At 45.2% G+C, this 121,896-nt stretch overlaps 4 protein-coding genes and 3 long non-coding RNA genes across 9 annotated transcripts in view; 6 read left to right on the top strand and 1 right to left on the bottom strand.

Moving 5' to 3' along the window:
• The first annotated feature begins 2,823 nt into the window (after window positions 1-2,823).
• TP53BP1 (tumor protein p53 binding protein 1) lies at window positions 2,824-34,206 on the top strand. 2 transcript variants are annotated; one of them, XM_052672382.1, is made up of 26 exons: window positions 2,838-3,026; window positions 3,098-3,231; window positions 3,455-3,525; window positions 4,404-4,562; window positions 5,011-5,092; window positions 5,696-5,841; window positions 6,800-6,929; window positions 8,947-9,038; window positions 10,391-10,617; window positions 11,604-12,840; window positions 15,205-15,324; window positions 15,745-15,981; window positions 16,510-16,555; window positions 17,682-17,774; window positions 18,907-19,390; window positions 20,311-20,460; window positions 21,712-21,998; window positions 22,319-22,498; window positions 22,702-23,123; window positions 23,240-23,431; window positions 26,621-26,824; window positions 27,138-27,341; window positions 27,840-27,934; window positions 31,717-31,916; window positions 33,078-33,223; window positions 33,868-34,206. In XM_052672382.1, exons 1-26 carry the CDS (start codon window positions 2,859-2,861, stop codon window positions 34,053-34,055), a joined length of 5,694 nt encoding a protein of 1,897 aa, XP_052528342.1. In that variant the 5' UTR covers window positions 2,838-2,858; the 3' UTR covers window positions 34,056-34,206. The 2 variants fall into 2 exon arrangements, with proteins under 2 accessions (XP_052528344.1, XP_052528342.1); XM_052672384.1 differs by lacking the exons at window positions 31,717-31,916; window positions 33,078-33,223; window positions 33,868-34,206 and having other exon boundaries at window positions 2,824-3,026; window positions 27,138-27,425.
• Window positions 34,207-34,349: 143 nt separating this feature from the next.
• Window positions 34,350-45,148, bottom strand: TUBGCP4 (tubulin gamma complex associated protein 4). Of its 2 annotated transcripts, XR_008203881.1 has the most exons (19): window positions 45,043-45,148; window positions 44,843-44,971; window positions 44,186-44,308; window positions 43,655-43,708; window positions 43,177-43,233; window positions 42,577-42,656; window positions 41,974-42,172; window positions 41,485-41,650; window positions 40,466-40,590; window positions 39,752-39,802; window positions 39,201-39,306; window positions 38,754-38,861; window positions 38,383-38,521; window positions 37,783-37,960; window positions 36,735-36,869; window positions 36,348-36,464; window positions 35,813-35,952; window positions 35,106-35,494; window positions 34,350-34,636 (listed from the first exon to the last, which is right to left on the bottom strand). XR_008203881.1 is itself a non-coding variant. In XM_052672401.1 (18 exons), exons 1-18 carry the CDS (start codon window positions 45,118-45,120, stop codon window positions 35,482-35,484), a joined length of 1,998 nt encoding a protein of 665 aa, XP_052528361.1. In that variant the 5' UTR covers window positions 45,121-45,148; the 3' UTR covers window positions 34,350-35,481. The 2 variants fall into 2 exon arrangements, 1 of the variants encoding a protein (XP_052528361.1); XM_052672401.1 differs by having other exon boundaries at window positions 34,350-35,494.
• A 2,268-nt stretch (window positions 45,149-47,416) lies between these two features.
• IQGAP1 (IQ motif containing GTPase activating protein 1) lies at window positions 47,417-95,225 on the top strand. Its single transcript, XM_052672385.1, has 38 exons — window positions 47,417-47,560; window positions 49,493-49,592; window positions 52,902-53,058; window positions 53,826-53,903; window positions 54,698-54,774; window positions 56,608-56,675; window positions 57,637-57,750; window positions 58,059-58,237; window positions 58,860-58,950; window positions 59,425-59,588; window positions 60,474-60,558; window positions 61,725-61,888; window positions 62,134-62,294; window positions 62,798-62,922; window positions 67,370-67,533; window positions 70,897-70,987; window positions 72,142-72,309; window positions 72,708-72,850; window positions 73,184-73,354; window positions 73,888-73,971; window positions 74,086-74,157; window positions 74,261-74,330; window positions 76,160-76,368; window positions 77,366-77,521; window positions 77,664-77,827; window positions 78,476-78,700; window positions 80,504-80,644; window positions 80,736-80,820; window positions 83,058-83,290; window positions 84,051-84,183; window positions 84,529-84,631; window positions 85,473-85,608; window positions 87,419-87,506; window positions 87,940-88,152; window positions 89,211-89,377; window positions 90,670-90,792; window positions 91,490-91,598; window positions 93,297-95,225. Exons 1-38 carry the CDS (start codon window positions 47,509-47,511, stop codon window positions 93,408-93,410), a joined length of 4,977 nt encoding a protein of 1,658 aa, XP_052528345.1. The 5' UTR covers window positions 47,417-47,508; the 3' UTR covers window positions 93,411-95,225.
• A 13,018-nt stretch (window positions 95,226-108,243) lies between these two features.
• LOC128075263 (uncharacterized) lies at window positions 108,244-110,335 on the top strand. Its single transcript, XR_008203709.1, has 3 exons — window positions 108,244-108,415; window positions 108,557-108,780; window positions 110,021-110,335. It is a non-coding gene; the product is annotated as an uncharacterized LOC128075263 (long non-coding RNA).
• A 1,084-nt stretch (window positions 110,336-111,419) lies between these two features.
• LOC128075220 (uncharacterized) lies at window positions 111,420-113,687 on the top strand. The gene is made up of 3 exons (XR_008203698.1): window positions 111,420-111,638; window positions 112,254-112,800; window positions 112,900-113,687. It is a non-coding gene; the product is annotated as an uncharacterized LOC128075220 (long non-coding RNA).
• Window positions 113,688-115,459: 1,772 nt separating this feature from the next.
• LOC128075269 (uncharacterized) lies at window positions 115,460-117,335 on the top strand. The gene is made up of 3 exons (XR_008203712.1): window positions 115,460-115,625; window positions 116,513-116,633; window positions 117,214-117,335. It is a non-coding gene; the product is annotated as an uncharacterized LOC128075269 (long non-coding RNA).
• A 2,064-nt stretch (window positions 117,336-119,399) lies between these two features.
• Window positions 119,400-121,896, top strand: part of LOC128075514 (rho GTPase-activating protein 32-like) — an 8,075-nt gene continuing 5,578 nt past the window's right edge. Inside the window, exons 1-4 of the mRNA XM_052672338.1 lie at window positions 119,400-119,435; window positions 119,833-119,904; window positions 120,597-120,719; window positions 121,299-121,376. Coding sequence (XP_052528298.1) covers window positions 119,400-119,435; window positions 119,833-119,904; window positions 120,597-120,719; window positions 121,299-121,376 — 309 coding nt within the window. The remainder of the gene's footprint in view (window positions 119,436-119,832; window positions 119,905-120,596; window positions 120,720-121,298; window positions 121,377-121,896) is intronic.

The following is a 121,896-nucleotide window of genomic DNA, read 5'->3' as shown; positions in this document are numbered from 1 at the left end:
AGGAGGGTGAGGACCGAGAGACTTGGATCTCATTTCCCATCCCCATTAGTAGACTACATGGAAAGAAGTTCAGAAAACAAACAGAAAAGGCAGCTTCCACTTTCTGCTGCAAATTCTTACAGATACACAGAATTCAGAGACAATACTGCAGGTATGAAAAATCAGACAGCCTTCATAAATGAAGTCTTGTGTCAGGTGCATTTCATCTGAAGGGAAAATAAGCTTTTATCCTCCTGTTTAGATGAAGGTGGCCACACCCTATTCCTAATTTATGCTAAGGCTCAGGAAAAAAATGCAGGCTGCAAACTGAGGGGGGGCATTTAGATCAAAGGTGCATATTGTGGAGAAAACAGGTTGCTTTTCTTCACAGCATAAAAAAGATGGGGAAAAAGACAATACAGTTTTAATTCAAAATGAGAAAGCACAGTCAGCTTTCAAACTAGCTCTCATCTTTGGCATTTGCTAATTTGACTACCTGGATCGTGCTCTGAAATTTATCCCACTGATTTATACAGACATATAGAACTGTAGAAAAAACGAGGCTGGGAGGGAAACCCAGAGATGATCTGGTCTAGCTACCTGCTTCAGACCAAGGACAGCTTGTTACTACTTCATAAAATAAAAAAAGCATTATTAAATGTTAGACTGCATGACCTTTGGAGCTTCATTAGCTTTTTAAAACATTTTTATTTTTGTTTGAATCTTCTGTGTTTAATTTCAACCTATTTGCAGTTGTAAACCTGTTTGCAATTCTCCTGTGAATATGAAAAATTATTTGCTATTAGTGTTTTTCTATTTGAAGACTGTTACAAAAACTTACTCTTCTGACATCCTGCCAATGGATGTAATGCTCAGCTTCGGGCTTATAGGTGTAGATTAAAAAAGAAATATTTTGCACGTCTAACGTATGCACGCTGTATAGAAGTTTGCATGGTGTCTGCACCTCTTGGGAGCAGCTTTGCAGTGATACATCACTTTCAAAGGAACTGTGACCCACTCTGACAGTTCTTTCCTTTGGACTGCTGTTATCTGTGCTGTACCTTATTCATTTTCAAGACTTTTCTTAGTTTTTCTTCCACTGCTTACAGTCCCTCTCAGTTTCCTGTTGCTTGTGAATTAGTAAGTGTACTTGTGTTTTATATCCAAGGTAATAAAAGAAAACAATGAACAGAGTAGGAGGTAGCACAGTTGTTTGGATCCTCATTCTGACGTACTTATGGTGGCACAGAAGTGTTGATGGCTACTTTCTGAAGATGGTTATTCAACCAGTTTTATTCTTGTATTACAGAAATTTCATGCATCAATTTTTGCTTATTAGCACCCCGTATAGATGCAGGCAAGTAACTTTTAGCAGCTTTTGTCTGCAAGGCCCATTGTTCTGATGTGAAAATAAAGTAGGTTTTACATGCCTTTTCTTTACGGAGGTGTGTTGGCTGCAATTTGTCTCCTTGTTACCTTCTATGTAGAAAACAGTAATTCGTTTGATGGTTTGTTACCAAAATTTTCAGAGATTGGAAAGGAATTTTGAGAGACTGGTGTGTCTGCCTACCCCTAGCCTTCAGTGACTGCATTATCCTCTGAGTTCTGGGAAGTAACTGCCGAGACAACGTAATTCGGGATGAAAACTCAACAGATTTTAAAGTACTTGGCTCATATAAGTACTCTTTAATAAGTTTTAGCCGAGCTTCAAGGGTGAAGTCTTGTCTCTCATTGTTTTTTTTTTGACTGAGTTGCTTTTGTGCTCTGTTAGCCTCAGAGATGGGCAGGAAATGCTTCAGCCTTCTTTGATGTGAACCACCCAGCAGTGTCCATTCAGGAGAGCAGAAAAACAGTTCTTTTGGTTGTTGCTTTCCTGCTGGTGTCTGTAGAACCATTTTCTGGTTGTTTGGTATCTCTGAATGTTTCCATCTTTCAGCCTTAGCTGGTTTTGACCATGTATGCTGCTGCCAATCTTTAATACTGATCCTTTGAGAATGGAGAAATATTTTTATTTTTTTTTTCCCTCCATGTTTTCACATCATACCTGAATTAAATTGTGGTTTCTGATAGCATTTCTATTCTTTCTTTGCATTAACATAGCTTGCACTTGTGCCTTTAATGACACTGCCACTTCTGTGTAAATGCTTCTGTGGCATAAAGTCTTATCCACCAGTTTCATTTTATTGAAGTCTGTTGCTCAAGATCCACTTTTTTCCTTTTTCTTCTTGAAGACAAATCACGCACGGGCAGACGCACGGACCGCTGTTGTGACTTGCGATTGTTCCCTTCCTCCTTTGTTGCTGTGAGCTCTGTGTTGAAGAGGCGCTCGAAGGAAGGCGCTCCCTGGTGCAGTGATGAAGAGCTGTGCTCCCTGGAAGCAGCTAGTTAGAACATAGCTGCTGGAAGGATAGAAACGCAGAAGATATGCGATGAGATAGTTGTGTAATATATTTATACGGAAATGAGCTTATTTATAAGGAGCTTAAAGGGAAGACAACGGCAAGCTTGGAAACAACAGTGAGCCCGGCAAAAATCAGTACCGGAGTACCACAGAGGTTAAAAAAAAAAAAAAAAAACCATGAGCGAAATGCTCGTGCGTACAAGGCAGCTGTACTTTGCTTTGCTAAACGTTGTGGGATGTTTACAGTTCTATTTAATTTTGAGAGTAAGCGTAAAGGAAGCCCACGCGCTGAGCCCCGTTCCTCCCACGGGGCGTTCCTGCGCATGCGCGCTGCCGCCACGCTTTTGAGCGGCGCCCGCATCTCCCCAGTAACCGCGGCTCCAATCCGCGCGCTGCAAGATGGCGGCCGCGGGAAGTGCGGCGCGCGGCGGCGGAGGGCCGTAGGGTAGGGGCGTTCCCGGCCCTCGCAGCGCCGTGCATGGAGCCCGTCGGCAGCCCGCTGGACCCCGGGCTCTCGCAGCAGGGAACGCCGCGTCTGATCGTGGAGGACTCGCAGCCCGAGGGCGCCGGCCCGGAGCGGGACGCAGAGCGGGCCCGCCTTGGCGCGCTGGCTCGCCGGCTGCCGCTGCGGCGGAGCCCCGTGCTGGTGAGCGCCCCGCGCGGGGCGGGGGCCGGGATCGGGCCCGACCGTCTCTGACGCGCGGCTGTGTGTTGCAGGAGATCGTCCGCGGGGCGGCCCGGGAGCGGCCCGCAGCTGAGAGCGGAGCGCGCGGCCGCGCTGACGGCGCGGTGCTCGCGGGGCCGATGGAGAGCGCCGCCGAGGAGACGCCGCCGCCCGGCCCGGACAGCAGGTGAGCATGGAAATCTGGCCCCGGTCTCCGTCTCCCGGCGCTTTCTCGCCCCTTGAGACTCCTGTCGTGCGCCGCGTATGGTGTCTCCGGGGCGGTGCCCCTTGGTGGGCCCGGGGCGGCAGCTCCGTCTGTAGCCGCCAGGCGGCCTCGTGGGACGCGGAGCACCGTCGGAGGGCGGCGTGCGGGGAGACGTGAGCGATGTGAACGGGTGTTTGTGTTGCAGTGCCCGCGGGAAGGCCGCAGGAAGATGCGAAGCGGATGATGAGGACTGTCCTGCCTCGCCGTACGTGGAAGGTAACTTGGCGATGTCAGTTACGCATCTCCGTTGTCCCGTCAGGGATGGCCACTCTGATGGTAGAATGTCAGCAATTAGCTTTCCTTCTTGCTGACGTTGCTCTTTATAATTTGATGCTTGAAAATCTATGACAGTTCCCTAACGTTGTAATTAGGGACCCTGCAGACAAAAGGTGGCATAGGAGGTGTATGCTGACCACTGGGAGGTTAGTTCTTTTTATGGAGGAGCAAAGAACTAGTATAGTGGCAATGCTAAGTCACAGCTTGAAGCAGTAATGGGGCAGCTGGTGGGAAGGCAGGGCCACCCCAGCGGAGCTCAGGTGCATGTAATGCATTGCACTGAGTGACAGGAAGGGCTGGAGCAGGACCCATCCCTTCCCAGCTCTCATGTAAGGGTTGGCAATGGAGGTGAGGGCATCTTGTTCAAGATCTCTGCCTGCCAGAGGCCTTCTGAAGGTAAGCAGCTTCTTTCCTTCATTTCTGTGCCCGTGGCTGTTGTATTTGAGTGAATTCTCTCTCATTGCAGCCTGGGTTCTTGTCATTGTTGTGTTTTCTTTTGTATTACAACTGACATTGTGATTGTCCTCAAAAGTGCAGGATTGTTTTCAGTTTGTGATCATCAAATGTATAGTAGTATTTAATGGTATCATGCAATGCCTTGCTGCTTAGCACTGGCTTTGGGTGTGATGGGTATGGTCACTGTGCTATTTGGTCACTGTGCTGTTCCATATTGCTTTAATTAGTACAGCTGAGAAGAGAATATCTTAATTTATTCAGGGTTTTTGCAGTCTCCTCAATTTGTCTTTTGCTTCAGTGTGTCCCTTGCTCTTGTGATTATTTCGTGTATGTGTATACAAGTAATGGGTGTTTTGTATTAGATACAGGAACATCGCAGCTGCAGTTTGGAGCTCTGGAGCTCTCGCAGAGCCAGGACCTGGAGAGTGATGTCACATCCGATGAAGATGTTAGGAATCAGCTTCACTCTGGAGCTGCTGTCTTTTCTTCTTCCAGAACTGTGAAGAATGATGTTAAGGATGGTATGTGAAAATTTTCTTTGTCTCTTTGTTGCTCTGTCATTTTTTTTCTCCTCAATTTAGACTATTATGTGTCTGTGACAGGAAATATGGTATTAGTAGTGTGCAACAGTGAGTTTGCAGTTCAGAGCTGAATAGTATTTTGCCTTGTCTTTACTTTGGGCTAGTTTCATGTTTCCTTATTGCTATCCAAGTGTCATCATTGGTTCTTGAACCTCTCTTTCCCGGTTTATTTTCAGAACTTTCAGATACTGAATTGTGTCCCTGGTAAAAACCTAATTTCATCGTTTAAAAAAAAAAATGTTATCCTTAATAGATCAGTATTAATGCTTTTCATGTAAAGCTTATCTTGATGTATATATGTAACTTACAGAGCTATCTGTGCTTGTCTTTGTATGTTAATCTAGGTGACCTGAGTGACAAGTGTTGTTGTTTTTCTCCACCTTTCTAGAACTGAATGTGAAAAGCAGGGAAACTGTCACCAGCATAGAAACACATTCTGCTTTGGAGGGCCATCTGAAGGATTTTAAAGGGTAAAATAGTCAAAAGGTTTATTTTTGAAGGCAGTGTGCATGGGCTTAATTTAAATAATATACTGAAATCTTTCTTGTGAACAACTGAAATATGTCTTAAAAAGAAGCTTCAGTCATAAAAATTCAAAACCTTAATTATTACCATATGGACATTAGACTCAGGAGAAATCTAGAGGCTAAGTGGTGGTTTCCAGGATTCTGTTGAGTATTTACTACGATAAACTTCATATTTTCAATTATTTTTAAATGTAAATGTTCATTTTGCTGGAAGCTATTTATATTCTATGCCAGATACAAAGTGAACAAGGTGTTACTCTATTGTTGCATTCTGCCACAAAATGGCAAGAAAGAAGTTGAAACTCAATTTGTAGAATTAAAGTCAGTAGAACAATCTGCACTGTGTTCAAGCAGCACTTACAGTGGTAGGAAGTGAGAAAACGTTTCTGGAAATTTGATTTGTCAAGGATGAAGATGGTTTTTGTCAAGTGAGAGATCTGCCTGCTTTATTCATTTTCTTGCTGTGCAGTGTTGAATGGCTTTCACCTATGCTGACTGCAGTTGATGCATTGAGTTTCTTGGGTCAGGGACTGTGTTGTTTTCCAGAACACCGCTGGGTGCAGAAGAGCACTGCAGGGAAGCGATGCCTGTCTCTGATTCGCCTAAAACTGGGCAATGCGCTGAGCCGGGCCACGAGGAGTCGGGTGTCTTGTCGACTCAGGAAGAGATGTTTCCTGAGAATGATGTGACAGGTAACAACAGACGGTCAAAGCAAGAATGACCATCCCAGAGATAATCATAATTATTCTTGCTAGGTCTTTTCAGACATGTAATGCTTTAGAGTCTGAATACTGTGACTATTTTTCAACTGATTTTTCTTAAAATTTCTTACATGGAGTAACCTGGGTAAAGCATTGACTAAACCACGTCCCCTGGTACCATATCTGCATGTTTTTTAAATACGTCCAGAAATGAGGTCTCCCCCACTTCCCTGGGCATCTTATTCCAGTGCTTGACCACCCTCTCCAAAGTACCTCATCTAACTCTCCTCACTGCTTAAGGCTGTTTCCTTGTGTCTGATCACTTGTCACCTAGCAAAGAGGCCAGCACACTCCTTGCTATAATCTCCTTTCTGTTGCACAGAGCAATGAGGTCTCCCCTCAGCCTGCTTTTCTCCAGACCAAACCTCCATTCCTTCCATTATTCCTCAAAGCCTCTTTTTTTCCAGTTCCTTCAGCCTGTGTTTTTGCTTTTCCCTTCATGTGCTCTGGCACCTAAATGCAGTCTCAGTTTATGCTCTAGTTTTAGTTTGTGAACAACTGTGTCGGTACTGGTATAATCCTGTATAAATCCTCTGTGCCTGGGAGGTTCAATAATAGCTTAAGCAAACTGAGTCTGTGCTGTCTTTGAATCTATGGAGGTAATGTTGGAGCCACTGTGGATCTTTCTTCTAAAATTCTCAGCTATGAAGATATGTGTAGTCTGAGCTGATTTAAAAAAAAAAAAAATATCTATTCTGTAGTTAGAAGCTGCCTTTATCATCTGACATACATCTTGCTCACATTTCATATGCTGAACTTTCACATGCTGTCCTTCATCCAGTTCAGTGTGAAAACAACTTCAGGTAGACAAGGACGAGCTGTAGCTTTCTGATAAGCAATAATTAACATTGCTGGACAAATTTCTAATCTTACTTCCTTTTCTTTAAAGTTGCTGCAGGGAGTGACTGTCTTGTAACCAGAGTGGAAGAGGGAAGTTCTCTGGCATGTACCCCTGCCCGCAGTCTGCACCTCCTGCAGCTCTCTGGACAGGGATCCCTTGTGCAGGAGAGCTGTTCCACGTAAGCACAAACAAAAACAGAACCAAACCAAACCAAACAGCAAAAGCAAATAAAGAAAACAAGAACAAAGCTACAAAATGATAACCATGTTGTATTACAGTAGTTTCTGCACCTTTCCCACCACTTCATTTACCTTAATTTGTACAATCATGGCCCTTAGTTTGGGCACCATGTCACCTGTTTGTGTTTGTAGCTCCCGATTTGGGACATCCACACAGTTAAATAGGAATTCCAAAATATTTTGTTTCAGTCTCTAAAGGAGAGGATGTTTGCACGTGCTTTATTAATCTCCTAGCATCCTTCTGTCAGAAAGCGTCCATATGTGCATGAGGCAGGCTTTCCTTCTGCTAGGTAAGGGATGCTTCAAATAGGTGTGGTGTTATTTAAAGGCTCCACTTCTTCTATAAAGAATGATAATGTAATTCTGTTATGACTCAGATATTTTCCTTTGATTGTGTGTGTGATATATGGGACTTCTGTGTAGAACTGCATGTGTAATTCAGGGTGAGAGTTCACATGTTGCTTCTAGAGTGTCCCTGGTTATGTTTGATGCTGAAAGGCTATATACAGCTGAATAGGGAATGAAATTGCAGTTTGTAGCTTGTAACCCTGGGCTAATTTTTGAAAAGAGCTCTTCACTTAACTGGCTTTTGCCTGAGAGACTCCTGCTGGGCATGTCAGCTCCATTCCAGCATCAGCTGTCTGCTGAGAGTTCTTTCTTTGACTTGCCCTATTGTGATGACTTTTTTTTTTTTTGTATATAATGATACTGGATATGATGTCCTAACAGTTCCTGCTAGCTCTGTTGTCTGTTTCCTTTCCAAGTATGTGTATTTTCTTAGGTGAAAGTAGTCAAAACAGACAGCAGTTCAGATTGTGTTCTGGCAAGGTTTCTTTGACGTTTGAACCTGAATTGCTGACTTATTTTTATTTTTATTTTATTTTGAGAAGACTGGCCAGAACTTTCTGCTTCATGTTTAGAGTTTTCAAATCTCCTCTGCCTACCCACTAACAATAAAGCCTGAATAATTGCCCTTTCTCTCTACTCCCTTGCCACATGCGGGTGCTCATTTTGCAGTTTCCCTGTCAACCACGTTATTATCAATGTATGCTTTTGTTTTTCATATCTTAAAACTGTGTCCTTGACACTTTTGCTTTCTCAGTTACTGCATTGTTTATTTCTAAATGGACTATATACACTGTAGCAATTATCTGTAAATGTTTCCTACTGCACAATGTGAAGAGCAAAAAAACATGCTCTCAGAACAGATGGGTTAGATAGATGACCGGGTTGTGGTCTGTTTGTTAACCAGACTGTTGCAGGCAGTGAGGAGGAGACTGCAGTCTCCCTAATTTTCCATTAAGTATGCATTGTCAGGTGACTTTCTAGTCATATTTTTTTGTGGTCAGAGTTTAAACCAAGTGCAGTTTAAATGTAAAATTTCTTTTACAAAGGGGGAGTGTGGCTTTATTTTCCAGTAAAATGAAATCATTGTGCCTGTGTAGCCAATGATTGTTTCTCAGGTCTGTTGCTAGTAAACCCCTGTGTATGGGAACTGCTGAGTCACAGCTGACCCATGGTTGAGCACCTGGGGAAAGGAGCGGTCAGCCCTGGGAGCACAGTGAAGGCAGATCAGCTGTGGGACAGGAAGGGGTGCAGCCTGACTGCACCTCTCTTAGAGCTCATTTAAGGGCTGTCTGCCGCTGTGGAAGGATCTCTTTTTGGAGATCCCTCCTTGGTGAAGCTTTTCCTTGTGAACCTGGAATCTTCTGATGCGGGTGCGCAATCTTCTTCCCTTTCTTCATGGCACCATAGAATTGTGCCAGTCCTTCCATCATAACATCTGTGTTGTAATGCCTTTCCCGTTGTATTGATCTGTCCAATTGCTATACCCCTGGTACTTTTCTCTTGTGACAGGACTTGTATTGTGGCAAGGTAGAGTTGTATTTGGGGAGAAGTTAATACATTTTCTGGTGATGTATTTCCTTGTCCATGTTGCCTTTTCTTGGTCTGCAGTGGCTCTCCAGATGTAGTTGTTCCTTCTCCTGTTGGCCTAGCATCCAATGCTCTCATCCCTGGCAGTCCTACTGAACAGGACCAATCAGAAGGTAATTTTTCCTGTATGCTCACCTGCTGTTGTTTCTTTGCTCTGTAGTTTGGGCATGCGGCCTTTTCAGGACTTGTTCAGATTGCTCTTAAAGTATAAAGCAGGATTGAGGATGCTTGAAGAACTAGATTTGGGGAGACCTGTAATTGTCACTCCTGATAACCTGTCTATTTCTTGCGTAGCTATCACAATAAAATTAATTTTGCTGGCTAATTCTCTTTCATTATGAAGGATGAGGAATGCTTCATATGGAATACAGATTGCTGCTTGCCACTGGCCTCCTTTCTTGGGGCAAGCCATTCTTTGCGTATAGGTAGGTAGGTGTCAGTCTTAAACACACGCTGTTAGAGGAGTAAGAAAGGTGGAAGAGAGCCTCTTGCCTGCAATGACCTTTTCAGTACTTCAGAGTTTTTTGTATGTTTTGTATGCGTGTATTCTAGAAGGTTTTGCCAAGACAGCTTGTTCTCTGTAATATCTTGGCTCTTACATGTTACCTGTTCACTACCAGGGTTAACATATCCCCCCAGACTTTCAGTATTATGGAAAATTCCTATTTGTTTCTGTGAGAGTTCCATCTCTTACAGAGAGATGTTCCATTTGCTGCACAGAATCTGAAGTACCTTTAGAATATATGTTAATGGGGTTTGAGTATGGTTGCATTTTAATAGAAGTTCCAAAAAGAAAAAAATCCTCAGAAAAATGCTTTACTTAAACCTCAGATGCTTGTTTCTAATTGTAGAAGTTTTGGACCTTAAGTAGCAATAAGTAGCAAGATAGTTATGTGAACTCTTAACAAAACACTTTCTTCTCCCTCCTCTCCCTTGCAATTAAGGATAGTGTAGCAGAAATGCTAAGTCGCAGCCTGAAGCAGTGATGGAGCAACTGGTGGGAAGGCAGGGCCACCCCAGGGGAGCTCAGGTGTGTGTAATGCATTGCACTGAGTGACAGGAAGGGCTGGAGCCAGGACCCATCCCTTCCTAGAAATCATGTAAGGGTTGGCAATGGAGGTGAGGGCATCTCTCTGGAGATCCCTGCCTACCAGAGGCCTTCTGAAGGTAAGCAGCTTCTTTCCTACATTTGTGTCCGTGGCTGCTACATTTGGGCTTGTCCTTATTTACTGCAGCCAAAGACTTTGCCATCGTGCTATTGTTGCTGTACTTTCCATACACTATAGTGCTACAGATAATTTGCAAAGATGGGGAAATCAACAAAACTATGTTGAGATGAATAAAGTTCACCCATTGAAGTGTGAGAATGTTGCATAGGCTGCTAAAATAAGTCTTTTAACAGTAATGTTGGAAACTGGGTAGAACACAGGCATCTGCTAGTAATTTTTCTGTTCTTTAAAACTAGATGAACATGTGGATGTCTCTACCGCTGCTGAAGGAGGAGAGCTGGTGCAGAAGGGACAGAAGGAAAAGAGACTGATGCAGGAGGAGCAGAAGAGAGATGAGCTAGTGGAGATGGTTATTCCACCAGGACCTCCTGTTTTGCCACAGGCTTCAACTCCAGTGTCCCAGACTGCCCCAGCCTTCTTTCCTGAATCTTTACCTATACCATCACAACCAGTGTTCTCTCATGTGAGTGTTCATGTAAATATCTTTTTGGTTATAATTTTTTGTGGTTGTTGCAAAAATGTAATTGAGTCGACCTCTGTGCTCTGTATTGGGCTTCCCTACTGAGATGGCTTACAGGAGCTTCCCTTTTCCCAGAAGTCATGTTTGTACTTTAATGATGCTCTTCTGTTTGTGTAATTATGTGTAGCAGGTTAGCCTGCAGAGAGAATGTGTAACACCTTAAGATGGTGTAGTTACTGAACGTAGGATTAGTTATCTTTCCATCTGTATTAGAAACTTCTCCTGTGCTTTTGTGTATTTCTTTAAAAGGCTGCTGATTTTAATACCCAACTGGACGTTCTGCTTCTCAAACTATGTCAGAAGTTGAACTTTATCAGGACTTCCACTTTGATCGTTACTTGTCATGGATAAGCTGAGACTGTTTTGCCTTTGTATTCTACTATGGAATGCTAGAATTCACTTACTGCAAATGTATTTTGAGTGGCTTATTCTTACTGTCTGTTGTTTTTGTCAGGATTGCAAAGGGTTTTAGCAGCTACTTGGTGGCATTGTAGTTCAGTGTAACAAATTTAATCAATTTAAGGCAGTAAGTAGAAGTTGTGCTAGAGATTTTGGTAGTTGAGGCAGGGTTTTCTCTTTAGCTGAAAGTGGCTTTCATACTAAAATAATAGATTATTACAAAGACTCTTTCCAGACCTCCTTGTTTGACTAAAAACAGCTACTGAGTTACCACAGTTGCCTGTGCTTCATAGTTTGGTAATAGGAGGGGTGAATTAAAGACCTTGTGTGACTGCCACAGAGGTACTGAAAAGTAATGGATTATAATTTTTGTCAGTGAGGTGGTTGCAGTTGGCACTCGTGTATATGGATTAAAAACCTGTTTGGTAATCGTTCGTCGTCTAGAAATAATAAATGGCTCTATTTGGGGTACCCCAAATAGAATGTTCAGTGTCCCACTTCATTTTTTTTTTTTATTTTTTTAATTTTAGGATATTTTTGTTCCAACTCAGAGTCCAGAGAAGAATGAGGGAGAAGAAAAAGCTGCTGTTTCAACCTATTCATGTATACCAGGAGACCTTTCTGGACCCGCAGATACTTTGTCAAAGATGCCTGTGGAAGACTCTGTGTCACAGCCTTCCGAGTCCTGCAATCTGATGCTTTCTGCAAGTGGATGCAGCCAGCCCACAAACACACAAATCAGTTCAGACTCTCTGAAAACTGGCCATGATAATGAAGCTACACAGATCCAGGTAACTTCTGAATGTAGCATTTCAGACTTGAGACTCTCTTCTGTGGCGAATGACAGCGGAAAAACGAGGCTGGATGCCGGACATGAAGCCCTCTCTGAGAACTGTGAAAAACCAAAACAGGAGGATATACGTACTGCAGGAAAGCCTGTAATGCAGTTAGGTAGTACAGAAACAGCAGGAGATGAGACGTTAGACCCTACAGCCCATCAGGCTCATGGGTGTATTTCTGGAAGTCAGGCTGCTGCAGATCAGTCTTGCCCTGAGATTTCATCCTGCTGTGACAGAAGAGAAGCTCAGTTAAAGGATTATTCACTGAGAGACAGTTCTCCATATGAGGCAGTTCCTGAGACTCAGCCTGAAGAACAGGAGGAGAGGATGCATATAGCAGAGAAGCAAATGAATGAAGACGACTCTCTTGTTAACACGATTGTCTCTCAGAGGTTCCTTCTTGAAGGGAAGGCAGAGCACCACGAAGAGATGGAAGTAGAATTTGCTGGTGGTTCTTGTGAAAATAGCAAAAAAATGTCTGTTGAGACTCAAGGACTTGGAAAGATTAGACTAGAATGCTGCCAAAAAGAAACTTTAAAAGATGGTACTTTTGGCACTGGAGAAGCAAAGAATGTGGATAAACTGTCCTCTAAAGCTGCTTCAGAAAGCATGCCAAAGCTGAATGAAGTTTTATCTAAGCCTTCTGTAGGGGAGTTATTAGAACAGCACAGTTTGTTTCCTAAATTGAAGATTGACATTCCATCTGAGATGGCATTGTGTGCCAAAAGCCATGCACAAAGTTCAGAATTACATCAGATAATGGAGGCTCAACCACAACAGCAAGAGAGGGAAGCTGACATGCTGGTGACTCAGCAGGAGACTCAGGTGCCAAAGAATACAGTGATTACTGCTATGACAGTGAATCTGGAGCAAGAAGAGCAGATGCAGCCAGAGGAGCAGACAGCTAAGTCCCCCAGTCCTTCCAATGGTAAGTGAATTTTGGCAATAATTGGTGGGTGTAGGCTTTGAATAACGTCAGTGTGTGTGCAATCCTCACCACTGGTCCTCAGTTCACATTAGACAATGAACCTTCAGAGCAGCACTGCAGATTACTCCTACATGCCTAACGTGCCTGTACTTTTTTTCCCCTTTGCAGCAGTATTGCAGGCAAGAGTGATGAAGTAATTAATGTTCCTAATAGCTACTCACTGCTTCATGGTAGAAGCTTTCAGCAATTTTGAAAATTCTGACCTTGGCAGAGCTGATGAATTTTTGTAACTACTTTTTTTTTTTTTTCTTGAAGCAACAAAGTTAGTGTTCTTGAAAGGAAGAGTGTGTGGTAGTCTGTGATTCTTCTTTTTGCCTCCTTGGTTAGTTGGTTCATTTAGTTCTTTGTTTTTCTATTTCTTTTTCATTCTGAGAGGAGGATTTTCTTTGTGGAGTTGCATATAGCATCAAAAACAACAAATCTATCTTGAGAGTATTTTTTTCTTTTAAAGTTGAATGGCTTTTCACAGTCAACCTGTTGATCAGTGTTCCTTCATGTATCCTCTTTTTTTTTTTTTATTGTTTGAACTGGAATGAGATCTTTTGCAGTAAGCTAAAACAAGGGATGGTTCTGGCTGAAACTTAATGTACAACAGATTTTAAAGAAATAAAGGGATCTTTTCACTGTTTTGCTGTGCAGCTATGCACAGGGAGGAAGGAGGACCCAGGCAACTACAGGCCAGTGAGCCTCACCTCTGTACCTGGGAAGATCATGGAACAGATCCTCCTGGAAGCCACATTAAGGCACATGAGGGACAAGCAGGTGATTAGACAGCCAGCATGGTTTCACTAAGGGAAGACAGTGCCTGGTAAATCTGGTTGCCTTCTATGATGGAGTGGTGGTATTAGTGGACAAAGGGAAGGCAACTGATACCATTTACGTGGACTTATGTAAGGCCTTTGGCATAGTCCCTGGCACATCCTTATATTTGTGTTGGAGACAGGTGGATTTGAAGGGTGGACTATTTGCAGACAAGGAGTTAGTGGGAAGGTTGCAGCAAGAGTGGTGTGGCTTGGTGTCCTGGTGGAGGCCGGTGCTGAGCGGTGTCCCCCAGGGATCCATCATGGGACCCTTCCCTAATCCTAGTGGGACCCTGATCAGAGCCCTTCCAACCCAATCATTACGTGATTGTTTATTATGGAGGTGAATGTTGAATGTTTTTGATGCTGCATTCGTTGTTTTCTGTAACAAAAAGAAGGAAAAATAGCTTTATTGTGTAGAAATAATGGGAGAATCTGGGGGAATCCGGTCCTATGAGGGACAGAAAAGTACACGAAAACATAGCACGACTAAAAGGATCTCAAAGAATAGTCCAACAAGTGGGAGTAGAAGCAGTGAAGTTTGGTTGGTTTTCTTGGCTGCAAGCACATACTGCTGACTTCAGTTTTTTGTCCGCTGGAACCCCAAACTCATTTTCCACAGGGCTGCTTTGTTCACTCGTTGCCCAGTCTGTATTTGTGGTCGGGATTACCCTTACCCAGATGTAGGATCGTGCAGTTGGCCTTTTTGACCTTCACGAGGTTCATGTGGGCCCACCTCCCAAGTCTGTCAGGATCAGTCTTGCCTCTCAGCTCGGTGTTGTCAGCAGACTTGATGGGAGTGCACTCAATCTCACTGTGCATGTCACCAGCAAAGGTGTTAAGTAGTTTTGGTCTCAATACAGCCCCCTGTGGGATACCACTTGTCACTGTTCTCCACCTGGACATTGGGCCACTGACTGTGACTCTTTGAAGACAATCACCTACGTGGTTCCTTCCTCTGAGTGGTCCATCTCTGAAGTCTGCCTCTGATTTTGGACACAGGAGGTGTTGTGTGAGGCAGAATAAAGCTGCTTGGATGAGTCCAGCTTGATGATGTAAATTGCTTTTCCATTATCCATGATGGTAATGCATCATTTGCATGAGGTCAGATTATTAATTCAGGCAATGTGTAGGTTTAACAATTTATTCATTCCTTAAGCTTAACTTCTATTTCTGGCCTTCTGTGCAAAATTCTCAAGCAAACCTACGTTCTATGGAAGTTCAATTTGTGTCTCTGTATTTAGTCTCATCGCTCTGAGGACGATTCCATCAAGACTATGGCAGTCCAGTCTTCAACCAAGAGAGAATTTCCACACGAAATGTGAGGAAGATCAGTTAGAACAGCAGTCCTGAGACAGTAACTAATTGCTCAGGATGATTTTGTACAGTATAGCACCAGAGTTACGCTTTTTCCTCATTTCTACACCACAGTGAGTTATGCTTTTGGTATTTGAACTGGAACATCCTCCTGAAATTATTAATGCTGGCTCTCCCTGGCTTTTAGGAACACCATTTCATTTCACTTTGCCAAAGGAGGGTGATACCATTCAACCGCTGACCAGTGTAACACCACCTCTCACTGGCCAACTTAAAATGGGACCTAGAAGACACAGCACACCAATTGGTAAGTTTAATCTGAACAGTTCTTCAGTAAAAACCTGTTCAGAAGCTTTTGTTTCTAGATGCGGAATGATTGGGTAACTCAAATGTATCATAGCAAAAAAGACATTAGTACTCTATGAGGAGGGCTCAGGTGCTGCTTGAGTATTGGGTTGTATGAAGCACATTCTCCTTATATTTGTTACATTTATGTATGCACATCATTAAAGGATACAGGAGACCCCTCTGACTAGAGAGTGGAAAAAAATAATTAAGATTATTCTTTTTTTGCAAGACTTTCTCTGCCAAGGTCACATGAAACAACAGCCTGTAGTTGCTGAATGAAGGGTTGCTTTGGTAACGGTAAATTGTTCTCATCTTAAGTTGAGTGGAAACCATGGTGGCTACTTGCATAAGTACTTTTTTGTTGTTTTCCTGTTTCCAGTGGATGATAATTGTCCAGACAGCACGATAGCAACTAGTGACGTTACAGCAGAGGGCACAATGGGGACCAACAGTGTCACTGTGGAAAGTGCAGTGGTGTCAGCAGACGTGTCAGAAGTGTGTGAAAAAGGAGATTCTTGTGCAGTTCCTGAGGCTGATGTAAAACTCTCTCTACGAATGAACCTTGTTACTCCCATGAATGATGGGAGCGACGAGTCCCTACCATTCAGCTTGGAAAGTAAGAGCATGAAGCATCAAAATGCACAAGTTATACTAGATCTTAGCCTTAACTCAGGATCTCTCTGTGGTGTTCCCCGATACAGTCCCTGTAATCCTGTTTTTCTTTTGGGACAGCGTCACTGAAATTTGCTTCTGTTTGTACAGTGCTTTAAGCAAGGTTAGAGTGAGAAGAGAGGGCTTTGTTATGAGGAAAGGTATTTCAAGCAGACTGAAAATTGTGATGTATAGTGGCAATGTCCCTGGAGAGGAAATAGATTGCACTGAAGGAAAGAAAAAACAGTGGAAGTGTAATTTGAATACACAAGTTTGACACCTTTTTAATCAGAACAGCAACACAGTCTGTTAGTCTAGAACTTGTTATATTTATACAAAATACACACAAGCTCAAGCCTACAATGGTGAATTGGGTGAGGAGATCTGGAGTCACTTGGTCTGACCTTGTGTGACCCCTCAGCTGAGTATGGGGTGCTTGGAAAGGCAGAGGAGACTGGCACTGAAATTCTCTCTCTCTTCCCTCTTGTTTCAGAGCCCGCAGCCAGTGATAGGAAAACTGGATCCTCTGCTGCTGCCAGGTAACCAGGCTTGTTTAAGTGCAGAGTTAATTCAGAAATCTGGTTAGATCCCTTTCCTACTCATTACTAGAGACGGGTTAAAAAAAAAAATCAAAGTGAGACACAGGAGTTCTTTTAGAGGCAGCCACATCATTAACTCTTTAGTTCTCCAATCAAGTTTAAATATGTAGGCATGGATACAGGGTGGGTGCCCCACCTGCTGTTTCACTGCAGGTGTTGTGCTTCCTGATAGCATCAGCATTTTGCCTCATTTTGATTATAGTCAGAACAGAAATTGATGTCTTGTGCAGTCCAGAATGCAAGTCTGCACTATCCAGCTCTTATACTTAAACACATGGTTTCCTCTTTTCTTACTGTCAATTTTCTACAAAGAATCTCAGCTCTGAGGAGTTCTGAAAGAAAATTCTTTTTGGTGTGAGGCTGATAGAAGAAACATAACAAAGTCACTGATGTACTGAGATCACAGTTTAATTTGTTGGCCAAAATGTAAGTTACTCCCTTGATCTTTTCCTCTGTATGTATCTATTTTATCTCTTATGTAAGAAATACAGTTTCAGAGGCTGGTTGCTGTGTACTGTATTTCCACAGTGCCTAGCACTGCTTGATTGTAACTTTTGGGCTGTATGTTTTGTAAGTACTGATAATAATGAGTTGGAGGACCCTGTCTCTAGTTGTTGAAGTGAATGTAATGGTTTGAAGCAGAGAAACTTTTTGAAGTAAACTGTTTTTGAGGATAAGTTGCCTTTCTAGGTGTAGATTGAACGCTCAGGGTCTGCGTTATGACTCTTACTCCTCGTATTTTTGCTGTGTTGTGAAAATTGAGTTAAGCCATCAATGATCTAAAGGTGTTCCCCAACGGCTACTGGAGGTAGTGGTTGGTGAAACTCCTGGTAACGCTGCAATTTTGACCCTCCATTTTCTGCAGTCACTAGATTGCTCTTGGCTGTGAGGTTGTTGGCAGAAACGTTTATGCAAGGTGTTTCTTGATCTTTGAGTCTGACCATCTCGTTTGTTCTGTGACTGTATAAGTCAACAAAGTCAGTGCCAGTTGTTGTCTTGAGGAGCTGTAGATTCAGTGTATTTTCACACTCTCCAATGTGCTTTTTTTTAAAATCTGCATTGCCAGCTCTCAGAAAGCATCATCTGTATTTAGTCGTGTCTGTGAAGTTCGGCGAGAGGAGAAGGCTAGAGACCACAGCCTTTCAGCTTCCCCACTTAGGTAACTATTTGCAGTCTTTGCCTGCCAGTCATATTTGGTTTAACTGCACTTGTGGGTTTTTTTTTTCCTGCATCAACAAAACTATGTTCAAAGTCCTTGTCTTAAGTCTGGGTAACTTAAAATGTTGGGCACAGTGGGCTGAGTACAGTAAGTACTGTATGTATGTCACTTGATAATCAGACTTTTTGACTGAGTGGTGATGTGATTCCAGCTGGCTGATAAACTTTGGTAAATCTGAAGCTTGGGAGGGATGAGAATACTGTCTCCATACCTTTTCTTTCTCCCTTCTCCAGGTCTTGTGACCTATTATTGTCTTTGTTAGTGCCTGTCTTCTAAGTCCGTATATTTTTGCTGTCTGCAGTCCCTTTTAAAAGGGCTGTACTCCTGCACTGCTGGTAAGGATAAGGCTGCCTGATCTAGTATAGAAGTGACCTAGTATAGAAATCTGCTGCTTCACTGTTTTGCATTTCTTGTCTTCTTATGAAGGCAATGACCTATGGAGAAAGAGTAACCCGTATTGCAAGAGTACTGAATGATTACTCTAAATAGTGTAATGACTAGGGGTATTCCAGTGCTGGACAGTTTACAGACAATGTGAGACAGTCGCTCCTCAAAGCTTGTTAGATATGAAGAAGGCCAGGTGTGCACTTCTAGTAAAACTCAGTGTAGAAGTGAGATATAATGATCAATGGCACCATTGACAGGGCAGAGGAATTCTAGTGGAAATACTGGAGTTTGTGTGGATGCCCCTGCCTCTTCTTGGTGGATGTGATTACCAGTTTCAAACTAACGGAGTGCCGGAGCAAACTGTAGCAACAACACTCATATGGCTTGACTTCCAGAAACACTTTGCACAGATGGTGCCCATTACATGAGGTGTTTGTCTTACCAGTGTTTGTAGAAACTCCTGATTTCTTGTAGTGTCAGCTGTTCTTCCAGCAGCCGGGTGGGTCAACTGAGAGATGTTGAGGTTATTTGATAGTTTGAAAACTCAGTGAGTACCATGCAATCTTTAGAAGCAGTTGGATGATTGCACTGCTGTTTTTTCAGTAGTGTTTTCACCTGAGTGACAGTATTGGGCTTCTTGCTTTTTTTCATCAGTAATTTTGATCTGCATGTAACTGGTTTGCAGGGGAAATCCACTCGGCTTTCCTGGCATGGAAAAGAATGCTGAAATACGTGAAAATCCTAGTGATCAGCAACACAGAGCAGATGACAGTGGTGAACAGCTCCTAATACTTCAGGGCTGCCATCAACAACCTTCTTGTACAGAGCAGAAAGAGTCGGTGGAGGCTGGTATTGTAACAATTCAGATAGAAGAAGGGGCAAGAGTGCAGCAGAAACCAAGTAAGGTGGTTGCAGTTGATGAAAGCCAAGGGATGCAGCCAAGGGATACCAATAATAAAGGAATTCAAACTACAGCAGACTGTCTGTTTACCCCTGCAACTGTTACAACAGCAACGCAAACAGCAGAAGAAACTTATAGGCGAGTGGATGTGGGAACCAGTATGTGTGGGCAAAGACCTGGGCGACAAGATGTAAACATCCAAACTGAGGAGGGTGGACAAAAGCTTGTGAATACCCCTGCAGAGGACACAGACTCTCTACACAGTCAGGTGGGATGAAGGCTGCCTGTATTAAATTTTTACTAGCTTAGCACAGTGAAGTATTCCTGCAGTCAGTAAACTCACTGATTTTTTTTTTTTATTTTTTTTTTATTTTTTTCAACCAAAGAAAGACAGAAAACTATTTTAAAATGTTAATATCACTAGACTTTTTTTTTTTCTCTCAGCTGTAGAGAACTGCTAAGGTAGCAGTACTCTCCTGATAAGTTTGGGAAGTAAATGTCTCTGATTTTCTAGGAAAATATACTAGGCAAATTTGTGTGTATTTCTGTCCAGATGTTGACAATTAAAAAACTAAAAATCACCTTTTGTTGGAGGAAAAGTATGAAATTTTTACTGTTTGTGCCAATAAACTTCAGGCAGCTGATTCTGCCACTCCAGTTGATGACAGTGGGTAAGCATGTCAAGGGAATAGCTCTTCTAGCTAAGTATTTCAACAAGATTCATAATTTTGAAATTAGTATTTTAGAAAGTTTCTTGAAGGCTCAAGGAAGTCACTGCTTTGGAGCTATAACTTTGCAGGTTTCTTGAGACTATAAGAACTAGAAAATTCTTCTCTAAATTCAAATCAAGAATTTTGTGTCCTCTGGTAAATAGGAGATTAGAGGGCCACAAATACACTGCATAATGCTTTTGATTTTTGGATCTATCTGAGAGTATATGGAATGAACATCAGAAGCCGTACTGAGCTGTTCCCTCCTTGGACTGTTGTGATTTCCCTTACCCCTCAACAAGTGAAAATGTTTGCTTCTCCCTTGTTCTGGGTTTTCCGTGTTGCATCTGATTTTCAACGAGGTGGTGAAAAGCTTCCTACTACAGTGTTTGTGTGTGGTGTGGAGAAAAAATTGTACTGCAGAAATTGATTTTTGTGGTTGTCTGTTTTGATTTTTAGTTTTTTCTCTTTATTACAGGGAGAGGATGAATTTAACCTCCATCCTCCCAGAGGCCAGGTTCAGCGTCGCCATGTGCGAACTGTTCGAGAGGTGCGCACTGTGGTTACCCGTGTTATAACAGATGTTTACTACATAAATGGTGCAGAGGTGGAACGGAAGGTAGTTGAGGTAAGTTCCCATTTCCAGGGTTAAATTAAATACCATTGTTGGCTGAAGAATGAAGTAATTAAAACATCATGGCTGCAGAAAGCATTAGTGAGTGAGCAATCCAGTGTGCTGTGGTGACAAACTGGTCCCCATGAGGGAGTGTGTAGAGCATCCCATGCACGTGGAAAGCTGTGTGGTTTTATGTGGCGTTGGTGCGTTTTGTGCCTGTTCCTGTGTTCTCATGGCACACTTTTTGTTTTAATTACCCAGGAATGGAACAGAAGACTTCACTGAGCTTCTAGCTATTTCAGAATTCTTTCCATTTTGTCAGAATGGGCAGAAATTCTGTTTGCAAAAAATCGCATCTACCTGTAAAATTGAACTATTTCAGGCTGTTCAGTGTGTTACTTCTTACCTGTGGTCCACAGACTTCCGAGTCCTGTGGATCAGATTCTAGAAAACACAAAAAAATAAGTCAATTTTTAGTGTGGTTGTGTTGCTGTATGTGCCATTCATTCATCAAAAGATCAAAAAAGGGAAATTCAAAGAATAGTCAACAGAAGCTGTTTTGATATACATGGTAATCTTATTGGCCTGCTAGCAATAAAACTTTACTGCTATTCAGGTATACAGGTAAAAATCATAAGTGTCTTGTGCTGCACTGCTGCAATGAGTAATGGCATAAAGAGAAAAAATTGTCAGTTAGTTGTGCCTTCGTACTTGTCCCTACATGTGAAATTATTGTAATATTAAAATACAGAGTTAAATTTCCTTAAATATTTGCACAGGCTGTGTGCACACAGCTGTATAACTGCTTTCAATTCATCTTTCAGCATTTGGTATCAGTATTTTGTTGACACACATCGTGGAACTTGAATAGCTCCAAATGACTGGCTATCAGGAAATTGATCTTGGCTTATTAGTAACCAGTCACTGTTACTATCTCAAATAGTTGTTACGCTCTCCCACTCTGAAAGGGTGGAAATTACTCAAAGCCTGACTAATTTATGGCTTTGAATTTGTAGTCATCCAACCTCTATTCTGGTGACTTTTTATCTTTCTTTTTCATGTGATGTCTTTGTATAGGAGCAGCTATATGGTCAGAGCTGCTGTGCGCCATAGATCAGTCCAGACTCAATCTGCATGGCTGTTTTCAGTCTCATGAACGTGTTCTTAACTTGTCTGTGCTCTTGCCTGGTGATTGCAGAGCTTCCATCTAGCAAGTTCATCAAAGTGACTGCTTTTTTTTTTTTTTTTTTTTTTCCTCATAAGGAAACTGAGGAGCCTGTAGTGGAGTGCCAGGAGTGTGAGACTGACACATCCTCCTCTAGAACTACAGTTAGCTCATCGCTGACTTCAGGGGACCTTGGTGATGTCAGCTCCTTTTCTTCGAAGGCCTCAAGCCTCCACCGCACATCCAGTGGAACAAGCAGCAGTCTCTCTGCCACACACAGCAGCAGTTCAGCACGAGGCACTGGAGCTGTCAAAGGGAAAGTGTGTGGTACAGAAAGTGGAGAGTTTGCTTTACCCATTGGCAGAGGTGTCTTAGGGAAACTAAGGTATGTGTAGAGCCTCGAGAATGGAAGATAAGATATTTTACGGAAGTGAACAGCTGGCTTGGGTGGAATTTGAAGCAGGGTAGACTCTAACCCAGGGATTTTTATGTTGATGAACAGAAACAATGAAACAGTCTTTGCATCTTTTTTTTTCTTTTTTTTCTGAAAAAGTAGTGGTTGTTTCCTCATGATGCATTGCTTTGCTTAAGCTCTTTAGGAGTTTAGAAGATAAGCAAAATCTTTGAGTTTTTAAGGGATGTGGGAGAGTATAGTGAAGTCACATCTCTTTTTGTAATGGTTAACTGAACTCTTGATTTCTCTAGCCCTAGGAAAGGAGTTGGTCAACCAGTATCTCCTCTCAGAGTTAGTCAGGCAGGAGCAGCACTTCTGTGTGAGGAAGAGGAGGACTCTATGCTTGGTCCTCGCCAGGGTGGCAAAGCACCTGTGACACCTCGTGGGCGAGGAAGAAGAGGCCGCCCACCGTCCCGAACAACTGGAACAAGGTACTGTGGGAAAAGGAGCCTGTAATCTTAATTTGTTGTTGAAGAAGAGAACAGGGAACCGCTGTCATAATGTGATGGAAAATGAGCTAAGTGTTTCAGGAGGTAATTTTTAGTGATAGTGTGTAGCAGCAGCAGGCATGTAGCACAAATATTCTTTGGTAAATTTTTTGTTCCTTCTGGGACTGTTATTGTGTGTTCTCCAGAGATTTGGCTGGGATTCCTGTTTTGGAGGATCTCTCAACTACAGGATCACCTGAGGAGAAATCATTTGTTCGTACAACTCGCCTACCAGATGGAGGGGAGAAGTCTGACACATCTGGCTTCTGTGCCTTACGTCGAAGTGACTCTCCAGAAATCCCATTACAGGTGGTGGCTGGTCCTTCAGACTGTGCAGACTCATCTGCTGGGAGCAGCTTTGTGGGCCTCAGGGTTGTAGCAAAGTGGTCTTCAAATGGGTACTTCTATTCTGGGACGATTACTCAAGATGTTGGAGCGGGGAAGTACAAACTTCTCTTCGATGATGGATATGAATGCGATGTACTAGGAAAAGACATTTTGCTCTGTGACCCTATCCCATTGGAGACTGAAGTAACTGCGCTCTCAGAGGATGAGTACTTCAGTGCAGGTAAGGGTAGTCCTTGAGCTCAGTCCTTGAGTTCTCAAGCTGCCTAATCCAGTGAGAAATGAGTGCTCCTCAACCTGAGTGTCTCAAATTAACAATGTAATTTGCTGTCTTGTCAGGTGTAGTGAAAGGGCACCGGAAGGAGTCTGGAGAGCTATATTATTGCATTGAAAAGGAAGGCCAGAGGAAGTGGTACAAGCGAATGGCTGTGATCCTGTCTCTGGAACAAGGAAATAAGCTCCGAGAGCAGTTTGGACTAGGTCCTTATGAACCTGTCACCCCCCTGACTAAGGCAGCTGATATCAGTCTTGGTAAGGTGTGATGCTTTTAGGTTCTGTGAACTACAAGCCTGTCAGCCTGACCTCAGTGCCAGGGAAGGTTATGGAACAGATAATCTTGAGTGCAATCACATGGCAGTTACAGGACAGCCAGGGGATCAGGCCTGACAACCACGAGTGAGTTCATGGAAGGCAGGTACTCTCTGACCAGCCTCATCAGCACCTTCTATGACTGGGTGAACCATTTGGTGTCGATGTAGTCTACCTAGACTTTAGCAAGGCCTTTGACGCTGTCTGCTGATTAAGGCTGCCTGAGTTGTTGGGATTAGAGGAATGGGAAGCAGCACTGCACTCTGGTGGGAAGTAGTGCCATGCTCTGGTTGGGCTGAAAAGTGAGCAGCAGTGTTGTTCAGATTAGTAGAACTGTAAAGGGTGGGAGGAACACGGCGCAGTTGGGCTGTAAAGTGCAGGAAGCAGTGGTACCTGCTGGTTGGTTTGGCTGAGAGGAGTGGGAAGCAGTGCTGAGCTCTCATTGACTGAATAGGGTGGAAGGCAGCACTGTGCTCTGGGCTAAAAAGTGAAACAGTGCTGTGCATGGATTGGTTGGACCGAAGAGAATGGGAAGCAGTGCTATGCTATGACTGGTTGGGATGAGAAGAGCAGGAAGCAACATATTGTGATTGGTTGGTCTTAAAAGGGTGAGAAGCAGTGCTGAGATGAGCAAAAAAAAGTGATGCTATGCTCCAATTAGATGGACCAGAAAGGGTGGGAATCAGCACTATGCTTGCTTTCTGCTGAAAAGAGCAGGAATAGACACTGCACATGGGTTGGTTGGGCTGAAAAGGGTGGGAAGCAGCGCTGTACTGTGATAGGTTGGGATGAGAAAAGCAAGAAGCGCCGTGCTCTGATCACTTGAGCTGGAAAGAGTGGTAGGAGGTGCTGTGTTCTGATTGGGCTGTAAAGGGGGGGATGCAGCACAGTGATCTAGTAGGTTGGGATCAGAGGAGCATGAAGTGGCAGCATGCTCTGACTAGGTTGAAAAGGGTGGGAACCAGTTCTGTGGTATGATTGGGCTAAAAAGTGTAGGATGCACCTCTTCTCCAGGCTGTAAAGGACAGGATCAATTACTATGCTTCCTGCCTGGGAAGATCCAGGAACAGATCATCCTGGATTACATGCTTGATCACATGAGGAATGAGCGTGTGATCTGAGACAGCCATCACAGCTTCACCAGGGGAGAGTCATGCTTGACCAATCTGGTGGCTTTCTGTGTTGAAGTGACGGTACTGGTGGACAAGGGGAAGGTGACCGATGTCATTTACCTGGACTTGAGCAAGGCCTTTGACAAGGCCACCACATCCTTATCTGCAAATTGGAGCGATGTGGATTTGATGGATGGACCACTCAATGGATAAGAAACTGGTTGAAAGGCCGCAGACAGAGGGTGGTCATTAATGGTTCTGCGTCCGGGTGGAGGCCAGTGACGAGTGACGACCCCAGGGCTCTGTCTTGGGACCGGTGCTCTTTAACATCTTTATCAATGACATCAATGATGGAATCGAGTGCAACCTTGGCAAGTTTGACGGCACCAAGCTGAGTGGTGTGGTTGACATGGTAGAAGGAAGGGATGCCATTCAGAGGAGGGACCTTGACAGGCTGGAAGGGTGGGCCCAGGTGAGCCTGGTGAGGTCCAGCATGGCAAAGTGCAGAGTTTTGCACTTGGGCATACAGACTGGAAGGAGCGGTCCTTGAGAGCAGCCTTGCAGAGAAGGACCTGGGGATCTTGATAGGTGAAAATCTCAATGTGAGCCAGCAGCGTGCTCTTGCGGCTTGGAAGGCAAATGGTATCCTGGGCTCCATCAAAAGAGGTGTGGCCAGCAGGGACAGGGAGGTGATTGTCCCCCTCTACTCTGCTCTTGTGAGGCCCCATCTGGAGTGCTGCGTCCAGATCTAGAGCCCCAGTTTGAGAAAGAGAGCTGATGCAGAGGGTCCGGAGGAGAGCCACAAAGATGATCAGGGGTCTAGAGCACCTCCCTTATGAAGACAGGCTGAGGGAGCTGGGCTTGTTCAGCCTGGAGAAGAGATGGCTGCAGGGTGAACTCATTGCAGCCTTTTAATACCTAAAGGGAGCCTACAGACAGGAGGGGAATCAACTTTTTGGAAAGGTTGATAACTGCAGGACAAGGGGAAATTGTTTGAAGTTGAGGGAGGGGAGATTTAGGTTGGATGTCAGGGGGAAAATCTTTACAGAGAGAGAGTGGTAAAGTGCTGGAACAGCTGCCCAGAAAGGCTGTGGATGCCTCGTCCATCCCTGGAGGTGTTCAAGGCCAGGTTGGATGGGGCCCTGGGCAGCCTGGGCTGGTATTGAATGTGGAGGTTGATGGCCCTGCATGTGGCAGGGGGTTGGAGATCCGTGATCCTTGAGGTCCCTTCCAACCCTGGCCGTTCTTTGCTGATTAATATGAGAAGAACAAGAAGTGGCACTGCACTCTGATTGGACTGAAAAGGGCAGGGTGCAGTGCTGTGCACTGATAGGTTGGGCTGGAAAGGGAGGAGGCAATAGTGCATTCTGGCTCAATTGAAAAGGGAGGGAAGTAGGACCATGCTGTGGTTGGGCTGAAAAGAGTGGAAAGTGGTGCTGTGCTCTGGCTGGGCTGAGAAGGGGGGAGGAGGGAGGGAGTGCCATGTTCTGGTTGGGATGTGAAGAGCAGGAAACAGTGCTGTGCTATAGTTGGTTGAGCTGAAAACTCAGATAGTGGTGCCACACTATGGTTGGTTGGGCTGTAAAGAGCAAGAAGAAGCACTAGGGTGAGAAGAGCAGGAAGCAGCACCACTCTCACTGGTTGGGCTGAAAAGGGTGGGAAGCAGTAGTGCTGGTCTCTAGTGGAAATGAGGATGGAACGTAGCGCCATGCTGTGATCAGGCTGGAAAGAGTGGGAAGCAACACAGTGCTCTCATTGGCTGAACTGTAAAGGGCAAGAAGCATTACTGCCCTCTGAGTAGGGCTGAAAAGGGCAGGAACAGTGCATGCAGAATCCCAAAGAGGAGGAAGCCATGCTGCTTGTTGCTTGGTTCTTCTGAAGATAGCTGAAAGATGCGTGGAGCTCTGGTTGGCTGGACTGAACAGAGTGGGAAGGGGGAGTTCAGCCATCTTTAGATGAACAAAGGTTGTGGAATTAGGTGGCAGTAGGTGACTAGTTTAATTTTCACATTCTATTACAGATAATCTCGTGGAGGGGAAGCGGAAGCGACGCAGCAACCTTGTCTCTCCCAGCTCCTCCAGTAGTAGCACAACTCCCACTCGTAAAGGGATGGAAAGTCCACGTGTGCCACCAGGTGTACTTTCTGGCAAGAGGAAACTTGTTGCTTCTGAGGAAGAGAAATCCCCAGCTAAACGTGGCCGTAAGTCAGCAACAGTAAAGCCTGGTGAGAATCTCTTTAGTTGCCTGTCTCTTTTTGTAACTTATTGCATAGTAAGTCCTAAAACGCCTTCAACACTGTGAAGGGTCCCTTTCTTTGGCAGCCTATCAGTAACCTGAAATATTGTCCCATTAGTCACTCCCTAGTTTTGATTTGAAGACTTTTTGCAACTATAAGGGTAAAAGATACCAATCTATCCTAGCCTAATCCTAACCAAGACCTGTTTCCAAGTAACTCAAGTTGAACGTATCCTAAATCCTTCTGCAGGTCTTTGTGCTGAACCTGACTTGAGACTTGTGGTGCTTCCATCTCTCCACAGGGGCTGTGAAAACAGGAGAGTTTGTGAGTACCTGTGAAGGCATAGATCCCCCACTACTGGAGGACCATCATGGACCATTGCCGCACAATAAGACTCTCTTTTTGGGCTATGCCTTTCTTCTCACCATGGCAACACCCAGTGACAAACTGGCCAATTGCCTGAAGCCTTCAGATGGTCCTGCAGGGAGTAGTGAGGAGGAAGAAGGTGAGGTGAACCTTACCCATTGTATTTTCAAGTGGAATGCTGTGGCTGTAGGAAAAGGGCTGGATGCAGTCTGGTCGGGCATTTGTGAGTGCTTGTTTTATTCTTTTGCTCTTTAATGCTTTGCAGAAAGGAGCTAAGACTCAGTCTGTTTTAGAGAATTTACAGTCTGAAATGTATGATGTTGTATCAGTTTATAATCAGATTATAAGGCTGTGCAGCAAACTAAGAAAGGTGAGACCAGCAGTTTGAGAAGAATGTAATATGAGAAGCAAGATTTTGAGAGATAAGTGATGGGAAAGTGGGGGCTTGAAAGTATGAATGGGTTGCTGCAGTTTGCCTTTGCTAAAGTAGGTGTGTTCTACACAGTGAACTTCAGCATGCAGAAAGCCATGAGGTGCTTACTTGGCTAGTTAGGCTAATAGATGGTTTTGTTTTTTTTTTTTTTTGTGGATGTGAGTGGATTATAGCCAAAATCTTAACTTTCTATTTCTGTTTTAGAATTCTTAGAGATGACTCCGTATAACAAACATTATATAGCACAGCAGCTGCGAGCAGGAGCTGGCTATATCCTGGAAGACTTTAATGAAACACAGGTAAAGGCTTGCTCACTAATTTATAGAACGACAGTCCAAATAGTTGTGATTAGAAGGAGTTTCTGTAGATCGTCTACTCCAGCACCTTGCTGTAAGCAGGACCAGCTTGAGCAAGTTGCTTAGGATCTTGTCCAGGCGAATATCTGAGGCTGAAGATTGCACAGCCTCCCTGAGCAGAGGTGTTTTATTGCTTTAATTTAAAAAAAAAAAGTGTGTGTGTATATATATATAATTTTTTTTTTTTTAAATGGAGTTTTCTGTATTTAAATTTGTGTCTTAAGTGGATATCATCAAATATTATTTGTCTCTATCTTGTGTGCTTTCCAGTCATTAATATGCATTGGTGAGACAACTTAATCTCTTCTTGTGTCTAAACAAGTCCAGCTTTTTCAATCTCTTGTATGTCATATGTACCAATTCCTAGATAATCTTAGAAGCAGGTCCAGCCAAGAGAGCTACTTCGATGTCTCTATCTTTCTCGTGTTGTCCAACCTGACTTTACAGATCTGGTCTTGCTAGTGTTGCATAGGGCAGCAGGATAACATTCCTTGACTTATGACGTGGAACTGGGGATGTTCAATCTGGGGAAAAGGAGGCCGAGGGGTGACCTTATTGCTCTCTTCCAGTATCTGAACGGTGCTTATAGCAAGAGTGGGGTTGATCTCAGTGGTGACAGGTGACAGGACGAGGGGAGGCCTCAAGTTGCACCAGAGAAAGTTTAGGTTGGACACTAGGAAACACTTCTTTACAGAAAGGGTTGTTAAGCACAAGGATAGGCTCCCCAGGGAGCTGGTTGAGCCACCATCCCTGAATACGTTTAAGGTAGTATGAGTTAGGTTGTGGTTGGACTTGATGATCTTCAAGGTCTTTTCCAACCTGTTTTTCCTAATGCAGTCAGTGATGCTGGTTGGCTCGCTGCAAAGACACTTTGCTTGCTCATGTTTAATTTGTCTTCCACCTGGAGCTCCATGTTCTTTTCTCCAAAGCTACTTTTCCCTTGATCAGTCCCCAGACTGTCCTTGTGTTGGAGTTGTTCCTACCTGGGTGAGGTACTTAAGATTTGCCTTTGTTAAACTTCATGAGACTTTTGTCAGCCTGCTTTTTCAGCCTTGAGGCTTCTCTTGAAAAGCAGCACCATCCACAGTGGTTTTCAGCATCACAATGAGAAACTGAGTTATTTTAGTCAAGATGTATGTTAAGCATTTTCTCTTTTCTGTAAATACAGTTGTTTTTTTCTGTGTCAGTGCTCGGCTGTGTAATGGTAAGCGGAGGTGGTGGTTGAGATGTAGAGGAAGGAGCTCCTATAGAGTTCTTTCCTCTTCTTTCATTTCCTTTTTCCCTTTTTGGCACTTGCTGATGAATAGCAGGTAAATTAAACACAGTTCTTATAGGAGGGAATAATTAAACTTTTGTGATTTAGTGGTGATAATTCTTAGGCATTACCTGGGGTACCTGGACAGCTAGAGATAGTTTCTGTCTCCATGAGAAATGCTGCCTAGTTTAAGTAGGAATCAAGTAAAATGGGATGAGTAGGATAGCTCCTGTTGAAACATATAATGGGGTGAGGACAGTTGAAACTGAAGAGCAACAGATTTACAATTAATGACTCATGATGGAAAAACAGCTGTCAGTCTGACCAGGCATCAAGAAGCATCTGAAATATCCCCTCTCATCTGAGGAATGATGTGAAGTGGTTGGTCAGTATATATTGAGGAAACTTCAGATTGCAGAACAGACAAATGGAATTCATAGACTCATAGAATGGTTTGGGTAGGAAGGGACCTTTAAGATCACCTAGTTCCAACACCTTCCTCTAGCCCAGGTTGCTCACAGCCCCATGCAGCCTGGCTTTGAGTGCTTCCAGGGAGGGGACACCCACAACCTCACTGCACTGGGCAACCAATTCCAGTGTCTCACCACTCTCACAGTAAATGATTTCTTGTTGATACCTAGCCTAAGACTACGGTCTTCCAGTTTAAAGCCCTTTCCCCTCATCCTGTTGTTACGTGACCTTTCAAAAATTCCCTCCCCAGCTTTCCTCTAGGCCCCTTTCAGGTGCTGGAAGGCTGATATAATGTCCCCCAGAGCCTTCTCCAGGCTGAGGAGCCCCAGCTCTCTCCTCCCCTCCTTGTAGGGAGGTGCTCCAGTCCTCTAATTAATCTTAGTGGATCTGCTACAGCAACTCCATGTCCTTCTTATGTTGGGGGCCCAGAACTGGATGCAGTGCTCCAGGTGGGGTAGCAGAAGAGCAGAGTAGAGGGGCAGAACCGCCTTCCTCGACATGCAGGTCACACTTCTCTTGATGCAACCCAGGACATGGTTGTCCACCTGGGCCGCAAGCGCACGTTGCTGGTTCACGTTGAACCTTTCATCGATCAGTACTCCCAAATCCTTTTCCTCAGGGCTGCTTTTTAACTATTCTCCACCCAGGCTGTATTGCTGCTTGAGATTGTTCCCACCCAGGTGCAGCATCTTGCACTTGACCTTGTTGAGCTTCATGAGCTTGGCCTGGGCCTGCCTCTCTTGTCCAAGTCCCTCTGGATGGCATCCTCCTGTGTGTCAGCTGCACCTCACATCTTAGTGTCATCTGCAAACTTGCTGAGGGTGTACTCGATTCCTCTGTGAGTGCTGCTTACAAAGCTGTTAAATAGCACTGATCCCTGAGGAATGCCACTCATCACTGGTCTCCACTTGAACATTGAGTTGTTGGCTGCGGGAGAAGCATCACTGTCTAGATGAACAGAAAGAACAGAAGTTCATATTGGCTGTCTGAATCTCAAACACAATACATGCATATTTATGTTCTTACTTGTGTGTGTATCTATGCATATAACAAAATATGAAAACTGAATGTCAGCTGCTTTTATAGATTATAATGGATGAGCTTAACCCAGCAGTTGATCACCACACAAAATGGCAGTTAATCTACTGCAAATTTGTTGTCTTGAGGTTAGCTGCCTATAAAGGAGTGACTCTTAGTAATATGGGCCAATTAACTTCAGAGATTCAAAGTAATGCTACCAGAATACAGATTCACTGTAGAGCTGGGGAAGGCCTTAAAAGTGATACTGTAGTTGTACCATCAGCAGTACTGGAGTCTATCAAACAACTTTTGTCAAGCATCGCTCTTGATAAACTGGACTTATTCTTACATATCCAGAAGATCAAGTAATTGAAGTTTACTATCGAAATCTATACAAAGGATTTATCCTATCCTAATCTTACGTGAAATTCAAGGTTGATGTAGTGATGCTGGCAGAATCTACGAGTAATGATAGCACCCAGAATAAATCTTTAACTTCTTTGTTTAGTTTACAACTCTTTTCCTGAAGTTTTATTTAGCATAAGATTGCAGGCAAAGCCAGAAGAATGTTGTGCAGACTTCAAGGTGAATTATAGACTTATTTTTTATTTTTACTTTTCCTCAATAAAAAAAAAAGCTGATTTCTAATAAAAATGTAAACTGTTTTTGGAGTGTCTTGTCTGAGGGTAGAGTTGTCTTTACTGACTTAGTTCACAGTTTCAAAGATGTTTCTCTTCCTTTATCTCAAGTAGAAGAGAGGTATGATACAAAAGCAATAGGTGGAGTTTTTACATGTGCTACACAGCTTGGAATAGGTTATTGTGGTCTGTGAATTGAATTCACTTCTCATATAATAAGGCTGTGAAAAGTGTTTTGATTGTTTTCTTTGTTACTGTTCAGCTGCAGATAATTTCAAGGCTTTTTTCCAAGCTCTCTATTTCCAGTTTACATGTTTTGTTATTTTTAATCTCTCCTGAAGTGCAATGCAGCATATCAGTGTCTTTTAATTGCGGATCAGCATTGTCGAACACGGAAGTACTTGCTGTGCCTTGCTCGAGGGATCCCTTGCGTGTCTCATGTCTGGGTTTACGATAGCTGTCATGCTAACCAGCTTCAGAATTACCGGAATTACCTTTTGCCAGCTGGGTACAGCCTGCAGGAGCAAAAACTGCTAGAATGGTAAGTGCCATAAGTAATAACCAAGATGTAAGTGCACAGGCTAAGGATTTAAGGAAAGGGAGATCTTATGCTTGGTAAGCTTTTGAGTATTGCAAGTACTGAAGGTGTCTGTAGTACTGCCTCCCGTGTTTGCCATTTGTGTAGAAATGCATTTCCGCTTCTTTTCCTTGGATGTGGCTCCGACACCAAGGGGATTTGCCTGCTGGATGTACAAAAAGAGTCTCTCAAGAAGAGAGAGATTTTGGTCTGTTGAGAAACATGAAATTCAGGCAAGACTTCCCGCTCACTTAGCTGGACTCTAATAGCTTGGAGTGCAATACTGTTGTAACTTTCTCACTGCCGTGTTTTGAATTCAGGGTACTTTCTTGGCATTTCTATAGAACTTAAGCACTGTTCTGTTCCAAGACTCCTTGGAGACAGTGGCAAGCAGACAAAAGCGGACTTGAGATCCCTGGAATTTCTTGGTCTGGGGACTGATGGTAGATTGCTTGGCTCTATCAAAACTGAGGTGTTTTGGGTATGCACAAAATAGGTTGTTCAGCATCAGAGATTAGCCTAACTCTGCATTCAGACTGCTGCACCCGTGCATGTGCATACCCCCATGTATATGTGCACACACTGCCAGTGTGGTCTAGCTCTGTTTACTATCTGGAAGTAGAGGAAAATTGTTCCAGGTATTTCAGGAATGTGTGCTGTTAAGATATTAAAAGTACTAATATGGGAGCTGATCAGTTGACATGGGGAGGTAAACAAACAATCCTCAAATAAAATCTGGGGTCATCATAGAATCGTGGAATGGCTTGGGTTGGAAGGGACCTCAGTGGTCATTGGGTTCCAACCTGTGCTGCAGGCGGGGTTGACAACTGGTTAGATCAAGTACTGGATGAGATTACCCAGGGCCCCATCCAACCTGGCTTTGAACATCTCTGAGGATGGCGCATTCACAACCTCTCTGGGCAACCTGTTCCAGCACCTCAGCACCCTCCTCCTGACATCCACTACACCTTCCCTCCTTTAGTTTAAAACCATTCCCCCTTGTCCTGTTACTGTCTACTTATGTAAAAAGTTGTTTTTCCCTCCTGCTTATTAGTTCCCTTAAAGTATTGGAAAGCCGTAAGATTATCAGATATCTTTACCAGTCTGCAATCGCTTCTTCCACAGGCACCCACGAGAAAACCCATTCCATAACCTGAAGGTTCTCCTAGTATCAGATCAGCAGCAGAATTTCCTGGATCTGTGGTCTGAAATCCTTATGACTGGTGGAGCATCTTCTGTTAAACAGCATTTTTCAAATGCTAACAACAAAGGTACTCATTGGCTTTCTCTAGTAGCTGGAAATCCTGTACTGCTCTGCTCTCTGGTATGGTCTTAAAAATCATTTAGGATCGGTTACAAGCATGTCTATAAGTATAAAGGAAGGCAAAATGGTGATACTAGCTCTCTGCCTGAATGTAATCTAGATAACATACAGAAGCTCTGCCTTCCAGTGAATGATGCAGTGCAGCAATTCAGGATACAGGCTGTCAGCCTTAAAGAATTGCTCCTGGGCCTTCTGTAGGCCACTAGAATTATTTCCATGTTCTTCTGAATTCCTGTATACACGTTCAACTTGTTCTTCTCTATATGGCATGTAGGTCCTAGCACTGCAGCCTGAGGTCAGAATGCATGGTTATCTGCTCCTGCTTGTAATCTCGGTGACTGGTTTTCTGTTAACTTCTGTCTGCCCTAGGGGGAATCCTTTACTGTCCAGTGTTGCTGTATAGCTTGTCTTAACTTCTAACAAAAAGAATTCATAGGCTAGCAATGGGAGATGCTAAGCAGATTCATGGTAGTAGGGTAGTTAAACAGACTTCTCTGCTGTTGCAAGGAAGAGTGTTTTTTTTTTTTTTTTTTTTTTTTTTTTTTTTTTTTTTTAAATTTTCCTGACCAGCACCTCTTTCTTCATACACAGATATTGCACTGGGTGTTTATGATGTGGTGGTGACTGATCTTTCCTGCCCAGCTGTCGTCTTGAAGTGCGCAGAGGCATTAAGGCTGCCTGTTGTCTCACAAGAGTGGGTGATCCAGAGCCTTATTGCTGGAGAGAGAGTAGGCTACAACAAGCATCCAAAATACAAACATGACTATGTCCCTCATTAAGCTGAAACTTTGTCCTGCTGCCCCATCATTGTGCAGACTGTTTTAATCAGGTTTTAAATGTTTGTGGAATTGGACAGCGTGCATGGTTTATTGTATATAGTTTTATCTGCTGAACTTTTATCATGAAATAAACGTTCAATCTCTTGTGTTAGCTATTCGGTTTTCTCATTTATCTGCCTTGCCTAAATGAGGGCAGAGGGAAAAGAAATGCTTATGCTTGTCTGGGCTGAATAGCTTAAATGTTCTACTTTCTCTAAAACCTGACCCCAGCACGAAAAGTCAATTACAAAGGGATGGAAAGGTGGAAGATTTTATTTACAGAAGGATGGACCTACGACCGAGTTCAGCGCACCGGCACCTCTTGTTTTTTGGAAGAATGGAATGTTGTGTACTGCTACACCTTGTTGGAACAAGATATTGCTGAAGCAACTGGTAAGAACTGTGAGGACAAAGTACTGTTTTGTTTTGGCTACTTTTTATTTTTCTTCCCTCCTGTTTTGGCTATACAGGTATTAACCAGCCTCAGCACAGACAGGCAATACAAAAGTGGAAATGAAAAGGGAACTAGGATGAATAAACTGCTGGGAGCCTGAGGTGCAGGGAAAAATAAGTGCATGCCAAAGATTTATTTTGCTTCAGTACATTAGTCACAAGCAGCATTCTAAATAGCCTTGAATGAGAACAGGGTACATATAACAGGGTACCATGTGTATATATATACAGGGTATATATGATGTCTAAAGTTTCTCCCTAGCTTTAGTTCTAGCACCTTTTTCTGTCACTAGAGGGAGATCTGCACTTTGAACAGTGCAAATATTAACAGGTGTGAATAATTCCAGCATGTTAAAATATACTAAGGACTGGGCTAGCATTGTTGCATGCTTTCTCTGTAAGACTTAACTAGACTGTTATGCTGGAACAGTGCACTGTAGAAGAAGAATATTCTTAAACTCTGTTCATTCCAGTTTACTTCAAAAAGCTATTGGAGCTGTTTCTTTTACATAAAGGTATTTGATTAGCAGACATGCAGTAAACTGGTTTACAACAGACAAGTTCAGTTTCTGAAGAAAGCTAAAACTTCATTCATGGTCAAGAACAACAGGCTGCTTCCTGCATATTCCAGCTTGCCAAGCGTCGCAGTCCAACTGAACAGCCAAAACGTGCTTCTGTGGTTTTTTTTCCCCACTTCTTGAAGAAGCATAGACTGCCTCTCTGGAAGCACTTACGAGTGTATGAAGGCTGCAGAAAGCATATTTGTACTAGTTCTGAACAGATGGAGAAGCTTTCTGTAATCACTGGGCAGCTGCAGGTAGGTGGTGCTTCCTGCCAGTTCTTTTTGACAGTGCTTCATTAGGCAAGAGCCAACTGCGCAGGCTCCACTGCTCGCAATGCTATTGGTTGCAGCTTGAAGAAAAGGTCTTAGTGCTCAAACCCCAAAACTGCAAGAAAAGGATGCAGTATTAACATATTAATAAATTGATGTTAACAAATTTCATGGAGCACCCCTCTATTAACACGTCACCATTTCTCAGTGAGCAATAACTAGCAGGTAGTTCAAAACAATGGGGGGAAGCACAAGTGAAAACCAGAAGCCAAGTGAGTGCGGTTTTGTTACTTTGTATCACAGTACTCTTCAGCCTTTTGCTTCCAGTATTTTGGCTTATGAAATGAACGTTGCTTAATTATGATTGTTAGCTTTATATTATATTTCAAGTGTCTCAAGATAATTCTGCAGGTGCCCCTGAAGTCATTCCTACCTGCCCAAGGTTCCTCCAGCCTGTGTGTAATATTTGTTATAATCCAGACGAAGTAGCAGTTGAGCTAAGTCAGAGTTTATTTGATGGTTTCGAACACTGGAGAGAATCTTGAAGAGCAGTGATGACTGACGACTGAACCCCTACAAATCACAGGAAACCTGTTCAGGAAAGCCTGTTCAATCATTGAGTAGCCTGAAGAAAAGTATCACTGCGAAAGACTTGCTAGTGGTCAGCTATAAGGTAACCTGTCAGCCAAAAGAATTAGGTGCTAGGTAGCCAAAAGGAGAGGTAAAGCCAGACAATCTACATCCTTTGTATTTCAAGAGGATTCTTGTAACTTCTGTGCACATATCTCCCCTATCTGCGGGTGGAGATGTGGAGTTTTTCTACCTGGGAGGTATTGATTAATTCAAGTAAGTGTAAGCATTCACACAGAAGGTCTGATCTCAGCTTAAAACAGCTGTAGAACAGGAGTAAAGTTAAAGCTTAGACAGTTGCAAGGGAGATGAACAAGACGACATCAATAGAGATTTACCTTCACCAGAATACTGAGTTGTGCAGCTCCACGCTCATCTAACGGTCCCAGATTCTGACTTACCAGAGAACAAAAACTATGACAAAGGTCCAGGATTTCATTTAAACAGTGGAAAACCTGTATAGAAAAAGAAGTACAGGTTACCAGTTACATACAGAGCTCAGCCTCAGAGGAAGTTTGGTTGGGTTTTTTTGTTTGTTTGTTTTAGTACCTGAAAATTAAAGCATTCATAGTCAAAATGATATACTATGTTTTTCAGCAGTCACTAAGGAAGATGTTAAAGCAACTGTGGCATTTCAAAGGCCTTTTTTCTTAAGGAAAAAGCTACGTGCTTCTACCTATCCCTGAAACAACTTGGGGAAAAAAGTGAAAGCACGATCTACTTACAGGTTTTAGGAGGATGAAAGACTGAGCCAGCAGATTACTTAAGAAATGATCATGAGCCAGTCGTATGCTCTCAAAATCTCGTGTGGCATTTATTTGCTGGAGAAGCTGTGAGAACTGAGATTCCAGTACATCCACCTGATGAACACACAGAATCTTCATTAACAGCTTCCTTGAGGAACTGGAGTACCTCAGCCCAGCTAGAAGTTGTGTAAGAAATTTGCTTTCCCTATCCCTATTCTTACACTGGAGGCTGAACACCAACTTCTATCTGCCTCATTGACGGAACTCTATGTACAACAACAGTAGAGTAATAAGGGAGAAAAGAATCAATCCCTGAATATTAACTAAGTAGACAAACAGTTGCTTTCTAACTAGTGGAAAAAGTTCCTAGGCTGCTCCAGAAGTTATACTTCCTCTTTGTTTCTATGGAAACGAAGAACACAACAGTAATCACATTCTCAGATACAAAGCACTATTTTTCAACATAGTCACCACCATTAGCTATGAATTTTCACCAGCAATGAGCAAAAGCCTGCACCATGTGTTCATCAGGGCAAAGGCTACAGAGCAAGAACTCAAGCTGTCACTCTAGAAAGTCAGGCCTCCCTAGTTTCTACTGTTGTAGCTATTAACAAATTGTTTCTAGCAAAATTCAGCTACTACTGTTTAGTAGCGTTTAGGTTTGAAAGTGAGAAAGTGGCTTCTTTCAATTAAAAAAAGAAATCATAACTAAAAAAAAAACACAGAAAACCATCCAAAAGAACTCCTCAAAGCAGAGCTCGCTTCAAGGGGCAAAAAACCAAGACAGGATGGTATGTTAATGATTCAGCTTCAGGGATAAGCGGGGCTCCTCACAACTCCTTAGCAGCGCTGAAGAGCCATTTGCATTTCCATTAACGCGTAAAACTACCGATTCGCACATCCATTAACCATCAATTGTAGCACTGACTCTGGGAACTCAAAAGTTGCAGTTCAAAACTTCAGTGCTCCCTCCCTCCTTCTATCAGTTCTTGATTAAGCGATACAAGTTCAACTGTTTAATCGTGACCTGGAGGTAATACTGAAGATTGTCCACAAGGAAAGCCATGTGGTCCCTCAGACGCCACTTGATGGCATCAGTTCTGTTAGACTTCAGATGTTTACGTTGCATCTGGAGAGCCCAGCAGTGTTGTAGCTCTGCCTGGACCCGTCGCACGCTGAGCAGGTATTTGAACACAACATTGTACCTATAGTCAAAAAACAACAAAGTTGTTTTAGGACAGAACTCTTTCTTGGGCACCGGAGAACACAACAGTGCAAGACTGGAAAGAGAAATAGCAGGCAGTTGCCTGCCAACAGACAGGGTAGATGGAGTAACAGCCCATCTCAGAGTAACAGATTTCTGATTGTAGTGGTTATTAATCTAAAAAATACAAAGTAATTCTAACATTACTGGAAAAGAGATGGCAAAGTTTTGACAGTTTTGCTGACAGATTTACCATGATCTTATTTGGAACAAGTAACCTCAACATGACTAAGTAGAAAAAGTAAGGTTCAGGGAGCAAGCTAAAGTGCTAAAGCTCTACCTTTCTCTCTAGGAATGGAAAAAAAATACTGGGTGCCTGATGTCAGGTAACTTCCAGACACAAAGGCAATACCTAGTACTTACTTCTCCAGAACAGCAGGAGTGAAGAGAATATGCAGTGGCCACTGAACTTTGTAAGAAAGGCCCAGAGCTGCCCAGCCAGACGTGGGGGCTTCACGTGGAGACAGCTCTCGGGAAGGCCCTTCACGAGTCTGAGAAGAATCTGAAAACAGATAAGGTGCTTGGTTAAGTTGTCCTCTCAGTCAAGGTAAGCCTTCCAGACAAGAACGAAAAGGGAAAGAACAGAACAGGAAGAAGGAAAAGCAGGCTGAGGTATCACACAAGGCTGTTAAGGAAAACAGTATTTCTTTACTCCACAGGAGGGTAAGAGGATTTGAGAACAAGGTCATTATCATAATCCCTCTTAACTCATTACTAAAAATGCAAATAGATACCTTTATGCTCCTTTCCATGATACTCAATGGTCAAGTGAAGCAAAGGAAGAAGGTTGTCATCATCTAACAGTACCTTATGAGCAGACTGCTGAAATGCAACATTGACATCTGACAGAGAGAGAACACAAACCTTAACAGAATACTCGAGATGCAGACAGTGCTTATTTTGCACCTGTTAATTATTCACACTGGGCCATAACGGAATAACATTATTTCCACTACTTTAACTCCACTCCGATAGGGAGAGAAGCCTGACATCTGAAAGTTACTGAAAGATTATTTTTGTTACTGAAAGTTATTTTTGCCCAATGTGTAATATAGTGTAATTTAGAAGTGCTGCTCTTTCAAAACTAATGAAAACGCCCAGAGGATAAGACGGGGAAATCTGCATTGGATTTAACTATTTTCCTGCCAGGAACATTTTGTAGATGAGTAATCAGCACTCACCATGTTCTGTTACGGCTGTGGGTGGTGTTTTTAACATGTGCTGTGCAGTGTCAATGAAGGCTTGAAACAGTTCACCTCTTCCCAGAAGGTAAAAGTCTTTTATAATCTATTTAGATAAGTTTTTGTATGTAAGCATATAAAAAACTGAGCAGAAAGAGTAAGCATTCTAACTCATAACATTTATTTTTTAATTACTCGGACAACTTCTGTCATTTCAAAACACAGCTGGAAAGCTCTGAACTTCATCCAGTGGCCAGAAAGTCTACAGTGCAAATGCACTGCAAGCAATACAATGAATCTCCAAGATGCAAAGCACAAAACTGCATACATCTATTCCTCTAACTCTGCCTCTGACCAAGTCATATCACTGTACTCATGCTTGAGATTTGGGAAATGAAAACAGAGTTACATAAAGAAGAAAGTACAAAATATAAGACAGTAAAGCATCTACTGGGAAAGGGCTGTTAAAAAAAATGAAACAAAGCAAACAAGAAATCCCACATCACTGATTTTAAGCTACTTTTGCAGAAACAAGTTAGCAGTAACATTACCTTCAGTTGTCCTAGTAAGTCAGATTCCTCCACCATGAGTTTCCAAAGATGCTAGTGAGAAGATAAAAAAAAAAAACAAATAAAGCAAGAAATCTCTTCTCAGACACATCTGAACTTACTGAATTTTACTGAATAACTGTCTTAAAATAACTGTATATGAAATGTATATAAAACAAAAGAGGAACATGCTAAGACGACTTCTGAGTGGGCAACCCATGCTACTAACTAGAATACTCTTGATGCATATTAGTAAGAAACATGAAGATGCATGGAGAAAAAAAAAAAAAAAAGCAGATTCTTATGAATTCAACCAAATCCTACTTGTCCTCACTTTTCTGTGCTCCTATGTTCTCTGGTTTTCATTTTCCCCAAATTAAAACAAAACAAAAAAAAACAACCCACAAAGCATTTGTCTCAGCAAAAGGCCAACTGTTATACTGCAATCACAGCATAAAGGTTGGAAGTTGTAATAAGTGACACAATCAATGTTTTACAATTCTCTGCAAATTACTGGTATTAGTTGAAGTCTTTGTATCATTAGAAGTTAGAACAACATGACACTAAGCCTGATAAGAAAATAAAAGCTACCTTTTTTTTTTCTTTTTTTTTTTCACCTTCCTGTTTTAATTTATTGTAAACAGCTTTCCTTCTCCTGGCCATTCCCAAACTCAAGATCTCCTCAACCTGTATAGCTATCCTACCTAGGATCCTTACCTCAGCAACTGTGCTCCGTATCCAGTCAACCACAGATTCAAAGTCTACCAAACTAAAGAGTGGCTGCTGCTTGAGTCGATGTAGTTCTGCTGCGAAAGTGTCTTCCTGGTTTTTTAGGATGGAGCCTGTGCAACAATGAGAAACATTCTGGACAATAACAAATCCTATTCAAATAAGTGCAGACCCTTTCCAGCACAGTGGGATAGAGAGGCTGCCCAGGAAGCACAATGTCATGTCAGTCAAGAGGAATGCAGATCTGTGGAAGCCCTGAAGTACCAAGTACAAGGCAGTACTGCAAATACACAACAGACACATGATGTGGCAGAGCTGCAGTATCAGACAGGGGAAAAAAAAAAAAAAAAGACTAAGTGGAGAGAAGAAAAGAAGGAAGGAAAAGATTTTCTATGCAAACAAAGTCCTTTTTCCTGGGACTTAGCTAGATCTATGAACCCTGAACTTTGCTGCTGCATTACCCAGTCGTTTGGATTCTCCACATGCTCTGTCCCTCTCAGTTGTATCCCACTGCTTGGGCTTGGGAATTTGTTATTTTTGAAACCACCCCTCACCTCTACAAACAGAACAAAGTAATCCAATTCAATTGGCTCTTTGTTATCTGCACTGGCATTAGTCAGTTAAATATTTTTTACACACGTGTGCACTCACAGCAAGATGTGCTCCTGTAATTGTTTGAACCCTTCAGGCACAGAAATTCAAAAGGCAACATGACCTTTACAGAGGCTTTATTTCTCCAGAGTGAGATAATAACTTACAACTTCGTATTTTTTATTTTTATTATTACTTATAACTAAGTATTTTTTACTCATGCTGAACTTACATCCTTCCCTAGCACTCAATCAGAAGCAGAGCACTTGGACCACTGTTCTGATCTGGCACAGCCATGTGTATTTTCTGAAGCTGATCATTTTAACAGTGACTGATAAATAATTCATTCATACAGTATTTCGGAAGATACTTGTCAGTCTGTCACAGCTGAGTGAAGGCCATAAGATGCTCCTTACCTTTTCTGGTCAGGTTAACATTTTGATTCTCAAACATTTGTACAGATTCTCCCACAAACAAGATTTTTTCAGCAACTCGCACAGGAATGTAGGATGGCAGCATCTCCACTCGCAGAGAAAACTGTTTCAGAGATGGAGCTAACATGTTCTCCTCCTCAATCAGGCGCTGTCAGACACCAGAGACAAGACAGAAAGCACAAGGAGAGAAAGAGGTTGAGAAAACAGGCTTATATAGGAAAAGTAGTAAGTATCAGAGTATGCTAAAAGTAACTGGTTTTCTATGGCCTTTTAAAGCTTTAACTTGTTTTTGCCTTTGTACAATCTTCTCTCAGCAAAGATTGTTTATAGAAGGCACTTAATTTTATGCAATATGAGGTCGGGTCTCGAGAATGACTGGTCATTTGTATCATTTGCACTGAAGCAGAAGACAGTACTTCCTCTTCAGTCACCTGATGACTAAAGGTGCCAAGCTACAACTTGCAGTTTTACCAGGTCCTGCAGCTCTCGTAGCTGTTTTCCTGTAAGTCCTCCAATTCCCAGGTCATCATCATCATCTTCAGGTTGGCCAGAGATATTCCCAGAAGGGCCCTGTTTGATAAAGAACTCTTCATGTTGGTCTAGTAGCAATCCATGCAGCATCCAGGCAGACAGCTGCTTATACATGACTCCATGACACACAGCCAGAATCCTGAAATCAAAAGAAACAGACAGTGGGTCCACTGCACACAGTAATCGAAACCTTATTGTACATTATTCTGGAAAGTCCTGTTGATCAGCCAGGCAATTTGGTGCATACTTTCTTCCCAAGGGCACACAGACATAACATTCACCCAGTGAAATTTATTTTTCTAAAGGATGAACACAATGTCTGCTGTATCCAAGACATTTTGTGTAGACTTACAAATATGTAGAAAGCCTTAATTCCTGCCATGAATCTGTTTTAGATAAATAAAGGATACTGTGACAGTTTGTCCTTTTAAATCATACAGGCTCGATTTGAGCAGCATCATCTGCTTTCACAAGTAAGAAAACACTTTGATACTAACGTCAGGTATTATGTTCAAACAAAATAGTTTTGTTGCATCTACCTACTTTTCAAGAGCACTGCGAACAGGAGGCAGCCCCCCACAGCTATGTTTGTGGACAGTTTCCAGTATCTGACATCCATGAATCTACAAAAAGAAACAAGTGGTTGGAGTAGGACTATTACTTGGATCTGTACTGACCATTTCAAACATTTAAATGCTACATTTCCAGCTAACATGAAGAACTGCACAGGTCTGACAGAAAGAGAGATTAAACATACGCTGTGTAATGGAGAAATAAGTCTTCTATGTAAGCTTCTCTCAGAAGCTTCCCTAGATGAAAACTAAGCATCTCAAGACTTTGAAAACATTAGCTACTCCTTTTTTTAATTCAAGTGAGCATGGAAGAAAACAAAATCAGAAAAGAAGAAATTCCAACTAGCAGCATCTTGTAGTTTGAAGTGTGTTGTGATTATAAAATGCATCTTGCTAATAATGAATGAGGAAAAAGTCAAATCCAGTGTAAAGAGATTTGTAAAGCATTCAATACTTACAATAACTGAAACCAGATTCTTTCCTAGCATTCAGTTCTGGGATGAAAGCAGGAAATACTTTATCAGCTAAAGAGGAAACTTGCTGAGAAAGACTAGCTAAAATGTTGCCATACCTTCTGAGTCTTGATCTGTTCCACCACAACCATCACGGATGGGAAGAGTAACTGAAACTGCAGCACAAGAAGGAGAAAAGTTACACTTAGGTAAGCGTGGACAACAGGCGATTACAGTAGCTCAAGCAAACTGTTAGCATGCTTTCCACTCAAATTGGGAACTATTGTCAGTGACCCTAAAATCACTGGAAACAATGTCCATCTTCACTTGGACCAAGGGTCATTAGGCCACTGTATTCCAGCTGCAGTTCAGAATAAACAGAAGTTGTGAGGAATATGCCAGGGTAAAGGAGCTGTGCATTGCGTCAAAGTGCAAGTGAACCTCTAACTATGATTACAGGACCATAAATTTGGAGCTGTTAAGGAGAAACGACGTAGGATGAAAGACTAAACCTTGTTTACACCACTCACATTCTCATTAGACGTGTTACAGAATGACAAGAATAATCATTAGCATGAACAGGTTCATCAGCATTACCTGGTCCAAGGAATAATTAACGTGCGAGATGGAAAGATGTGGGTCAGCCAGAAACTGTAAGAACAACAGAACGATTAATGAAAATTAAAATATGGCATGGATAAGTAAAAAGGCAAGTCTGGCTCTATGCTCCGTATCATGTTATGTCCCATGTAGGCTGTAACTTTTAATGAAACCACTGGATGACGACAGCACCTAAGACAGAACAGCTGCTAAGCCCCAGAGGATTTTATCAGAACCTTCACAACTGAAAACAGAAGTCACGATAGTATGAAACAGCATCAGGTTCCAAAGCTGATGGGGCATTTATTGAATTGTATGTGCAAGGGAATGACAGCTTATTAAAATTAACAGTCATTTATAATAGCATCTCACAAGAGTAATTTGAAAGCCATTACCAAAGTGAAAAGAAAACTATCTTGTTGTCTCTTTAGCTACTATCACTTAGTCAATACAGTAATGGCAAAAATGACAAGCTTCCACAATGTGCCAGCAGCAAACAGCCTCTTGCCCCAGGTCCCTCTCCTTTACCTCTTGTTCCAGGTCAAGCAGTGCCTGTCGATACGGCTGCAACACTGAATCAAGCCCTGTACAGAATGCTCGCAAATAAATGCCATGCAATCCACTCTGGTTTTGCTGAGATAGGTGATGGTCCTGAAACAGAACAATAAAATCCTCAGGTCCTCAGCACAGGTCTGACGAGTAATGGAACCTCCTGCAACATTGCACCAGCAGCCAGTGGTCACAACACTCTGAAGTGCACCTTCAACAACCATAAAGCATCCAGGAAAAAAACAAAACATAACAAAACAAACAGAGCTGTTTAGCTCTTCTGTGGATGCATGCGGGAGTTGGGAATGGTGCACGCGCGGCAGCACTGTTAAATTCGGTGCTCGTTTGTATTTACGACTGCCTCCTGAATCCCTACGCTATTCTCAACTCCTGATGAACCGCAGGGACCAGAAATTATAACGTGACGTTCCCTTCCCTAGGAATGATATTTCCGCGCTCCGTCACGTCTTCCAACACAAGCAGTCGTGCACCCGCTCTCATTTACACCACGCAGAACCACACAGATCCCTGCTCGGGACGGTCAGTTTGTCTGCGCTGGCGCAGAGCCGCACCGACGGCTCCGTGACAGAAGCGGCAGAGCAGATCATCGTCCACGCTGCGCCGCTGCAGCCTCACCTGCTGCTGCACGTGTCCCGTGTACTGCTCCACGAACTCGGCGAAGCGGATGTAGTCGGTACCGAGGCGGCAGAGGCGGTTCAGAACGTTGGTCTCGCTAGGGTGCAAGAACGGCAATTCCTGGGACACCTGCGGGAAAAGAGAGCGGCGAAGGAGAAGAGAAACGAAATGGGAGAAGAGAAGGAGGGGCCGGGCCGTACCTGCAGCCCACCGCGCTTGCTCCAGGTAAAGGCCGCGCCCGGGTAACCGCTGAGCGCCAGCAGCAGCTCGTGGATCATCGCGCCGCCGCGCCGCGCCGCGCGAGGGCCGCTGGGAAGGGCACGTCTGCGCGGTGGCCCGCAGACGGTGTGGGCGGTGCTTCGGTCCGCGGGGATCAGGGCGGTGGCTGCCGCTGCGGGGGCTGCGGGAGGACGGGGTGCGGAGTTGCCGGGAGAGCCCTCGGAGCGGCTGGCCGGCCGGGCCCTCGAATCGGATGGCAGCGGTTGCCCGGACCCGGCCCGATTCCATCGTGCCCTGCCGGTGCTTTTGTTTGTATGACCACGAATCGCGTATTTAATCTGGCGGAGAAATCTGGAATCTAAACGTATCGGTCTTCTGTAGCCAGAAATGAAGCTTGTGGTAGCGTTCCCTCACAAACACAGTGAGGATCCCAAGTGCCTTCCTTGTGAGCAGGGCAGGGGCGAACAGGATGTGAAGGCTGTAAGGCAGAAGGAACGGCTGTTGGTCGGAGCTGGGGGTGGGAGGAGGCCGATCTTTGGGAAAGTAAAGTCAGTGAATTGTTGGCAGTGAATCAAAGCCACTTAAATCGAGATGTGGTGTTGGGATTCCTTCCTTGTTGCTGAGTGTTGCTATCTGATGGATAGTATTAGGTAAGGCACTGTTTTTCTAAAGATGCATTTTTTTGCTGCACAGCTCAGAAAAATAATCTTTCTTATAAAAGAATTGGCAAATAAACGTCTTCAAAAGAACATAACTGCAGTTTAAGTAAAGGCCTGAATTTTGGAGCTCTTTTTTTTTTCCCATCGGAGCTGTGGTAATTAAGGCCAAGCGCCAACTACTTTTTTTTTTTTTCCTTTTATGAATCAAGTTGAAAGCTGAAATTCTGAAATGTACTTTGTGAGGCTACGTAACTGATCAACACTTTAAAAAACAACAGCAAAAAACAGGCAGCAGAAGCAAAAGATTAAACACATACCCTAATGAACTTTAGTCAGTGGTGACAGCAGAGACCAGAAATTGTAAATGTAACCACTGAAGTACAACCTTGAAGAGTTTCATCCAGAAACTGGAATTATGTGAAATAATAAGCCTGGCAGAAGAGGGTAAGTGTGAGATATTTTTGTTTGAGGAAGGATTGTAGGCCTGTACAAACAATATTACAGAATTTCTAGGGGAACATAATTAGTTGTGCATGCCATAGTCTATATGCAAATGGTGCTTAAAATGTCTTCTCATCACGTAACTGCAAGCTACTCACATCTACAGTAACATAAATGTTATTAGAGCTATAACTGTTTGTAATTAAAATGTCAGTTTTGACAGTGTTTGGGTGTTGAAGTCTTCCAAAATTGTTGTCAGAATCTATTTTCAATAATAAAGTCTATAGGTTATATTAATTTTTCTCTTTTTACGTGACTTAATAGGAACATTTGTTTTTCTTCAGGGTCGTTATGTGCATGCTTAATAAAAGCAGGTTAATTGAATCAAAGTGCAGGCCCTGTGTGTGCTGCTGCTCAGCTGAGAGCACAACCAGGCAGCAGGGAATACAAACAAGGAAAAGGGTCCCTTCTTGCTCAGTGGTGTGACCCCACCTGAGCATTCAGCTGCTTTTGACCAACATCTGAATCTATGTGATTCCTTTTTGAGTCGTTCTTTTGGGCTGCTAAATTATACTTCCTTCTATCTGGTTTAAAACTGTTTGCTTAATTTTTCTGTTTGCTTAAGTTTTGACTACTATTCTATATTTTACGAGTAGAAATGAGTAAATCATTTCTTCAGTCTCATTTTTCCCCTCCCCTTTTTTCTCCTCCTGGGTACGCTTTTGTCAACTGTCGTAATTTAAGTAGTTCCTCTTCACGTGAAAATCATTCTGTAGTTCTGATCAGTGTTGCTGCGTTTGTGTGTACTTTTAAATATATATATATATTTTTTTTAAAGGAGAAATGCACACAGATATGTGCATTAGCAAGATGCACAGTGATCTTTTCATCTGGTTTGTAAAGCTGGTCTTAATAATGGTACTGGTAATAATGGTAATTATTAAATGGTAACTGGTAATAATTATACGTTTCCATCTTTCAATCTTTTGGTGTTGAGCCTATATATTCTTAAAGCCTTATTTGCATATGACTTCGTATTATCCCAGCTTTCCTTTCCTCTGAATAATGGACAGCCGGTAGTGCGTTCTGTGTTAACTGTAGAACTTGGGACGCTCTTAAGGTTTGGATGCACAGCAGAGGCAGAACGTTGGACGGTGACATCGTTGCCCAGCGATACGTGCGGGGCGGGCGGGGCAGAGCAGAGCAAAGGCGGCTTCCTAACCGAACTCCGGCGGATGGAGCCGGCAACGGAACGAGCGGCGCGGCTCCTCCTCCGCCACACCCGGCACTGCAGGAAGAGGAACAGCCGCGCCCAGCTCCCGGCCGGCCCCGGACCAGCGCAGCGCTATGGCGGCGGAGGAGGTGGACGGCTTGGGCGTGTCCCGGCCGCACTACGGCTGTGAGTACCGGGGGGCCGGGGCTCTGCTCTGGGAATCGGCGGCGCCGCCGCCAGGACACATCCCGACCGGCGACGCCCAGCCCGGCTTGCGCGGTCCGTCCCTTCCCGGGACCGCCGCTGGGCGCGGAGGCTCCGGCGGGGGGAGCGGGGAGCCTCGTTCCCTGGGGCAGCGCGGCGCGACGAGCTTCCCGCGGGGCGGGTGCCGTGGGTCGCGCGAACTCGCCCGAGCTCGACGGGTCTCTCGCGGGCGGTAGAGAAGAGCAGCGGGAGAAGGCGGCGGACGGGCGGGCCGTCGCTGGCCGCCTGCGTGAGGATCGCTCGCGTGTGTCGTGGGCGCGCTGCGCGCCTCGCCCAACATGTCCGCCGCGGGGAGGGGATGCGGCGGGGCGGGGGCTGCGCTGATGGAGCGATCTCGGCAGAAGGGCGCGGCGGGCCCCTGCCGTGGCGGGCCGACCGCTGCTTGTTTCGGCAGCGGTCCTTCGCCTACCATCCGAATCGATCGGATGCGTGCAGGTAGAACGCCTTCGTCTCCTCGAAAATGGAGGAGCTTGCTCTGGAGAGGGGGCTTCGATTCGATGTTTCTGTGGTGTGTGGTCGCTTGTGCAAGACGTCACGTCAAAAGCGAGCAAAGATGGAGCAGGCGCCGTGCGGCGGATGGGAGATGGCGAAAGCGGCGGTCGGGGCGCGGCCGCAGGTGGGGTCTGCCGGAGGGGCGGGGGCGGCAGCGCTGCTCCTCGCTCGGGGGCGGTACCGCGTGGCGTGAGGCCGTTGTCAGCTCTTGTAACTTTGGGAAAGGCTGAAGTAATGGGAAGAATGTGTGCGGGTACCTCAGACGGCTTTCTGAGACGTCCTGGCGGTTCTTACCAAGGCTTTGCTTGGTCTCAAATGCTGTGGTTGGTATCTGATCCACTGTTTTTGTTTGGTGGAGGTATTTCAGGCGTAAGCTAACCTTTGACTAACTATGATACAAGGTGTTTCCCATTTGTCACGTTCATCCATTAAACTTTAAAAAAAAAAAAAAAGTGGCTTTTTCAACATGAGAGCATGGCAGAGGTACTTAGCAGTAAGTGGAAGATTTAGGCATATAACTGTAGGATTTTGATCCAAAGATGATATGCAGGTTGTGGATCTAAATTATCCTCCAGGTGATGGCTGAGAGGAGCATTTCTGTTATTTTAGGGATGAAACATAACAGTATAGAAGGAATTACATGGTGTAAAAATATGCAGCTGTCCTTTAATCTTTGACTGCCAAAATCAGTATGCAGGTGGAGAGAGATGTGTCACTGATGTGCTTCTGAGAAAGAGAAAGCTAGAGTGAAATGGTTTCAGAGAAATTGGCAGATGAGGAAAAGTTGAATCAAAGTCAAATTGAGAAATCAGGGAAGATGGAGAACTTATGCAATAAGGGTGGAAGGATAAGGAAACCATGTCTCTTGTTATTTGCAAAGCACATGTGTATTTGTTTCTTCATTTTTCTAAGACAAATAATGCCTGGGATGAGTTCTTGTGAGGAAGGTAGGATATGATTTGTGATGTTGTATGGGAACTGCTGAGTCACAGCTGACCCATGGTTGAGCACCTGGGGAAAGGAGCGGTCAGCCCTGGGAGCACAGTGAAGGCAGATCAGCTGTGGGACAGGAAGGGGTGGAGCCTGACTGCACCTCTCTTAGAGCTCATTTAAGGGCTGTCAGCTGCTGTGGAAGGATCTCTTTCTGGAGATCCCTCCTTGGTGAAGCTTTTCCTTGTGAACCTGGAATCTTCTGATGCGGGTGAGCAATCTTCTTCCCTTTCTTCATGGCACCATAGAATTGTGCCAGTCCTTCCATCATCCCACCTTTGTTGTGATGCCTTTTCCACTGTGTTGATCTGTCCGGTTGCTACAGATGTTCAGTCTTTTTCTATCTGAGAGTATTTATTTGACTATTTGCAGCTGTCTTGGATAATGAAAGGTTAACAGCAGAGGAAATGGACGAAAGACGGCGCCAGAATGTAGCCTATGAATACCTTTGTCATCTGGAGGAAGCAAAGAGGTAAGAATAAGGGGGTTTCAAATGCCTGGAACTTTTAAAGTCATGATATTTTGTAAGGGGAGTAATTTGGATGCAGCTTACCTCCTATGTGTTTCTACATTTGTTGTGTTTTTAAAAAACAAAACAAAACCCAAAAACTGAACTCTGTGATCCTCCAGACTGTTTTTCTGCCTAAAGAAGGTAAAAAAAATAAAAATTAAAATTAAAAAATCTATGCCTAGTAGAAGTTCTTGTTATGCTTATCTTACATGCTCTTAAATATATATTTTTTATTTATTCATTTAATTACTTGTGACAAGGACTTCACTGCTATAGTGTTTTGGTATTCTCAGTGCTGAAAGGTTCCTACTATTACCTAAACTTGTATTTGCCTTGGTGTAGTATTACCTTACTACCTGCTTATGGATATGAAGAACAGATTATTCTCTTTCACTTATCTGCAGCCTTTCACACATCTTTATTTGTAACCTGACTTCTCTTATTCTTCTCTTAAACTGGAAACCCAATACTTTCATATTTCTCCTTGGGTCCTGTTTAATAGACCTGTGGTCCTTTTCCCGTGGATTGTTCTGACTTCTCTCAACTCCATGTCGTTTTGGAAGTGCAGTGCCAAAACAGAAGCTTTCAAACTGAGGCATTGATGTTCAGACTTACAAGAGCCCAATTATTGCGTTGTGGACTCTGATAGAAGTGCTGACATTATACATTCCAACATGGTATCTACGTTTTTGTAATGATGTCAAGTGGTAGAGTTGTGCTGAGTTGCCATCTGTCACGGAGTTGGCCAGATCAATCTACATCCGTGACAGGGGCACCAGGCCTCTGCCCTCCCCCCAGCCCAGTCCCACAGAAATGGGAAGGAAGGAAAAGAGGAGAAGAACAGCAGCAACAATCTATGGAGGAAAACTTATTTTACTATAATATCGAAATACAAGATAACACAACAGATACAATTTAATTGAAATTGAGATTAATAAATCAGACAAGATGAGAGAGAGTTCCCGGGACGAAGTCAAACCCTGGCAAAGGCTGCCCAGAGAGTTTGTGATTGCCCCGTCCTCAGAGGTGTTCAAGACCAGGTTGAATGGGTCCCTGGGCAGCCTGGTTAAGTGGATGGCAATCCCGCCCAGGCAGGGGTTTGGAACTGTGGGGGTTTTAAGGTCCTTCCAACACTAACTGTTAAGAGGAACTATAATAGCACCATTAACAGGAGGAAATAAGATATGGTAAAGTCTGTTGTTATGAGGAAAGTCAAAGCTCTGTTATTGCAAGTCAGACCACAAAAGTGTGTGTGCCTTTTCTGCTTTTGTAGTAAGGTAGGGTAAAATATATAGGCCAGGAGCGTAGACTTCATGACAAAATTGTAAGAGGGTCAGCTAGAGGAGCTTGAATCAGCCATAGAGTCTTAAATAACTTCATGGGATCAGATGGGCTTCATCCTAAGATGCTGAGGGAGCTGGCAGGGGTGATTGCTGAGCAGCTCGTGCCATCTACCACTGCTCCTGATTATCTGGAGAGGTTCCAGAGGACTGGAGGCTTGCTGATGTGACTCCTATCAATACGAAGGAGGACTCAGGGATCTTACAGGCCTGTCAGCCTGACTTCAGTACCAGGGAAACCAGGGGAGATGACGCGGCACATGCATGGCGCCCAGGCGATCAGGCCTAGCCAGCACAGGCTTGTGAAAGGCAGGTTGTGCTTGACCAACCTCATCTCCTATGACTGGATGACCAGCCTGATAGATGAGGGTAAGGCTGTTGATGTAGTCTATCTAGACTTCAGCAAAGCCTTTGACATAGTCTCTCATAATATTCTCCTGGGGAAACTGGCTGCCCGTGGCCTGGACAGGTATACTCTTCTTTGGGTAAGCGACTGGCTAGAGGGCCGTGCCCAGTAGGTAGTGGTTAACGGAGCTAAGTCCAGCTGGCGACCTGTTATGAGTGGTGTCCCCCAGGGGTTGGTACTGGGGCCCATCCTGTTTAATATCTTTACTGATGATCTAGATGAAGGGGTTGAGTGCGCCCTCAGTAAGTTTGCAGGTGACACCAAGCTGGGAGGTGGTATTGATCTGCCTGAGGGCAGGGCGTCCCTTCAGAGAGATTTAGACAGGCTGGATCACTGGGCTGAGGTGAATGGGATGAGGTTCAACAAGGCCAAGTGCCGGGTCTTGCACTTTGGGCACAACAACCCCATGCAGTGTTACAGGATTGAGGATGAGTGGCTGGATGAGTGTGAGAAGGAAAGGGACCTGGGGGTGTTGGTTGATGCTCGGCTGAACATGAGCCCACAGTGTGCCCAGATGGCCAAGAGGGCCGACAGCATCCTGGCCTGCATTAGAAATGGTGTGGCCAGCAGGAGCAGGGAGGTGAGCATCCCCTGTATTCAGCTCTGGTGAGGCCGCACCTTGAGTGCTGTGTTCAGTTTTGGGCTCCTCACTACAAAAAAAAAAAAATGCCCTGGAGTGTGTCCCGAGCAGAGCAGCGAAGCTGATTAGGGGTCTGGAGCACAAGTCTCTTATGAGGAGCGGCTGAGGGAGCTGGGATTGTTTAGTTTGGAGAAGAGGATGCTCAGGGGAGACCTCATTGCACTGTACAATTTCTTGAAGGAAGGTTGTGATGAGGAGGGATTTGTCCTCTTCTTCCAGGCAACAAACAGGACCTGAGGAAATGGCTCCAAGTTGTACCAGAGGAGGTTTAGGTTAGACATAAGGAAGAACTTTTTCTCTCAGTGGTCAGGCACTGGAATGGCTGCACAGGGAGGTGGTGGAGTCGCCGTCCCTGGCGGTGGTCAAGAGGCGCCTGGATGAGGAGCTGTGTGATGTGGTTTAGTGCTTGTGGTGGCAATGGTAATGGGAAGATGATGATCTTGCAGGTTGTTTCCAAACGTATGATTCTATGAACTACCAAACCTTTTGTGAAAATTGAATAAAAAGATACTTGTTAGGTGAGCCTATGTTTGAGAAGAAAATTTAAGTGAGTTACAAAGACAGGTTGGCTACTATATGTAGACCAGCAGCAGCTAAATCGTGGGCTGAAGGAAGAATATGATGGGGAGATGGTATCTTAACTTCTGAAGCACTGACTGCTGGGCTCTGAGCTTAACATTTTTTATGGAGCATTACTGTTATCTTAGTCTGATAACATCTCAGTCTGATAACAGTCTGATTGTCTGATAGTGCTGTACCCATGTTCAGCCTCTAATGCTAAATAAATACTGTGCTGGAGAGTAATGTAGTAGTAGTAGCATGGAACTTAGCATGGAGTTATGTTTACAAATTGGAATTGTACTTTGTTCTTCTTGCACTTCCAGGTGGATGGAGGCCTGTCTGAATGAGGAGCTTCCTCCCACAACAGAACTGGAAGAAGGATTGAGAAATGGTGTCTACTTGGCCAAACTTGGAAACTTTTTCTCCCCCAAGGTGGTTTCTGTGAAGAAAATCTACGATAGGGAGCAGACTAGATACAAGGTGAGAGCTGCTGACTGTGGATATTGGCTTAGGTAGACCTCAAATAGGAAAATGTGCAGATAGAGGTGTGGCCTGAATAAACAGAAAGTTCTTTTATATTAATATTAATTGAGAAGCGGGTCCAAAGAAGGGCCGCGAAGATGAGAGAAGGGCTGCAGCACCTCCTCTGTGAGGACAGGCTGTAAGCCTGGAGAAGATTCCAGGAGACCTTATAGCAGCATTCCAGTACCTGAAAGGGGCCTACAGGAAAGAGGGACTCTTTATTAGGTCATGTAATGACAGGATGAGGGGCAATGGCTTTGAACTGGAAGAGGGTAGATTTAGGTTAGGTATCAACAAGAAATTCTTTACTGTGAGGATGGTGAGACCCTGGAACAGGTTGCCCAGTGAGGCTGTGGGTGCTCTCTTCCTGGGAGCATTCAGGGCCAGACTGGATGGGGCTGTGAGCAACCTGGTCTGGAGGGAGATGTCCCTGCCTATCGCAGGCGGTTTGGAACTAGGTGATCTTAAAGGTCCCTTCCTAATCAAACCACTCTGTGATTCTATGCGAAACATCTTTGTTTGAGAATATCGGGTAAGTGAGGGCTGTGGACTCTTTATGTCTGATCTTACAGCTGTGAAAGAACTTGTGGTGTTATAAATAAGCATTGTAATTATACATATAGAAGAGTTCTGACATGTTTTTTTTTCTTTGGATGTACTGTTTTTTTTCACTGTATTGTCAGCTGTGATATTTTGCATGTCCTTTCTGCCTATTTTTATTTCAGGCAACTGGTCTCCACTTCCGGCACACTGATAATGTAATTCAGTGGCTAAATGCCATGGCTGAGATTGGCCTTCCTAAGGTAATTTCTGTGTTGTATGTGCAGACTGGTATGTAATCTCGAAAATAACTGTATGTTCTGTGGGAGTATTTCCTGTTGCACTAACACCAGCAGAGTTCATGTGGCTTTTTCATTCTTTAGATTTGCATTTGTATAGATTTTCTATCTAAGAACTTGATGAAATCTTCCATCCTGCCTTTAGTGAGAATGATTAGGAGCATAATAGCTACTTCTTCTCTTCCATGCTACAAACCTTGCATACCGTGTACAGTATGTTGTTTGTACTCTGCGTTCTATTGCACAGTATCTGAGCTGCAGTTAGATTATGGCACTTTTTCTGAAATCTATATTAAAAGAAGCAGTGCAACAGAAAACAGTTAGCTCTCAATTTGTTCAGATTAACTTAAAAGCTTCATTGGCAAATTTGAAATAGGCTTCAGGTATGGCTTAAATATAAATTATTGGCTACACTATAGGAATGGCCCTATATCTCAGAGGAGTTTAATAAACATGGTTGCCTGAAAATACATGGACCTTGGTAGTGTTATGTGGGCACATGAAGGAAGGGAAATGCGCTTTCATGCATGTAGAACTTGGGCAGGAAAGAAGGAGCTTTGGTTTGGATGAAAGATTTAAAAAAAAAAAAAAGTGTGAATTTACGCAGGAGATGTGCTAGGCTCAGAGAAGCATGAAAAGTTTTGGTTTTATAGATTGTTTAATTAGTGTACTGCAGAAAATTTGGTCTTAGCACAGTTAGGACATTTGATTGTGCAGTGGATGTATTGTTCAGCTTGCTAATTTTGTTTTATCTTCAGATATTCTACCCAGAAACTACTGATATCTACGATCGCAAGAACATGCCGCGCTGTATCTACTGTATTCATGCACTCAGGTAAGGCATGCGAGGCAGAAATCTCCAGTTCCTTCTGAAATCTGCCTGGAAAGCTGAACGGTGAGGGAAAGAAGGCCGGGCTGAAGGGTGAACGGGGACTAGCAGAGCTGTTGTAGATCTTTGCTCCAATCTTAACATAGGACGGCTTAGGTTTGAAGAGACCTTAAATATCATCTAGTTCCAATCCTGCCACGGGCTGGTTGCCCCCCCACTGTATCAGACTGCCCAGGGCCCCATCTGACTTGGCCTTGAATGCCTTGAGGGATGGGCATCCCCAACGTTCTCCAGGCAACCTTTTCTAGCATCTCACCACCCTGTGATAAAGAATTTCTTCCTATTATCTAGTGTTTGTTTTTTTATGTCATAGAAAGATAGAATCTTTTGAGTTGGAAGGACCCCTTGAAGTCTTACTAGTCCAATTCTCCTGCAGGAGAACAGGGATGACTACAGCTAAATCAAGTTGCTCTGAGCCTGGTGTGAACATCTACAAGGACAGAGCTTCCAGCATCTCTCAGGGCAACCTGTTCCAGTGCCTCAGCACCCTTACTGTAAAAAGAAAAAACCAAACAAGTCCCACCATGCCTTTTCCTTATATCCCACCTAGATCTACCTTCTTTAAGTTTGAAATCATTTCCCCTTCTCCTACCACAACAGATCCTGCTAAAGAGTCTAGCCCTTTCCTTCTTACAGCCTCCCTTTAGATACTGAAATATAAATGCAGGAAATTTAGATATTGCGTGTTGAGGTAACGTAGAAATGTGAAATTGTCTGTTGTTTATTTTCCATGCAGTTAAAACGGAGTTCCATCTGAGGCACAGTTTTTTTTTGTTTTTTTTTTAGTAATTTATTTTTAATGATCAGATACTTTACTAGAGGGTACAGGTCCATGAGCTGCGCTGAGCCATCTTGACAGACAAGTAGAGAACTTGCTTCTCTTTCCCCAGTCCCAGTTGTCTTAGCTTTGTATCATTCCATTTTTCACCAAGCTTCTTTGTTAATCAGATTAATTCACTGAAATTACAGCGGGGAAAAAAATGAGCAAGTGAATGTGCTTACATCATATTAGTAGGTGACATCACCTTATTAAGACTATTTTGACACAGCGCTGATGAGGCCACACCTGGAGTACTGTGTCCAATTCAGAACTCCTCAGTGCAAGAGAGACGTGGAGCTGATGATAAGAGTCTATTGGGGCCACTGAAATGATTCAGGGTCTGAAGCATCTTTTGTATAAGGAAAGGCTGGAGAGCTGTGGCAATATCGCTTGGAGAAGAGAAGGCCTGCAGGGTAAAGAAGGATGTAATTTGATCAATGTTTATTAATATTTGAAGGCATTGTGTAAGGAAGACTGAGCCAGGCTCTGTTTGGCGGTTTCGAAGGACAAGGCAGGAGGTAATAGGTGTCAACTGAGACACAGGAGGTTCCATCAGAATATCAGGACACACTGTATTTCCTGTGAGGGTAACCAAGCAGTGGGATAGGTTGTCTGGTGAGCCCAGGAGATCCTTTCCTTTGTAACTGTTCAAAAGCGATCTGGACGCTGTCCTGGGCAACTGGTGGCAGGTGATGCTGCTTGAGCAGTGAGGTTGGATGGGAAGACTTCCAGAGGTCTCTTTCATCTTCATTCTATGGAGGCTTCAGGGTGATGAGCAAGTCAAGTGCAGCTGAGGAGGGAAGGAGACAGGAGGATCAGCTTGTACCTTATTGGTAGTTGTGAGCTGTTAAATGGGTTGGTATGCTGGAATGGTTCCTTTGATATTTTTATCTCTTAAATTGTGATATCTTAAAATTAACCATGAAGAAAAAATTCTCATCGCTTATTTTCTTTTGTAGCCTGTACCTGTTCAAATTGGGTCTTGCCCCCCAAATTCAGGATTTATATGGGAAGGTGGACTTCACAGGTAAAAAATAAAAATAAAAAAAAATGAAGTTTGTGCCAGTATGCACTGCCTTTATTTCAGCTGCAGGGGATATTGTCTAGATCAATGAAAGGATTGTTAATGTTGGTTTTTCCCAAATGCAAATTAAATTAGATACTAATGGTTGTGAAGAGTTCCAGAAGTTAAAGTGGAAGGTTTGTTTTGGGTGCTTATTAGCCAGGTTGGTTCGCTACCGTTATCTTCACAAATAACAGCCCCTTAGTTTTTCACTTCTGTTGAAAGATGTTTTGGTGTCACCTTTATCCCTTGGGAGAGGTTTCACTTCAGTACTTGGTAAGCAGTTCTGGTCTCCTTTAAGAGTTTAAAGCAGAGCTGTGTGTGCCCACACAGATGCCTCCTCAAGGTTTCAGTTGCTTGATTGTTGCAGAAGTGCCTGATTTGTGTTTCGTGTTGGTGAGATTACTATCTGAAGACATACCTGATTTAAAAGCTTATTTTCCTGCACAGCATTTACTAATTGTACCTACGAAAGGCTAAACTTAAATGGCACTGCTTTTGGGTTATTTGGGGTTTATCAGCAGCATGTCTCCATATTCTTCATCCTCTTTTCTGCAGGAGAAAAAAAAAAACATACATTGTTTGGGCATTTTCCTGACCTGTTTGCCACCATCTTTGAAGCACCTCATAATAATGGAGTGTGTTTCTAGATTTTTGAGTTACGTGATGTTTTCTCATTGAAAAGAATGCAGAATGCTTACGTATGAGTTTGTGGGATAAGTACAAATTTTAGGAAGGAGTGCAAAATGACAGCAGTTTCTGTTTATTTTGCTTACTTTTACAGAGTTGTACTCAAAGTGTAAATGAAACAATGGTATTTACTGTAGTTACCCCAGCCTTTCCTGTAGCCACAGCTAATATTGCAGAGCTGGTTCCTAGTATATTACAGATTGTGCAACACTTTTTTTTTTAATATATGTTTCAGAGGAAGAAATCAGTAATATGAGGCTTGAACTGGAGAAGTACGGCATACAGATGCCTGCCTTCAGCAAGATTGGAGGAATTCTAGCAAATGAGCTCTCTGTGGATGAAGCAGCATGTAGGTTTCATTTTCATGTGATTATTCAGACCAAAATATTGTATACTAAGTGTCCATTTTTATGTCCCTCGCTGTAAGAAAATACAAACCTTCTGGAAGACGAAAGAGGATTGATATGCACCCGCCCCTCTGATTAGGTTAGCTGACATATACTACTGGGAAGTAGGCCACATTTTTTGTCAGGAGCACCAAACCCTGCTGGTTTTGCTTTCTAGTTAACTTTCAGATAATTTTTCACTTTTCAGTCAAGTTCTCAATGTGTAACAGGACTGTTAGGTTTGTGAGTGACTAACGGGCTTCTTTTTCAGTACATGCTGCTGTCATTGCCATTAATGAGGCAATTGACCACCAGGTTCCAGCTGACACTCTTGTGGCAATGAAGAACCCTAATGCCATGCTAATCAATCTTGATGATCATTTGGAATCTACTTACCAAGACACTCTCTACAGAGCAAAAAAAGACAAGATGGAGAATGCTAAAAACAGGGTAAGTAAATGTTTTTAAACTAGCTATTTGTTCGTATTGCAATTTTATGTTGTAGTTTTAGGGGAATGCTGAGTGAGTGTATTACAGTCCTGTGAGAGTAGTATTAGGGGGATTTATTCCTGCTGATGTTCTAATATTGGCCCCTGTAATCTGTTTTCCTATTGTAGAAGACAGGCAGCAGCACTTGCATTACTGTGTTCAGCTCTCTGAATTATGGGTTGCATATGTACATGCACCATTCATATCATCCTTTATACTTTGGGAATTTTCAATATTGATATATTTTTACAACAGTGAAATGGTCAGAATAACCAACTGACCCTCAGAAAGATTCCAGGTAATTTTAGAATACTGTATAACAAATACTCTACATGTATTGTTGGCTTTCCATGTTCTGAAGCTCTGTGTGTTTATATAGAGCCTGTAAACTGGATTAAGGTGTTTCTGTACTGTTTGAATTGGAGTTTGTGTAGTTCTAGGACTTTTTGCATATTTAGGGCACAGGTGAACTCCCTCTCTCACAGCTCTGTGTAGGTGGTGATGGTCACCGACTCTTTCCATGACAGGATCATAAAACTTTGTGAAGATGAAGGAGTTTTATTCATTTTTATATTATCTTCAGATTTCCTCAGAGAATTCAGAAAGAGAGAGAGATGTATATGAAGAACTTCTGACTCAAGCTGAGATTCAGGGAAACATCAATAAAGTGAACAGTAGGTATCGTGCTAAAATAATAGTTCTGATTAAAAGCATTGTTTAAAATGATACCTGTGCTCCTCCTTGCTTTCAGTATCAAGCAGAAAGCTTCTGGAGTGCTAACATAAATGGAAGGCAGCTGTTCTGTTGTGTTTTTTTGGTGTTTTTTTGAACACGTTACCCATATGTATGTAGTTGTAAGCTGCATTTATTTTGACTTCTGCTGCCCTTCCTTAAGAGAATGGATTGTCTGTGTTGCTGCTGGAGCTGCACTGCCGTTCTCCTATCCCACTAAGTAACTCATGTTATGTCCATCCTCCAGCCTCTCGTTGAAGTAGTGCTTTGCAATTGGCTTTGGAAATCTTCCATTCAGATTGCATGCCTCATTTGACAACCATTAGATCTAAGACTGCTTCTGTGCAGTAGGTTATATAGGTGATGGGACTTAATCTTTTAATGTTTCTCTGAAAATTGTGCTTTACTGTTGCCAGCGTCTGCAGCCATATCCAAGATTGGCCTCGCTTTAGAACAAGGAGATGCGTTAGCTCTGTATGAAGCTTTAGCAACACCAGCCCTGGGACTCCGAGGATTGCTACGAGAAAATTGCGACTGGTATTTCAAGCAGTTTTTGAGTGACAGACAACAGAAACAGGAGGTATGCAAAAGCCTGGATCACTGTGATTGTTGATTTACATTTTTATTTATTTCCCTTTCACCATCTCATTGTCCTTTGCGTGCTAATTGCTTGCAGTATACATGCATAACAGTTTAGTGTTGCTTTGGAAAAGTTTTATAGACATAAGCATACATGAAACATTGGTTAGTTTTCATCTCTGCATATGAAAGGCCAGTATAATGCTTATACATATAGGTAGGTATATGTAATTAAAATACTTTGAGCGAACTTTAAATTATATATAGAGCTGTACAATAAAGGCACGTATTTCTTCTTATTTTACTATTTTCAGCGCTCAGACAATGTGAATGTTCGTGTTTTATAAGTACCTGTTGGATAAGCACTATACTATTTTCACTGTGGAAAATCCTGTCCATAATCAAGGTTGACATTAGCTTTTCATTTCAAGCCAACTCTTTGGTAGATTTTAGGTGCAGGTTGCTTAAGTACGCTACATAAAAAATTCATGTAGTAGATTTTAAAAAACAGCGTTGTCTCAGTTATTACAATGTCATCCACAATAATGGGGGAAAATAGGGTGCTATGAAGGTGGTTACTTCTGTGTGAATTATTTTTTGAAAAGGTACACCCAAGCAGAGATGTAAGGGATCGTGTGCCTTCAGACCCAAGAAAAATGTGGACAAATTAGTTGTACAGTTCCAGCAAACTAGATCTTGGGCATTGTGGTGGATGCATATGTACATGTTGGGTGTAAAACACTGTGACTTGGTTGCATTACTGTGACTAATTGAAGTGCCTTAAGGAAAAGCTGTTTTCTTCTGTTTGTTTATTCCTTTTGCTGAGCTATTTGCACTGAATGAGCTGATGTTGTTTCACTCTCCCTGTTGTTTTTCTTTTCCTCAGGCTGGCATTGCAGGTCTTCTGCAGAAGGAGGATTTACAGTTGGGAGTGGATGCTGCTAACAAAGCAGCACAACAATATCAGCAAAGTAAGGAGTGGCAAAAATGATAGTGACAAAGTATCTGTGGGATGTGATCAGGAGGATGAGAAAGCACAATATTTGTGTTGACATGAGGTTATAGCAGGGCTGTCTCAGACTGTCATGGATGTTCTTTAAGTAGTTTGAGGCTACTGAAACATGGAAAAGAATCCTGACAGCTGGCTCTGTCTTCTATCGAGCTCTTCAAAATACTGCTTGAGATAACAGCAGATGAGATGAAATGCGGAGCAGCATGGGACTTGTGTCTGCCTTCAATAATTCTTTTCCTAGGCAGTTTGTGTTAAATTTTGTTCTATGGACTGTGACAGAAATCTGGGTTGCTCCGTGAGGTGTTAAAACTAGCTGACCTGTTGACTACTGACATAAGGCTTACTTGATTTGAGCTATGGAACTTTCAGCTTGTTTTGTAATGGCTGTTTCTAGGTATCAGATAGCAAATAAAACGTAGATCACAGTGGCTGGATTTTTTTTTTTTTTACTCAGGTGCTTCTGACACCATGCAAAACTCTCTTGTGGAGAAAGTTCCAGAAGCTTTCAGTGTTTAATTCTGGCTGTACAATAGCAATTAGTTCAATTCATAACACATAAAAAGAAAGCTGGTAGGGATCTGGTTACAGGTGGTTTAAATTACAAGAGGGAGATGGTGCAGGTGTAGGAACTAGGAGGTTACCTTCAGAGAACCAGTAAGGTACTTTGTACTGCTTGATGTTTATTACCCGTTTGTGCTGTGTGAAAGTGAAAACACTGTAGGGTGTAGAGGACACTGTAGAATGCCTGGTACTGCCATGACCAGTGATAGATACTGGAAAGAAAAGTTATGAATTACCTATGAAAAACATTGGCAGTTCTGAGGCTTCTTATTGGCAGAAGTTGGTGAGACAGTCCTCTGATAATCAGACAACAGGTAAACTGGTTTAAAGATGAGTCTTACTTTAAAGAGGGCCTTGTGTAGTCTGGTTGTTTATGGTAATGCAGGACTAGTTGGGTAAACAGATGATTGGAAAACCTATAGGGGAATGAGGTTTTTTGGTGTTTTTTAGGTTAGGTTCTTACTATTGAATGCAGTACAAGTGCTTGCATGACTGGGAGCCCAACTGTCTGCCACCGTTGTTCTCATGCTGCCTGTTTCATGTGCTGTCTCTTCAAACTTCTAGGGCTGGCAGCAGTGACCAGAATTAATGCTGCAATTAGAATGGGTGATGCAGAGAAGACTGTGGCAGAAATGATGAACCCAGAGGCCCAGCTACCAGAGGTTTATGCGTTTGCTGCTGATCTTTATCAAAAGGAGCTGGCCACCTTGCAGCAACAAAGCCATGATGTAAGTAATACATTCTTATTTCTGTAAATTGATATGGATCATCAAATCTGCCTTGTCTGTTCCACTAAATGTGCCTGTCTTGAGTGTTGGTAGAACTGCCTTGATGCTTAGTCTGTTCTGATGTGATGCTTCATCTTGAAGTCTTGAGCTACTCGGCACTGTGAGATTCTGTTTTAATCTCTTGGTGCTCTAGCAGTAGTTTTGAAGAGCAAGTGTAATTGATCTGTATTCCCCTTTGTATGCAGGGTAACCTCACCCATGCAGAATTATCTGTTGCTGTAGAGATGCTCTCTTCTGTGGCTGTGATTAATAGGGCTTTGGATTCAGGGGATGTGAGTACAGTATGGAGACAACTGAGCAATCCTGTCACAGGTCTGACAAACATTGAGGCCGAGAACTGTCAGAGGTGAGTGTTTTGAAGGTTCCTGTCCGTCTTGGGTACTGCTCACGTTCATGAGAGGTTCGGTTTTCTTCCCCTTACACTTCAGGTTCTTTCCCTGCTTACTCCAATATTAATTTATTCTCTCTCGGTTCTTGCACCTTGTCTTTGCCTTCCCCGTTTCTTACTAATCTGCTCTGAGTGCCGTCTCTCAGACCTTTATCAAGGTTTCACAACAAAGCTATGTTGTGGCCCTACGAGGTTCTCAATTGCACCAGGCCAGCTCCTGCCCTGTGTTTTTTGTCTGAAAGTGTCATGTGGTGTTTCAGTGCTTTTCTTGATTGCTTTGCATCCACCTTGCTCACGGTCTTTTGTCTTTTTCCTATTCTTTCTTTCTTTCGTATATGTCAGTTTTAACCCTTGTGTTACTTCTTCCATTTTGTGTTTAGTTCTCATTGCTGTCTTGTGTGTTCCCTGGCCAGTTTTTCATGACGTGATACTTGCTGGTTTTGACTTTTGTTCTTTGACAGATATATTGATGATCTGATGAAGCTGAAAGCTCAGATGCGTGCAGAAGAAAATGAGTTTATCACGTGGAATGATATCCAGTCATGTGTGGATCGTGTGAACTTAGCTGTGCATGAAGAACATGAAAGTAAGTTTTGCTTGATCAGTGCTAGACTGATCCTAGATCATAAGGTGTGCTAAAAGTAGGTGCATGCCAATGAACAATCTTGTTGCTGGATTCATATAGCCTGAGATAGTTGCCTTTTGCCACTGCTTCTTGTGGAGCTGAGTTGCCCTGAAAAGGCTATCACCTAGAGAGGCTTAAACGTGATGTCAGAGCCTGGAATCTTGACTGCCTTGCTTCCTGGCTCTCCACATAGACACGGGCTTCCTGTGTGGCTTCAGTTCCTCTGATCACGTGACCCAAACAAGTGCACACCATGTGCATGCGTGCACCAAAGCTCTAGTTTTGCAGCCTTGTATTTGTGAGGCATCACAGCAGAAGCCTGGAAGTTCATGTAGTCCTGCTCCTTGTTTCTTGTAACACTCCTATATACAACAATAGGGACAACAGAAAACCCAAACCAACAACTATAAAATGCAGAAAATCTTATAATGACATAAGTTGACATCTTGTGACATAGTTTTGGTAGGAACCTTTTTAATTCTTTCACCTGCTAGTGTTTCATAGAATGGCCTGGGTTGAACAGGACCGTAGTGATCGTCTAGTTTCAGCCCCCCTGCTGTGTGCAGGTCGCCAGCCACCGGACCAAGCTGCCCAGAGCCACATCCAGCGTGGCCTCGAGTGCCTCCAGGGATGGGGCATCCACAGCCTCGTTGGGCAACCTGTTCCAGTGCAAATGTGTTCAGTTTCTTGTGTGCCCCTGTGCATGGATACTTCTTATCTAGTGTCTGAGGAAGTCCTGAAGCCATAGCCACATGTACCCTTCTACTGTCCTGAAACTTGGTTTCAAAGTCAAGAATGCTTTCTAATGAGGAGCTGTAACATATTGTTGTTTCACGGAGTAGTCTTTTTCTGCCCCTGTTGGCTAATTAATCAAGGATAATGACTGCTTGTCCTCTGTGCCCTTTCCTGAGTCAAAAGTTGCTATGTGTGTTTTCCTTCGTTCTTCATGAGATGGAGTAGTGTCAACCGTAGTGTGTGTGTTTTTGTAAGTAAGGTCTTTCTTTTCCTACTTTCCCCCAGCACTCATGGGGAGAGCAGCATGCCTAAAGGTGTGCATACTGTGTATGTGCATACTGTATATGTGCACACTGTAGGAGGAAGCAAGCAGTCTGTACCGTAGTCTGCCCAGGTGACGGGGAGTTGTCAGATGAAGGACAGAAAAAAGGAAGGCATTCTCTGGGCTAAGATAATACTGAGAGGGAAATGCAAGTGGTGCTGAGACAAAACATGCTGTCACGGCCTAGACATCACTGTGCAAAGATACTCCGAACACACCTGGGTGCTTTCCTGTGCAACCTATGTTAGTGAGCCTGCTTATAGTGAGGGGTTTGGTCTACATGATCTCCAGAGGTCCCTTCCAACCCCTGTGATTTTGGTGCATCTGTGATTCTCCAAATGAACTGCCCAACAGTTCAACTGAAACAAATTTCATCTAGTTATTGGTGATGTGGAAACTTCAGATGAAAGATCTGGCGCGCTAGCAGTCATGGAAGCAAGCAATAGTTAATGTTAGATGTTTTAATAGAAGGCCTACCATTAGGTATTTGTGTGTGTTAGGCTGTGAAATCACTAATACAGTAGAATAGAGAACAGTAAAAACAAAAAAATTTAGCACTACCGAATGAGGGAAGAGGAAGAATGGACTGACATTTTAAGTGGGTTTTATTAAGTGTTCTCTGCAGCTCATTGCTACTACTTGGACATGTTTCAAATTTTGAATTTCAAGTTTTCTGTCAAAAAAAAAAATAGAGAAAAAGCATAAATTGGACAATACTGAGTTGTTGTTTGCTATCTTACTGTGTGCTTCTGTGTAAAAACAGTGGAGTTCTGCCTGCAATCTATCTTACCTTGAGAAATAAATAGAAATGTATATTGGAAGCCAGTTTGATGGCATACGTCTGAGAACAGAAGTAGGTATGTGAATATGTAAGATTTACACAGAGCTGATTTTTACTAAACATAATTTAGAGGTGATGGCAATTGATGTGTAAGAATAAGGACAATTCAGAATGATGTGAATATGTTTCACTACATTCTTGAAAGCCACAGTTAAGAAAACAATTCAATGACACTGCAGAAAAAGTGAAATGGTGTGCGTTTAAAACATAGAGTGCAGGACAGAAAGAATTCTCATGGTAGTCTTGGTCCACTACCAGCTGTAACTTTGAATAACGTGTGAAAGGAAGGCTTTCTGTAGATCTTCATACTGTTCTTGAAGTATGCCTCTGTGCACTGGTGTAGGTAACAAGTTTTGTGGAATCACGGGACATCCCAAGTTGGGAGGGACTCACGAGGATCATGGAGTCCAAGTCCTGGCTCGGCTCTGGACCGCCTAAAAATCAGACCGTCTGTCTGAGAGCATTGTCCCAATGCTTCTTGAGCTCTGGCAAGCTCATTGCTGTGACTGCTGCCCTGGGGGAGGCAGTTCCAGTGCGGGACCACTGGAAACAGAAATCCAACTCAGATCTCCCCTGTCACATCTCCAGGCTGTTCCCTTGGCTTCTGTTGTTGTTCGCCAGGGAGCGATCAGTGCCTGCCCCTCTGCTGCCCCTGGTCGGGAAGCTGTAGAGCACCACGAAGTTTCTGCTCAGTCTCTTCTCTGGACTGAGGACTTCAGCTGCTCTTCTTATGTGTTCCCCTCTGGACCCTATGCCATCTTTGTAGCCATCCTTTGGACACTTTCTAATAGTTTTATGTCCTCTTCATACTGCGGTGACCCAAACTGTACACCGTACTCAGGATGAGGCCACAACAATGCAGAGTAGGGTGGGACAGTCCCCTTCTCTTGACCTGCTAGTGGTGCTGTGCTTGATGCACTGCAGAATACCGTTGGCCCTCCTGGCTACGTGGGAGCACTGTTGACTCGTATTCAACTTACTGTCAACCAGGACCCTCCAATCTCTTTCATCGTGGCTGCTCTCCAGCATCTCCCCCCTTAGTCTGTGTGTATAGCCAGGGTTGCCCTTTCCCAGGTGCAGAATCTGTCACTTGCTCGTACTCAATTTCTTGCAGTTGGTGATTGCTCAGCTCTCTAATTTCTCAGGATCTCTATGCAAGGCCTCTTCACCCTCAACAGATTCAGCAGTTCCTCCCAGTTTAGTATTGTCAGTCAACTCTAGTCCTACATCCGAGTCTTTATGAAAGCACTGAAGAAAGCTGGCCCTAAAATAGAGCCCTGGGGAACCCCTGGAGTGACTGACGGCCAGACCGATGTGACCTCGTTTACTGTGGCTTTTGGGCCTGACCCATCAGCCACTCATTCACCCACTGCATTGTATTGTTGTCTAGTCGTATGTTGGATGTTTTGTCCAGGATTCTGTGAGAAATGGTGCTGAAAACTTTACTGAAATCCAAAAAGCCCTCAACGGGCTTTTCTAGGTGAAATACAGAGGTGACCTTGTCATTAAAGAAAGCATAGTTAGTTAAATGGTCCTTGACATGGTGCTTTTTTACAGCAGTCGTATGGTCTTCTTAGCAATCCTGGTTCCTGTGGTGTCCCTAGCGTGTATTGTTCCTTAATCTTTGCTCTGTCCAAATGCAGTGCCTGCCATAAAACGTTCCACTCTGTGATTCTCCTACTGCGTGCAGAAGAAAAAGCTGCAGTCTTTGGGTGTTTTAACCCAAGTTGTATCCACTCTGAGCTCCTCGCTTTCTTCTGAAAGATCTTTGTAAACTCAAACTCTCCAACTGTGATTTGAACTGCTGCTTCTTTCAGCAAGCAATAATTGAATATTCAATATACGTTGCATCACACGATCTCTGGGTGTCCATTCCAACCCAGATTACTTTGTGATTTGCTGTAGGTTTGGCATGTGTGACTCAGGCTTTGTTCACATTCAGCTAACTGTAAGCTATCTATTTATGTCTCAGTTCTCAGTTAGTTGAGCTGTAGTCCTCGCTGTCCCTGGCAGCACCCACTGTTATCTGTTGTAATACAGCTCCTAGTACATGCATCCAATAAATCCTGGTATTTCAGAAGTGAAGGCAGTGTATTTTTGAATGGCGTTCTGTGCAAAGCTATAGCTTGGTGTGAAGAGCTTGATTCTGAAGGATTCTTGCAAGCTTGTAACTTACTAGCCCTGGCCATTGAGGTTTTGATAATTCCCTTCTAGTGGATTTGAGCTACGTGTTGAAGAACTCATTCATGTGGTCTCCCCGAGGGATCTTTTTTCTCCTTTTTCCTTTATTTATTACTGTGTCCAAAAATGTGTGGCTTCTTGAAGGTGGAGAAGTGGTCTTGCTTTCTTTGCTAGTAGAAAATGATTGCTATTAAGATGTTGCTATTCTCAGCGGGTATTTGGTTTAGCACTAACAGCACTTTTCTTCCAAAGCACAGTTTTGTGATGATGGTAAAGGATTGGATAAGGATTGGATCTTTATGTTTGTTCTTCTTTCCCTTTCTCTCTAGGGATTCTGGCTATTGGGCTTATCAACGAGGCGCTGGATGAAGGAGACACCAGGAAAACACTGCAAGCCTTACAGATTCCTGCAGCAAAACTGGAGGGTGTAACCCCAAAGGTAGCTCAGCATTATCAGGACACACTGCTTCGGGCTAAGAGAGAGAAAGCACAGGTGGGTGTACTTAAAAGGTACCTCTCAAGAAGCCTTTGCATCTGTGTACTGAGGGCATTCCTGATGTTGGGAGAAAAGCTGGGAAACAGATCTGGAAATGAAAGGGTGAAATAGCTGCATGCTATCAGCTGATGTTACCTGGCCAGTTTGGATCTGTCTGTATGAAGGAAAGAGAGATGCAGGCATAACACGTGAATCTTGGTGAACTACAGAGATGGGCTTGTCTTAGGTCCAGAGTAGCACACGTACCTTCTTTTTGGAGATAAAGGAGATGTGTTCAGTTTCATTTGTTTTTATAAGAAGACAGTGTTTATTCTAATAGTTCTGAATTTCCAAATGCAAGTCTCGTTCAGTCTCATTTTTGTAGTGCTATTTGTTAAATGTATCCATAGGTGTAGTTACATAAAGCAAAAATGAGGTTTGAGAAATAGGAAAAAAAACTTGTTAGATGATGAATGGAGGGGGAAATAGAAAACAAAATATATGCCTCTAGCAAGATGTGTCTGAATGCCTGTCACTCACTAGGTGACACTGCAGATGCTATGCATTTTGTGCATGGTGGTTGTCTGTTATGGTAGCCCAGGTCTTCTCCTGACTTAGATGGAGTTGCCTCTTTGTGTAACTGGTCTGTATGTACAGGTGAAAATGGAGAGAGGAAGAATGATCTCACCTTACTGGCTTAGGAAGGAAGATGAAACACTGTATGGGTGGTGTTTGGTGGCCCTGCCTCGGGCAGGGGGTTGGAGATTCGTGATCCTTGAGGTCCCTTCCAACCCTGTGATACTGTGGTGTACATGCTACTAATTTTTTTTCCAAATAGATGAGTGGGATGCTACTTTATTTCCTTGTACTTATAAAGAAGTAGCAGATGTGCTTCCTTTCAGTTGCCTAAGAGTGTTTGATTTTTTTTTTTTTTAATATCTTTTCAGTTGTGGAGCTCATTGTTCTAATTCCAGCAGGGATTTTAGCGTAGAGACTGAGATGATACTGTGTTCAACATGGGTGTTTTTTAGTATGTTTGTTTGCTTTGTTTTTTTTGACTAAGTGTAAACCTTCACGATGGCAGTGTCCGAAAACTGCGCTGGTGATGAAGATCACTGAGCAGCTTCCTCAGTGGCCCTGAAAGGGTTCTTGTTCCTCAGGAACCCATTTTGTGCTGAAGCATTTCCTCCTACTGAGTGAGAATGAAATAAGGAGTTGTTCTTGGTGTACACGTAAGCTTCTGCCAGGCTGGATTGGTGACTTCAGTTGATGTGAAATTACCTCATTGAGGCATATGCTCAATGTAGGGCTCCTCCCTGCAACGTGGCAGCAATTTCAGCGATGGTGAGATCGTGGTACAGACCAGCACTGTGGGTAGAACTGTTGTGTCCTGAGTCAACGTGCTTACTAGCTGGTGACTTGTGTAGCTTGGGACTGAGAGGGATTGCAGTTCAGCACAAGGCAGGGGATCTGGCGTATGATGCGATTTCTCACGTGATGAGCAGTGAGAGAAGTGTTAACCCTGCAGTGTGTGACAGCGCGTGTCCCTGCTGGGGGACTGTGACAGTAAATGCACGGGAAAGATCAGACGGCTTTGACAGTCCTGGGATTGATGACTGTGCTGGTAGAGATGGCAGTGCAAGAGTTTGTTCTTCTAAGTCTGCCACCCTTCCCAACAGGAATTTCTACATTGCTGAAGCAGTCATGGGACTCCTTGGACATTCAGATAAAACTTGTTAAAGGGATGTAGGTTTCAATCCAGAGCAGTGGTAACGTGGAGGGTATGTAAGGAAATGTTAATTTTCAGTCCTGCCACAGAACTCTTCATGCTGGAATATAGTGGCTCTTTGTGCAGGGTGATTATTAATCCGTGTCAGAAGTCAATGTTTCCTGTGTCCTGTTTGCACATCAGGGGTTGTTGGAGGGATGGCAATTGCTTCTTCAGATCTCCTTCCATAGTAACCCCCAGGAAGCAACAGTGGGGGTGGAGGAGCTGTGCTTGGCAGCTGCTGGACTATTGTTCATTATGTGTATTTTGGGGTTTGCTAAACACTTGTCTCTTGGAAAATTTCTGCGTGTAACATTATTTAATGAGTTTCTTCAGCCAAAACATAAGATACAGTGTGGTCAGTACTCCACAGCAAATGGTCTGTTAATAGAGAGACTTGAGAGATGCTTTTACTGTTGTACATTTGTATTTACTCCCAGTACATGCAGTGCTTTTTGATTTGCTGGTACAGAAATCTGCAAAGCTTTGTGGACGGGACAAGAGCAGCCTGCTGTTGTGTTAGTTCCCCCTCAGCTTTTGATGCTGCTCCTGTATGTGCATTTCCACTTCATGAAGTTTCCCTGAACAACTCCTTGCAGCCTGGTACTGGGAAAGGACTCCTGTTAGTCTCTGTTTGTGTCCACCTCAGCGGAACAAAGCTTTTCAGGAAAAGTGCTAGGAGTGCTGGTAGGCAGACAGCCAGGTGGCTGTGAGTGGGCAGTGTGCTCGTGCTGCCTGGAAGGCTTCAGCAGAGAGGTGATCCTTGCACTTGGCACTGGTGAGGCTGCTCGTGTACTGTGTCCAGTTCTGCCCTGCCCCCCAGACAGGAGACATGAGTGTACTGGAGATAGGCCAGCGTAGGGCCACTGAGGTGCCTGAGGGACTGGAACAGCTCTCCAGAGAGGAAAGCTGAGGGTGAGGAGACTCTTTAGTCCAGAGATGAGAGGGCTTGGAGGGAATCTCTTCAGTGTATGTGAAAGCTGGAAGTGAGGATGCAGTTAAGGACAAGAGGCATTGAGTACAAACTGGGGTTCGAGAGGTTCCATCTAAACGTCAGGCAGCACTTTGCAGTGGAGGTAAGTGAGCAGTAGCGGAGGTCGACCAGAGAGGGACTGGAGTCTTTTCTTTGCAGTTGTTCAGAAGCCATCTGGATCTGGTCTGACCTGGATAATGTGCTCTCGGTGTCCCTGCTGGAGCAAGGGGTTTGTACCACATGAGCTCAGAGGTCCCTTTCCATCTTAAATTGTTCCGTGATTTTCTTTTTTGGGTTCCTTGGAAAGGCACGTCCTATTGGCAGATACAGCTTTAGGACTGAGCAGTGCAGATTGCTTGGTGTTGGGATGCCTTGATGTCTGTTGGAGTGACACCACTGCTGGAACTCTTGGTGGGAGTTCCTTGTCCTGAGAAGAGTTTTGGCCTGGTAATGCTGTAGTTGCTTCTGCTAGTAACAAATGTCCATTATGGCCTTGTGTTGAAATTGATTAGAAAGATACTGCAGTGCTTCCTGTATCCCTTGAAACTGCAATTGCTCAGAGGTGGTGGTTTTGTTTTGCACAACCAGTGACACTCTTTTCCTCATGCTGCGAATGCTTTCCTCATCATATTCTCTTCAGGACACTCAGGATGAAACAGCTGTGCTTTGGCTCGATGAAATTCAGGATGGTATTCAGAGAGCTAACAAGGACACTGAAGAGTCACAGAGATGTAAGTATTGTGGCAAATACCGTGGTTCAATGCCATTGTCAACCAAATATTCGTCACCAAATGAAAGAATGTGAGCAAGAAATGTACACACGCAAAGGAAATTAAAATACAAGTGTTTGCTTCAGGTAGGTGTAGAAGTTTTTTCTTTCAACAATGAATGTCACAGCCTTTAAATTTCAATTCTTCAAATCTTTTTGCAAGGATATGTCGTTGTTTCAGTTGTGCTTGTGACTGGGTTACATCCTAGGCAGAGATACCTATTGAATCTCTGTCCAAGTGTTTGACATTAGCAGATCACTGTGTCTGTCTGTGGTTGGGTAGTCAACCCAATAGAGGATGTTCATGTGCACAGTTGTGGTGCATCTTAGCTTTCATTTGTGTTGTACTGTTGCCTGAATTCTATGAAGTAATTCTCAAAGTACTTTCTTTTTTTTTTTTTTTTTTGCACTAAGTGCAGATAACAACACAAATCAGTGCAGTTGGCAGGTGGACTGTGCCAAAGAACATTTGGTCAAAAGCAGGATTAAAGTCTGTTTCTTTGAGCCTGAATAAGGTCTTCAGATACCCTTCTACCTCTGTGTGTGTGAGCAGACATTTGCTCAGTGCTGAAAATGACTGTATCTCGTGTTTACTGCTTCGGTGAGATACCTGTGGTTGATTTTTACTGTGTTTGCAACAGAGTTCTGGAGTAGCCCTGGGTTTGCTCTTTCCTCATCTTGTTCTTGTTGATAACCTGTTCTGTGTTCAGGTTGCTATTCTTGCTAGGAACGGTGCAGTCACTGGAAAGGTGCTTTTTGAGTCAGTTGTCTGCTGTAGCAGGGCTCTGCAAGAAGAAGCTGCCTGGACTACAGCTGTTGTCAGAGTACAGCTGAGTGAATGGAGAAAAGGTTGTAGAGAAATACTGTCAATAAATCAGCACCATAATAGGACTAAGAGCACAAAAAAAAGCACTGTCAGACTCTGTGCCATACACAGATGCACACTGTACTGAAAAGATTGTTGTACACCAAGTTGTCTTTTTTTAATCAGTATTTTTGTGCATAACTACAGGAAAGTATTTGTGTACACTGGCACAGTGCCTTGCTCTCTTAAGTGTGTTGTGAGTCACTGAGCTCCTGACTGCGCAGGTAACCTGCCTCCTCCTGTTGTTGAAGTTTCCTTAGGCATTCTGGCCATTAATGAAGCAGTCGATCACGGAGATACCAGCCCTACCCTGAGTGCCTTGCGCTCACCAGATGTGGGGCTGTACGGAGTCACTCCAGAATGCGCAGAGACATACCAGCGAGAGTTGGCAGAAGTCAAAAGGAGAAAAATGGCAACAGGTGAACCCCAATAGCTACCTGCTAGTGCAGTAAATTCAAGATGATTGCCTGTAGAATGGAAAGCAGAGGGGGAGAAATGTGAGGAGAAATCTTGCGTTCTGGGTATCTTGTTAGAATCTCATGTTATAGGAAATTGAGGCTGCCTTGTAAACTGAAGCCTTTATTAAAGGAAAGAAAAAAAAAAAAGATAAGAAGGAAATTAAGTTAACAGTGAAATATTCTCCACCTGTAGAATATATTGTGCTTAGGTAGTTCTTGTGGTGGTTCATTGGAGTCTCAGGCATTCTTTCTATTGCTTGGAAGAAGGACCCTCTGCATGCATTTCCTTCTTGTAGTATTTGTATGTGAGGAAGACAGACACGTGTTTGCTTTCAACATACCACCACTTCCGCTTTTAGGAGGCAATGGCAGCGAATGGGTGAAACACTGGGTGAGAGGAGGCTATCATTATTATCATAACCTGAAAACCAGAGAGGGAGGATGGGATGAACCAACTGAATTTGTGCAGAATGACACACAGCTGTCACGGGAGGAGATACAGGTAAAGCACATGCTCTTTTTCTCTTAAGTTGAAGTTGCCCCTATTTCAGGCCTTATTGCAACTTTAAGAAGTAATGTTTCACCACAGTAGTAAAGTTAGCAAGCTTTGTATCTTATTTCACTGTTCATTGTCTACTTTGCACATCAGCACCTCTTTGTCCTATTGTGGAGAATGTGCACACCTTTATCACCAGAACAAGACGGTGTTGCTGCTCACCGAAAAGCAACTTGTAAGTTTCTCTCGAGCAGAATACAGAAGCTGCTGTGTAACATGTCATTTTTGCATCTCCCTTTTCTCTTCCTGGCTCTTCTTCCTACCATAACACTAATCTAGAGCACTATATCTGGAGTCACGGCAGCATACAACCGAGAGCAGTTGTGGCTGGCCAATGAGAACCTGATTGTGAAGCTTCAGGCTTGTTGTCGAGGCTATCTTGTTCGTCAGGAATTCAACTCCAGAATGAGTTTTTTGAAGAAACAAGTTCCAGCCATCACTTGCATCCAGGTATGAAATCCCCTAATTCTGTTTGAAGCTTGTACTTGTCAGTTGCTCTCCACACGCACGCTTATTGAAAGCTGGTTTTGTTCAACTCAAGCAGTTGCCACGCACAATTATCTTCATTTTGCAAAGTATTGAAAGGCATTTCCTTCTCCCTGAGAATCACTATGTATAAATTACTTTCCTTCCTCTTCCCATTTGTCTGTGGGTTTGGAGAACTGAAGATGGAATTGCGAACTGTGAAATGGATGTGAATTTGGTTGTTTAGTTAAACATTTGTTCTCTAACTGTGTTTCTGAAGGCCCACGCTCTTGGTGTGGGGTGCTGCTAAGTTCCTCACAATGACAGCTGGTGGTGGAAGAAATAGTTAAGACTTCACTGCATATCTTTTCCTGCATATATCTTGTAAGATGAGCATGTCTCTGTTACGTTTTATTCAGCTGAAGGGAAGTGGAAACTAGCAGCAGAAAGAGGCATAGAATATTAAATTACTGCTTTTCAATTTGAAAAGTTCCCCTTTTTCTTGTGTGTGTTTTCAGTCCCAGTGGCGTGGCTATAAACAGAGGAAGGCATATCAAATCCGTTTGGATTACTTACGAGCACACAAGGACCAAGTAGTGAAGGTAGCAAATGCTATGTTTGTTTTTGTTTGTTTGTTTGTTTTTTGTTCACATTTTTGGTAGCAATATTTGTGGAAAAGACTTTTATCTGACCTGCTTTGGGATTCTTTCCTATAGATTCAGTCACTGACCAGGATGTATCAAGCCAGAAGGCGTTACAGAGATCGCCTGCAATATTTCAGAGACCATGTAAGAGATTGTGAAATGAATTCAGTATCTGACACTTTTTTTTTTTTTTTTACTCTTCCCTTAACAAGTTTAAGTGGCTGGATTTTTTTTTTTTCCATTCTAGATAAATGATGTTATAAAAATTCAAGCTTTTATCCGAGCAAACAAAGCACGAGAAGACTACAAAACCCTCAGTAAGTGTGGCCAAAAGAATAAAGCTAATATGCTTTGAATCTCTATTTGCAGAAAAATACTGTTAGTGAGATCTGCAACATGAAGACAGTTATGAAAATCAGTTGGGGTGAAGTGGTGCAAAGAGTAGGTAGGTAGGTAGGTGGCTAAAGGAAAAATTCCCTCTGGCTGAGGGAGTGGAATGCACTGTCAGCAAGTTTGCTGATGACATTTCTGGGGTGCATTAAAAAGAGCATGGCCAGCAGGTCAAGAGAGGTGATCCTCACCCTCTACTCTGCCCTGTTAAGGCCTCATCTGCAGCACTGTGTCCAGTTCTGGGCTCCCCAGTACAAAAAAGACAAGGATCTCTTGGAAAGAGTCCAGCGGAGGGCCACGAAGATGGTGAAGGGCCTGGAGCATCTCTGCTATGAGGAAAGGCTGAGTGAATTGGGTCTGTTCAGCCTTGAGAAAAGAAGACTGAGAGGGGACCTGATCCAGGTCTATAAATATCTAAGGTGTTTGGGGCAGAATGGCGAGGCCGGACTGTTTTCAGTGGTGAGTGGAGACAGGACAAGGGGAAACGGCTGGAAACTGCAGCATAGGAAGTTCTGCACAAATGTGCGCAAGAACTTCTTTACAGTGAGGTGACGGAGCACTGGAACAGGCTGCCCAGGGAGGTGGTGGAGTCTCCTTCTCTGGAGATGTTCAAGATCTGCCTGGATGCCGACCTGTGCAACCTGGTGTAGGGAACCTGCTTTGGCAGGGGAGTTGGACTCGATGAGCTCTGGAGGTCCTTTCCAACCCCTACAATTCTGTGATTCTGTGACACAAAACTGGGCAGAGTGGCTGACACAGCAAAAGGCTGTGCTGCCTTCCAGCGAGACCTGGAGATTTGGGTGGGGAGAAAAGGAATGAAAAAGAACAAGGGCAGGTGTGGAGTCTTGCATCTGGTCAAGAGCAGCCTGGGTACCAGTATAGGTTGGGGGCTGAGCTGTTGGAGAGCAGCGTAGGAGAAAGGGATTGGGGGATCCTGGTGGGCGGTAGGAGGAGCATGAGCCAGCACTGTGCTCTCGTGGCCAAGAGGGCATCGTGGGGTGTATGAGAAAGAGTACGGATAGGAGGTGGAGAGGTGCTCTTTCCCTTCTACTCTGCCCTGATGAGTAGAGCATCTTCCTGTGAGGAAAGGCTGAGGAAGCTGGGTCTCTTTAGCTTGGAGGAGACTGAGGGGTGACCTCGTTGATGTTTATAAATGTGTGAATAGTGAGCGTGAGGAGGATGAAGGCAAGCTCTTCTCAGTGACATCCAGTGATAGGACAAGGGGCAATGTGTGCAAGCTGGAGCATAGGAGGTCCCGCATAAATAAGAGGAAAAACTTCTTCACGGTAAGGGTAACAGAACACTGGGATGGGCTGCCCAAAGAGGTTGTGGGATCTCCTGTGGAGACATTCAGCAGCTACCTGGACATGTTCCTGTGTGCCCTAATCTAGGTGATCCTGCCCCAGCAGGGGGATTGGATGAGATGCTCTTTTGAGGTCCCTTCCAATTCCTGACATTCTGTGATTCTGTGCAAACTTGGTTCACGGTAGTACTTTTGCTGCTGGGAAATAGGAGCGCTGATCTTTGGGGTAAGTTCAGCAAGGTGGACTCCCCTAAGCTGATACTTCATTCTATAGTGTTGACTTCTGCCGTGATTTCTTCCATGCCAGAAGTTCCGGATGCTGTCAGGAGTTATTCAAGCCCATTGGTGTTAATTTGATCCTGGACTGGCTGCTGCTTGACATGCTGTCTGCACAGAGGTAACATATGCATTAATTTGTTTCCTGTCCTCTGCTGTTTTGTCTCTTGTTTTTAGTTAATGCTGAAAACCCACCTATGGCTGTGGTTCGGAAATTTGTTCACTTGCTCGATCAGAGTGACCAAGATTTTCAGGAGGAGCTGGAGCTAATGAAACTGCGTGAGGAAGTTGTGACCTTGATCCGATCGAATCAACAGCTTGAAAATGACCTCAATCTCATGGACATCAAGATTGGACTGCTAGTGAAGAACAAAATTACACTGCAGGTAAGAAATGCAGCGCTGGGAGACTAGGAGAGTGAATTGAGGCCAATGGCAGTTAGCATGAGGACCTTCTGAGCCTGGATCTCGCTTACTCAGATTCAGTGGGAAATATTTCCTCCAGAGTTACAGGTTTTCCTCCTAACTGTTCCACTAATTACTATGTATCCCTAGAAAGAGAACTGCAGCAGAAACATCAAGGCTTCAAGGGTTGTAAAAACAAAGCACCAGAAAAAAACCCACTCGGGACCAAGGGAAAGCAATAGATAGTATGCTTGAAGGCTCAGAGAACTGTTTGTCTGTTCCCTTGTGGTTACATGAGTCATGGACTCGCACACCTCAATTTCTTCTCACGTTTTGTGTGCTGTATCAGAAGGGGGAGGTGATTTTGGAGCAGGAAATGTGCTCAGACTGCTTGGTGTTGGTTGGCTGATGGAAGCCCCCTCTGTCACTTTGCTGACGATTGATTGCACACAAGAACAACGTTGCTGATACAGCGGTGCCTTTTTTTAACTCAAGCTGGAGTTACAGTCACCTTTTCGTTTGGTCCTGAAGAGCGTGGTGCTAGGCTTGACCTTGTGTAAAATCTGAACCATGGCAGCAGTAAAGTTCAGTTCCAAAGGAGGCTCCAGCTCTTGGGCTGATGCTGGCAGCAAAAAGTATCATCGTTATCAGAGCAGTGGAGGCAGGGAGTCAGCAAAATGGAAACAGGGCTTGGGGCTTCAAGCACAGTTGAGAAAGAAAGGCATTTTCAAGCATCTTCAGAACGCTACCAGCTGTGACAGTAGTCCCTGCTCAAAGCAATTAGTCCTGTAGGTTCTCACCCAATTCTGGAATGTGGGGACAAAACAGAAATCACTGCTATAACGGAATGTTTCACTTCATGATCTCCTGATGTACCTTGACTGCCTTATCCACATCTAAGGAAATGGTATCATGTGCAGCTTTTTCCAATATTGCATGTTATTTAAATGTGGAATCTGTCCCCCTGTGTTGTTTGCAGGATGTTGTTTCTCATAGCAAAAAGCTTACCAAGAAGAACAAGGAACAGCTCTCTGACATGATGATGCTGAACAAGCAAAAGGGAGGTTTGAAAGCTTTGAGCAAAGAGAAGAGGGAAAAGCTGGAAGCCTATCAGCATCTTTTCTACTTACTTCAGGTATAGCTTTTGCTTTGCTCCTCTTGTCATAGATGCTTACGTGTATTGGAACAGTCTGTACTGCAGTGTTGAGGCGCTGTCTGTCTTTGTGGTGTTGGCTTTTGTGGACACGTGCACTAAGTAGTTTTCCTTCTTGTTTTAGACTAACCCAACATACTTGGCCAAGCTGATTTTTCAGATGCCTCAAAACAAATCCACGAAGTTCATGGATTCAGTCATCTTCACGCTGTATAACTATGCGTCCAATCAGAGAGAGGAGTATCTGTTGTTGCGGCTGTTCCAAACAGCATTGCAGGAGGAGATCAAGTACGTTGTAGCATAGGACACAGCCTTGCTGTTGCGTCAGTTTGGACTGCTACTAAAATTGAACCTATTCTTGTGTGATGTCCCATGCTAATTTGCAGATAATGCTGAACTGTCCCTGCGTTCTGCTCATGCTGTTTCATGTTAGTCCTTTCTGTAATCTGGAATGGAGGAATTAACTTTCCTCTTTAGGATTAAAGCCATTTTTCTTTAGCCAGTGCTTTGTTGCTCAGGGAAGCACTACTTTTGATCTACTGCAGTGCTTTCCTAAGATTCAGTCCAATCTAAATTCTCTGCTGTCTGGTAACAAGGACTTCAAACAGACTGCGAGCTTGGGCTTTACAGGCCAGAGTGAAGCTGACACGAAGGTCACTCTTTGCGCTCTTTAACAGAATGTACAGCTGGATCGACATGCCCTGTTACAGAGGTGTCCACAGGCAAATGGTGCTGGATTTCCCAAGTGAGGCTGTAGTGCTCCTTGCCTCCTGTGTTCTCATCCAGTGCTGTTTGTTACTGCTGTAGTGAGATTTTATTACCAATCTATTATTTGTTCCCCAAGGGTGACGCTGAGCAGCAACCTTGTGATTCTATAATGCTGTGTCTAAAGGTGACGTAAGCATACCTCATACTTCATATTGATTCTTCCTTCAGATCAAAAGTAGACCAAATCCATGAAATTGTGACTGGGAATCCTACCGTCATTAAAATGGTTGTAAGTTTCAACCGTGGTGCCCGTGGTCAGAACGCACTGAGGCAGATCTTGGCCCCAGTTGTGAAGGAAATAATTGAGGACAAATCGCTCAACATCAAAACGGATCCAGTGGATATTTACAAGTCCTGGGTTAACCAGATGGAATCTCAGACTGGTGAGGCCAGGTATGGAAGCTGTTGCTACTGTTTTTTTCTAAAAGTTGCTCAGCTGCTTTGCTCTGTTAATCGTTCCAAACCATCCCTGCATTCATTGCATGCATCTGTCCAATTGCTACCAGCTTTTTTCCATCAGCTTGAGATGGCTTTCTTCTGAAAGGTATAAAGATCATCTTGTGACAGGAGTGTAGAGACTATTAGAAGTGAATCTCATTAGGAGATAGGCCAAAAAAAAGAACCCCAGAAAACATTTCTTTTGTGTTAGCTCATAGATTTAGATAATTATTGATTTGTCTTCTAAGCTAGCAGGTATCACGTAGAGAGAAAGTACCCATCAGTTCCATGCCAAACTTTGTTCATTTTCCATTTTGTGTGTAGCTAGGATATAGGTTCTATTTGCAAGAGAACAAAACCTGGAGAATAAGCATACCGTTGCTTATTTTCTTTTGGTCCTAATCCTCTAACCTTAATAATGCAATCCTCTCTTTATTCCAGGTAACCAAGTCTTCCATTTCTCTTTTAGAGAGGACTCATGTTTTCCCTGGTTTTCCTTTTATCACTGGTGTGAACTTACAGAAGCTTTTGTTATTGCCCTTAATATTCATGTCCAGATTCAATTGGATCAGGGCTTTGCCTTTCCTAATGCTATCCCTGGCTTCTCAGACACTTTCTCTGTATTACTTCTGGGCTTGCTGTTTTTATGTCCGTAGTCTTTCTTCTTGTGTTTGAGTTTGTCCAGGAGGCTTGCAGGCCTCCTAGCATTTTTGTCTCATTTTTGTCCTTTTTGCTGGTATGCATTACTACTGCGTTTGTAGGAGATGGTCCTTGAATATCAACAGGTGTTCTGGGGCCCTTATTCCTTCCAAGGCTTTATCCTGCATTACTCTACCAAGCTAATCTCTGAAGGAGTTGCTCTGGAACAGGCTGCCCAAGGAGGCTGTGGATGCCCCATCCCTGGAGGCATTCAAGGCCTGGCTGGATGTGGCTCTGGGCAGCCTGGGCTGGCGGTTGGTGAACCTGCACATAGCAGGGGTTGGAACGAGATGAGCATTGTGGTCCTTGTCAACACAGGCCGTGTTCATAGAATCACAGCATGCAGCTGTTCCTGTCTGCCCATGAGAAGGTTTCATCCACCTGGTCATCCTGGTTGGTTGGCCTGTAGATCCCCCACTACGTCATCTGTCCCTGTCCTCCCTTTAATCTGTGTCTATAAACTCTTGATCGGCTCCTATCCGTCCCCAGTCAGAGTTCTGTGTTTCTTCCAGTGCTTGATGTTCACCAGATTTTGAGGATTCTGTTGTTGGTTGGTTTTGGTTTGTTTTCAACACACTTCAAGGGAAGTGGAGGGGGAGGAAAAAAAAATTCTATGAAGCAAAAGACAACTCTCACAATATAGCACGCTGCGTGAGTTACTATCTTAACACTGCAATGTGCAGCTTACAAAAAAATAAATCAGTTTATTTAAATAAAAAAAAAATCGGTTTTCACTGATTTATTTGCAACCTGAGGTACTACTGCGTATCGCAGGTGACCTTCTTGACTCTAGAGAGCGTGTCTGCATGTGGTACAGAAAGATACAGTTCAGAGTTAGCTGGGCCTGTTCTCACAGCGACTGCTGCAGGGACAGCAGAGGACGTGAGAAGTCCTTTGCTCTTTCAGTGCTAGCATTCTAATGAAAGTGAAAGCGTGCAGCTCTTTGCAGCCAGGTGAGCGTGGATCTGTTTGTGTGTCAAGCCAAAAATTCTGCCTGGCACTGACAAAAGTATATTAGGCTGAGGAGTGCTCACCTTCACATCTGACTTTTCCAAATAGCAAGTTGCCGTACGATGTTACACCTGAACAAGCTCTTCATCATGACGAGGTGAGGACGCGCCTGGATGCCTCAATCCGAAATATGAAGGCAGTGACAGACAAGTTCCTGTCTGCCATCGTTGGTTCAGTTGACAAAATCCCGTAAGTCTGGTGTGTCACCGCGTTATCCTGCAGCAGTTAATAGTGGGTTCATCCGTGAGGAATTCTCACTTGCCTTTTATTTCCTTCAAAGTTACGGGATGCGTTTCATCGCCAAGGTACTGAAAGACTCCCTGCACGACAAGTTTCCTGATGCTGGCGAGGATGAGCTTCTGAAGGTAAGGAGCTGAGCAGCTCTGTGAATCATTGTCTGCCACGCTGACTGCAGCAGATGCATCTCAGTGTTGTTTGTTGGGTGTACGTGTGCAGAGAAGTTTCAAAGCTGCAGTTTAAGTAGACAGGCTATTTGTTGTTATGGGTATAAAGTACTTTGCCCTGTGCTTTGGATTGCTGGATACATGTTTGTCAGAGACATAATGCAGCGTTCAGAAGAGGTCACCCTATTGCTTTTCCTTTTGCTTTTAATATCTTGGGCATTGTGCCCCCTAGGTTTCTTGGCTTTGGGATGCTCTTGCTGCTGAATGGTACACCTTGATTTTGCTGGTATTATCTGAGTCAGTTGCTCTTTTTTTAAAGAGACAGTGCCAAGTAAAAAAGGTCCGCAAAATTCTACTATTCTCACTTCCCTTACAATATTCTAGGGCATTACAGCAGCTGCAACAAAAGTATATAGTGTGATTTTTCATAATGTGTGGGCAGTTGTGTACTGTACATTTCTGTACGTTTGGAGAACGAAAAGGATTTTAGTAGTAAATGCTTCCAAATGAGCACAGCATTGTGGCTTTCATTGGAATTGTCCTGGCCTTTTGTTATTTTAAAGATCTTTCTGTCTGTGAGTGCTCTTCTTCTTAATAAAACAAAGAGTGGCTTTGACATTACTTGCCACAGTCTCTTTAAGCTTTTCTGTCTCTGCTTCATTACGAAGTAATTACCAATCTGAATGCTGTTTTCTTCTCTCTTCTAGTTCTGTGCTTTCCCATTCTGAGGCATCGATTCTTTCTGTGCAGGTGAATTCATTTTTTCCATCTGTAAATGTAGGTGGAAAGCTGCAGTTTTTATTAATCCTTGTGGAAACAATGTCACGGCCCATGCTGCACTCTGAACTGCAGCTGCGTGCGGTGACTGCCTGTAGATGCATTAGGGCCTAAAACTACTCCTACAGTGTACTGTTCTTGTCTTCCTACTACATGTTTTACTATTATCAATATGATTTCTCTCACAAATGTGTTTCTTATGACTGGTAGTGAACAGTTTTGTCTGTTGTGACCATGTGCCGTCACCTGGGATAGTAGAGCAAGAGCTGAAACCGCTGTCAAAACCATGACCTCTCTGAAAGCAGTTAATTTCTGGGGCAGCTTAGCAATGGCGAAGCTTCTTCTTTCTGTTTTTGCCATTTCTTCACACCTCTGATCTCTTCTGTGCATTCAAATCGCACGTGAAGCAGGAGAAGCCCAGATTCTGTGACTTGGCTCTGCGCAGATTGATGTGAAACTCCAGGAAATACTGAAGCATGTGGCGTGGGAACTTTTGCTGCATGTCAGCGTGCTGGGCCAATGCCTTTTTGTTGTGGGAATTACTGCAGGCAAATGTCCAATACGGGTTAGAAGTAGATGGATGAGCACGTGGATAACGGGCTGTCTTTATCTTTGGGGCCTCGGCGTTCATTGCTGCTCACTTAGCTGGTGAATTGGACTTCTTTTGAAATGTCAAATACCGCTCATCTTCGGTACTTCTGAGTTGCTTACTTCTGGATTAAATGTTTTTGAGTTCCTCTCAGTTGTTTTTAATTGGGGATCTGTAGCTAAAAATGTTGCTGATTAATCAAAGAGGTATTCTGAGAGAGAAAGAAGTGCTCCGGAAAAGGGGCAGAAAGTAGCTGCTGTTTTCTCAGCTCAGCTCCTTGGTTTGCCACGCTTCACCATTTTTGCTTTGTTGGAGATGGTGGTCAATTCTGCACACCTGTGTTAGGAATTGGCTCCTATCCCTTAATGAGACTGCAGTACCAGGTTTCTCTGTAGCGTAGTTCTGCCTACTGTTAGACTAAGCTTGGTTTAATTCTCAGAGTAACTTCTACGTTTGTATGAGGAATTCTTTGGTAACTTCTAAAAATATATAGACAGGTGGTATTCAAAGTTAAATTTGAAAACCTTTGTGTGTAGGAATATCTGCAGTTGTGTTGTTCTGGAGCTAGTAGTGGTCAGTCTTACCACTTCTATGTTGACAGGTTGTGCATTTATTTAGTGTATGTGTCTATGTTATAGTGTGAAACTAAGATTCTTTGGGACAGCATGTGCTTATTAATGGCAGCGCGGTAGACCCTGCATCTTGAATGGGGCCCACAGTTCACAGGAAGTAATTGGTCAGAACTCACTCAGAGTAGTTTCAGTAAAACTCAGTGGAGGTCTGTGCCATTGCTTTTTCACGTGTTTTTTTTTCTCTCATCAATTTCTCCTAGATTGTTGGCAACTTACTCTATTACCGCTACATGAATCCAGCCATTGTTGCACCGGATGCATTTGACATAATTGATCTTTCAGCTGGAGGGCAGCTGACTACAGATCAACGAAGAAACCTTGGTTCTATTGCAAAGATGCTGCAGCATGCTGCGTCCAATAAGATGTTCATGGGAGACAATGCGCATCTGAGCATCATTAATGAATACTTGTCACAGTCATACCAAAAATTCAGGTAGAAGACTTGAGCTGATTGTGTTGAGGAGTTTGGCAGAGGACAGTGTTGCAAACAAAAAGGAGCAATGAATTTTAAATGTAATAAATTCCATCTCTGTCAAATAGGAAGTCTGTTGAAAATGAGAGATTGCCCTTTGGGCTTCCACAATCATTGATAATGATGGCATATAAAATACGTAGCTGGAATTCACAAACTAGATATAGTATATTAATGAGCTGCTCAAAACAATTGGCTTTGCCATACAAGCCTCCAGAGTAAAGGCTGTTTTTCTGTGTGTTTATTATGATATTCTGGCCATTGAAAACTAGAGTGTGCATGCGTTCTTTCCTATATGCACCCTAGTTCTCTGTATGCAAACTAGATGGCACTTTGGATTAAACCAGGCTGGAATTTAGTTGTTTGTATAAGAAAATAACTCTTGAATGAAGAGCTTCTTTATGTCTTTCATCTTTTGGAAGAAAGAAAACTGGAAATGGCTGGGAGTGAGGATTATTCTTGCAGCTGAGACAGAAGGATGGGTGCACAAGGTCATTTGGTCCATGGACTTGTCCTGCAGATGCTTACAGTGAGCTGATGCCGACATGGCCAGTACCAATAACTGAATCTTCTAGATAGCTTTTGATGTGATAAGCTATAGCTTGTCCAGCTGTAGTATGCTTGGGAACCGTGGTTTAAAGAAGAGCAGCTGCTGGTTTGCTGATTACCTTTTTCTTCTTTTTCTTTTTTTTTTCTTTTTTTTTTTTTTTTTTTTTTTAAGACGCTTTTTTCAGGTTGCTTGTGAGGTTCCTGAATTGCAGGATAAATTCAATATTGATGAATATTCTGACTTGGTGACTCTCACTAAACCAGTTATTTATATTTCTATTGGTGAAATCATCAATACACACACTGTAAGTATACGTCAGTCACAGCTGCTCCTTCTTAAGCAGTTCTTACACAGAAAATGCTGCTGCTGTTGAAACCTCAAGTAGCCAAATCTGAAAGTGATTTCATTTGACTGTAGAGCTCGAGGGTTTGTAAGCGTTTAGAACTTAACAAGTTGCTGGTGTTTTAAGCTTATTTTGGAAGTGTATGAGTATATGCAGATGGTACGACTTTCAGCCGTGATATTGCAGCTTTAGAGTTCAGTCAAGTTAAGATTTTTTTCTAAAAGATACTAGCACAAAGGAATATAATTTCAATGTGTAGAGAAGGATTTATGATTAACAACGCAATTTATTCTTCTGTTCGTTTAGCTGCTCTTAGACCATCAAGATGCAATTGCTCCTGAGCATAATGATCCAATTCATGAATTGCTGGATGACCTTGGAGAAGTTCCTTCAATTGAGTCCTTAATAGGTGATCTGTTTTACTGCAGAATTATGTAGTATTACTTTAGATGATTTGAAGTGTAGTGAAGAAACTATCAAAGGAATAATCAGCGGCCATTTGGAAGTTGGTGGTCTAAAAAAAGCAGTGTACTTATTCCAGTTTATTCTTCTGAGAATGAAGTTATTCTCAGAACTTGTTATCCTGTGGAAAAAAATACACCTGGCTTCTCTCTTGTCTCCAAACACCTTGTGTCACACCAGTTTCTAGGAGATGAACAGAGACTGTGCAATGTGTACTTTGTTCCCTTGTGTCGGAGCCATTGCTTTGTGCATCCTGGCATATTTGCAAAGGTCTGTCCACTGTCTTGAGATCTGTGCTCCTTAGGAGTTCAGTAGTAAATATATGAGGTTACATGCATCATGCAGGAGAAGTGCAATTTTTGGCATGTGGACAATTAACTTTTTTCCCTCCTTTTGGGTGCACCCATCAGTGAATGTCTGATAAAGGAACAATAGGGGCAGGAGAAAAAACCTTTGAGTTGGAGGGAGGCAGGATCTAACTTCTCCGTTACTTATCATGGCAGTTTTCTAGGAACGGGATCTGAGTCCAAGTTTAGTCCCTCACTGTATACAAAATGAAGAAGTTGCACCAGCCTGTCTCTCTTTGGTTTCTGTATTCCTGCTGTTGCAAGCATGAGATCTAGTCTGCAGGTCTTGGGGGATGGATGGAAGGACACAGTTTTCGGGAGGATGCTTGGACATCAAAATAGTTCCCTGGGTGTTGCTCCTCAAGGAAAGTAAGAACTTTTTAAAGGAATGATTGCTGGCATGTTTTACCCTAATGTATAAAATCGTTTTCTACTTGACAGGCGAAGGGTCTGGCAACATTAATGACCCAAACAGGGAGATGCTGGCAAAGACAGAGGTTTCTCTCACGCTCACTAATAAATTTGATGTTCCTGGAGATGAAAATGCAGAGATGGATGCTAGGACAATTCTGCTGAAGTAAGTGAGAGATGAACTAGCTGATGTATTTCTTAAGAGAAGAGGGAGACCAGAACCTGGATTTTCTTGCTGTTCTGTTTGTGCAAGTAGGAGAACTGAAGTTTAAATTGAGTAAAGGTGGTGCTGTGACTCAAAGTACATTGAGGTTGTAGCCATTTCTTTCCAATGCTGTAGCTGTTAAATTTGTGCTTGCTAGTTCTTTGTCAGTGAAGAACTTGTCACTCTCTAAAAGTGTATGTGTGATAATTCTGGAGGAGAAAGATTACCAGAAAAAAAATATTCCCAGTGTGAGCAGGTCTGATGGCAGCAGTTAAACTTACTTTCATATGGATGATTTGTTGGGATTATTTTAAGTAACCCATGGCATTCATCACAATGTAGTTTTAAGTCTGAAGTCTGTTGATGTGAAATGAAGATGTAGTCCTATTTGTGATGCCTAAATGATGCCCTGTGCAAATACTCTCAGTAGAATACGTGCGACACGAGGAAATTCCCTGAGTAACAGTGTCTAGCGTAAGGGATGCTGTACTGCTAAAAACTGCTGGCTCTTAGAGGGCCAGCTGATTTATTTAGCCTATGAGCAGAATGTGTCTGTATCCTGTTAGTGGAGCAGGAGGCAGTGATGGTAATTTATGGTGTTCTGCCTGTAGCTTTTTCCGTGCTGTGAGAAATACCTCCTGGTTCCCACCTTGCCTTGGTTCACGACGCACTTCTGTTCCCTCTGCACTCTCTGTCCCCCACACTTGACTGAGATAAACAGCTTTTTGGGTAGCAGTGTAAGCCTGATGTGAAGAGTGCAATGGACAGCCGGTGACTTGGTTGTTGTCAGACTCTCTTTGTCTGGGAGAACTCGGTGCCAGCACCGCCTGTTGGCCACTTGTCAGCAAGTCCCTCTTGCTGGGCTGCAGAGAGCAGCTACCTGATGTCGTGTGCTCTGATGCACTGTTGCTCTGATGCTAGGTGGCATAGCTGAGAGTTCATGAGGTCAGCTTATGCTGGGCCACGATGGAGCAATGACCTCTCAGAAGAAAGTGGGATATCTAAAAATATTCTTACACTGAGTTGCTTGAAATATATGCCAGGATTGCCCTACCCTGCGGAAGGTGACACTGATCTCAGAAGCATTTACCAGATGTACCTGAAATCACCTAAGATGTGGATGGTCAGCAGGGTGTTGATGCAATTTCTTGTGCCAGAAGTAACTCTAGCTTGATTGCAAAGTACTGAAGGCACCCTTTGGTGTCATTTGGCTCAGGGCCCCACTTGCTTCAAACTGAACACTGACTATGCAGTTAAGCTATAGATCTTGATTCTGAGATCAAAGAATGACCCTATTTGTCACTGGATTGGAAGCAGATGCCTCCTTTGGCTAAGTTAGTGTACATGTAAGAAAGTGGTCCACTTCATTTGTTTATTTCTTAACCCCTGTTAGAAAGCATTAAAGTGCACTTTGAATGGAGAACATTGGACTTTTTCTGGCTGTGTGAAATTGCTGTTGCTGCTAACTGCTTTATCTTTGACCTCAAAATGTGCAGCATCTGTGGTCCAGGTGGCAGTACTGAGACGGCCTTAATATGCATGGAGGGAAGTTCCAGCTTTTTGAGAAGGCGTTAAGGAGCCATGCTGTGTGCTGTACAGATGTGTCTTCTGGGGAATCGGTTTCTGATACAAGGGTGTCAAACAAAGTAAATTGGTTCTCAGAGTTCTGGTCTCAGCTAAAATCAGTAACGCTGCTCTTATTGCAGAATAGCAATATTGAAGGTCTCTTGGCTTAAATCTTTACCTCCTATTCTCCATGGTTTCTCTGCAGCACCAAACGCTTAATTGTTGATGTGATCCGCTTCCAACCTGGGGAGACGCTGACTGAAATCTTGGACGCTTCAGCTACTTCTGAGCAAGTATGAGGAATTTTTTCCCTGTGTTCTTTTTAGACTGAGAATTTGTTGTTTATCTAGATGCATGTGGGTATTGTTGGGAATCTGCATTATTATAGCATAGTGAAGCTGTCTGCACTGGTTTTGGAGCTGCATGTAGCACAGATGATGAGGGGATACAATGGAAATAAAGAGCGCGTGTGAGTCTAGCTCTTTGATAGCTATTAGAAAATACTTATTCAGAAGACTGTTTTGAACAGTAGGTTGGTGTCTGCCAGTTCCTGTATTAGCAGGACAGTTCTGCCAGTTTTCATCCAGTGTATCATAAGTCGGTTCTGGAATGACTGAACAAAAATTCTGTGTCCTGTTATGCTGGGGTCAGATGATCTTCTAGTTCTTTATCACCTTAAAAATAATAAGTTTATGAACTTGTAACTTTCTTGTTGTCTTTTTCTAGGAAGCAGAGCATCAAAGAGCTATGCAGAAACGGGCCATTCGTGATGCTAAAACTCCTGATAAGATGAAAAAATCTGTGTCTGTGAAGGAAGATGGCAACTTAAATCTTCAGGGTAAAAAAGAGAAAATCAAGACAGGCCTGAAGAAGCTGACAGAACTAGGGATAGTGAATGCAAAAAATAAATACCAGGAGCTAATCAACGATATTGCAAAGGTATGCCAGTTAGTGGTTTTTCTAGTAATTACAGAGAAGGAGTTTGGTTTTTTTTATGGCTTGCAGTGTTGTGAAGCTGGTGTGAGTTTTCAGGAGTAAGTTTTGCAGTAGTTAGAGATCTGAAATAGATAATTTGCTTCTACATCTTTGCATTTGCAAAGTCTCTTGCTTTTATCGGAAGTTTGTGTTTTCACAAATAATTCTGTTGCCAGAATCTCAGGCACCTTACGTATCAGACATTGGAGGAAATCCCTGGTGTGTGATCTCTTCTCCTAGTCCTTTTCCTGGTGTAAATAGTGCCTTTACAAACACACTGGCACATGGCAGTTTTGTCCATAACTTCAAGAAAAATGAAGCCTTGTTTTTATTTGAATACACTCACTGATTCAAGAACTGAAACACTTTAGGGAGGACCTAAGAAAAACTTAGGCGAGTGAAATAACGCCATTGCACATTGAAACGCGTTATCAGCACAGCATGTCATACATTTGCCAACGTAATACATGGGAAAAGATGATGTGTATGAAGTGAATGAATTACCCCTTTCAGAAGTGAGATTAAAACTGATCATTCGGTCATTAATAAATATCGGAAATGAAAATGACTTGAACTTATTGTATTTTTTGTTCAGTTATTAATATAGCATGTTTAAAAATGGCTGACTAGCAAAGACAGGCTGTCACATTTATGCATTTTTGTGGTTATAGCTCTTGATTTTTAATGTACTCCTGCTACCCAGTGAAAGCAAAAATTGCTGTCTTCCTTAAATCACATACACTAGTCACTGCAATTATGACAGCACTGAAGATTGAGAAAGCAGCAGAATGTTTAAAAGAACTGCTGTGTGGAGCTGGTTAGGTCCAAAAACAGTCAACAAAGAAATGATGACACTTAAACTGGGGCAGGTGTGACTGAGGAGTCCTAATACAGCTTGTTGCCTGAAGCAAGGCTAATCAGAATTGAGCGGTGCTTCTCAGCCTGTCTCTGCACTCTGAGCTTGAGCCGCCAGATCTCTTCCATAACCAGTGGGTCTCTGCGTGTTTCACTCTGTGCTGTAGGATATCCGAAATCAGCGCAGATACCGTCAGAGAAGAAAGGCAGAGCTGGTGAAGCTGCAGCAGACATACAGTGCCTTGAACTCCAAAGCTACCTTTTATGGGGAACAAGTTGATTACTACAAAAGCTACATCAAAACCTGCTTGGATAACCTGGCCAGCAAGGGCAAGTAAGTATCTCTGAACTGTGCTGTGACTCTATAAATGAATGCTTGTTTCAGGAAAAAAATGCGTAGGTCACTGCTAAGAAAAAATTGTAATACCATCTGCGCAAAGCTAAGGGAGAGGGAGACCCCTGAGTGGGGTCAGAGAGACATAGTCAAAGGAATTTTGGTCCTTTGGAGAGAGAGGAATGGAGAAAGACCAGAGGTGGTGGTTGGGTTGCTCAGGTAATTGACACACTGCTTGGTTAGTCCCTCCCATAATTCTTTCTTGCAGTAGAGAATGGAAGCATCCTTTATACTTAAAATGACAGCACTGATCCTGGTTTGTCCTCTCTTTGTCCCAGAGGCAGTTTGTACAGTGGAAGGCAGTTCAGGTTTTCCTATAAGAAAAGCCATGTCTTTCCACCCTGAGTTTGGTTCATCTCTTTCCTTTGGCAGGAAGCACAGCATAGTCCTCAGCAGCCTTAGAAAATGTTTCAATGTAACTGGGTTTGTTTTCCCTGTTTCTTTTTTAATCTGAACACAGTGTGGAAAAAGAGAAATGCTCTGGAGAAATGCCAGAGTTGGGTTTGCATGCGTGTGGCATGCTGTTGGAAAGAGCGGAGCACCAATGTGGGAAAGGGAAATGGAGTAGGCATGAAGCCTGAAACGGCTGGCGTCAGAGATTGTGGTTTGGAGCAGAGTCTGATGTGTGAGGCAGTCCTGGTCTCTGCTTTCTGAAGCAGGCTCACAGGATTGAACTCTGCTGCAGCGCTGTGGGGTGGGCAGCAGGGTAGCAATTGGTCGGACAGGGCAAGCAGGGGAGCTGCACTGGCATGTCCTTGGACAGGTGATCAGTGCACTGAGTGTGCAGAGATGAGGAAGTCCAGATCTACCAGGGCAACGGGCTGTACACAAATAGACCTGATGTGTGTAATTTTGGAGCATCTAAATAATCAGTGGCCTTTTAAAATTTTGTTAAGTGTCGCAGTGGCTCTTATGGATCTGTTTTCAGAGCGCCGGTGGAAACAACTTGTTAACCATAAGAACTTTTGCCTAGCTGTATAAGTAGCGGTGTTTTTTATGAAGTGCTGTTGTTTGTGTTCTGCTTCTGTTGTATGAGTTACTGGTAAATAGTAGGAAGTCAGAGATCTGACCTGAGCTACCAGTGCTGTGCAGATAAACTCGGTAGTGAAATATATCAGCTCTGTTAGTTGAACCATCTATTCTGGTTCTAGCCACGCGTCCCCCTAGTATAAACTGTTTATTGCATTTTGTTTGCTCTCTGTTGTGTTCTTTTAACCCCTTCTTCCTTCCAGAGTCTCTAAGAAGCCTCGAGAGATAAAAGGCAAAAACAGTAAAAAGATTTCTCTAAAATACACTGCAGCTCGGCTTCATGAGAAGGGAGTGCTTTTAGAGATTGAGGACCTGCAAGTTAACCAGTGAGTGTTCCTTAAAAACTCATTAGAGCTAAGTAGCTTTCCTAGAGAAAGAGGGAAATGTTGCACGCTGCTTTTGACTACTTGGGCTGGCAGGAGCTGAGAAACTTCACAAACTGCTGACGTGCTGTTCTCTATTTCTGGTGAAATGGGAGCAGATCTCTGGTAGATAAGTTCCATGTGCTTTAGGAATGACGCCCTCTTTCTCCCTGTTCCCCCACAGCCCTGTCATGGAAGGATTCCTCCTTGAGTGCCTTGCTGCTGTGACTAATGAACTTTCAAGGCTGACCTGAGCTTGCTCAGCTGCCTCTTGCTGGCCTTGAGTAACTGATGTCTCTTTCGCACTATAGACAGAAGCTGCTTGCTGCTGGAATTTTTATCGGCGTTGTGCTTTGCACTCAGTGCAGTGAGGATGTCTAGGAGCAGAGGTGGGCTGCTGATCCACGTGGGCTGGAGTGCTGTGTGTGCTTACTGTGCTTGTAGGAAGGTGCAACCTAGCAGCTGTACAACGTTAGGCTACATTGTTGTAGCCTACTATTCATTTTTCTACTGAGTCTCATTCCGAATGAGAATATGGAATTTAGGAGTAGGATTAGACATTTACCTTCAGCTTTCATCTGATGTGTCCTTTCCCTGTCATTAGGAAGTGCATGTTCAATTATGGTTTTCATATGCGGTTTTCAATTTCTTAAATTTACAGATTTAAAAATGTAATATTTGAAATCAGTCCAACAGAAGAAGTAGGAGATTTTGAGGTAAAAGCAAAATTCATGGGGGTACAGATGGAAACCTTTATGTTACATTATCAGGTAAGAAAAATCTTATTTAATAATGACAGCCACGGCATGTGAGTTTCATGGGATGTATATGAATAGCAAATATCTCTTCTGCTTGCCAGACCTTTTATCAAAATACTAATTACACGTTTTTTGCCTGAACAGTGTGAAAACAAGGGAGCATCTTTAAACGGATAGAAGGCAGACTTAGATTAAGTATGAGGAGGAAAATGTTGACCTTGGGGCAGTGAGGCCCTGGCACAGGCTGCTCCGAGAACAGTGGGTACCCCATCCCTGGAGGTGCCCAAGGCCGGGCTGAACAGGGCCCCGGGGAGCTGGCAGCTGTTGGAGTCCCTTCCAACATCAGCCCATGCTGCGGTTCTGTGAGCAGCTATTGTGACAGCAGGAAATTTGTTGCAGACGAAACATACAGTGCCAACGGGGGACTGAGGCTAATTTGTTTCTTTACTAATGAAAGCTTTGTGTCAGTCTGTGTCTTAGTTACACTTACATAAGTATGCACCCTACTTATGTGAGTCTGTTGGAACAGACTTACAGGCCAGCTTTCCCAAATGGTCCCCATTCTTCTTCCCATACCACTGCTGTTATGCCTGGCAGCTCTGTCCATGTGTGTCTACCAAAACTTGGTCGCCAAGTATTGCTAGGTATGGTAACAGCGGATGTCCCAGGCATATTGGAACAAATTGCATACAGGAGCACTCTGCACAGAGATATGTCTGCATTGCAGTCCCTGACTGACTGCTAGGAGAGACAGCTGCCTTACATGTCCCATCTGCTCTGGGAGCTGCTGTAGTTCATTCCAGTGCTGATCTGTTGGAGCTGGTCGCAGACTTCTTGGTGTGGCTACTCGAGGTCACTTGGTTCTCAAGCACGTGTGGTAGAACCACTCTGAACAAACTGCCACTGCTCATCCAAGTGTAGCGTTGGCAATGGCTTCAGTTAAAAAGTCTCACGTTGCCAGAGTTTTTATAGAAGACTATAGAAACAGCTGTTTGGTGTTCGTTCTGGTGCCAGGAGCAAGATTCACCATTTGGAATACATGCAGTATTCCTTGCAGTAGCACTACGTGAATGCTTTCTCCAAGATGCACTGTTCTAGGAGAGGAGACTGTGGGAAGGAATTGTTGCTGAGATGAATCGGTGCAGGGAGTCGTACATCTTTGTCGGGTGCGTCACTGATGAGAAGAAATTGTAACTGGAGCCAGTGCCTATGTGAATACAGGGGAAACTGAATTGGCATAATGTAATTAGTCCTAATGGAGAAGTTGTTTCTTTCTGTGACATACATTGTATTGTTCTAAACCGCCTCTGTCTCCTCTATGACAGATGAGATTTTTAGAGAGTCGTGCTGTGGAATGTTGTATTGCTTACACAATAAGATTAGGCAAACGGGAGAGAGATTCTGAACATTACAGCTTTACATCTGTTATGTGAATGAAAAGCCTGGTATGGTCTAAAGCTGAAATTTGACTTTCTATTTATGATTTTTGTAATTCTTTTAAACCAGAGATTAAGACAAACATCTGAGAAGTCTTAGTGCAGCTTATTTGTTCCTGTACTGTGAGTGGATCCTTAACCCTCTCATTTTTCTAGCTTATGCTATGTATTTTGTGATAGGTATTCCACAAAACCCCACCTTATCACAATGTCTTGTATAAGTTTGTATGCACTGTTAAAGATTGCTCACTCATAACTGTTTTCTCTTTGGTAGGATCTTTTGCAGCTGCAGTATGAAGGTGTTGCAGTTATGAAGTTATTTGACCGAGCAAAAGTAAACGTTAATCTTCTGATCTTCCTTCTGAACAAGAAGTTTTATGGGAAGTAACTGACCTTTGCTGGCAAATCTGTGAGAGGGGAGATGAATAGAAGCCTTGCGTATGTGACTTCTAATGACTTTGCTGTGCATCACTATGTGCCCATGCCTTGCTGAAATATATCAAGTCTGTTACAATTAAAGCCTAAGAACTTCTTGTGAATTGACAGTGCTGACTGACGCTGCAGGGAGCTGCTTTCTTGTACCTTTATGATGTTTATGTTCAACTTGATGTAATAATTTACAGATGGCCTCTTGAGTAGAGGTACTGCAGTATCCATTTAACGCTTAAGGACGGGGAGTGAAACAGACAAATTCTTGGCAAGTTAGCTTTTAGTGTTGCTTGCAAAGGTTTTGAAGAGTAAAACTAAGTTCTTTTCCCCCCAGTTTTAGATCAATGTTCCATATATCTTTACCAGATTCAATAACGTTAGGCTCTACTTGCAGACTTATCAAAAGAAGACAATTATCTTAAATAGGTTGGCTTTTTAAAAGTTTAATTTTTCTAGCTCTGTCAAACCCCCTCATTTCCTCATCTGTAGTGGATTTTTCACTGTGGTGATTGTGCTGCTGTTCTGCTATATCCAGTAAAAATGCAGAGACTCTTTAATAAATCCCACCAAAAATTGTTTGCCCTGCCCCCTTTTTTTTTTTTTTTTTTTTTTTAAAGAAACATCGCTAATTACAAATGTCATTTTTGCAGGGTTTTTTTGTTTAGATTACTGTGTTGTAGAACTGCCTTATCTCTCTGAGCTCACACGCAGTATTGCTCCATTGGCATAGATTTTTTGCTAATGAGAGCCACTCACAGAACTGGAGTTGGGTGCATCCTTGAGATAAGTTTTCCGTAGTCCTTTAGTAAGTATCTGCTGGTGTCTGGTCTGCATGAAACGCTTGTTACTGGCATGCACCAACATTTACAGCATCACCTGATAAGATATTTCTGTATTTTATAACAAGATATTTTAATGTTGGTGCATGCCAATAAAATAATATTTTAATGTTTGTCCAGCACAATGCATTAACAGAAATTCCTCTTCATACCATACCAACCAAAAAAGATATTTGCAGTGTAGGTCATCTGAAAGAGAGTGACCTCAGAACTAGATTTTCACTAATATCTGAAGAAGTGATGTATAGTGAGTTAAAGATCTTGCCTTGATTTTTTTTAGTTCTATCTAGCTGCATGCGAATTTGCTGTATCATAGAGGGACTTGAGAATTGTATTACTTTGATTTGGGGGTGATGAGAATAACGGTAGAAAATTCTTAAATATTGTTAACAAAATGCAGCTGTACTCTGCAGGCTCTTGAGCTACAGAGATGAATCCCCTCTCTCCCTTTTAATTTTTTTTAATTGAAAGCTTTTAATATTTTTCAGTGTCTGGCAGTCTTTAAACCACAACCCAGGTGGGATCAGGGAAAATGCAGTGAGGTGTTAGCGGTGATTGTACACTGATCGAGGAAAATATCCTTACCAGGTGATTTACAATACTTGTCTTGTTACCTATGCTTAATGACAAAAAAATTTTGACAAAAATTGAAAACAAACAAAAAACAAGAGAATGAACTGAAGGAGGAGTTTGTTCAGAGACAGAGCTTTTTTTTTTTTTTAATTATTTTTTTCTTAGGGAAAAACTGTTAATAAAGACACAGTCTCAGCAGTGAATTATATGTATTCTATAATTTATTGGTGACTTAGCTTTGCTTATTTCCTGTACACCACTGTATTTACAATTGGAGCAGCTATAAGTAGAAGGCATGTCTTTCCTTGTTAGTAAAGTTTGCCTCTGTAACTCACATATAAGTAAAAAGCCATTTGTGCCCAGTGATGCTGTGTGTGACCTTGACTGGAAGTAGCCCTGACTGTGCCGTTAGGCCCTGGGTGCAGCGTGGCGGTGCTGGATAGACTATGTGCACAGGAAGCGTGGTTCAGCAGCTGCATTGCTGGTGTGTCGTGAGCCAGCCTTCCCTTTGAAGTCAGAGTAGCACTGGGGGAGCTGTGGGATGGTCTCACTGTGAAGGGTTTGGGGCAGGAGAGCAGTGCTAAGGGGTGCCCTGGAGAGGAGTGTGGGATGTGGGCTGTTTGGGGCCACGGGGCGCGCGCTGGGAGGGAGGAAGGTGGGTCGAGGTAGTATTGAAATAGATCAGCCCCAGTTGTTAACACCTCGTTTTGGCCGTTAACGTGGACTGCATGGGGCTGTGGGTGATGGGCTGCACACAGGCCGTGTGCCCTGGATGTACACTGCGCTATCTCGATTATCCCTGCAGCGTATTCTGCAACCATTTTGTGGTGCTTTTATGCTTGGAGAATTCCCCAGCTTCCTATCTTGTTCCCACACTCTGAAGTCCCTCACCCAGCCCATAGATTTCTCAAAATTTTCGTGATGGCATGTTCAGCTATGTGGAAAAGTTCCTCCGATGCCTTGTTCAGCAGTGTCATGCTATGGTATTGTTTCTCTTTGTCTTGAAGCTTTTTTGTATGACTTGACATCCCATTCACCTGGCTTTTCATCTGAGAGGCTTCACTTCATGCAAACTCGGAAATTCAAACACTCCAAACCCATTTAACAGCTTAAAGTAGTGGCAAAAACAGGTATTTTATCTGCTGTATGTAGAATGGCAGACTGTATTTATTGCAGAATCTGAGATGTTAGTTCAGTTTGTAGAAGATTTTACTAGGAGTCAACCCTTTTTCTTTACCATGACTTCTGAAACACAGAAAATTATATTTGAACCCCAGAAAAATGAAGTATTTCAGGTGTTTTAAGAAATGATGTGAAAGTGTGTCTTTTTTTTTTTTTTTTTTTGTGTATGTGTGTGTTACTCAAGACTAAAAACTGTGGGTTCTGAGAAACTCAGACCTAACTCTTAATGATGACTTATTCAAGGTGATACGGGATGAAAACCAGACCCAGGCAAAGTGTAGACTGGGTTTTCTGAATCTTAGGCTACGGTATGTAAGTCCTCCTTAAACTTTTGTCAGAACAGAGTAGTTGTTCACTTAGAAAGCTTTTGTGCAGTTTTCCCATGTGGAATATGTGCGAGCTCCCTCTGTTTTCAGGTGCTGATGTGAGCTGTCAGGGCTGTCAGACGACAAATAGCTGTTCAGATCCTTAGAGGCAGAAGTCAACAGAACATCGTGTGCTTGATGTTGTGCCAGATGCTCATTTCAGTTTTGTGTCCAGACTCTATTCATGTAGTCACTCTTCTGACTATAACAAACTAGCAGTGATTTACTGAGTTCTGGATCCAGTTAACAAAAGGTAATATATTTCATGAAAATAAACAGTCTGATGACAAGACACGTATCATAGACTGATAAGTAGTTTCAGCAGATGTTTTCAGGCATTCTGAATCATGACTGATACAGCAAGTAGTAGCTTTCTCAGCAGCAATATGTGCATATTCCTGCCTGCTGTTCTCCCCTCCACTGCGGTTATCTTGATAGAGGCATTGGTCAGGAGAACCTAGCATTCCATTCTTTCCTGACAGCGAAAAACTGCATGCTCAACAAGTTGTAGCCTGCAAAACTGGGCTCATGCCTTGACCACGAAATTTCCTGAACCAGTTTGGATTGGTGTTCTTCTAGAAACAGCAGGCTTTCAAAGGGAGTTCATAAGTGGACCTAAGTTGTAGCAAATTATGTAGTTGTAATATATTTTACTTGGTTCTTCAGGAACTACCCAAAATGGGGGGCGTTTCATGGACGCAAAGAACTGGCCAGCTTTTTCGGGAGAGAACCGCAGTGTGCAGCGCTCAGTGCAAACCACTGAAGACAAAGTGACTGATGGCAGGCGCTGCTATGGGAGCGTGGCTGCGTGCTGTGAAGCTGCTCTGTGCTCCACCGCGTCTCAGTGCCAGCACCAGTGCAGTTCCCAGCACATCTTCACAGATCTAACCCACAGGTCTGCATCCCAAATTTCTCACGGCACTTTTACTCCCTCTCATTCTTGCCTCTCAAAAAGACAAAGTGCTTCTTGATGTAGAAGCAGTTTGCAAGACTCGTTTAGAAATCTTGTAGGCAGTTCTTTCACTCCCCAAGTCTCAAATAGCTTTGAAGATTTTTATCTTTTTCACATGTCACAAAATCACAGAATTGCAGGGGTTAGGAAGGGGACCTCTTAGGAAGGGGACCTCAAGAGAACAAGCCCATCCCCTCTGCTAAAGCAGGTTCTCTATAGTAGTTCGAACAGGTAGGCATCCACTTGGGTCTTGAAACAGTCCCAGAACTGTGGCGAGAATGTGGTAAATGAGGTTTCAGGTCCACTTATTTCTGGAACTGTTTTTGTTTTTGTTTTTTCCTGGAACAACTGGCAGTGGGGCAGAGGAGTCCCAGAAGGCTTTTTTCTCTCTGCTTTAAGCTCTCAATCTCTGCCCCACAGGGCTCCTGCCTGAGAAATGGAAATGGTGGAGGTAAGAGAGAGCTGGCAGGAGAGACTGCTGCAGCTGCCTGGGCAGGGTCTGCGTGTATGCCATGGCCTCGTGCTCTCTCTCCAGATGCAGCCGTTTGGGACAAACAAAGACATGATGAACAGAAGACCGAGCTAATGAATAAATGAGCTCTGCAGCTACTTGCACCAGGTGTAAGCACACATGAAGCACCTGGCTGGTACATGTGAGCAAGAGGTGGTTGGAGGGGATGGGAACTGCTGAATCAGGGCCTGAACCTCTGATTGATCACCTGAGGCAAGCCATGGGTCAGCCATGGGAGCACAGTGAAAGCAATACACCTGTGCTGCTGGAAGGGGTGCACCTCTCCCAGACCCATTTAAGAGCTGACTACCAGTGGGGAAGGATCTCTGCTGGTGATCTCCTCTGGAGTTTCATAGCAAGCCCAGGACACGGGTAAGCATCCTATCTGTTCTGTTTGGTATAATAACTGCATAGCCAAGCTTTCTGGCATATCTCATAACTATAGCATCTGTGCATTCATTGACTACACAGGCGATATAAAAGGTAAGCACCTACGCTAAAGGTCTTCGTTCTGCACCAGCAATGGAGTCTGTGCATCACTTGCCACCAATGGTGCCTGAACAGGGGCCTCGTATCAGGATCAGCTTTGGGAGATCACCTGCTATTAAGCTGACCGGTGGCAAGGAATTAGGGCTGCTGAAAGGAAAAACGACCCAAGGGTCGTTGAAAGGAAGCTGGACTCAAAAAACTGCTGAAAGGAAGCAGGACTAGGCTGCACGGCCACAATCATTTCTGCAGGACAAAGGTGAGCAATGGGGAACGATGGGAACAAGTATTACAAAGGAGCAGGAGGCAGTTTGCGAAATCGTGGAAACGATTTTGCAGAAGCAGCACGCTGAAGTAGGAAGCGTAGAGGTAAGGTGACTTTTGGTGCGGGTCTCTCGTAACTTAGAAGCAGATGGGGCTGCGATCGTTGGCACGGAAACGTGGGACAAAGCGGGAGTGAGGCTGCGGCACGTGGCCGTGCGCTTGACTCTGTGGGTGAAGCCCTTTGAGGCCCCGGAGGTCGGTGCAGCCTTCAGAGCCCAGACCTGGTGAGACCGAGGGAGGAACCGCGCTTGCACAGGTTCAAGGCAGCAGAGCGGGAGGGGGACTTGGAGGCGGCTCAGAATTGCATTCGGCTATTGCCTGTCCTGAGGTGTTGGGTTTTGAATTCAGACTCGGCTCCCTCTACACCAGTAATCTGTTGAGCTCTGTTATGAAAAATGATACTATTTGTCCTCATAATTGCAAGATCGTGACACAGTCGGCAAGTACTGAATGCATGATGTGAATGGCTTTGAGAGAATCTGCGCAACAAAAGGCGCTAAAGCAGAAGCTGTCGGAGCCCAGCGGCTGGCGGCAGAGCGCGCAGACCCTGAGCCATCCAGCACCGCCAGCACCCGGCGCTGGCCTCAGGCCGTGGAGCAGGAGCTGCAGGAAGCTGCTGCTGAGACGTATGGCTGTGCTTGGATCCGCACTCGTTCCAGCTGTTGGTACGGATGTCGTGTATTTTTCTGAGCCTTTTAGCTGCTGTAGCAGTTGCTCAGTGCTCCAGAAAATTCTAAGATGAAAGATGATGTATGCAGATTGAAAAGGCCCAATAACACTGGAAGTATGTTTGAAAGTTGTGCTGTATCTGAGTTCCTCTGATACTCAGTCAGCTGCTTTGGAGCAGGAGCACAGATGTGAAGTAAGCTTCAGTAAATGGGTTCCTGATTGCAAAGCTGTTGTTTTATATAGCAGGTAGTGGAGTTTTTCTTACGAGAGAAGGAATTCTTCACTTCTGATGGTTGTAACTGTAGCAGCCTTAAGAAAATAAATGGAATTCTTTTTCCTTTCTGTGAAAACAAAACATTATGGCCGATTGATTTTACTGGCAGGTGGTGTTGAGGAGGCTAAGAAATTAATGAAGATGGGATACCTGTAGGAATCCACATGAATATTCTCTTTTTTACAAAAAGGATCAGAAACTTACTAGAAGAAGAAATTGAAGGTGAATACATGTTGCTAAGTTTGAAAATGGTGTTTGCTGTAAAATGATGTGTGTTCATGTGCAGTAGATTGGCAGTGTAGGAAGCTTTCTCATATTTGGTTGTATGACCCAGCTTCACAGGTAGAATGATTGTCTTCTGGCATTGAAGACAAACATATATATTTACAGCTGTACTGCTTGTATCCTGATACCTTACCTGCACCTGCCTGGCTTTCGTAATTCTGTTTCTGAATATGTAATTGCAGTGACTTAAAGAATAAAAAATTTCCCTGTTACAAAAAAAAAAAAAAAAAAAGGTGGAGAAGAGGTGATGCTTGTGTTTCCATAGCTGCTGCACTGCGATGGGTTCCAGCCGCAATCATAAGCCCTACTTGACTCCCATCAGCGCATCTGCTGCTGCTTGAGATCTGTAGCAACCCTCTGGGTGTCCTCCCAGCCAAAGCCAGCTGCACTGTGGGTGCTGCACCTGATCTCAGCATCGAGCAATGCGACAGCTGCCAGGTAAGATTTTGGATTTGTGGGGCAAAAGCTGCGTGCTGAAAATCCATGGGGTCGGTTTCAGATGGGTGGTATTGCTGCATTCTTTGTTTTCGAATGGTTGTGTCGATCACCTTACTAACACAAAGCATGTAAACTAAGAGTCTCTTCAAACTAATAAAAAAGGGGGAAATGTGGGACAAAGACATCAGGAACAAAAGATCTTGCAAATGAGTGAAGAAGCCTGGCAAGCTACTTGAGCCAGATGTAAACATGGACGAGAGGCCTGGCAGGTGCAAGTAAACAAGGGGTTGGTATGTGTGTATAAAAAGTTGTAAGCACCTACAGAAGAGGTCTTAGTTCTGAGCCAGTAATGGAGTCTGTATTGTGCTGCCACACGGTACTGGAGAAGACAAAAAGTTTCAGTGGTTCCTAATGGCACTACAGAACTCTTGGGACATCTTGCAAGAGGAAGCTGTGACATGCTGATTCTCTCAGCGCAGGTTAATTAATTTTTTCCACTTGTAAACTGAGGTGAATAATTATCATTAATCTTTGTGAAAACGATGTAATGGTCTATGTGAAACTCAAAACTGCAGCCTTGTGCAGTTAATGCCTGTAGATTTGTCTAAAACTATCTGTTCTATGGCATTAAAAAAAAAGGGAGAAAACACAAAAACGTAGAGTGTGGGAATGGCATTTGAAAAAAAAAATAATAAATACATCAGAATAGGAGCAAGACAGAGGCTATGAGAAGATTTACATGGCCCTGTGCTTTCTGCTAACTGGTTTTCATTTTGTTGTCATTAAATTTACTTGGGAGTTAGATTTTGGAGTGTGAGTACAACAGTACAACAAATGCTGGCGCAAAAAAAAGAAAAAAAGCCCATAAACAAACAGAAAACAACATTAATTGGTTGATTTGTTTTTTCTTTAAACTGGAGAAATTTTCCTTGTTTTCCCTTTTTTTTTTCTGAATTTTTTTTTTTTTTTTTTCCTTCTTGGGTTGTGTTCTTCCCATTGTCAAAAGAGAACAGATCGACACGCGCTATGGTTCACGTCCACCGTCAATACCGTCGGAGCAGTTTCCGCGGTCTCTGGTGCCACCGCGTGGCCAATCGGTGGCATTGCGGCCATGTATATTTATTTCCGTAAGCAGCAGGACGCATGCGTAGTGGGTGAGGGGAGGAGGGATGGGGGGGAAAAGGGATGGGGGAAGTCTCGAGAGTCACGCATGCGTATTGCTTAGTCGAAATTGACGCATGCGTAGTGCTTACTGGACACAGGCGCATGCGTATAGCGGAGCCGACACTAGCGCATGCGTAGTTCTTCATGGACTTCGTGGAAGAAGTACGCGTGCGCGAGTCTCGTGAAAGAACCACGCATGCGCTCGTGTCGAGAAAGCACTACACATACACGAGACTGCATTAAGTACGCATGCGCCAGTGTCCAGTAAGCACTACGCATGTGCTAACCTCAAGGAAGAAGTACGCATGCGCGAGGCTTCGGCCAGTAGTACGGCATGCGTCAATTTCGACTAAGCAATACGTATGCGAGAGTGTCGATACCCCCCCCCCCCCCCCCGCGCTACGCACGCGTCCTGCTGCTTACGGAAATAAATGTACATGGCCACAAGGCCACCGATTGGCCACGAGGTGGGGCCGTCGTGTGGCCGATATGCGGAACTGCAACGAATTTTTTTCTGCTCTCTGCGCTGCCCTCGTGCGGCCGATATGCGGAACTGCAACGAAGTTTTTTCTGCTCTCTGCGCTGCCCCCGTGTGGCCGATATGCGGAACAGCAACGAAATTTTTTCCGCCGTCTCAGTGCTGCCCTCGTGTGGCCGATATGCGGAACTGCAACGAAGTCTTTTCCGTCGTCTCCGTGCTGCCCCCTTGTGGCCGATATGCGGAACCGCAACGAAATTTTTCCCGCCGTCTCAGTGCTGCCCTCGTGTGGCCGATATGCGGAACTGCAACGAAGTTTTTTCCCGCCGTCTCAGTGCTGCCCCCGTGTGGCCGATATGCGGAACTGCAACGAAGTTTTTTCCGCCGTCTCAGTGCTGCCCTCGTGTGGCCGATATGCGGAACTGCAACGAAGTTTTTTCCGCCGTCTCCGTGCTGCCCCATTGTGGCCGATATGCGGAACTGCAACGAAGTTTTTTCCCGCCGTCTCAGTGCTGCCCCCGTGTGGCCGATATGCGGAACTGCAACGAAGTTTTTTCCGCCGTCTCAGTGCTGCCCCCGTGTGGCCGATATGCGGAACTGCAACGAAGTTTTTTCCGCCGTCTCCGTGCTGCCCCATTGTGGCCGATATGCGGAACTGCAACGAAGTTTTTTCCGCTGTCTGGGCTGCCCTCGTATGGCCGATATGCGGAACTGCAACGAATTTTTTTCTGCTCTCTGCGCTGCCCCCGTGTGGCCGATATGCGGAACAGCAACGAAATTTTTCCCGCCGTCTCCGTGCTGCCCTCGTGTGGCTGATATGCGGAACAGCAACGAAATTTTTTCCGCCGTCTCAGTGCTGCCCTCGTGTGGCCGATATGCGGAACTGCAACGAAGTTTTTCCGCCGACTCAGTGCTGCCCCCGTGTGGCCGATATGCGGAACTGCAACGAAGTTTTTTCCGCCGTCTCCGTGCTGCCCTCGTATGGCCGATATGCGGAACTGCAACGAATTTTTTTCTGCTCTCTGCGCTGCCCCCGTGTGGCCGATATGCGGAACAGCAACGAAATTTTTTCCGCCGTCTCAGTGCTGCCCTCGTGTGGCCGATATGCGGAACTGCAACGAAGTCTTTTCCGTCGTCTCCGTGCTGCCCCCTTGTGGCCGATATGCGGAACCGCAACGAAATTTTTCCCGCCGTCTCAGTGCTGCCCTCGTGTGGCCGATATGCGGAACTGCAACGAAGTTTTTTCCCGCCGTCTCAGTGCTGCCCCCGTGTGGCCGATATGCGGAACTGCAACGAATTTTTTTCTGTTCTCTGCGCTGCCCCCGTGTGGCCGATATGCGGAACAGCAACGAAATTTTTTCCGCCGTCTCAGTGCTGCCCTCGTGTGGCCGATATGCGGAACAGCAACGAAGTCTTTTCTGCCGTCTCAGTGCTGCCCCCGTGTGGCCGATATGCGGAACTACAACGAAGTTTTTTCCGCCGTCTCCGTGCTGCCCTCGTGCGGCCGATATGCGGAACAGCAACGAAATTTTTTCTGCTCTCTGCGCTGCCCCTGTGTGGCCGATATGCGGAACAGCAACGAAATTTTTTCCGCCGTCTCAGTGCTGCCCTCGTGTGGCCGATATGCAGAACTGCAACGAAGTTTTTTTCGCCGTCTCCGTGCTGCCCTCGTGCGGCCGCTATGCGGAACTGCAACGAAGTTTTTTCCGCTGTCTGCGCTGCCCCTGTGTGGCCGATATGCGGAACTGCAACGAATTTTTTTCCGCCGTCTCAGTGCTGCCCTCGTGTGGCCGATATGCGGAACAGCAACGAAATTTTTCCCGCCGTCTCCGTGCTGCCCTCGTGTGGCCGATATGCAGAACTGCAACGAAGTTTTTTCCGCCGTCTCCGTGCTGCCCTCGTGTGGCCGATATGCGGAACTGCAACGAAGTTTTTTCCGCCGTCTCCGTGCTGCCCTCGTGTGGCCGATATGCGGAACTGCAACGAAGTTTTTTCCGCCGTCTCAGTGCTGCCCTCGTGTGGCCGATATGCGGAACTGCAACGAAGTTTTTTCCGCCGTCTCCGTGCTGCCCTCGTGTGGCCGATATGCGGAACTGCAACGAAGTTTTTTCCGCCGTCTCCGTGCTGCCCCCGTGTGGCCGATATGCGTAAAAGCAACGAAATTTTTTCCGCCGTCTCCGTGCTGCCCTCGTATGGCCGATATGCGGAACTGCAACGAATTTTTTTCTGCTCTCTGCGCTACCCCCGTGTGGCCGATATGCGGAACTGCAACGAAATTTTTTCCGCCGTCTCAGTGCTGCCCTCGTGTGGCCGATATGCGGAACTGCAACGGAGTCTTTTCCGTCGTCTCCGTGCTGCCCCCTTGTGGCCGATATGCGGAACTGCAACGAAATTTTTCCCGCCGTCTCAGTGCTGCCCTCGTGTGGCCGATATGCAGAACTGCAACGAAGTTTTTTCCCGCCGTCTCAGTGCTGCCCCCGTGTGGCCGATATGCGGAACTGCAACGAATTTTTTTCTGTTCTCTGCGCTGCCCCCGTGTGGCCGATATGCGGAACAGCAACGAAGTTTTTTCCGCCGTCTCAGTGCTGCCCTCGTGTGGCCGATATGCGGAACTGCAACGAAATTTTTTCCGCCGTCTCAGTGCTGACCTCGTGTGGTCGATATGCAGAACTGCAACGAAGTTTTTTCTGCTCTCTGCGCTGCCCCTGTGTGGCCGATATGCGGAACAGCAACGAAATTTTTTGCGCCGTCTCAGTGCTGCCCTCGTGTGGCCGATATGCGGAACTGCAACGAAGTTTTTTCCGCCGTCTCAGTGCTTCCCCCGTGTGGCCGATATGCGGAACAGCAACGAAATTTTTCCCGCCGTCTCAGTGCTGCCCTCGTGTGGCCCATATGCGGAACTGCAACGAAGTTTTTTCCGCCGTCTACGTGCTGCCCCCTTGTGGCCGATATGCAGAACTGCAACGAAGTTTTTTCCGCTGTCTGGGCTGCCCCCGTGTGGCCGATATGCAGAACTGCAACGAAGTTTTTTCCGCCGTCTCAGTGCTGCCCTCGTGTGGCCGATATGCGGAACTGCAACGAAGTTTTTTCCGCCGTCTCCGTGCTGCCCCTTTCTGGCCGATATGCGGAACTGCAACGAAGTTTTTTCCGCTGTCTGGGCTGCCCTCGTGTGGCCGATATGCGGAACTGCAACGAAGTTTTTTCCGCCGTCTCAGTGCTGCCCTCGTGTGGCCGATATGCAGAACTGCAACGAAGTTTTTTCCGCCGTCTCAGTGCTGCCCTCGTGTGGCCGATATGCGGAACTGCAACGAAGTTTTTTCCGCCGTCTCCGTGCTGCCCCTTTCTGGCCGATATGCGGAACTGCAACGAAGTTTTTTCCGCTGTCTGGGCTGCCCTCGTGTGGCCGATATGCGGAACTGCAACGAAGTTTTTTCCGCCGTCTCAGTGCTGCCCTCGTGTGGCCGATATGCAGAACTGCAACGAAGTTTTTTCCGCCGTCTCAGTGCTGCCCTCGTGTGGCCGATATGCGGAACTGCAACGAAGTTTTTTCCGCCGTCTCAGTGCTGCCCTCGTGTGGCCGATATGCGGAACTGCAACGAAGTTTTTTCCGCCGTCTCCGTGCTGCGCCCTTGTGGCCGATATGCAGAACAGCAACGAAGTTTTTTCCGCCGTCTCCGTGCTGCCCTCGTGTGGCCGATATGCGGAACTGCAACGAAGTTTTTTCCGCCGTCTCCGTGCTGCGCCCTTGTGGCCGATATGCAGAACTGCAACGAAGTTTTTTCCGCCGTCTCCGTGCTGCCCTCGTGTGGCCGATATGCGGAACTGCAACGAAGTTTTTTCCGCTGTCTGGGCTGCCCTCGTGTGGCCGATATGCGGAACAGCAACGAAGTTTTTTCCGCCATCTCCGTGCTGCCCTCGTGTGGCTGATATGCGGAACTGCAACGAAATTTTTCCCGCCGTCTCAGTGCTGCCCTGGTGTGGCCGATATGCGGAACTGCAACGAAGTCTTTTCCGCCGTCTCAGTGCTGCCCCCTTGTGGCCGATATGCGGAACCGCAACGAAATTTTTCCCGCCGTCTCAGTGCTGCCCTCGTGTGGCCGATATGCGGAACTGCAACGAAGTTTTTTCCCGCCGTCTCAGTGCTGCCCCCGTGTGGCCGATATGCGGAACTGCAACGAATTTTTTTCTCTTCTCTGCGCTGCCCCCGTGTGGCCGATATGCGGAACAGCAACGAAATTTTTTCCGCCGTCTCAGTGCTGCCCCCGTGTGGCCGATATGCGGAACTACAACGAAGTTTTTTCCGCTGTCTGCGCTGCCCCTGTGTGGCCGATATGCGGAACTGCAACGAATTTTTTTCCGCCGTCTCAGTGCTGCCCTCGTGTGGCCGATATGCGGAACTGCAACGAAATTTTTCCCGCCGTCTCAGTGCTGCCCTCGTGTGGCCGATATGCGGAACAGCAACGAAGTTTTTTCCGCCGTCTCAGTGCTGCCCTCGTGTGGCCGATATGCGGAACTGCAACGAAGGTTTTTCCGCTCCTTGGGCTGCCCCCGTGTGGCCGATATGTGGAACTGCAACGAAGTGTTCTCCGCGGTCTCTGCTACCGCCGTGTGGCCGATATGCGGAACTGCAACGGGACTGGCACGTGCGCAGTGCGCTGCGAATCGACTGCGCGTTCGTCTGGACGAGCGCATGAGCAGTGCCGCTGCGAGAGCGGCGCATGCGCCGTACTATATGAAGGGAGGCGCACGCGCAGTGCAGCGACAAAGTTGGCACATGCGCAGTGCGGTGAAACTGGCCCATGCGCCTTGGGAATTCGGACGAAAACGCATGCGCAGTGCAGCGCCGGGAAGGGCGCGTGCGCAGTGCGCTGCGAATCGACTGCGCTTGCGTCGGATCTTGCGCATGCGCAGTGCTGCTGCGAGAGCGGCGCATGCGCCGTGATGCATGAAGGGAGGCGCACGCGCAGTGCAGCGACAAAGTTGGCACATGCGCAATGCGGTGAAACTGGCGCATGCGCCGTGCGAACTCGGCAGTAAACGCATGCGCAGTGCTTCGCCGGGAATGGCGCGTGCGCAGTGCGCTGCGAAACGACTGCGCACGCGTTTGGACAAGCGCATGCGCAGTGCCGCTGCGAGAGTGGCGCATGCGTCTTACTGCATGAAGGGAGGCGCACGCGCAGTGCAGCGATCAAGTTGGCACATGCGCAGTGCAGCGTTACGAAGTGTTTTCCGCTCTCTGTGCTGCCCTCCTGTGGCCGATATGCGGAACTGCAACGAAGTTTTTTCCTCTCTCTGTTTAGCCCTCGTGTGGCCGATATTTGGAACTGCAGTGAAGTGCTTTCCGCCGTCTCTGCTTCCCCCGTGTGGCCGATATGCGGAACTGCAGCGAAGTGTTTTCCTCTCTCTGCGCTGCCCCTGTGTGGCCAGTATGCGGAACTGCGTCCAACTTTTTTCCGCTGTCTCTTATGTCCCCGCGTAACCAATCCGTGCCCAACAACGCGCATGGAAAAGCAGATGTGAATTTTGCACGAAAGAGTCCTGTCTGGGCTTTCTGCATGCGCGCTGCAGCGAGGAGAATTGCCCATGCGCTCTGCGGTGAGGAAACTGACGCATGCGCAGTGCGATGTCCAGGAAGGCGCATGGGTTCTGCCTGCATGAAGTCGGCGCATGCGGGCTGCACGCAATGACCGACGCATGCGCAGTGCTGTGCCAAGAAGCCGCATACGCTGTTCGGTGCTCGGTGCTGAGCTGGCGCATGCGTACTACCGTTCCGCGGCTGGCGTATGCGCCTCGCGTGGCAGAAACCGGCGCGTATATATAGCGCAATACAGAGCCCGGATTTGCTCAGATTTATTGCTTTCCCGAGACATGCTCGTGTCGGTGCTGCTGCACACCGGTAACGCGATCGAGAATCTCCGAGCCTCTGCGAGTCGCTCCGAGCCCCTCCGAGCAACTCCAAGCCGCTCCGAGTCTCTCCGAGCCCTTCCGAGCAGCTCCGAGCCACTGCGAATTGCTCCAAGCAGCTCCGAGCCCCTCCGAGCCTCTCCGAGCCAGTCCGAGGAGCTCCGAGCCTCTCGGAGAAGCTCCGAGCAGCTTTCGCGCCGCTCCGAGCGGCTCCGAGTCCTTCCGAGCTGCTCCGAGTCCTTCCGAGGAGCTCCGAGCTGCTGCGAGTCGTTCCGAGCCCCTCGGAAAAGCTCCGAGCCGCTCCGAGCCGCTTTCGCGCCGCTCCGAGTCCTTCCGAGCCGTTCCGAGCAGCTCGGAGCAGCGTTGCACTGCTGCTGCGGGGGCTTTTAAACGGCTGGGGGACGGTGCAGGGCTAGGGTTGGAAGGGGACGTTTGCTGGTTCAGCGGGAGGCGAGCGAGTTGGATGCCACGAGGCGCTGAGGGGCAGCTGTGAGCCGAACCGGTCCGTTTCCGTTCCCGGGTGGGCTCGGGCATCAAACGGCGGAAATAGACGAGGGGCATCCTGGATTAGCGGGGGAGAATCTATCGCTGAGCCGGCGGCCCGGAATCGGCTGCTTGCCCGTAGCCGTAGTGGTTTTTCGAGACAGCTGCTGTTTTGAAGGTGACGGGCGTATATTCGCTGTTAGCCGGAGGACTAATCACCATAGAGAGCGGCGGATGAGCTGCGCAGAGCGGTTAGATCGGCACTTCCGCATTTCTGGGCGCATGTGTTTTGCCGCTGGCGGGACTCGGCGGCAGGCAGCGGCAGTTCCGCGCGTTGGCCACGCGGTGGCAGCAGAGACCACGGCAAGAACTTTCCTGCCGGATCGATGCCGGGATTCGGTGGTAGGCGGCGGCAGTTCGGCGCATTGGGGGCTGCCCGTGGGGCGCGTGGAGTGCTGGGAGGAGCTGATGGCCGTGCGCGGTGGGGTGATGGTGCCCTCGGCGCACGGCTGTGACAGCGGGGTGGGGGTCGGTGCCTCCAAAATGGGGTGGTGGGCGAGTTGTATGGGGAGTGCATGTGAAGCAGTGCTGGAGCAGCTTGTGAAGGGTGCAGCCCTGTGAGCACAGGTGGAAGCAAGGCAGCCGTGGGAGCAGATGTGGGACCTGTGGGTCGCTTATGCGTCGTTTGTGGGGCGCCGATGTGTCACTTTTGGGGCCCAGGCTGCTATCAGTCATTTGTGGGTCCCTGCTGCCCCGCTTGTGGGGGTACTTATGGGTCAATTCCTGGTCCCTTTGCCAGTTAACGGTCCCAGGCTGCTGTGGGGCACTTCTGGGGCCGTGTGTCTCACTTGTGGGTCCATGCTGTGCCACTTGTGAGTCACTTGTGGGGCACTAGGGGGCAGTTGTTGGTGACAGCACACTCGTGGGGCACTTATGGGACGCTGATGGGTCAATTATGGGGGACTTATGGGGCACTTGTGGTTCAGTTGTTTGTCCCTTGCGAGGCACTTGTGGGTCCCTGTGGGTCACTTGTGGGTCACAGGCTGCTGTGGGTCATTTGTGGGTCCCTGCAGTGCCACCTGTGTGGCATTTGTGGGTACCCGTGGTGTCCTTTGTGGGTCCCTGCGGTGCCACCTGTGGGGCCCTTGTGGCTCCCAGGTCACTGAGGGTCTTTCTGGGTCCCTCTCTGTTTCTGTGGGGTTTGGATTGCTGTTGGAGCCAAAAGGCCACACGCTGCCATACAGGCAGTTGCCAGTTTCACCCCCTGAGGACACCAAACCCTCCAATAATGTCACAGCGGCCTTTAATTGCTGTGTGAGGAGATGACGTGCGTTTCTCCCTGGGGAGCCGTAAGCTGAGCCTGGCAGCTGGGCAGCCAGCACTCGCTCCATTGACGCCGCTCATCTCAGCCCTTGTGCTGCACGTGCAGCTTCTCAGCACCTCGCTGTATCAGCACTGAAATCTGTGCTCCCCTATTTATTACGAATGTCAGCAATTGCCATGGAGGACAGACTGGAAGCAAAGTACGTGGACCGTCCTCGCTCGTCCGTGGATAAACCTCCCCTTGCCACACAGGCAGACCCAATTGGCTGCCGGTCATTACTTTGTTTTTTTTACTTCATTTTTTCCTTCCTGCTTTTAGGGGAACTTTGAGATCACAGCCTGAAGCAGTGATGGAGCACCTGGTGAGGGGTGCAGCCCTGCCTGCACAGGTGGAAGCAATGCAGCCGTGGGGCAGATGGGGCTGAGCCTGGCTCCACCCCTCCCTCATATCATCTTAAGGGCTGGCAGCCCCACAGGCAGGGTTTCTTCCTGGAGATGCCTCCTGTGGATTGCTGGGTGAGCTCTGGTTCGTGGGAAGAGGTCAGCGATTCTTTCTTGATGGCTGTTGGGGTTTTGGTCTCTGCCTTTCTGTGGGGATTGTAAGCTGGTTTACAGTAGCTCCGTCAGCTCTGCTTCTGATGCCTTCCGCTTGTTCTCTGAGGGCAGTCAAGGGGTTTCTCTGCCTTTCTCTGAACTGGTAACGGAGGGACTGATGGACGTTCCTTTCTTTTGCTCTCATCTGTTTTGGGAATGCTTCAGTCAGCCCCAAGGTGACGCTGGTTGGGTGACTGAGCGTTGGGACTCCAGAAATGCCTGGAGCTGATGCACTGTTCTGTAAAGGGGTTCTGTGTTCTGCAGAGTTCCTCTGCAACTCTTTCTAAGCTCAACACCTTCTTGTGACGTCTCTGTTCCCTCTTTCGTGATTCTCATTGTGGGATCTCCAACATGGGCCTCCAAACTCACTCCGTCTGCTCCCACGTTGCCGCAGCCCATTTTATGACACGTTCCCTCTGTGTCCTCGCGTCCTCCCTGTGTCCTCTGCCCGTGTCCCCTCTGCGCCTCCTGTGCCACGCATTCATTCCACCCGTGCTGAGTGTTGTTTGAGGGCACGCATTTCAATTCCGTTCCGCGTCTCGTTGGATCTCCTTCTGTTTTGCGGCTCAATGGGGTCGAAGGGTTTCTGGGGCTCCTCTGGTTAGTGGTTGCAGCGCTATGCAATCTGTGGGGTGGACGCTGGAGTGGCAGGAACCCCTTGTTTACACGTTACTTGTATGCGGGTGGGTTTTGGGCCGGCTGTGGGCAGCTCCCTTGGAGATGCAATGGGGGTTGGTCCCCAGGGCTCGCCCTGCTCCCTGCCCTTTGTCCTTGCAGCCCAATGAGCTCCGTGGCTGGCGATAGAGCGAGGTGCGTGGTTGCGGCTGGGAGCTGAGCTGCAGGAAACCCCCGGGCCCCAGCGGCCGTTTGCTTCATCCTCACCCAGCGCCGTCCGCTCTGCGCTGCTCGAGAATACTGAGCACAAGGATTCAGTTCCTGCTTGGCCTGGTTCTCTCCCAGATCTCCCTTAGGAATTGGTTGGCAGCAAAGGTGTCAGGGCTCGGCTCTGCGAGCGCCTTGTGGCCGACCCCCCCAGGCTCTCAGGGCTCTTTCAGTCGTGCTGGCAGATGTGGCTTTGTCTTGATAGGAAACAAAGGGCCGTCCTCTGCTGGAGCGCTGTGCCTGGATCACCGCAGGTATCTCCATTCCAGCCGTCAGGGGATGCTGTCAGTTTCCCAGTCTGGACGCCACCCAACCTCCCCAGCCCTCTTCCTTCCATCCCTGCCCCCCTGCAGCCGTGGCACCCAGCAGTGCGATGCAGCAATACCTCTGGTGTGCTGAATGCTGGGGCCGGCACTGAGAGGCTCTGTGGCCGACGTGGATCTTCCTGGTTGGACTGCTTGGTGAGTTTCCCTGGTGCTGTTGAGCACGCAGGCTTCCCCGCCTGCCCTGATTGCTCACCAGGCCATCGATGTCCTTTGTGTCGTCGTGCCTCACGGCTTCGGGTATCATGCCATAGACTCCTTAGAGTCGGAAGGGACTGTTTGTGATGATCTAGTCTGACTTCCCACAAGGAACAGGGACATCCACAGCTCGATCGGGCTGCCCAGGGCCTGATCCCGCCTCACCTTGGAAGGGACAGGGCATCCACCGCCTCTCTGGGCAGCCTGTTCCACTGCCCAGAATCACAGAATGTCCTGGGTTGGAAGGGACCTCGAGGCCCACGAGTCTCCAGCCCCCCGCCAACGCAGGGCCACCAACCTCCCTGTTTCACAGCAGCCCAGGCTGCCCAGGGCCCCATCCAACCTGGCCTTGAACACCTCCAGGGATGGACGGGGCATCACAGCCTCTCTGGGCAGCTGTTCCAGCACCTCACCGCTCTCACAGCACAGAACTTCCCCCTGACATCCAACCTCAATCTCCCCTCCATCAATTTAAAACCATTTCCCTTTGTCCCTTGCTGTAAAAAGACATTTTCCTTACATCTAACCTAAGTTTTCCCTTCTTCTTTCCTTTAGCTCCCTTTAGGTATCAAAAGGCTGTTACCAGGTCACCTCGGAGCCTTCGCTTCTCCGGGCTGAACAGCCCCAGCTCTCTCAGCCTGTCTTTGGAGGAGAGCTGTTTGATCCCTTGGTTCTGTTTTTTTTTTGTGGCCATCCTCTGATGTGATCCAACAGATCCATGTCTCTTTTGCACTGAGGACTCTACATCCCGACACAATCTCTAGATGTGGAATTGTGCAGAATATGGACTCAGGTAAGGGAAGCCTCTTTACTTCACAAGTCCTACAGGAGCTGATGAGAACTTTAGAAATAGAGTGGGAGCTCCATACTCTGTGGCATCCTCCTTCTTCAGGGAAATTAGAATGAATCAATCAGATGCTGAAGAAGCACTTGTCAAAATTGGTTTCAGAGACCAAATTACCATGGACAAAGTGTTTGCCTGTAGCCCTTGTCAGAACACGAACCACTCACAGAAAAGGCTTAGGAGTATCACCACACGAAGTGCTGTTTGGGTGGCCGTACTTGGGAGGGAGGGGTGAGATGCCCGCTCTTGAAACCGAGGGTAAGTTTCTCCAGAACTGTGTACTCGGGTTGTCTGCTGCTCTGTTATTCCTTAAGGGATGTGGACCGTTGGCTCAAACTCCACCTCTGGAATTTCCAGTGCACTCATCCCGTGTTGGAGACTGGTCCTAATACGCGCCTGGCAGAAATCAAGGCTTCAGCCTGAGTGGGAGGGACTATTTCAGGTACTGCAGTGGATGTCGCCTACCTTGACTTCAGCAATGTTTTGTTACAGTCTCCCACAACATCCTGGTAATGAAGCTGAGAAAGTGTGGGATAGAGGAGTGGATGATGAGGTGGGCTGAGAACAGGTTTACTGGCTGAGCTCAGTGGTGGTGATCGGCAGCACAGAGTGCAGCTGGAGAGCTGTGAGCGGCGGTGCTCCCGGGGGTTGGTGCTGGGTCTGGTTGTGAAAGGTAGATTGTGTTTGTGCTGTAGAAGCTTTGAGTATTTTCTGTATGTAGTACTGGCTTTACTGAACTTACAGCCCTCTTGTGAAAGAGCTGTTTGCCTTCTACTAAGGAAGTTGCTGAGCAGAGTTAAAAAGTTAAAGATTCGGGGTGTTCTGATTGGGGTGGAATTGAGCCAGGCACAAAATAAGGCAAATATGCAGGGTGGTGAGAGAGAGGGAGCTCGGCACAGGACAGAACAAATGTGCTCACTCTTGGAAATATGGCCCTCGTATCTCCATAGAGAAGTACAAAACATACCAAAAAGAGCAGGTTGGTAATGGACCTTATATGGAACTACATCATAGCAACAGCGTCGGGGAGATTGTGAGCCTAGACGCTCAACCAGTGAGTGCCAGGAGAGCATTGCCTGCGTCGGGTTCAGAGTACAGAACAGAATGAATTTCTCTGACCGATGTGCAATTTTTCCCTTATTAACAGGGAGTGTGTGCCTGTTATTGCAATAAGGAATAAACTTTGCTGCTATCACTAAGATCCTTGCCTAAGCTGAAACTGGTGACTGTGAGTGTTTCTCTCAAGGTCTTGTTCAATATCTTTGTCAATGACCTTGATGAGGGGATATGTTCACCCTTAGCAAGTGTACTGATGAGATAAAGCTGGGAGAGAAGTGGTTGGCACGCTGAAAGGCTGTGCTGCCATTCAGCAAGATCTGGACAGGATGAAGAGCTGGGCAGAAACAAACCAGGTGAGGTGGAACAAAAGCAAGTGTAGAGTCTTGCACCTGGGAAGGAATAACTGCAAATATCAGTAAGCTTAGGATGTGACCGGCTGGAGAGGAGCTCTGCAGAGAAGGACCTGGGGGTGCTGGTGGACAACAGATTGGCCGTGAGTCAGCAGTGTGCCCTGCTGGCCAAGAAGACCAATGGCATCCTGGGGCGCTTTAAAAGGAGCGCGGCCAGCTGAGCAAGGGAGGTGATCCCCGCTCTCTGCTCTGCCCTGGTCAGGCCTCACCTGCAGTACTGCATGCAGTTCTGGGCTCCCTTCCTGGTACAGAAATGACAAGGATCTCCTGGAGAGAGTCCAACAGAAGGCCAGGAAGATGATAAAGGGCTTGGAGCATCTCCTCGGTATGGAAAGGCTGGGGGACCTGGGTCTGTTCAGCCTTGAGGAAAGAAGACTGAGAGCAGATCTGATTAATGCTTAGATATTTATTAAGTGTGGGAGTCCAAAGGACACAGCCAACCTCTTGTCAGCGATCTGTGGGGACAGGAGAAGGGGAAATGGCCACAAACTGGAGCACAGGAAGTTCTGCACCAAAATGCAAAGGATCTTCTTCACGGCGAGGATGATGGAGCGCTGGAACAGGCTGCCCAGGGAGGCTGTGGCTTCTCCTTGTCTGGAGATATTCCAGACCTGCCTGGACACCCACCTGTGCAGCCTGCTGTAGGGAGCCCGTTTTGCAGGGACTTTAGACTCAATGATCACTGGGGGTCCCCTGCAACCCCAATTCTGTGGTTCTGTGATTTTAATCTTTGCTTCTTGCAGCGATGCAGTGTTTCAGAAGGGAGAAAAGCATGGCAGGCGTAAACTGGATTTCTGTGGTTGGTAAAGCTGTGCTGAGAAGTGGGCTGACACTTGGACCTGGAAATGTGTCTGCAGACTCTGCACCCAGAGGAATGACTTTTCCCTGCAGGTTGGGCTTGTCTAAGGTAGGTCACTGCTAGGTGAGCTTCTGCTTTAAAACATCAAGTTGTATAAATGAGGAAATCTTAAAATCAAGATTGCCAATTCTTTTTTACCTAGGTGATTTTTTCACAAGGAAAGATTTGAAATGCTGTTTGCTAATGGAAGATGGAGAGAGGAAAATCGAGTCAAAGGCACACTGTGCACAGCCAGCACATAGCATCTGCACCGCTCTCCCCCTGCACAAAGGAGGAGCAACTCAGCAAGCTTGGCCTGGGCCAGGAAGGCAGCATACAAACATCTGGACCAACCCCAACGGAGCTCCTTCTGCAGGTTGGTTGTCTTCCTCTGTGTGTCTGCCATCCTGTTGCTCTGGGGTAGATTTGTTCATGTTCAGCTCATGGAGTTGAGGTCTGAGTTTAAGTCTGTGGGCATCGTCCAGGAATTGGGGTAGGGTACGAGGCAAGGAAAACTGGGGTAAGAGGATGAGGCTTAGGACCAGGAACCTCTTCCATCACTATTAGCTCTTGCTGTTCTTTTTTTGCGTAGGAATCCATGTGGGTTTTTTAATGAAGAACAAATTTGTGCAGCTTGTGAGTGAATTCATTCACGCATGTTAATCGTTGTTCTTCTCTACGTGGAGCTGCAATTGCAATGGATGCTTGTGGTCTGATGTGCAGCCCCCTCTGATGTGCTCAGATGAGCCAAGTTTGCAAGGCCTGGCTCTCGGTTGGTGAGTTGTGCCCAAGGTCAGAGAGGTGACTCTTGTCAGCTTTGAGATGCATCTTCCAGTTGCACGCTGTGTTCTTCCTGTTGCGTTGAGCTCTTGAGCTCCAGCCCTAAGTGAGGATGCAAGCGCTACCGCAGAAGGGATGGTTGAGATTGGAAGTGCAGTGCAAAGGGCTGGAGCCAGCAGGAGCAGGGATGCGATCATCCCCTGTACTCAGCTCTGGTGAGCCCTCACCTTGAGTGCTGTGTTCAGTTCTGGGTCCCTCACTACATGAAAGACATTGGAACCCTGAAATGTGTCCAGAGAAGAGCAGTGAAGCTGTGAGGAGTGTAGAGCACAAGTGTTATGGGGAGGCAGCTGAGGGAATGGGGATTATTTAGTCTGGGGAAGAGGAGGCTCAGGGCAGACCTTATCCCTCTCTACAGTTAGCTGAAGAGAGGTCATGTCGAGGTAGGGCTCATCCTCTTCTCCCATGTAAGCAGCGATAGGACTGGGGGGAACGGCCTCAAGTTGCACGAGGGGAGATTGAGGCTGGATGTTAAGAAACACTTCTCCACAGGAGTGGTCCGATGCTGGAACGGGCTGCCCAGGTTGGTGATAGAGTTACTGTCCCTGCAGGTGTTCAAGAAACATTAGATGTTGTCCTGAGGGACATAAGGGGCTTAGTGGGAAATGGTGGTGGCAGGTGGACAGTTGGACTGGATGATCTTAGAGATCTTTTCCAACCTTGCTAATTTTATGATTCCATGAAAGGCATCTGCTGGTGAGAGCTTTGGTGGGTGAGCATCAGGCTGCTGGACAGTAGGCAGCTGTTGTCTGTGCAGACAGCCACATCCACGGAGAGTGGAGTCTTTTTAACCTTAACCTTGTCTTTCGTGTCTCATGTGCAGTAAGGCATGTTGTTATAAAGCACCATCGTAGGGGCAACCTTGGTTTGTGCAGCCACCAGAGCTCTCCCCCATGCTTCTCCCTGTGATGTGTGGCCGTATCGAAGGCCTCGCAGAAGCCTGGGTAGGTGAAGTCAGTTGCTCTTCCTTTCCCCCCCCCGATGCTGGAAATAGCAGGGAATGGGACTGGGGGACATCCCAGCAGTGGGTTCCTACCTCAGCAGGACTGAATGGCCGTTCTGGTGCATGTATTTTGAGTGAATCTGACACCAGTTAGAGAAATGAGGGGCCTGTGGACAAAAAGAATGTGCCAAGTTTTGCAGTGTAAGGTGTAAGGGGAGAGGTTTAGCAAGGATTTTTTTAGATGAAAATAGTTAATCCCATATTTCCTTTTCATTGTCATCTAGTTCTTGAAAAGTTACCTTTGGATTCTACATTACCATTTATTACTGAAGAGAATACACGTGCACCCCATGCTTTTCATCTGTGCAAAGAATCTTGTAAACGTCTGTGTGTGTGTTTCTTCTTGGCGCTGAGATGAAGCTGTGTGGAACATAGGCTTGGATGTCTTTTCAATCAGATGCAGGGACGTGTAATGCTCATCTTAGATGTCGTGCTGACAAGAAGAGCAGAGAGGTAAATTTTATAACGTTGCATGCTATTTTTTTTTTTTTTTTTAATTTTAATTTTTAATTTTTTTCCAGTCATAACCATGGAACCACAGAAGCGTTACCCAGACAGAAGGAGCCTTTGTCACCTGGACTTCGTACCAATGACACAGGCAGTGGAAGTCAGCATCCCAAGCATCCATGAAACCCCTGCACAGGACTGGTGAGAGTTACCCTGGCGCCGTCCTTTGGCAATCTCAGGCCTCTCTGTAAGCTCCCAAGCCGTGTCGTAACTCCTCCTGTGGTGCTGACTCAGCTCTCGCAGTCTCTTGTGGGGGAGAGCTGGAGTTGAACTCCTTCCTGCTTCCTGCCTCTGTCCTCCCTGCTTTGCCTATGGCCCAGTGAGCCTCCATCCTTGTTAGGTATCTTGAATTACTGAGTTGCTTAAGGATTGGGTGGACCAATTAAATTGTTAGCGATGTCTCTAGATCCACGTGTGCACAAAAGCACACTCTAATGCAGTGGTGTGGGGTGTGCTGAAGCATGCCCTCTCAGGTCAGTCTAAGCATCTATAGAGTAGACCTGTCTAACAAAACAGGGAATGGACAGTTAAACCCATTCTGTTGGGAAATACTCTCTCCTTCTAAGTACCTTTAGAACGTGAGTTTCTTCAATTAATTACTCAACTCATTTGCTTTTCCTGAATGATCCTAAGTTCTTTTCTCAGGTGACATCTGCACTCTGCTCAGTCCAAGGAGAAATCCCTGCCCGCAGATGCAATGACACAGCGTGGCTCACAACCTCATTTTTCATTGCTTACTGTTATGGCAGCTGCCATCCATGTCCATCCTGCGTATTCTTAGAGCTCTTCTGGAGTCCATGGGGCAGACTTATGGTTGAACTAAAGGGAATTTTTTCATATTGCTCTAGCTCCAGATGATTATCCCTAGTATCATTATATTAAAAAAAAAAAGGCGTTTGAAGTAGTGCAATATATATTCTGTGCCTCAGAATGTGGCACGTGTGGCATGAGAGAGTTGTGAGGCCACGAGGACTGCCCAGACAGCATGAGAACTGTAAGAGCAGAGAGCTATAGGTGATGCAGCGCTATTGGTGCCACCCGCAGGAAGCGGTAGCTGGAACAAAATATGGCCAGAAGAGTGATCAGATTGCGTTTGGTAAGGAACTATTTCATTGGTTGTAGAACTTTGACAAAATGTATATTCAGGATGATGATCAGCATGCCAGGTGCTGGGACCATGCCGAAAGAGAAATGGTCTGAAAACGTCGGTGCAATTTGAAACATATCCCCTTCCACAAAGCCCTCAGATCCAGGGACGGCCTGAGGCCAGCATTACGAGGCTGCACAGGAGCAAGCGCTGGGTCCTGCGCTGTGGTCATGACAACCGCGTGGCAGCTTGTGCAGGATTGGGCTGAGGTAGAATTCCAACCGCCCGCGGATTCTAGAATGTTGGGTGTTGGGTGTTGGAATCTTCTGGTCCTGTGACATGGTCTTGCCTCCCCACCCTGTCGTCATGGCGGAGCAGCCTGGTGGCCCTTAGTGATGTCACAAGAGGCTGGAATGAGGGGAGGAGCAGTGCGTGCTGCGTCCCTTCATTGGAGCGCTTGAGCTCTGCGTGAGTAGCTCGCTTGTTGCCCTTGTGCAGCGACTGAGTGCTTTCATTTTCACCCCGTCTTGTGCAGCATCTTGTAGGTAAGCTGAGACAGCGTGGGATGGACGGGTGGGCAGTGAGCTGTTGAAAACTGCTGTCTGGTGGAGCTCCTAGCAGCTCACACTGCTTACTCTTGTCCATCAGACGTAACTTTCAGCCAGTACCTGCATTCCCAAGCGATCCACAAAGATGGCATTTGTCCCGTGGCTTTTCCCTTGTCATCTTTGCTGCATTGTGCAAGCTCACAGACCTGTTCCTTCTCTCTCCTCTACCCGCTCCCTTGGTGCAGCTTTCGCTCGTGGAAGCACAGAGCAAAGTGACAAGAAACAGCTGCGAGTTCAAGGAATTGTCTACCTTGTTCTGATCTCCTGCCAGGTACGTGCCACGCTTTGTCCCCCCACACGGTTTAGCAGCCCGTGTCGCACCATGTTTGGTAACACAGCCTCACCCAGCTTTGATGGGACACTGGTCCCGTGTGGGTTTTTTCCACTTCCCCTCCAGCTCCGCCCTCAGGAGGATGCTGTGTGTGGTGCTGTGACCAGCTGGTCTGAAGGAAAGCAATCCCTTAGGCAAAGGGTGCTAGCCCCAGTTTGTGCAGAGCTGCACAGCATGACCCAGGGACACAAGCACGCGTGCTTTGGCTGCGTGAGTGTGCCCGGCAGCTGTGTGGAGCACAGCAGAGATGTGAGCAGAGGAAATCCATGTGCGAGGCTGCGGCCAGCGCTGGACGTGAGGCTGGTGGGAGCCGGGGGCTGGGGAGCAGATCCACCCCCAGCAGTGACTCCTCTCACTGCCCTGCTGCTGCGCTGTCGGAGTGCTCTGAGCACCTGCTGCTTTGTGCCAGTCCCCATCTGCTAGCAGAGGGACAGCCGCTTGGTCAAATGCTGCCCAGTAGGCTGTCTCGTTTGATTTGACTGAACAAAGTGGCTGTTTCTAGAACACCTGCCTATGCCAGTGGGTAACTGAGGGTAGTTCTGAGGAAGTCTCTCAATAGCGTGGTGTGTGACCAGAGAAAATATGAGCGTGTTTCTTTTCATTCCAGCTTGTCGTGCCTGCTGTGATGGGCGTTGCGTGCAGCGAGATCAGCTGTGGGCCTGACATGGCACGGATGGAGGTAGAGTATGAAGCTCTGATTGGTCTTTGTTCCCTAACGTGAGCCAGCAGAGTGAGCTGCAGATGTGCTCTCCTGCTTTTCAAGAGAGAACGAATCCTTGTGGCTCTATCAGTGTCACTGAAAAGCTGCGTTAAAAGCTTCATGTCCTTGCGGCAGGCATCTAGATGGCTGTGGAAGTCATAGTACCAACAGAATCAGATCTGATGTTGTAAACGTGCAGAAGCATTTTCCCCGTCCTGCCTGGATGTTGTCACCCACAGACAAAGTGCTGTTCTCATATTCAGCAAGTTCAAGGAAGGTGGCACTTGTAATGAGCCAAGGATTGGGTCAGTGGACCGGCTGCTGTGTCCAGTCCATGGCTGAGGTCTCCAGGCAATGGGTGACAGGAAGTTAGCAGACTCTTATGCTCCTCTTTGGGAAGGCAGTAGTGCAAGCATGGCAAGTTTATAAAACTGCTGGAGCCGTCTTGGTTGTGGAGTCTGGGTAGAGAGAGATTCATCTTTGCACTGCCTGGCGATAGTGCTGCGCACTGGAAAGAGAAACAGCTGTTATTAGCCTTGCAATTTCTTGTTAAGTGCCCATGATAAGGACCGAGTGCATTTCCTGCAGCTTTCTCTGCCGATGTGCTCCTCACCCTGAAATCCTCCTTGCAGCCCTCAGCTCCTCACCATGGCCTGTGCTCTCTGTTTCAGGCTGAGAACAACGGGAAGCCCCTGCTGGTCCGTGAGGAGTCATCTCTTAATATCCCAGCTATTGCTGCTGCCCACGTTATTAAGAGATACGTTGCCCAGGCACCGGGTGAACTCTCCTTGGAGGTAAGCAGTTAAGGGCGTTCCTTGTTGTCCTGTACAGAAGAGTATAACATGTGAAGCTATCAGGAATATTCTCAGACACCTTCAGAACGTTTGATGAGGTGAAGCCCAGAAGATTCAGTTCCAGATCAGACTTGCACTGGGTTGGATGCAGGGAGGAGTTCAGCCATCTCTAAACTATGGCTCTATTTGGCATTGGAATCTTCTGATCCAAGAGCTACTGCCCAGTGTGGTAGCCTGGTCTCTGAGCAATGGCAGACCAGTGTATGGAGTGTGCAGATCTGTTCAGGATCTGTTCCGCTGACTTATGCCTGTGGTTTAATTGGAGCTCTCCCTTTGGCAAAGAGCCTGCTGCTTCTGAGAACCATTTCATGCTGAACAGCTGAATTCTGTATGTTGTGTATTGGAGTGACTCTTCTACCTCCACATTCAGTTGTACGACTGCAAATGCCTGAAGAGCTGCACTGGTGCAATCGCTCTCAAGCTTGACGATATCGGGCGGTGCAGAAGAATGCAGTCATTTGAGCTGCGCTTTCCTCTCAGCTGTGCTGTAGCTGGGATTGACGTTGCAATCTCTTGCAGGTGGGAGACCTCGTGTGCGTCATCGAGATGCCGCCTCAGGAGCTGAGCCCCCGCTGGAGAGGCAAGCACGGCTTTCAGGTAGGCCCAAGCTTCAGACGTGAGAGCGCAACTTCGGTCGAGGCAGGAATCTAAGCTTAGAGCTGCCCTGCCTGCACAGCATGGCTCCACATGGAAAGTGGTTTCCCTGTGCTGGTGTCAGAGGACTTTCCCTTTTGCTGTGGGCTTGGGCCAGAGCTGAAAGTTGGTCTTTGTAGGAAACTGCCTCCTCAGTTAACTTAGAAAGAAGAGCCCTCACAACATGCATCAGGTCACGGCCACTGAACCGCACCTTTGGAAATGCAGCAGCTTTTTAAGGACACGTGTTTCAGTGTCTCTGAGCATCTGTGTTTGCACCCGTGCGGAACACGCATGAAGTCAGTGTCTTTAAGGAAGTTACGGCCTGTCAGCTGAGGCAGAGGGTAACAGAGCCTCTGCGTGCTTGCTGCTGCTGCTGGCTGCAGAACGCTGGGTGGCTCAGAGCTGGGGATGGCAGCTGCATCTCAGTCAGCAAGCAGAAAGTTCATAGGCTGTGCTAACTCAAATACAGATGCATCAATCT

This window comes from Tympanuchus pallidicinctus, unplaced genomic scaffold (genome assembly GCF_026119805.1).
Source record: "Tympanuchus pallidicinctus isolate F22 unplaced genomic scaffold, pur_lepc_1.0 scaffold12, whole genome shotgun sequence".
Classification (NCBI taxonomy): domain Eukaryota; kingdom Metazoa; phylum Chordata; class Aves; order Galliformes; family Phasianidae; genus Tympanuchus; species Tympanuchus pallidicinctus.
The sequence above is the reverse complement of the archived record's forward strand: the minus strand, read 5'-3'. Positions and strand labels throughout refer to the sequence as shown.

Bases quoted from the DNA above. Each gene is read 5' to 3' on its own strand.
- TP53BP1 (XM_052672382.1), top strand. From the start codon at position 2,859: ATGGAGCCCGTCGGCAGCCCGCTGGACCCCGGGCTCTCGCAGCAGGGA. The intron at 19,391-20,310 runs GTGGGATGAAGG...TCTTTATTACAG, and splicing joins CAGACTCTCTACACAGTCAG to GGAGAGGATGAATTTAACCT. The intron at 31,917-33,077 runs GTAAGTGCCATA...CTTCTTCCACAG, and splicing joins GAGCAAAAACTGCTAGAATG to GCACCCACGAGAAAACCCAT.
- TUBGCP4 (XM_052672401.1), bottom strand. From the start codon at position 45,120: ATGATCCACGAGCTGCTGCTGGCGCTCAGCGGTTACCCGGGCGCGGCC. The intron at 42,173-42,576 runs GTAGGTAGATGC...TTTTGATTTCAG, and splicing joins GTTCGCAGTGCTCTTGAAAA to GATTCTGGCTGTGTGTCATG. The intron at 38,522-38,753 runs GTATCTATTTGC...ATCTGTTTTCAG, and splicing joins TCATGGAAAGGAGCATAAAG to ATTCTTCTCAGACTCGTGAA.
- IQGAP1 (XM_052672385.1), top strand. From the start codon at position 47,509: ATGGCGGCGGAGGAGGTGGACGGCTTGGGCGTGTCCCGGCCGCACTAC. The intron at 72,851-73,183 runs GTAAAGCACATG...ACACTAATCTAG, and splicing joins TGTCACGGGAGGAGATACAG to AGCACTATATCTGGAGTCAC. The intron at 91,599-93,296 runs GTAAGAAAAATC...TCTCTTTGGTAG, and splicing joins CCTTTATGTTACATTATCAG to GATCTTTTGCAGCTGCAGTA.